General features: G+C 44.2%; 4 protein-coding genes across 5 annotated transcripts; 3 read left to right on the plus strand and 1 right to left on the minus strand.

Moving 5' to 3' along the window:
* The first annotated feature begins 41,248 nt into the window (after positions 1 to 41,248).
* On the plus strand, positions 41,249 to 100,570 carry LOC142775253 (cytoskeleton-associated protein 5-like). Its single transcript, XM_075876600.1, has 23 exons — positions 41,249 to 41,305; positions 42,364 to 43,779; positions 46,297 to 46,593; positions 48,244 to 48,471; positions 48,915 to 49,100; positions 50,143 to 50,234; positions 50,809 to 50,866; positions 51,290 to 51,415; positions 56,434 to 56,579; positions 58,152 to 58,326; positions 60,583 to 60,696; positions 61,034 to 61,162; positions 62,603 to 62,845; positions 69,551 to 69,763; positions 72,436 to 72,558; positions 73,322 to 73,474; positions 74,459 to 74,668; positions 75,591 to 75,726; positions 76,357 to 76,550; positions 77,477 to 77,667; positions 92,623 to 92,721; positions 100,288 to 100,467; positions 100,537 to 100,570. The coding sequence occupies exons 1-23, from the start codon at positions 41,249 to 41,251 to the stop codon at positions 100,568 to 100,570; spliced, it is 4,800 nt and encodes a 1,599-aa protein (XP_075732715.1).
* On the plus strand, positions 78,461 to 81,850 carry LOC142776985 (uncharacterized). The gene is made up of 6 exons (XM_075881291.1): positions 78,461 to 78,825; positions 78,887 to 79,003; positions 79,826 to 79,894; positions 80,038 to 80,118; positions 80,273 to 80,467; positions 80,574 to 81,850. The coding sequence occupies exons 1-6, from the start codon at positions 78,624 to 78,626 to the stop codon at positions 81,650 to 81,652; spliced, it is 1,743 nt and encodes a 580-aa protein (XP_075737406.1). The 5' UTR covers positions 78,461 to 78,623; the 3' UTR covers positions 81,653 to 81,850.
* On the minus strand, positions 82,122 to 85,264 carry LOC142776111 (uncharacterized). The gene is made up of 3 exons (XM_075879091.1): positions 84,758 to 85,264; positions 84,155 to 84,267; positions 82,122 to 83,396 (listed from the first exon to the last, which is right to left on the minus strand). Exons 1-3 carry the CDS (start codon positions 85,081 to 85,083, stop codon positions 82,267 to 82,269), a joined length of 1,569 nt encoding a protein of 522 aa, XP_075735206.1. The 5' UTR covers positions 85,084 to 85,264; the 3' UTR covers positions 82,122 to 82,266.
* Positions 100,571 to 101,268: 698 nt separating the features above from the next.
* LOC142777165 (uncharacterized) lies at positions 101,269 to 106,128 on the plus strand. Of its 2 annotated transcripts, none has more exons than XR_012887955.1 (3): positions 101,269 to 101,660; positions 102,796 to 102,922; positions 103,650 to 106,128. XR_012887955.1 is itself a non-coding variant. In XM_075881486.1 (3 exons), exons 1-3 carry the CDS (start codon positions 101,435 to 101,437, stop codon positions 103,788 to 103,790), a joined length of 357 nt encoding a protein of 118 aa, XP_075737601.1. In that variant the 5' UTR covers positions 101,269 to 101,434; the 3' UTR covers positions 103,791 to 106,128. The 2 variants fall into 2 exon arrangements, 1 of the variants encoding a protein (XP_075737601.1); XM_075881486.1 differs by having other exon boundaries at positions 101,269 to 101,523.
* Positions 106,129 to 144,179: the final 38,051 nt, after the last annotated feature.

The following is a 144,179-nucleotide window of genomic DNA, read 5'->3' on the forward strand; positions in this document are numbered from 1 at the left end:
AAGGTATGCTATATGCACCACAGTGTGTGCACACTGATAGAATCTGAGCTTATGTTTTTATGCTGCATTCCTTATGTACGCTGGTCACTTTGTCACATTTCTGGTTGACCAACGCGCACACTCACATATAATAAAAAAGGTGGCTAGAAAGTATGAGGTAAAGGTGGTGTTTTCGGCCACAAACAAAATAGGAGGAGAGTGCGTGTTATAATAATAATAATAATAATAATAATAATAATAATAATATCATCGACGGCTTTAATTCTCATAGCCATGATACCGTTATGAGAGAAGTCGCAGTGAAGAACTCTGGAAACGTAAGACTTCCTTGTGTTGTGTAACGTGCACTGGCATCGAACAGTGCACGGACCTCTAACATTTCGCCTTAAGGGGAGATGCTACTCGAAGACACTTTCTTTTTAAATATTCACCCCAGGGTAATGAAACTTGAGCTGTTTATGGACCTTTTTATGCTGGTTTCAAATATATAATTACTTTTCTTGAAAGTTGCACACTTTTAGCTCCGCAACATGACAAAGTGAAAACCTTAACCCTTTTGCCCCCCCCCCCCTTCTTTCATTCATACCTTTTGTAAACTTTTACTATTCGTAGTTCATTATGTTTCAAATAAAGTGTAGAATGCAAATAACTAATTAGGAAGCAGATAAGAAACGTGTAATACGCGTGAAAATATTAGACGTAAAAAGTCCTCATTTCGCCTACCCTAGTAAAGGTTTACATGCAATTTTTTCTTATACAATAAAATATTGAAATTTAAACTTGATACTTGCATTTGCAGTACTTTGGAAAAAATGTGAGCAAAATTTCATGCAGATCCGAGCACTATAAGTACCCGAAAAAGGAGGGGCACATTAGAAAAAAATGGCAAAATTTGCGTTTTGAAAAAAAAAAACGAGTTTTAAAGTTGAAATTGACGTTTTATTTTTGAATGATATCATTAAATCTGATGAAATATGCACACCAAAAAGAACAATCCTTCTTGTAGTGGCCACTGTGACTAAAATACACCAGCACCGAGAGTTTGTCCTTCTCGTCTTCTTTGAGCTGACTTCGTACAGACATTTCGCTCACAGACAGGGCCATGAAACGCTTCCCAAACATCCGCTCCATCTGGCAGAGCCTTGTGCCAACTGCAAGCTAGGAAAATATTCGATAGGACTGCGAAATCCAAACTAAGTCTAGTGTCATGCCATTTTGCGGCCATGTTTGTGCCACATACCGTCGTACATAATGGCAATGTCGTCCCTGCTAACTTCTTTCATTGCGAGCTCTTTCGACCTCGCAAGATTGGCGCTGATGTCATCCATTTCCACATCACGAACTTTCCGGCTGACGGGTGTGAATAACTTTTGACGCATTGCCTTTTGCAAGCGAACAAATTCACTGCCGCAAATCAAACCAGCTGCTCGTAGCCTATTCCTACAGAGCACGCCGCACAACGGCTTTCACTTGCGAGCAATTTCTTTTTTCATTCATAACAGAGATATTTACACGAGAAAAGCATTGTTCAGCTGCGCTGCTCGACAAGATATGGACCCCGCAAAAAGGTTTCACAGCACATAGAGGCGCCCTGCGGCCAATGACGGTCCCCTATCCATACCACATGATAAGCCAGTCGCGGTGCTCGAAAAACGCGCAGAAGCGTGCTTCTTTTTATTATTTCTTGCGCTGCATCAGCGAGAAAAACTGTTGTTTGAAGAGTGAGGCTCGACTCTTCGGCTCATGCGATCAACAATGGCGAGCGGCGGCGCATTATCGGCGACAAGGTGCTCGAAGACTGCACACTTTGGACCTTCAACTTTGGCACCGTGTGCTCTTTAGATGTAATTTTAAGGCATTTGCAGTTAAGTCTCCATCTGTTTTTTTATAACAGTAGAGGTACTAATAATATCAAAACAGCCGAAAACTAAAAATTGGTAATTTTGAAAAAAAACTTGTTTTTCGACCCGCATCTCTCCTTAATATATACGCGAACGCCACGGCCTGGATCAAACCCACGACCTCCAGGACAACAACCGAGAACCATACCTAGAGATGCAACGAACCTGAAGCCACAATATCGCGGTGACGGTAACCATAAGTTCACTATCGCAATTGCATGACAGTTCACAAAAACCTGAGTACCAATTTAGAACCTCGCCTGCAGTAAGTTAGTAAAACAGACAAACTGTCAAAAATTTCTAAGTTAACAGAAGCACAAACTTTTCCATTAGGCTGAATTGAAAATTTTGACTCTCTAAACGAAAAAAGCTGTGATTTTGACGACGCTTGCGTGACTTATTTCGTGCTTCCGACGTCATTCATGGGTGGAAACAAGTGAGCCAGATGATTGCTGCAGTGGCTTGTTTTTTTTTCTATTTAAACACAACTTGTGGTAATGTGAACTAAATGCTCTCAATTCAGGGCGTTGACATGATGTAAAGCAGCGCCAAAATTAGGACATTTCTGTTTCACTTCGCGTTCCTTTTTTATTTGCGTTACTTGTGATTGTGTCACAGTGAACAGAGTTGAAACACCTATAACACCTTTATTGTTTTCAGTTTTGTCCCAACGTGCACCCATGTTCGTCTTAGGACACCTGGCGAAGGGAATATGATGGTCGCGCACATCTTCAACGCCGGTCCCAGTTTCAGGTTCATCGTCGTCATGACGTGGTGCTCCTTGATGAGGAACAACGCGCCGCCATCAACCTCATGGTGGCGGAACTTCTCAGCAATACGCTCGCAGCCGGCGATTCCAGATATGTACACTGCCACCTCATCCACCGTCCACTTTTCCGGCGAGTTATCCCTATTCTGCATTGGATACATAGATTCTTGCTAATGCTGCCGGGGAGTGGTTAGCAGTGGAGGCGACGCCTGCGAAGCCACGGAGCTTCAGGGAGACGTCTACGAGACTTCTCGTTGCGTGCCGTTGACGACCTTATACTTGGAAGTGGCAGCGGCACCTGGGGCAAAGTAGACAGTCTTTCTCGGAGTCGTCTGGAGTCCTTTTTTGGTCTTTCTAGCAGGCCAGCGACGGAGTCTTCCATTTGGGCATCAATATCATGGTAGACGACGCAGCACCCAGAAATGACTGAGTCATGGCAGGCATCTCGACGATTGCCGGATGCACGGACATCAGAGGTTCGCGCTTAGCGGTCGCTGCCTGCCTGACAGCTCCAGACGTACCCGGGTTCATCTCCGGACCTTGACTTTAGCGCATACACTCTGCTGACACCATAGTAACGCTGCACCTCTACGACTTAGTCGTCGTTGGTGCGGTCCTACTTGAGAAAGTTGCAAGGGCCCCTGGATGCCGTGTGTCGTCACGCCGAGCTTGGACACCATCTGGGTGGCCGAGTGGCGAAGGAGTTCCAATAAGCCCTTGCCGGCTTCAGGAAACGGCAATGTCAGGTCGGGTCGCTGTTGACGCTGCGCGTAGTACGGTGGTGTGCCTCTTGGAGTAGTGCAGAAGCCCGTGAAAGCAGCTCATATGCGCGTTTCCTGGCCCCCCATGTGTTCTTTTTGCAGAAGATTCAGTACAGACATCAGCGTTCAAGGTGGAGCTATTTCGATGTCGGTCACTTATAGTGATTCGCGTCGTCCGCCTATATACAGTCATCTCTGTTGGCATCTCGACACTTCCCCATCCACAGTGACCGTGTTGTAGTTGGTGATGCTCAGAGCCGGTGTTGGAGAACGTTTGTTCGAACGAGTGAAACCGAGTGCGTCGTGCGTGGATAGTGCATGGTAACTTCGCCATCGTAGCACAATTTTCGAAACCGGCACGCTCAATCTGAAAGAAAGTAATGGTTACGAGTGTGCATCGCTTTTTTAAACCTCACCATTTTTATGAGACACTTGTTAACAAAAATTGTGGCAGGAGTGTCAGTGGCACCGACATTGCGCCTTTGAAAGATCACGTGCAAACCAGGCGTAGAATCAAAAAAGAAGAATGCTTTCTCTCCGAGAGTTAGTGCCATCCTCCGTAGTGGGTCAAGAAACAAGCACTCAAGCTAATTCACAAGCTATTTTAATCATAAATTCAGTCTGTACAATCCACTCGTCGTTTGGCCGATCCCTCGAAATGGGTACAAGTGCCAAAATTTCAAGGCGCATCATCAACACAATGAGTTGAGGAATAGACGACAACGGCTTCGTACACCAGAGCAAAAAACCAACAAGGTTGCTGATGCATTGAATAGAATCGATCATGACTCCGAAATTCCTGCTTTCCAAATTGCTTTATCTTTTTCTTCAAATTATCCGCTTCATTTACTATATCTTAAGTGTATATATATATATATATATATATATATATATATATATATATATATATATATATATATATATATATATATATATATATATATTCTGCTCACGGCTGGTTATTTTTTCATCCACTTTTCTTTCTTCTTACTTACATTCCATTGGTTCTAATAACTTCCCCTGTACATTCCTTGGCCATATTCAAGTCCGGCGATATTCAAGAAAACTCGGCTGGACGAGGCTAGCTGTTGCATCTTGGATGACATAATCACACCCTGGAGATCTGCGCTGGCGATGACATGGGTTGAGTTCTTGTGGGGAATGGGCAAGGTTGGGAGTCCCTGTGGCATTTTAAGTTCGTATGTCAAAGGCGTCGAATTGTGTGTCGTGGTGGGAACAGACAGTGTGCTTTCAGTTTGCGTGTGCGATGGTCGCGGCTGATGCAATTGTATCTTGGTCTCTGCGTTGTACAGATGGTGCCTTCTCGTCTCTTTCGTCATTTTTTGTGGTTTCGGAGCTGTAATCGTAGGCGCAGTCTTGATTTCTTGTGCTAAATGCGTTTGTGGCGCCGATACTTTATGCATACATGCCTCACGTATTCAGTTTGCTTTAAGAGGCTTGTCTTGCGACGACGTCCTTGTTGGTGTATCGGCTGGAGTGTCTAGAACCCTTGGACTCGATTTTGCTGGCGTTCCTGCTGTTGCATTATAACGTGCTGAGGTGGGAGCGCTTCTTGAACATCATGTCCGTTTTCTTGACCACTTGATGTGTCCAGTCAGCAGCTGTTGCAACGCTTTTAAGGCAGCGAAGTTGCTAGGACAGATTTGACTGAAGGAACATCAGAGGCGCTTTTGACAGCATTGATTACGTAGGCTTCTGGCAACTGGCAACCTATCCAAGTCGCTTCCGAGCCTCCTGTGTTTGGGCTTTCAGATGGCTGCGCTCTCAAAGGCGACACCGCAACAGGCGTGGTTCGGTCAAATTCCAGTTGGGAATGGCTGCCTTTCTGTGCAACGAATGATGCGAGTTCTTCTGGTGCATGAAACTGAACTGTAGGTCCCGGGATTAACTGAGTACGCTACGAGCTGCTCTGCTCTATTCCGACCATAGTGAACGTATGAAACGTGAGGTGGGCGTTGTGAGCGACCGAAGATCCAAGCGATGGAAAAGCAGGAGGTGGGTTCATGCGTGAAGACTGCTTTTGACTGTGACGACTGAGCGTGGTTGTCTGTGGATAGTGGGTTATAAGCGAATCTTCGTCCTAGTCGCCATTGTATTCTTTAAACCAAACGATCATTTCTTTTTTGATCTTTTCCCATGACTCGTCGTTTCAAAATATGTGGGTGAGGTAGAATTTGAAAGCTTCACCGGAGGTGTAGTCGGTAAAGTTTATAATCATCTCCCGATCAGACCATGATGCAGCGGTAGCGTGGACCTCGAACAGGTCGAACCAGTCCTGTACAGGTCCATCGTCCACTGCGCTGATGTACTTGGTGATGGGAAGGTCAGTCAATGGTTCTGACATGCTGCTGGTCGATGCGTAATGCTAGGCGCTTGTACGGTAGTCCACGTACGCTCAGGGTGTCATGCGGAGAACTGCGTAGATGATGAGCGACTGATGAAGGGGCAGGCAGGGCTCCCGTTCCGCATAGCGTCACATATATATATATCGTGGGCATTCATCTCGTGCTTCTTCTCAGATATGCATTATCACATTCCTCATCATCCGTCTGGGTCTCTGTCCTTATCTTAACTGGGTATCACGACAATCATCATCGGGTGTGCGCGCGCTCTGTCTGAGACTGCCCGTTCACCGCTGAGCCCTTGGGATGAATAAACGCTGTCTCAACCCAGAGGTCATACGTGGTGGAGGTGCTGGGTGGAGGTGCTGGGTACTAAAGACGGAATTCAACCGGATCCGGACAAAATCGCTGCGGTGCTTCGCTTTCCGCGCTATGAAAGGCCGAAGGAGTTTGCGGGAAGTTTTCTTAGCCTGGCCTCCTATTTTCGCTGTTTTATACACAACCTCGCATCAATAGCGGCTCCGCTACACCAGCTTCTTGCTTCCGACGTGCCCTTTCTGTGGTCGGAAGAATGTTAGGTGGCATTCGAACTGCTAGAGTGTGCCCTCACGTCCGATCTTGTACTTCGCCCCTTTGATGAAGCCGCACCGACCATTCTGCATACAGACGCTAGCGGCCGCGGTATAGGCACTGTTCTGCTCTAACGTGACACCTCTTTACGAGAGAGAGTAGTTGCGTATGCCAGTATAGTACTAACTGCCACCGAGAAGAAGTATACCATAAGTGAGCAAGAGTGCTTGGCTGTGGTTTGGTCAGTCCAAAAGTTCCGACCCCATCTCCATGGCCGTCATTTCACGATCGTTACGGACCACCATGCCCTATGCTAGCTTTCCACGCTGACGAACGAACTTCTCTCGACGCTAGGGTCGGTGGCTTCTACGTTTACAGGAGTGTGACTTTGATATTCATAAGTCTGGTAGAAAACAAGACGCCGACGCCCTTTTGCGCTACCCGCTACCAAATACTCAGCTCAGCATCGTTCAATGTTCGGCCGTCACTTCTACTGCAGCGTCCACGCTCGCCTCAGTAGACCAGCTATTCTCGGATGACAAGCACACATTTCACTCCTACCAGTTGCCTGATCCGTTCTGTAGGCGTAATATGGACCAGCTCTCAGGAGCTTCCCATCAACCTAACGCGCGGCATCATCGTCAACTCTTGCGATTTAAGCTGGAGAATGGCGTTCTGTACCATCATATCTTCCACCAGATGGTCAACGCTGGGTTCTCGTGCTACCACACTCTCTTCGACTTGACGTGCTTAAAGCCTTCCACGGCGACTTGACTGCCGGACATCTTGGCATTCAAAATACTCACGACCACATTCGCAGTCACTTCTACTGGGCTCGTAGCATTGAGCGCTACGTCGGTTCCTGTGTCCCGTGCCAACATCGTAAAATCCAGACAACTGCACCAGCCGGGCCTCTGCAGCCGATTACGCGCCACACAACGCCATTTGAGGTTGTAGGTATTTACCTTTACGGCCCTCTTTCCGCCACATCTACTGGTAAAGGATAGATAGTGACTACTGTAGACCACTTGACACGCTACGCGGAGACAACGTCTGTATCAACTGCCTCTGTTTCGGAAGTTGCTGACTTCGTTCTGCACACCATCATTCTGCGCCATGGCACCCTCGTATACTCCTCAGTGACTGTGGAAGGGTGTTCCTGTCAGAAGCGTTAAATGAAGTATTGCGCGCCTCTGGAATAACACACAAGACAGCTTCAAGCTACCAACCTCCGACGAACGGTCTCAACGAAAGGTTTCACCGTGCTCTTGCTGATATGATGGCTGTCTACATCAGTCCAGACCACAAATACTGGGATACTCTTCCACCATTCATCACCTTTGCCTACAACACGGCCGTTCAGTGCACCACCGAATATTCGCCGTTTTACCTCGTTTATGCATGTTCCCCTACTTTCTTCCACGACGTTTCCTTTTTACACAGTGACGTCAACTCGTCTCCGTCTTCCAGCGAGGAATATAATTCAAGACTAGCCCAGTGTCGCGATCATGCTTGCATCAACACAGAAGCGCGACAGCAAGAACGAAAAGTCATTTATGACGCATCCCATGGCCTTGTTTTTTTTCGATCTGGTGACGATGTGCTCCTGTTGACACCTATTCGTACAGCTGGTCTGTGTGACAAGTTTCAGCCACGCATGATTGGGCCTGACATTATTATCGAGCAGAGTTTGCCCGTTAACTATCGTGTGACCCCACTTGTTGTCCCAACAGACCGCCGTCACTGCACCACAGAGATTGTGCACGTGAATCACATGAAGCCTTTCAGGCGACGTTCTCTGTAACACTGACTTGCTACGGTCAGGTTGGCCGCTTCCATGAAGAGGGAATGAGTGTGGGCTTTCGTTAAGTGCTCGTTCCCATGTATGCATTATTTTAATCACCATCACGATCCATATGGGTCTCTGTACTCGTCTTCACTGGGTGTCACCACAAGCACCATCGGGTATGTGCGCACTCTGACTTAGAGTGCCCGTTCGCTGCTGAGCCCTTGGGCTGAATTAAGGCTGTCTCAACCCAGACGTCATATATATATAACAAAATTAAAGTATATCTTCAGCTACAAGGTTCATGGCCACTCCCCCAGAGTGGACGTGTGCCACGTATACAAGACACTGCTCTACAGTGACACGTCATTCTCAGTACAAGACACTTGTCAAGTTATAAAGCGTCTTTTAAATTGCAGGCCATTTTAATTAGTGTAGATCACAGGTTTCTTGCAGTAAGTATTACCTGGTGTTCCACAGAAGGAGTGGACTGGCGCGTTGCAGCCTCATTAGTTTATGTAAACAGCGAGGACACATTTTGTGCTCCTGAGCAAAGGGAGGTTTATTGCATACTGTTAACAGCAGTTCAGGTGAGTACAACTGCACCAGGTAACGAAATGCTATAGTGTACCGTACAAACAAGAGAGCGTTGGTGCAATATATTAGAGATCGCGGATCACCCAGGGAAACAATGAGCAAAAAGAACACAAAAACGACCCTTACCTCACACAAAATATAACATTATTTGTGAAGAAGGCACAATGCACTGAACATATTGCAACAATCCACTCACAACACGCCTTAGGCTGGCTCTAATAATCCTGAACTCTGTTTTTTTTTTCATAATTGCCAGTTCCTGATGCTGTTTTCTACCCGTCGTGTGCCGATCAGCCTCCGCTTGTTTAAGTGGCCTTCTTAAAAATGCATTGTGAGAGAGAGAACAAGTTTTTTTCACCGGTTCAATCTAACGTGATTGAAACAAATTGCTCACAAATTTTTACTGCTTTTCAGACGGTAGAGCTCAGACAGTAGAGCACTCGCTTAGCATGCGAGAGGTACTGGGATCGACACCCAGCACCTCCAGTTCCGTATATTCCCTCAAACTTTGTCTTTCCATTATTGTGTTCTTCTCATAAAAGTGGTCAAATATGGAAAAACTGGTGTGCATCAAAACTGTTTATACCAAATATTCTATATTGACCAGCCCAACAAGCAAAAACAAAGAAAAATATTGAAGCAAGGTTGAAAATGAATGAAAATATAATTTTTGGATGGTGTAAACACAGACGGCAGTGATATTTACGCCAGACATTGAATTCACACTTAATTCAGATTCACCATTCGTAAGTATGCTTCCATGGAACTGCTGAATGGCAGACAGCAGAGAAACATAGTAAGATCCGTCATGCAAGCGTCCGTGAGTGTATAGCTCAAGATGATTGAGCACTCGCTTGGCATGCGACACTCACTGAGATTGACGCTCAATGCCATGTTTTCTTTTTCCGTATATTCAGTGTTATTTGTAATCCATTTATAAAGAGAGATGACAACAATCAATTTAGTGACAATATAAAACGTGTCATTCGATAAAGTAAATATTTGGCAAATAACTAATGAAGATATTGACTGAAAAATTGAATAGGTCGACTTGACTTTCCAATGCCACTCAATAGTCGAACTCTAACATTCTGCGTACAAGCAGTCACAATGTTTCGGGGTTATTATTAAACATGATTTTGATCGAATGAACATGTTTATGAGTTACAAGCTACTTTTGTAAGTGGACATGCCGTTGTGAAGTGTATAACATGTGCATATGAGCAAATTTAAATAAGGTTCTTTTTTTCCACCAAGCAGGCTGCTTGCGTCTGCAGTAATCCCGCTTGTTTAGAAACGTAAAAGTTATTCGCTGTTCGGCTCACTATTGGAATGAGAACCTTTCTGTGTCCGCTACATATCGGGTATATATCGCTTTCGAACACTCTCATATTTGCAGGTGTTAACCGATTAACTTGACCCGCTATATTCTTTAAAATGATAATGACACAATCCTGTCACGCACCTCAGAAAATTGCGTGGTTTTCAGGTATGTGCCACACGTGCCCGTGTGGCACATACCTGAATACCACGCAATTATACCTGCCCAGGAATAGTGCGAAAGACGTGGATAGTTTTAGTACATGAGCTTTAAATAAACCTGACAATGGCAGCACTGACCCCACCGATGCAAAAAAAAAAAATAGATGTCAGGGTACCAGTAGGACTCCAATTCAAGCATTATGCATGGTCGTCGAAGATTTCACCACAGAGCTACGCCAGGTCTTCCAAAGACTTTTCAAATAGACACTAATGTTCATGAAATATCTACTTTAGTTGCAATGATGTTTATATAATATTAAAACGTTAAATATATGCTCTTTTGGTACAGCCATCACATCAGGTAACGTCATTTTATGTTAGGCGTCTTCTACTAAAGTTCATTTATGTAGGAGCAACTTAAATATAGTTGCAACTTAAACTAAATATAGCTAAACTTAAATATATAGCAACTTAAATATATAGCAACTTAAATATAGCAACTTAAATATATAGCAACTTAAATATAGCTAAAAAAAGAAAATGAAATTAGATAGAAACAATATTAATGTTCCCTTAAAAACGTGAAAGAGTGCAGAAGAATGCGATAAACTAGAATATATAAAACAAATTAACAAGAATGAGGAAGGGGGACAAAGAATTGGATATATATGGCAGTACCACTAGCAGCGTATCCTTCCGATTGCTTGAATGAATTTACGCAGCGCTGACAGAATAGCACTGCGGCCCACACCCAACTGACTGGCTCCAAACGATAACGGCGTCGGAGCAGCAAGCACAAGCACAGGTTTTCGTCTGCTTCATCCTTTTGCGCAACAATTCGCAATGATGAGTCGAAGCCTTACTGTCTAGTCAGCCGTAGAGAAACGCCGAATTAGCTCAGCCAAAGTAAGTAAAACATTATTGGGGGTGTCTTGACAAAAAAGAAAGAATAAATACAATATACAGCATAAACCCTCTATCGATGTTCACCACTTTAAAAAACAAAATGCTAGGACTTCTTGTTATTATAGAATTTCATCTGTCGTAAATAATGCCAGAGATTGGTACAAAAGCAAAAAAGACGAAGACAAGCTCCTGAGGGCAACTGATTATCTTCATGCGTGGGTACGCGCCACATAATCAAGGAAATTGACTTAATTTGATTTGACCTGAAGGCAGGACCTCAGGCATAAATATCTATATGCAGCGTAGGCATCACTATTTAAGGAATAATTACCAGTGAAAACAAAACCTAAGCAGTTGCTTTGGTACCTTATCATTGGTATGCTCCATCGAAGCTAATAACGTTGTGCCTACGCCCCATTGACTGCATCTACGTACCTCAAGGAGTGTGTAAAGTAAGGGCCTTTTTTTTGTTAGACACAAAGTTTTCAAATGTTCAAACTACAAAAGAGTTCACACAGGCTTCGGGTGTCGCACAGTACTTGCGGTGCTTGCCTGCTGACCCGAAAGACGCGGGTTTGATACCGGCCGGGACAGTCGCATTTCAATGGAGCTGAAATGTAGGAGGACCGTTTACACAGCTTTAGGTTATATAAATAAACTCCAAGGCACCGAAATTGCGGAGCTCTCCACAAGGGCGTGTCCTATAATCATAATGTGCTTTTGGCACATAAACTATCAAAACTTATTAGCAAGTGTTCAAGCAGCATAAATATTGTCGTATAGTTCACTCCCAATATATTATCAACTTTAGAAAACAAGGACCTAATTTGTCAAAAAATACAAAAAATGTACGCCCTCATCATAGGACTTCCCGCACTCAGAGGAAGAATTAAACCCCTTACCAACGAGCCTGATAGGTGTGACGATAACACCATGATGACATCTTTTACGAAGTTATCGATTGTAGAAAGAAAGAAGCATAAATAGAAAGATCAATAAGCTATGCGCTAGACATTTCAAAATCTCCAGTTGGAAAGCTGGATAACACTTCAGAAATTATGGCTATAAATAGAATTAAGCAGATTGAAAAAATGAGAAGACCCACATTAATACCTGCGCCAATTTCCAACTAAGTTCATTGGATTGATCGGTGCATTGGTGATGTATTTATACAATTGCATGTAACTGTTACGAAACAGAAGTTTTCAGATATGATTCACCAAAACAATAGAAAAGTACATTACTGATAGCCTCCCATGTCGAGAAGACACGCACCTATCACACATCCCTACCATACGAAAAATGCGACGGGAACAAATTTTTGCACCACCTACTACAGATACAAGTTTGGGAATTACCTCACTCGTTCTCTTGTTATTGAATCAACCACCGTACAAATTGGCACGCCTGGTCTGAGGGCGAAATAGAAGAGGAAAAGAGTGAAAAAGAAGAAGATGATAAACAGGTCACATCCCGATCACAATTACGACAGTTTTCTCTTGACTATGTATGCACTAATGGTCTGCGTAACAGATTTGCTGTTGAAAATAAAGCTGGAATTTAAGAAGAAAAAAAATTGATGGCCACGTTGAAGCTAACTACTTAAGGAAGAAAGAAAACTAAAGACGTTGCGTTCGTCCAGGACTTGAACCTGGAACCTCTGACACCCAAAACGAGAATGGACCCCTAGACCAACGAGCCGCTTTTTTAATAGTATTTATTAAAATATTTGCGTAATAAAGACAAAATTAAGCAAACAAAAGTACAACAAATGGCGTCAATAAGCACTCAAGCGTTACTCATAAACACTCAATGTCTAACACAGCGGGAGTTCTTCACACCGAGAGTTCTTCACATCGTGTTTTCGAACAAGAAAAGGGTGAGGTCAAACAGCTTTCTAAGATCGAGTACTAGTCTGGTCTAAAGTCCAGCTCGTCGTAATTGTTTTTGAGGTGGATAGCCATTTGAATGAAGTGTGTGCTTGAAGAGGTGGTGGGCACTGCATTGCGATCTAGCATTCGTGCCTTCAACAAGTTTTACATACCAATCAGAAAAAAAAACATATCATATGGCACTTCGTCAAGTGCTGCTGGTAGAAGAAAGCATATTGTTTCAGAATTAATGACGAAACATTTTTATTGATCGCTGAAGGACATCCCAAAACAGTATGGCATCTTTGCAGCTAACAAAGCAATGTTTAATAGTTTCTGGCACATCACATAGACGGCAGTTAACAGGTGGAATAAAGATACCCTTTCTTTTTAATCATGTGTTTACCGCCAATGTTTCAAACTGGAATTTATATACCAACGTTTTTGAATTCTTTGTAATGTATATTTTGTGCCTTCACTTCTACACATCGTGGCCTAGAAGATTGGAGTACAGTGAGCGGTACAACGGAAGTGGGAAAAGCGTACTCAGTAGATCCTCATACAGCCCCTTGCGAGTTACTGTGTACAGGTATTCAACAGAAAAATGAACTTTAATAAACTAAACGCGCGGTAAACTTCCTGCATGAATCTCCACAAGCATGTGTGTTCGGAGAAGTTTGATGAAACAATCGAATCTGGTAAGCAATCAACAAGTGCAACCTGCAAGGAGGAACGTATTACAAAAGGAGCATTGTCTCGAAAAAAGGATAATCGTAACACTATTTGCCTTAGATACAGGTGTTTTAATCCTAACCCACCCTCACTAACTGGCTTGAATATATTATCGCGATGTATGGGCTCAAAAGTCAAAGACAATTTAAAAGTAGCAAAAATCTGATGAAAGCGTTGTATATAAAATCTTGCGCAATCAATAAGTTGCAATACATAGTAAAGCTTTGCTTCTAAAAAAGTATTGCATGCTTCAGCTCTCCCAAAAATTGAAAGTCTGTAGGAAAGAAATGTCTGGGCTGGTCGTTGAAGCTTAGGGACACATTCCTTCCAGTAATGTGCACTGAATCTGTATGCATGCAGTGGTACCCCGAGGTATGTTGGAGGAGGTCTTGTTCAATTAATCCCTGCGAAGTGGTTTGGTGTGCTACCCCACAAGCCACACCACAGTCCTAAACTCTTAGAGGCATTTAAACGAGCTCTTGATACTACGCCAAACTTTTCCATCGTAGATACCACATTTTCTACACTTGGCTTATTTGTGCCCAAAGAATGCCACATCGTTTGCCTAAGCTAATACTTTAACTTCCCAATACTGAACTGCCCAATATACTGAAACCACGAATGCGACTCGACTGTATTATGCTTAAGCGCAGTGGTTCTAGATAAATTGCAAATAGTACAGGTGACGTCGGGCTTCCCTGTTTTACAGAAGAGCAAATAGAAACAGGCTTCGGGAGTTGACCATTAACTATCAGACGAGTTGAGCATTCATTATAGCATAGTTTAACGTCTTTAAGAACAACTTAGCCAACAATAGAATGTTCGAGAAGAGAGAAAAAAAAGGAAGGAATGACAAACAGCTTCAAAAGCTTTTGCAAGGTCTACCTGTAGCATTGCAAGATGCTTTTGAAAACCATGACAGTATTGAAGCACTGTTCGAGCGACATGAATATTGGTTTGCATGGATCGACCTCTGATCCCACATGTCTGATTAGACCCAATGAGGATCGACATAGCAAATTGCAACCTATTTGCTAATACTTTTGCGAAAATTTTGTAGTTCACGTTTGACAACAATATTGGTCTGTAGCCTTCGACAAAGCGAAGTTTTTCCTTGTCAGTTGTTTCCGGTATTAACACCGTCTGAGTTTTGCAAAAAGATTGTGGGAGTTTATCCATGTCATAACTTATTTGAAGAATATTCAGCAATATAGGAGCAAGCATTTTCTTCAAAGCTTCGTAAAATTCGCCTGAGATACCATCAGGGCCGGATGTTTTCAATAAAGGCAAGTTGTCGATTGCTTGCTCGATTTCCTGTATAGTAATGGGCCCATTAATGGCTGCCCAATCATTGTCCTTCAAGGGGTTCTCAAGAAAAACAAAACTAGCCTTGAGATAAACGTCAGGATTCTCAGAGGGAGAGCTAACGAAACTGTTATAGTACTTTTCGAACGCCAAAGTAATGTCTATAGCATCCTTTATGAGCACATCGTTAGAGTACACGTCTGGAATAACTTTAGAAATCGCATGGCGTTGGTCATCAAGTAAAGGTTGGCACGTCGGTTGCTCAGAATTTAAAGTGTGCTGGTTCCGAGATCTAACACGTGCCCCTTGGTAGCGAACAGCATCATATCTTTGTAGCTGGCACTTAATACTATCAATGTTTTTTTTTATATTCCCGGTATTTTGAATTCCATCTCACAAAGATTGTAAAGAATTTAAAAAAGTATCTTTTCGTCATTATTTCTACAGAAAGACTTAACAGCCCCAATTTCGAAAGCTATAGCACGAACTTCTTGTTTTAAAAGCTCCCAATCAGCGAAGATATGCAAACCAATCGAGAAGGATTGCCTCAATACCATCTGGACACGATTCAAGAATTCCAGATCACAGAGGAGCTTCGCATTCATTTTCGAAAGGGCTCAATGGGGACGGAATTGTTTCGGACAATTTTAACAAATTTGCGCAATAATCAAATAATGGTGTGAGAATGAGACAAGTTCAGTGCTGCAGGACATTTTATGAGAGCGGAGTGATGAGGACACGTAAATCCGGTCAAGGCGAGCATGAGAACTGCCCCGTACTCTTGTATATGCCGTTGCCCGATTCGAGACCCCGATGTCAATTAGTCCTGCGCGTTATGTACAATACTGAATAAAAGCTCGCCATTCCTGTCTCCTTTTCCAGAAAAATTATTTCGATCAATAGAATCACATACGCAGTTGAAAGCTCCCATACATACCATGAATCTGTCGACGTCAATCAAACTACGCACTTTTTGAAATAATTCAAGTCGTTTCGCAAGCTCATTAAACGCATATAGATTGGTAATTCGCCCCGGCACCCCTTGCAACAAATATCACAGCATATATACCAGCCCTCTTCATCAACACTAGTGTAGAATGTTGAACAGGGTAGGCTCTTTCTCAGAAACAACCAACAGCCCACAGATAAAGATTTTGAATGTGAGACATACACATTATACTGATACAGAAAAAGCCGCAGGGCCTTCTCGGTCTCTTCCTTGCTCGCTATCTTTGTTTTTTGAATGGCGAAAAAGTCGAGACACTGCCGATTGAGAAGTCTACGGAGCTGTGCCTCTTTCTGTGAAGACCTAAGGCCACGTACGTTCAAGGTAGCAAAGATAAGTAGTGCAGACTGCGCCATGGTGACTACCTTCTAATGCGCTCATCGTCCCACCTAATCAGTTGCAAGAGTTGGTGGTGACGCTTCCCGTGAACCGCCACTAGGCCTCCTAGATCGAGATCGCCGACACTTCCCTTTGGGCATGGACTGTCGGCGACGGCGTGATTTTCTATTCACTGACGCTGGCGTGGTTGCTTGGGAGAGTTGGTACGACATGATTCACATAAAAAAACAGCGCCCAGAACGAGGGACAAGAAAAGAAGGAGAAAGACAGCGACAGTGCCGCTGGCTGTCTCTTCCTTTTTTGTCCGTCGTTATTGGCGCTGTTTTTTATGTGAACTGACGCTGCGTGACTCCTTTTGCTTGAATCCGAGCTCTACGACAGGCGACGCTTCGGTATTGCTAATTCTATAGAGATCTGCATACCATCTTTTCACACCGCACTATGATGAAAAAGCTGCTGCGAAAGCGCAACGCAAGCAGGTGAAGAACCTTCTGCGGGATCCAGTCCGGAGTCTCTGTGTTGTACCGGCAGCTGTTCGGCATCTTTATGGGTCAGGGAAACAGCACTCTTCATAGGACCTTCTGCTTGTGCTAGGGGTTGTGCGGAGCCATTTCGGGTATGCTCCTTGCATGATTCACTTGGCTCTTTGCACGCAGAAGTTTCAATTGTGTCAACAGCGAGTGACTTTCTTTCCTCTTCGGGGTTCGTTGTGGTAGAGCCCGAAGCATCTGAAATTAACGAAGTGTCTGTTGTTGCGCACAGAACCTCGGTGGAATCCATATTGTGCTTTTGTAGGCTATCATCTGGCTGTTGTGTGTGCTATTACAGCTTGTTGGCGTATGTTATAACACCATTTTCGGCCGAATGACCGAAGCGTCGACAGTTGTCACCGCAAGAGGTACTGCAGTTTAGACGGCTGTGCCCAACCTTACTCCACGGAAGGCAAAGAAGTGGGTGACCACTTATGAGAAAAGGCTTTGCACTCCACAAACAATAATATGAGGATATTCAGCAACGTAAACTCTATCAGCAAGGGACAAAACAACATCCCTCTTTAGCGTCCGCATTTGCTCCATGTCCGCTACTTTCCAGATTTCTTGAGATATTGACCTTCACAAAAGCTTGCAATGCCTCGTAAGTATTCGCGTCCTTAAAGTGCTCAGGAAGCCACATAAGCTTCACTTCCATGGGTCAATAACGAGGCATCAACGACTTTTGAGAAAAATTTGCCTCTTGTGACCAACTTTCTGAACTGCATGTGACCATCCAAACATGAGACATTTGAAATTATTCTATGAAGTGTATTTCCTTCAAGCCAATGATGTCCCGAAGAGCATCTCTGAAGTCTTGAACCCGGTAAGGGTGACCACCGCACATAAAAAAACAGAGTCCACAACAAGCTGACAACGTGAAGAACAAGTTAAAAGACTGATTTCATCAACGGTTTTTTTTCACAGTACGATCATTTTTCTTTCTCGCTTGCTTGAACCTTTCTTTTGTGGCTCTAAGCCACTAAAGGGGATTGGCCGAGAAGCCGGTGGTTAATGCAGTCAACACCTTTAGGTTTTTCAGGCTAGGGGAATAGGATTACTTTGTTTTGACTGTGAAATTAATTTGGCACAATGTAAACAAGGGGTAATAAAGAGAAATAATAATATTTGTAGAATTTCTCAGGTGTAATCGTTATATGAAATTCTTCTGAAGGTTAAATAATTACACTGTAATAGCTAAATTATAAAGTTTAGATTGGCTAATGAAACTCAAGAGCTGGTCAATGGCTCAGCAAGGTAATCCTCTTGTGTTACATGGGAATTCGCAGGGAGCCCCGCAGACGTTCCTGTCCCTGTGTCCTAATGAAGCGGCCCCAAAAGACAAAATATTAGGAGTAGTAAGTGATATTCCTAGTTTTTTGAATAAAATGTCGAAGCAATATTATCTTTGATTCTTGAAATGGTCACATGTGAGAAGAAAGTGGTCGATATGTTCAGGTTCACTACAGCTTGAACACAGAGGGAATGGCACCAGACGAGACCTGTTTAGGTAGCATTTAAAAGGTGGTACACGGCAACGTAATTTTTGTTATAGAGACTTCCAATTTACGCGTGAGACACCATTTATTATTTCATGCAAAGTGCAGGTGCGATAAATCAGGATCCTGTATCATACTTTTTGATGAGTCTTCAAGAAGGGAAAGTTTTTGCTCCTCGATGCTGTTACATAAGATGTAAGAGGCATGATTTGAACAATCGGAAGATCAAGGGATGTTCGCGCGAGTGTGTCAGCCATCTCATTTATAAATATACTACGATTGATTGATTGATATGTGGGGTTTAACGTCCGAAAACCACCATCTGATTATGAGAGACGCCATAGTGGAGGACTCCAGAAATTTCGACCATCTGAAGTTCTTTAACGTGCACCAAAATTTGAGCACACGGGCCTACAATATTTCCGCCTTCATCGGAAATGCAGCCGCCGCAGCAGGGATTTGAACCCGCGACCTGCGGGTCAGCAGCCGATTACCTTAGCCACTAGACTGATATATGTGGAGTTTAGGCTTAAAAACACCAAGCAAAACAAATAAAAGTAAGTATCACACGTCTGGGACTAACGCAGTACTGTTTTTATCTCTACGTGGCGTGTTAGAACATTTTTTTTCTGATTCGCCAAGCAGGGTAGATCACAAAAATTTCTTAATAAAATTTTGAAACACTTACTACAGACAAAAAATTACAGAAAAATGGTAGTCATTATCCAGAAATAACTTCAATTTCAAGTTATGGTAACAAAATGAAGCTTTTTAATTTCTTTTCGAGCTGTTGTTTAAAGTGCGTGATAATAAAAAAAAATACCACGTGAGTGCGGCCTGACGCGCGGAGCTTTTATTGCCCTCACATGTAAGTTGAACTGATCAAAAACTGCTTTTCGTGCCCGAAGGTCATGAGAACAGGCTATCGGGACCACAATGAACGTCAAGCGATAGTTGGACGATTCTGCTTGAAAAGCAAGAAAGAAAATAAAGAAAGAAAAATATAAAAAATTTAATGATAAAACTGCCGCCACGGGCAATGCAATAGGAGACCGGAGGCAGCCACAGAGAAACCTGATGGTGGGAGAGAGTGTGACATTGTGATAAAAAACGATACTCTAGAAGTTCTTTTTTCATATTTCTATCAATTACATGCGATTCCTCTATACAAGGTATTTGCAAGCAACACGGCTTTACCAGCTGTTAGTTGAAAAGTGTATTGCTTCTACTTCATCTCTACATTTAGAAATTTTTGTTTAGAACCCATCTGTCAAAGCGCGGTGAATGTAAATAAGCAGAAAGAACGAAAAAGCGTTCTCTGCTTAAATAATTGGAAAGCTAGGTGTTGAAAAGAGATCAGTGAAATTGCAGATTTCAAAATGATTTATTTGAGACGTTATGGGTGGTTACATCGCGTGCTCAAACAGCCCTCTATCGGCCCTATACAAAACCTACATCAAGTCAGCACACTTTCTTTTGATTTCCGCGACATTTCTTTAGAAATACAGTGGCATACATCTCCTACTTTAGAATTCAGTCTTGCGGGCATTGTCCTCACTTCGATGTAGACGTGGTTTTTATTGTATTCCTATAGAACTAAATCCAGCTGAGTCAAATATAAGGATCTTGCACGCCACTCTAAATGTCCAAGATGGTCGATTTATTTCTCAGGAAATTCTCCATCAAGCTATGTTTGAGTGCACCCACAGCTGTTCGGAGGGCCTTCTTGCTTGGACCAGATATTCCGAAGCTGTGCCTGGGGAAGAAATGGTCAGGGCAAGTCACTCAGTGGTCATTTAGTATTTCAATAACGTAGAGTTCTGCGGTTAGTGTTCCGTCGAAAAAGACTTAGGCAATAATTATGCCATCATAAACGCCACATGAAACACTGAAATACCACTGCCCGATGAACGAGAGAGGCAGAGGGCAAAGCCTGTTCACAAGTAGTTGCCCCTGCATATTGGTTTTCCACTAGGCCATGACTAGGTCGTAGACTCACAGGGCAAGGGCGGTGGTGCCGGTGCCACCTCGTGCGAGGAGACTGCCTGTGGTGCCAAGTATCTTACAGTTGCTTTTCCGTAGATCGTTCACAGCCAGTTGCCAGCTGAGCCGGTGGTCTATGGTAACTGATAAGAAGTGCACTTTCACACTCCACTGGACGGGGAGGCACCTGAGCGAGAGCCAAGGCATGGAGTAGTGCGTCGAGGCTCATGGGTGCACGAGCAGGGCTTCCGTCTTGGAGGCGACGAGTGCTATTCCAGTCCCGCTAAGCAATGCACCCACAGCATCGATGTTCATCTGCAGGGACTCGAGAAGGACGGACAGTGACCAGCTGCAGGTAAACCGCGCAATATCAACAGCGTAAATCGCCGCACGCACATGACACGCCGTGTCGCACAGGATGCAGCTGGGCTGCTTGAAAAGAGCCACTTTGAACAGGAAATGGTGCTCAGTGGGGGTGGACACCACTGACTAGGCAGCCACAGCTGATTATGGAGCCAACACGAGCGTGAAAAGTGTGGTCTCCCATAAGCTCGCGAGGTATACAAACGTCTACCCGCACACACCGATGCCACGAATTGGGTCAAGAATCGGTGCGTAGGGCAGACAGCACAACGCACTTCTGACATCGAGAAGCACGAGGATGTCCTAATCCCCGTGCGACTCTCATTCCTCGAGGGGGGCGATCACGTCAGCCACCCGGTAAGTGGCCGTGCCTTGTGCAAAAAGTGCTCTGTTCAGGAAGGAATGCGTCTGTTGTTGTGGCAATCCACCTAAAGTGTTGCGGTGTCATGGCTTTCATGGTCTTCCCTGCGGCCAAGGTGAGTGATACTTGCTGATAAGACGAGAGCTCCATGTCCGGTTTGTGTGGCTTCAGGATGGAAACCACAAGCGCCCAACCCGGCAGGCGGCTGACCCATGCGCCCCTCTTCTTTGTAGGCTTCCATCCTTCGGGAGCGCATGAACGGGTGAAGTCGCGCAGAACCTGATAGGTGAGGCAAACCACATAAGAGGCAGACCGCTTCGTGCGGCTGTTGAGCACTACAGCCAGTTCGCTGAGCGTAAACTACTCCGTGCAAAGCGCGGATTTCTTGCCGATAATCCTCAGTGGTAAGGGGCTACGTGGAAGCGAACCGCTCAGGCTTATTGAGTGAGGAGTGACAGACCGTGCAGTGGCTATAACTAGCTCGGCCAACTCCTGCGCAGTGATCCTCATCGCGACATCAACACAAACAACCAGGGATCGAGGCTCTCTGGTTCCAAGGAGGGGGGGGGGGGCGAAGATGCACCAGACGTGAACATGGTTGCGAAGGTAGTCCAGTGACGAGCAGAAGCTACCCCAGCTCTAATCGCGATGGCGCTTGGCGCGCCTGCTCTACACCGTGTCAATACAGTTTGAGACTCGCCAATCTTCCGAATTTCGAAAGTGTACCGCAACGATTTGCGCCCTGCGTCGTACTGCCAAGTGGTTCAGGAAGCAAACATCTAATGGAGGGTTGCCAGCTGGTGTGGTGCATTGACTGGCTCCTGCATTGTCGCACTCTGCCAGTGCGGTGAAGACCTCTTTAGAGCCTGAAACTAAAGCACACAGTTATCGGAAGCGCGCCCTCAACACCGCTCTGTAGTTCCGAGTGTACATGGTGGCTGAGTGGGGCTGATCGCGATAGGCTAAAGGTAGAAGCCCTGAGAGGTCGGTGTACGATATTATTCATAAAGATATGCACCACCCTCCAGTCTCAAGCGGATGACACTGTCGGACACACCTCGATGCGCCACACTGCAACTTCCCGAGTTAAAAGATCACATGGGCGGCTCTGTGTGCTGCAGCGAGAAGCTCACCCGCGTAAGTCAGTCGAAACACAGTGCCACGAAGTGTGGTGTTAGTTAAGGTCACCGCCGATGATTGCGTCGCCGTTGAAGTGGCTGGCGAGGCGGGCTATAAAGGCACTGTCCCTATGAGCTGAGAAATTTGCCATGCGCTCGTAAACACTCATGACACTTGTATAATCGTGGTTTTAGAAGCTTGTATCTTAAAGAAAGCCTCAACTTGTAATAATTTTTACTTCATTGCGTCACCGATATGATGCAGCACGCCAAAAATGGCTCCAGGTTTCTTCTAAGTCCCAAATAATGCACCAATAGGCGAACGAAACTGTTGAAAATGTGCTGGATTGGAGCTTCGAGGAGCGTGCGCGACGGATGGAGATGACGAAGAGGTGGAAATAGGGACGCGCTAGTCATGGACAGCTTGAGCTTCAAGACAAATAAACGGGTCATCTCCGCCTAACGTCTGCGGACCGGTTATTTGTTACATTTGGTGCACAAAAAGCGGGATGCACCCCTTCGGAGACCTCCCTGAATGTCACAACCATGGCAAATTCTCACCATTTTCTGAAGAAGCGCAGCTGTATCAGAGCTGTTGTCACCGGAGCCCTAGCAATGTTATTGGACCTGCTGCAGAAACTGGATCCTGACGCCTCAACGATTGCCGGCCACATGGATTTCCTGAAAGATAAAGAAGCAGCACTTCGAGGCTCGATGAGGTCTTTCTGGCGGCAACGGATGAGGTAAACCTGGATCGTAAAGTGGAAACTACAGACGAGTACAAGGCAAAGATTATCTACGCCGTGTCACGAGCTAAGTTCTGGGTACAGGAACGTGAGAAGGCAGCCACTACGCAGTCACGGGCCACTGGACCCGGGCCAAGCAACCTAGAACTTCCGAGCTCCGGCGAAGCAGCAGGGCATGACAGAGCACACCATCCGCTTGCAGTTCAACTGCCTAAGCTCCAGATTCCAACGTTTGATGGTAGTCTTTGTGGATGGCGGTTCTTTGGGACCATTTCGACGCTACCATCCACGAAAATACCGAGCTACCGCGCATAAAAAAATTCAAGTACCTCGTCACTTACTTAACTGGGAGCACGAAGCGAGCTGTTGAAAGCATCCGTTTAGCAGAGCAAAAAAAAAAAACCTTGCAATCAAGGCCCTCACAGATCGCTTTGACGCCAAGATCTCTTTGTGAACGATCATGTTGATTATCTACTTGCGACATCGTCCTGCGATATCTGCAGGACGATGTCGCTATTATGTACAGACATAAATCCAAAGAATTGAACTGCGCCTCCAGCATCGCTGAAGCGCCTGAAGACCAGACGTGGCTCGTCAAGGATTTACTAACGTTTGTCCGCATTTAAGTGGAAATCCAGGAGGAGGGCCAGTTACAGTTTCGTCTTTTGTCACAAGATGAAGCCACAACTCACATATCCAAAGAAACGTGTTGCATAGAAATCATATGGTCAGAGTCCAACCTAGCGGGGTCTACCTTGCCTGTTAGACTGGCGTGGAAAAGATCACATGAGGGCTGCTTGCAATGCCAACCTATCGGCTGAAAAGAAGCGGGCACGGCTACAGAACACCAATTGTTGCTTCCGCTGTGGAACACGAAACCACATCGCTAGAATGTGCAGAAAGTCATTCAATCTTACGTGTGGTCCTTACAAGTGGCGGCCTCTGACTATTCTCTGTAAGTTATCACGCCCAACCGAAGATACACACCCCAACACAGGATTATCAGCCTTCTCTCAATGACCCCAAATAACCACGCCAATGGTCATACCGCCCAGAGTCACGTTGACTCCTCTCGCGTATTGTTTCAGACAGGTCAAATTTGGGCAGAGTTTGAAGACCACTGACTTTTGGTGCGGGTAGTGCTGGACAGCGGCAGTCAACGCAAATACATTTCTGCAGACCTGCCAAGGACGCTTCAGTGCTTTGTTGTAGGAAAAGAAGAGCTCTCCCTTGTCACTTTGGGAGGATACAAGTGACGAAGGCGACATTGCAACGAGCGTGTCATTGTGCGGTTTTAAAACTAGTTCAACGATTCAGCGATTACCTTGGAAGCGTTAACGATTCCTGAAATTTGCTCTGCCACAAGCTCACCATTTGGCTCCAACATTTCGCACAAACATCTTGAACGGGAGTACAACGTAGCTGACCACTTTCAACAAAGTACGCGGCAACAAAACAATATCAATGTCTTCAAAGGATCGAACGCCTTTTGGCAAGTCACAAGTGGCAAAATTGATCGCATCAGTGCAAGTATAACCTCGATAGAGACCACCTTCGGATGGATGGTGCGTGGTCCTATGAAGTCCGACAGCCAATTCTCAACAATTGCATTGTTCGTTACGACTGACAATTATGACGTGTTGTCAATATGGCGTCTCGACGCAATCGGGATCGACGCCACCTGTTTCCGCACCATTGTAAGTGACCCCACCCCCCAATGTCTGCATTTATGCAGAGCATCTCCAAGCAAGATGGTCGTTTGCAAGTGCCTCTGATGGTCTAACCACGCGGGTTACCATCTAGAAGCAACAATTGCTGACTGGCCGACCGTCGACTGCGAATTAAAATAATCGTTTCCGAGAGCAGCCATCGCTGCTGGAAAAATACGACAAAGCCAATTCAGCTTATTTAAACGATGGTCATGCCGAAAGGGTACAGGACGAGCAGCTACTCAAGGCCAACATGCTATATGCCCCATCACACCGTAATTCACGGTTAGGCTGTAACAACGAAGCTTCACGTGGTATTTGACACATCATCGCTTCAAGCTAATCATCTTTGCCTTAACGATTTACTCTCTAAAGGCGTAATACTTGGGGCAGACATCATCAAACTCCAATTAAACTTTCTACCATCCTGTGGCTCTCGCTGCTGATATAAAGAAAACATATCTGCAGCATCTCATTAAGCCTGAAGACCGAGACCTGTTACGCTTCATCTGGCTGGAAAGATTACCGACTAAGCAAGAGACCACGCCACCCATAACAATGTGGAGAATAACGAGGGTTCCGTTCGGAGCCGCATGCAGCCCATTCCTTTTGGCCGCTACACTTCAACACCACTTATCGTCTTTTAAGCAGAATTAACCAGTACAGTAGCCCTCTTAGAACAGGCCTTCTTTGTAGACGACCTTCTAGTAGGACTACCAAGCACGCAGGAGGCAATGAAGTTGTATGAAGAAACAAAGAAAATATCCAGGGAGGCCAGCATGGAGCTCAGAAAATGGCCTTTAAATTGTGACAGCTTGAAGGAGCGAATCCTCCGCGATAATTGCGTTATTGAAGATGAAGCAGGCGACATTCACAAGATACAGATTCTTGGAGTTTCTTGGGAACGTTCTGGTGAAAGCTTCCTCCTCACAACTGAACGAGCTGCTATTTTCGCATCTCGGAAGCCTGCGACCAAACGCGTGGCACTGCAAACGACGGCGTAACTTTATGACCCCTTCGGATAACGCAACCCATTTATCCTAAAGGCCAAGATTGTATTCCAAGATCTTTGGAAGAACATTGCATGGTACGCGATCTCGCCAGATGAAGAGCAAGTCAAGTGGAACAGCTGGTGCTCAGAGCTGAATGGCAACGTGTGTCCGCATCCCATGATACGTGTTCCTGATAGATGACGTCAAGCCATTCACAGTCGAGCTACATACTTTCGCTCATGTCAGTCCAAGAGCGCATGGCACGTGCATCTACGCCCGTGTAAGATCGGAATCTGGTATCAGCTTCACACGCCTGTTAATCAGCAAAGGTTGATGATGATGATATGTGGGGTTTAACGTCCCAAAACCAGTATATGATTATGAGAGACGCTGTAGTGGAGGGCTCCGGAAATTTAGACCACCTGGGGTTCTTTAACGTGCACCCAAATCTGAGCACACGGGCCTACAACATTTCCGCCTCCATCGGAAATGCAGCCGCCGCAGCCGGGATTTGAACCCGCGCCCTGCGGGTCAGCAGCCGAGTACCTTAGCCACTAGACCACCGCGGCGGGGCAATCAGCAAAGGTAGACTTGCTCCGATCAAGATTGTGTCACTTGCGCGCCTGGAGCTCCTCTAGTGCGTTATCGCAACGCGGCTAAGCTGCTACGTAAAAAAAAGTGTGGTTTCTTCAACGTGCTCCAGGGTTCTTCTGAACAGATTCGCTGGTGGCACTCCACTCGATAAGGAGTTAATTTACCAAACTAGTCCCCTTTGTAGTACACCGAGTTTCTGATATACAACAATTACTCAATCTATCACAATGGTTTCATTGTAGCAGCAAGGACAATCCCGCTGACTTTATTACTTGTGGAGAATCACATACGTGTTTCATGGAATCTAATATGTGGTGGCAGGGCCCAGCTTAGCTCTCTGACCAGAAAAAAACAATTTGATGGTGCAAGCAACTCCAAGAATAGCACCACTACGACAGACATTTTATTGGTGGAATCAAGCGATTTTCAAGGCACATCTATGCGAAGTACGTCCGTTTGTCCATCGGGTGTTTTCGTCCGACAATGGATCTTGCACGCAGAAGACTACAGCTCTATTACGAGGCTGCTACAATTCACTACATGGATCAAGCGCTTCGTCCATAATGCTTCGCGACACCCCCCTTCATTATCTGGACCTATCATGGCGGAAGAGGTATTACAGGCTGAACATTTTTGGCTACAGACCATTCAAGAACAATTCTTTCCCAACAAATTTCTTGCCCTGTGCAAGGGTCACCCGTTACCCACAACATCTTGTGTTCTTCGCTTTTGTCTGTTTACCGCTGCAACAACTTTGCGCTATTCACGACATACGCCGTCCCATTCTCGTGGCAGATAATAAGCTCACCAGCCTTATCGTATCAGCGGCACACGTGTGCACTATCCACGCAGGTGTTGAAGCAACATTAACGCAGCTTCAAGAGCGCTTTTGGCTGCTTAAGGAAAGCCACAGTAAAAAAAACAGTTTCAAAATGCAGGATTTTTAATGATGGAAGGCAGCAGCAGTATCTGCACCAATGGGCCCTCTACCACGCGAGAGAATTAGTGAAGCAAGCCCATTCACCATTGTCGGACTCGATTACTGTGGGCCCTTATACGTTAAACTAGCAAGTGATTCAGCAAAGTCCCACGACCTTCTTTTCTCATATGCAGTAACCGGATGGTACATCTAGAACCAACCTCAGACACGACTGCCCCAGCAACATTGCTCGCCTTCCACCGTTTCATCGCCCGGTGCGGAGTTCCTTCGACGGTAAACTCCGACAACGCTCAAACCTTCCGCAGCTGCGCAAAAACACTTGCATCTATACTACGAGCACTTCGGGAGTACGCGGCTAAGCTACGGATACAGTGGAAGTTCATCGTAGAAAGAGCTTCATGGTTAGGCAGATGGTGGGAGCGTCTCATTCGCTCAACAAAAAACTTCTTGAAACGCTCGTTGGTACGCAGCAGCCTCGGCGTGGAAGGCCTCACAACCGTGCTGTGCGAGATTGAAGCAGTAATCAATAGCATGCCACTGACCTATCTCAAGAGCGAACCCGATGAGCTCCAGCCATTAATTCCATCGCATTTCTTGTTAGGGAAGCGCATTTCCCTGCCACAACAAATGGACTTCTCGGATTTTCCGACTACAGTTGACTTGAACCGCAAGGCTCTTTATCACCAACGTATCACAGATGAGCTTTGGAAAAGATGAAAACGAGCCTACCTGCTAATACTGCGTTCAGCTCATAACAGGCCAAGTCGTTCATCAACCAAACTACAGATTGGTGATATAGTGATTGTGTTAGTGGACAATACACCCGCAACGTGCTGGGAGCTAGGCCGAGTGAACGTCTTATTGCCAGGAATAGTCAGCATGGTGCGCGCGTGCTCAGTGCGTCTAGCCAATGGTTCAGTAGTGAATCTCTCGGTGCAAAAACTCTGCGCCCTCGAAGCATCAGACTTATCTTAGCCCGCACTGGAGAATGTTGCAAAACGCACCGGAACGGAGTATCGAGGAGCGTGCACGATGGATGGAGAAGACGACGAGCTGGAAATAGGGACGCGCGAGGCATGGAAAGCTTAGGCTCCATGACGAATAAACGGGTCGTCTCCGTCTAACGTCTGCGGCCCAGTTATTTGTTACACCCACAGCAACTACGCAGTTGGTCGCATGATGGAAAAAAGACAACGCGACAGATGGGCTCAGAGAGTTCGCTGTAAGCTACAAGCCCTGGCGCTTAATTTTAGAGATGTTTCCGATTACTTATTCCTCATCATCTAAAAACCTGCGTTTCATTTGGGTGCTCTAACACAAAGGAATTTTACTGAATGAAGTTGCGCACTTAATGGCAAAAGCTTCTCTGGCAGACACAGTTCTGTCTATTCTTCTAGTTGCGGCATTCAACTCTGAGGGAAGTTTCAGAAAGTGTGCATTATCTGTGCTTACCTCAAGTCTCGATTAATTGCCGGACTTTCTGCACCTACAGTTCTCTTGGAGAGGAAAATGGTGTGTAGCAAGACGGGCTAAATTCGTAATGACCTGAATGCGTTGTAGAATTCCAAATTTTATTTTTTACTTGCACAAAGCGGGTTTGCGATCTCCTATTTTTGCTCCTATCGAACACTTTCTCCTATCGAACGCATCTTGTTGAGCGTCCGACGTGTATCCTTACACAGAAAACAAAGTATCAGAATTATATAGCGGCAGTGTGGTCTACACTTTACGTCGGCTGTTCTGTTATCTTTCGGGGCTTCTGCTCGGGGACACTCGGACAGTAATAATTCAAAAGCTGTTGAAAACCTATATGCGACTCGAATAGATTTGGTAGTTGTATTGACGGCCAGTGATTCTTGATTATGTCTCAGTAGGCAAAAAGTCTTCGGTCACTGAAAAGTTACACAAAACAGTGCAATCTAAATGTGCAATTATTCATTATTATAGTTACAACAAACGTTCAACGCTAACCCATTTTAGGTCTTAAAAATATTAATCATATATCGAGTATGTTTGGTCCGCCCGACTCTTCGCCAATTCCCCTGAGTGGGCAGCTGCCAATATTCTAGAGAGCATCACGATCATTATCATCATTCATTAAACAGACCGCCCTCCTTGCAGCGCTGCCGAAGTTTTTTTTGTTGTATCTATGTTTTTTTTTTCGTTCCAAAGAGGGCTGCGTATAAACAAAAAGTACCCTGACGGCCGTTTTTAACGGGCTCAATCTGTGTTCACGTCTTAGTCAGGCATATTGGCATGTGAAACGCTCGTTATGTGGCACTTTGAGCTGAAATGAAAACGTGATGCTTATGTCCACCTATATACTGGATATTACGCGGTACTTGATTAACAGTGCAGAGTTTTCTTCATCAAATCAAGCTTCAACTCTATGAAGTTTCTAATATCGCTAAGGAACATTTTCTTTGAATATGTACCTGTTATTTTCCTGATTGTTGTAGTGTTCCACGTTTATTTTTTGTGTGTGTGTGTTATTGAATGTTTCTTTGTACTGTTTTGTTATGTCTGTGTTATTGGTACTGTTTTGGTGTACATCTGTTATTTCGCGCCCTTCGTGGGCATTTTGTCAGAATGCCTAAATTATTTAAATATGTGAAATTCATTGCAATATACTAATAAAAATAAGCTGTGGCAATATTTTTTCGAAAGTGGCAAAATTAATACTGTGCCGCTTTTTTTTAACGCTAGGTATAGCGATTGCTTGGTACATATGCCAATAAGGACAGTTAAGTAAATTTTGCTTCACAGTGAGGAAAAAAATCTCGAACTAGCATTTTTTTCTACTTTGTACATTACTAGACGACAATTAGCCAGATTATCAAACATTGTTTCTGAAAACTACCCTGGTAATGACGAATCACCCAGCGCCGGTGTGTGCCACTGTCTTGTTCTCTCCTGCTCTACTCTATTCGTCCTCCTTCCAGATTTTTTGTCTATTTTTGCGGCAAAATCTTCAGCGATCATTCAAACTCTCCAAAAGTCCCGCACTTCATTTGCCGGATTCTCTATCGTTACCATCCTGCGTCGCTTTCAAAACATTACTTCTGGAGCATAAAGGTATGAAGTTGATTTGCAATTAAAAGGAATATCATTGCAATAAATGTCTGATGCACATGCAAAGGCAACATTTCATGGCCTGGTTATTATTGTATTTCCCACATTCATATTCATTAAAAGTGCTAAATTTATGTCAAATGAGTTTTCTGCGCCGTCAATAACAACCGAATTAGAATTTCAGCACTTTGATAGTAAAATGTGTCCTACACGAGCAATTGAAGTAGCGATCACTCAAATACACGTCGTCAGACATCATATCTAAATTTTATTCACCCTACAGATAGTCTCAAAGCATCCCCTGAAATTTAATTTTTAGCAGTACAGGACAGAGTAAAGCAATATTGAATTTTTGTTAATGAATATGTTAACTTGTGCAAAATTAGCTTGGAGCAGTAATCTCAGTTTCATGTCAGCTGATTCTATCACTGCCTGAACTTGCTTTTTACTGCTCGTCCAGCCACATATGTCCGCTGACAACGCTCTGTACGTCTCCTCTCAACTGAGTCAGTCGTCCATGCTGTTGTGTCCCGCCCATGCCGCAGTCAACATCCCAAAAACAGCATGGTCAGCGTCTCCTCTAGTTTGGTACAGTCTCTGTTCAAGGTGAACTTTCAATGTCTCGCGCATACGCATCGAAATACGCACGTACGTTGCTTGGAATTTCCAACCTGCAAGCTTTTACAGTCGACGGCAGGAGTTCTCCGCAAGCAAAACATTCTTTCTTGTGATATTTGAAATCAGTAACGAACATCTGTTTAACGACATGCTCGCACGTACTGCTGAGGAAATCGGTGCTCGAAATGTGATAAAATAGAACAAAAACACGAACGCTGACGAGCAAACGAAAGTTCATTTCGAATTGTGTCGCTACTTCATTGGGACGCAGAGAACACCACATTTTAGACAAACGAACAAAACACAGACAGCAAAAGTGAAGCTTTAATGTGTCATGGCCAGTCGGCCCCGTGATCACAACAATGAGAAAGTTGACGTCTTTACTAGCGGATGGTCAACTAATAACTGGAGAGGCACTTGTGAAATCTCCAGAGACGTCATAATCTTCTTGTTATCGCAAGATGCTAGGACCCCGTTAGCTTGCGCGAGCTGTTCGCCCTCGAAGTAAAATAACTTTACGGACACATTTCATACTGCTCTTAAAAAAAATTTGCATATCAAGCTATCAAGTGAGGATCACAACTCTTACTTGAAATTTTACGCCCCACAACATTCAAGCAGTGCCTTATTCATCTCAGGATTTTTCGAATGTCTTTCATGTATAGCTTGCCTTATGCAGCAGAGACTAACTAGATTAATTTATAGTTTTCGCCAAACTTTGGCGTCCTGGCCAAGCTTCCACCAGCGAAGCCGCAGGTGGGGGCTAGCCGAGCCACGCGCCAAGATGTCGACCAACAATGACCGCATGCCTGCGCGTGCTGGCTACGCGTGTAAACGGTGCAAGACGAAGAAGCGAGCTCGCTCTCGCATGCAGCTCGCGCCATTCAACCGACCGACAGGCCGCCTGCTTGGACGCTTGTCCGAGGCTTGACGTCGCTGCGGCTCAGCGCCAGTCCTCTGCGTAACCACCTTTGGCCAACGTAACCAGAGGTAAGCGTCGTCCTCTTATAGGGTAGGCGGAGTATTTGACTGCCGTCATTGTCAGGAGTCAGCCTTTCTTTCGTCCCGCATGCTGCCGAACGCAATAGCCGTCAATATTGAGGCCTTTTGAAGCACTGGACGTATGCCAAATGCTGACATGGTGGCTTACGAGCAATCTTGGGTGGATAGATCGACACTCGCCGATAAAATATGAAGGCTCTTTTGTACGGCTGGGACAATTTTTTTATCAAAAATTGTGGTACTGCATGAGCGCGCGTTCGTGGCATTCTCGAGCCACCTTTTTCTTCCTGCACGTGTCACGATGTACGCGCTCGCAATCGGAACTCCAGCTCGAACTATCTCCTTTTAAATATACTGCCCAAGTTTTTCTTTATTTCGTCTGACGTACATCAGTGGGTGCTCTAAATGTGTTGTTAAAGAAGCACGCTTCGCCACAACATTCACGTAAGGGCTGTAGATGTTTGCCGCTGTCTTATCGTTCGCACGCCTTTTTCTCCGTTTGGCCATTGCTCGGGCACCACACGCCACGTTTTCCTGGAATATGCATTCCGACGGTTATTCGAATTTTAATCACTTCCGTGCCCTTGATAGTTATGGACTTAGGTCAATCCTGCGCGCTTTATCTATATCAACATAAAAATACGAGCCCCCACTCTTTGTTAATAATAAAAAAATGTTTTACAATCGGTGGTGATAACCAACGTTTTTTTTCTGTATAAACTGACCACTGAACAGGCGCCTGACTGTCACATAGTATACTTACATTAGGAAATCTAAATTGTGCGGAACGTATGTCACGTATCCATTTCGATTACCATTGCGGGCGATCATCTCGTATCTCAATATCACGAGATGCCATAGTTTCAGCATTGCGAAACTATAGTGGGCCTTGACCAGTCCGAGTTGTCTTCCTCCTGCCAAGAACACAGCTTATGGACTGCAATTCCACAGCTTCTTTTTCTTATCTATATTATTTCAAAGAACTGCAGAGTATTCTGCGAGGATTCCATCACTCCGATCATTTTTTTCTAAAGTCGCTGCAGTGCAATCAAGCCGCCATTTTGTTTGTCTTTTTCACTTACTGATTCTAGATGGAAATTTTATATTAGAATGGTGGGCCTGTGAGTTTCTAACCCTGCGCCACTTCAATCTGAACCAAGATCTTCATATAAAAATTACAGTTCTTTGTTTTGCTGTAATATGGGCTCGAGTCTACTTACGGGTGCTTCTCGGGGACCGTAAATCACTAGGATCAAGGCAGGTGCTGAACGTCTCCTAACTTCTTGTGCTCTTCACTGCCGTTGGTATGTTTTTTTTCGCAATCCTAAATTGTGAGTTTTTTTTTCACTATTGAGGTCAGCATGTACAGGGAGTTTCACCAATTGTGCGAGACGTGAAATAAATTTGACATTCACCTTTGTATATAGGTTTGCTTTAGCGGCAGCACATTTAGATTAGTGAAAATCTCGAATGAAACATTAGGTAAAAAACCACTGTCTCAAGTCGCGCATGTAAGTGGTAGGCTCAATAGAGAGAATCGTAGCCATTTCTTCGAAGAACTGCCTTGATCACGTTCAGATTTGGCCTCAGAAAATTTTAGCAATATGGCCAATATCACTGTCAAAACATAAAACAAAGAGCGCAGCCGCGAAAGGTCACCACCTTCCTCGCCATCCAAATAGCCATAAATACTCTATTCCTGCAACGGTCAAGGGATTGAAGCACGAAAGTGACACCTTATGCTGCTACATCGAGGAACGTACAAAGCACCACCTCAACTTCTCATACGCCAAGTTAGGCGTTTGGCGGTGCACACGAAATTAATTGATGGCGGCGAGCCTTGAAGCTTTGGTGCAATGCACAGGATGAGTTAAGAGTACTGTTGAAGTAAAGTGCCCATCAACACTGGTCACTCAAGGGCTTCAGGTAGTATACACTGAAGCGTACTTTCGCCTTCAATATGCCAATGAGAATCTGCAGTTAAAACAGACTCACAGCTATTGTTACCAAATCAAAACGCAAATATCTGTAATTGGAGCTGAATACTGCAATTTTGTTGTTTGGTCACCTACATTTTCGCACATTGAAAGAATACCTCGAGACGTCGGCCTTTTTGAAGGAGTGCGGCCACATGCTAAGACGTTTTTTAGCCATGTGATCTTTCCGGAGCTTTTCGTAGAGCGTTTTTTCAAGAAAGGAAACTGTGGACACTACAAACAGAACTGATGCAGAAGCCTTCTGCTGCTGTGGAGGCCTGAAGCATGCAAAATGCTAGGATGTGATGGGGGCAAACACAGATATAAAAGGTTTCACTACAGCTCCCTAGGAATCAAGCGTGCTTCAAAGCTGAACACCTGGTGGTGTTCTGATTGTGCTGCTCAGAAGAGTCGCAGAGAATGTTTCCAGCAGATGTCCAAAACACCAGTTGTTTGAAAGAAATAACTTTATGCCATTTCGCTTAACAAATAAAACAAATAACCTTTGAGAAGCCTACCAACATATTGATGGTGACTTGCACCCACAGATGTCTTCCTCTTTATTTATGCATCAGTATAGCATGAGGCAGAGTCTTCCTGCGTATCGCTCAGATATGGTCATTGTAATAAACTCCGCAACATTTCAGTGCGAAAAAATACGAAATAATTAGTCGCACAGGAAGCAAAATACATAGCCTGAACAACATGCAATGTATCTGCCATAGCTTCCTGCTGAAAAGCAGTCACTTACGTTTACTTTACAGGCTTACATTTACTTGGCACCAACAAAAACATAATATAATAGAATGTCTAACTAAAACTTTTGCATGCAGCAAGTATTTTTAAAAGAATAATGGGGTGAGTTAGTGATTGCATTTTCAGCTACTAAAGATCATCGCTTTGGTTGATTGGCACTACAGATAGGCAGAAATTTGCAAGTGCGCTGCACATATGAAAAATCTTGTCCAATGCAGTATATTTGTCACCTGAATTGCTTGTGACAAAATCTACTGGCTGAACAGCTTTCATGATAATGAACTTGTTTCGAACTACACCGAAGACTTTATCCACGTGTATACGCACGGTGACAAGCTTGCGGGTGCTGGCAAATTCAAGTGCCGAGAGTTCACTTTTGCCTTTTGTGAAAGCCGGGATGCGAGAGTGGAACCGTACAGGCCCACAGTGTCTGTGATCTCAAAGCCCCTGTCTAGAAGCACGACGTCCCCATGTGCAAGTTTTCAAGTAGGCCACATTGCTGCGGGATGTTTTTGTCACTCGATTTTCCACCCACCCCTCTGAAAGGAATGTTAGTGCGTTTTGGGCACTACTACCAATTCAAAATTTATTAACTTTACTCGCTTCTTATTGGGACGATGTCTCGCTCCTTGTCAGCAAAGATGATGGCTGTTCAGTCGTAATATCAAAACAGTCTATCACGACAGCCAGCTCAGTTCCAAAAGAGTCTGCAAATGCCTGTGGCAATGTCCTCTGAAGTTTGCTTCTCTCTGGCCATACTATTAAAAACCTAAGTCTCGAAACTTCCCCATGCAGCAATCTTTCCAGGATTCTGCTTGCTGTGGAGTGTGAGATCCCAAACAACAATGTCAGACAAAACTTGTTGCTGCCTTAGGGAAGCCAAAAAACTACAGGCCTGCGCGGAAGGCACAGCGCAGTTACAGCAAAAGGTAGAAGAGCGGTCTTTCAGGGCCTTTTCAAAACACTCACTGGGTAACTGTTCCAAGAATGCACACTTGCTGCGTACCAACTACGGCATTAATGATAATTTCGGGGTAGTAGGCCGGTATTCGCTATGATATTTTTCGTCATTCTTCTGAAAATTGTGGTATCCGCTAAACATTTGCAAGGAATTTTGTGCCAATTCTTCATGCAGTGGCTGACGACGAGGAATAATGGCTGTAGTGGATATGTGCCACAGTTAATAAGGGAACGAAAACAAGCTTTTGTAATGGGTTGGAGCATTGAACGACCCACTCTTTCAATATTGGAATTGTGTGACAAGTGGTTGTTCTTTTGCTCTTCTAAAACACTTTATTACTCATATCGACGCGGTTCTTTTCCTGACATCAAAGCTGCCTAAGGCAAGTTTGCGAACAAGTCCAAAGCACTGGCATGGCTCAGTGGCAGAATACTGGGCTGGCGCGCAGTGGACCAAGGTTCGAGCCCTACTGTGTCCTTGAAACCAGGTTTTTTTTACTTCATGCTATAGTGGCTACGGACACAGGCGGCGGCAGTAGTGGACAACTATACGGCACCGCACGTGACCCGAGTTGTGATCTTATGAAAACAGCTTTCGTTTTAAAATGCAAGGCAGCAACTATTAGCTTCCTTATGGAAGGCAATGCTACTAGTTGAAACCATGGCTCCAACAACATTCGCTCCCTGTTCAAGGATTGTACATTTCCCTGTGCTCAGATTTGGGTGCTTGTTAAGAACCCCAGGTGGTCGAAATTTTCGGAGTTCTCCACTACGATGTCTCTCATAATCATAAGGTGGTTTTGGGACGTTAAACGCCACGTATCAATCAGGCGAGGATTGTACATCTCTTCAAGCCTCCATTTTCCACTGAACTTGTGCGTTTTCAAGGGGGGTTAGCAAATATAGTAACATTCATTCAAGCATTCCAAGGGCTGGAATATTTGTAGGGCCTAATTTTCACCAGTCTCACATGGACTATGGAGTGTAAAATGACGCGCATGCAATGGCACAGCAAGAAATATTTATTTTTTTTTTTTTGCAAGGGAAACCACTTGACTCCTATGGTAACGACGTGGGGCAAGTGAGTGCATTCACCCATCGCATTGCATCAAGCATCCCTGTTATAGACAAATTCCATAACTAATCTCAACACTGATCCCAGGTTCAAATGCGTGGTCGCACTCCACTGGCACTCAGTCAGCCTCACTGGTAGCCCGAAATGGTTTCAACTAGACCTTGTTGGTGAATCATCTGATGGGTTGTGATGCGCACAAAAGATGGGACACAGAAGAAACACAGGTAGACAGACAAAGCGCCACTAACAACAGTTTATTGGTGAGAAATGTGACCTTATTTATAGCAACCGCTAACACTCATTGCACAATAAGAAGCCAATCAAACATGAAACTAACCTATATGTGTCTTACTAGTGAGATATGCAATTTATTGGGCTGATAAAGAGACGGATGGCACAATGAGGCATTTATGTTTGAGAGATGAGATATTGTGAGCTTCAATAATTAGGCGTCTCATTTCACTTTTGTTCTTTGCAATTACAGTAAAAAGTCTGGTTGCAAACTTGAATTTCAACGTTCTACTGTATGTTACGGATCCCCGCCCGCTCTTAGCGCCGCCGTGAGTACGGATTCGTAACTTGTTACTTCGCTCAGAGGGGAGCAAGCTATCGACATGCTTCGAGCAGTCTTGTCTATAATACATGCATCAGTGGCGGGTCTACATGACATTTCGATAAAAGCGATAATTCAAATAAAGCGACTTCGTTGTAACGAGAACTTACTGTGTCATACAACTCACACGGTACTCCTAAACATTAAAAACAACAGACACGAACAACAACACGAGCTTCAATGCAATCTCATGCATTAACTATCCAAGCACACTTATGCACTAGAATGTTCGTCAAACGAATTCAGTCCAGAATTCTTGGAACAAAGCTTGAATGCTTCTCTTCCAGGAAACACTTGCTCAAAGTCGAGCACCAGTAGTCCTCCTGCTGTGTCCAAGGTATCTCTTCCTGAAAACTCTCGCGTCGTCAACTGACCGCACTTCAATAACAAAACTTGCTCACCGGCATCCCATCGACCACCTACGCGTTGCCACTGCAGGACACGCCTTCGCCCACTCGCGGAATCACACACTTCATCTCCTGTTGCAACTCCCTCCGCTGCTTGCTTATATTCACGAGCCGTTGGGTTCCTGAAACTTCTAGGCACACCGCACAGCCAAGGCTGTGGAAAGAGTGTGACCTTACTCGTAATTTCCCTGTCCCGTGACGCAACTTGAGAGTGACTGACTCACTCTTTCCTTCTCGATATTTGAGTTTGCTCGGCATTCCATCCGTGACTAGGTCGGCGTGGCAGCGGCTCTTTCAAGGAAGAGAGGGAGGCGCTCGCAAGGTGTCTTTTGACGCTTCTTTGTTCATTGCGCCGGCTTCTGTCGTGTCTGACTAGCGCCTCTTTTTCCCGTAGGTGATGAAAATCAGAGGCGGGGCCTTTCTTGAACACTCATTTGGGGCAATCACATGATTAATATACTAAATCATTTGATAGCGATGGTTCGACCTAAGCTAAAATTATCTGCAGCCACCAGTCTAAGCAAACCACAAATAAAAATATTCGATATGTGGGTTTAACGTCCCAAAACTAATTGTGAGAGACGCCGTAGTGGGGGGCTCCCAAGATTTCGACCACCTGGGGTTGTTCAACGTGCACCCAAATCTGAGCACACGGGCCTACAGCATTTTCACCTCCATCGAAAATGCAGCCGCCGCAGCCGGGATTCGATCTCGCGACCTGCAGGTCAGCACCATAGCCACTAGACCACCGTGGCGAGGTACAAATGAGAAAAAAATAGGTGCCCTAAATGTGTTCAAGAGCCCCTTAACTTTTTTCACGAAAAGCGACCCCCCCCCCCCCCCCCCCAGGATCGTTTTTTTTTGTGTGTGTGTGCTAATTTAAATTTTTCAGGCAAATATACTGCAGAAAAAAACTGTGTAACTTTTTGGGGGGTGACCACAAAGAGACAAAAAATTATTTCTGTTGTTATATACTCAGTGGCCCAGCCACTTTGTCATGTGGAGCAAACTTTGGAACAGGAAAAAGTGCTTTGCAGCGGACTCAGATTGAAGCATGAGGAGCTGTTTTTCGGAGCATACTTGGAGCAGACAACACAATCATTTGGAGCAGAATATGTCTAAATTTCAGGTTAACATCCTTCAAGCACATGCTGGAAATGTCTGCAATGTAAACAAGGAGACAAAGCCGACGTCCAGGTCTTAATCAAGGTCTTAAGAAAAAAGAGTTTCACACTCTGGCTCCACTGCCCTGCACAAGATGTGAATTGAAGTGAAGCATTCGTAACAAAGCCAACATGCACAAATGGTTGCTGTGAATGACAGGTGTCATAATGTCATTCTAAAAAAAGACCTAAAAGAAAAACAAGCTGTCAGCAACTAAAGAAGACGAAGAAAACTCGTTGCAACTGAAAATTCACTGTCTAAAGTTACCTGCAAACATAGTGCATCAATAATCGTCACAACTCACTCTGAATGATGTTCAATCATGCTAAATAATTTTTTGAGGCATCAGCACCAAGCAACATGTTCCTTCAACTTTTATGGAATTTGAATGGAGCACTTACTATTCATGGTTTTCCGAATAATTAGCAATAGTCCTAAATAAATAAGACTGGTACAAAGTAAACCACTATGAAAAAGATGGGGTCAGTGGTCAATCAAAGAATGAAAATGAGATAGCCCTTTTTCAAGGCAGCCTTGAAGAAGATAAGTCTGCTGGTCTAAACGTTGGTTTCTGCGGTGACACCCCACTTTCATGAATTTTCCCCCCCAATATGCCATCGAGGTGCATGCGAGTTCCCATGCTACTCGCGCGGTTAGGAAATAACCATGGCTTCGCACGAACAGGCCAGAATACGGAGGACAACCGACTGGTTTGGTGGAGGAACCGGGTGTTTTTTGGGGGGGGGGGGAGGGGGAGTGAGAGTTTTTCTTTCATTTCTTTTCGCTTACTCGGTAATTAATCTGCCTGACCGCGCTCTTTCTGGGCCCAAAGGACGACAACGAAATAAATTATTTAAAAATCACTAGCGCAGACAAGACACTCATTCTTTTAGCATTCGTCTTGAGCGTTTAATTACGCAGTCACGAGTGAACGAAACCACGGCATTGTTTCAGAACCTTATTATATGATTCGACTGGTTTGGCCAGTGAGCGACTCTTCCGACAATCTCGCCGCGCGTATGTTGACCTTGATGACCGCCGCAACAGCGCGCCCATTTGTTCTGTTAATTGTCATCTGCTCTCGTTTCGTCCGAGGCATCACCTGTTTTATCCGCTGCCATGCGGAGAAGGGATCCCTTCCGCCGCTCTTCCTGAACGACGGTTTGAAAGTAAACAAGTCGCTTTGTGACATTTGAACGGAACGTAACGATTCTGTTCCCCACCATTTTACCGTAATATATTCTAGGGACTTTTAGTGCTGGGTACGGATTCTCTTGGGGCGTTGCGGGCTTGGGAGCACGCGGCGTTGCGTGCCAGTGTGTGCATTCATATTTAGATGTATTTCTATATATTGCTTATTGCGACATTGCTGGTACATGCCACAAAACTTGTGATGCCTTAAGTAGTGTATTTGGTTATACACTTGCAAAAACTTGTCTACCTCTTGTGGTAACCTGCAAGGAAATGCTATGCTATGCATGTTCTTAAGCCAGAGAGAATGCTTTAGGAATATTCTTATACTGCTTGAACCTAATCTTGAGACAAACGTATGTTATTCTCGGCTAGTAGATTGTTTAGGAAACTGTCCTGTTTTCTTTTGACTTAATAGGAATTGGATGTTCTTTCAAGCATTGCGTACATTAAAAATTGAAGTAATTTGTGATCTTGCTTGAAACCGATGATTTTTAATGACATTGTATTTAGTGGGAATGTTCGTGGCTGCACCAGCTTTTACTGAGAAATTCTTATGGGAATAGCCACATCTTTACACGTAGTGGTTATGCAAAAGCCGATTTTTTTATCGGAACTGGCCTTCAGAATTATTAAACAAGCTTTGAAAAAATCTTATGTGTTAGTGAATCTACCATAAATATGGTGTTTCCAATTGTGATGCAGTGATGCACAGCTTTCTGGTAATATCTGCATGCATAAAATAAATATATTGTGCAATGTACTGATTTATGCAAATGTACTTTACAACTTGCTCTCTTGTAGGAGTGGTCAAGGGTGCCTAGTAAACAAAGACATTTAGCCTATAATGCTTTCAATGAAGAATACTCTTTATAGTACAGTGCATTTTCATGCGACTTTATTCGCGTTTATTGGAATGGGTTGCGAATATGCATGCAGTCAAGCAAGTTCACGCCAATTTGTATCAAAGGGATGAATTATTTTCATATTCCTGAGACTTTCAGCCTGAAATGTTTTTGTACCCTACTACTGGTGGTGCCAATTTCAGGCAGTTTTCATAGAAAACAAAACTCTTTATTTTTTAGCCTTATGTTCCATCGCTGTCTGTGCTTTTGTACAATCACAGTTGTTGGTAATATTTACTTTCATGGGCTTTGCTGCTTTTATTTCAGACAGTTCTAAATTGAAAACATGGCTGATGACACTGAGTATTTGAAGCTGTCTGTGGAGGACCGTTGCCAACATAAGGTATTACTACTGTTCACATTATTCACTACTCTTGGCTGACTAAACAAGACTCTACAAATAAGAAAGATAGAAAGACAGGGCATTGTTCTTTTATACCAATTCTGTTTTGTTTGTATTCCTGGTACTGTGATCAAACTGTGAAAACTGTTTTCTGTGATGACATCGATCTCAGAATTGATAACTGTATTGCTAGTTTATAACATAGGCATACATAGTACTTCTAATAACTTGGGCATTGCACCGAAATAGCAATGTGTGAACAAAGCTTTTTTGAATTCAATGTCAAATCAAGCGTTAGTTGCATATTGACAGCTTTTTTTTTTCAAGTTGCATTGCTGAATGCATTGCACAAGACTGGAACACTGTACATTAACTACTGCCCACCAGTGGCATAGTATTCAACGTGATGTCACTACCTCCAAGTAAATTCGGCAGTAAAATTTTAGATGCTTAGAAATCACCAATGTCTATCAGATTGTTGGCTCCTTATCATGAGACATCCTCGTAATACATCCACAGGGTTATAAAAGCTTTACCTGTGGGTTATAGTTTGATAGAAAAAGGATGTAAATTGAAAAAAAATGAATATTGCTTCACATGAAATAGACATACGATTTTGTATTTGAAATTTTCTGACATTTATACACTTGTACAACACATCCTTGATATAAGTAGTAAGTACAGCTGGTCTTTTACATATTTATAGAGAATATGAAGCCTAACTTCTTTGAGCAAAGTAACATACTCACTAATAACGTGTTTGCTTGCTTCTTCCTGTGTTTGTTTTTAAATGTGGTGGCACTTTTCACTATCAGTGTCTGTGATTGCCGAAAATGTGCAATTCTGTATCTGCCACTTGCATTGTTGGGTTTCTTTTTGCTTGATTTGAAGTCACTGTTCAAAAAGCCTGTTCTTAACACTGAAGTGTATAGTCTGCCAAGCTATCGCTAAAACAAAGATTTCACATATTGTACAACCCCCAATAATTCAAAAATATTTCCTTACATGTATTGCTGTTTAGTTCACTTACTACAATTTTTCTTTGTCCTTTCTTTCAGCTGTGGAAAGCTCGTCTTAGTGGGTATGAAGAGGCCACCAAGCTTTTTGGTTCTGTCACAGACCCCAAGGGTCCAGAGTTTCAGAAGTTTCTGCCTCTCATCAAGAACTTCGTCACAGATAGCAATGCTGTGTCTCAGGAAAAGGGACTCGCAGCTGTCCTGTCGTTTGTTGAAAATGCCCACCTGGCCAATCGCATATGCGGCGACGTCCTCACCGGGCTCGTCACCAAGTGCATCGCCGCTCCGAAGCAGAAGACACGGGAACTGGCGCAGGAGATCATCTACATGTACATCGAAATTGAGAATCAAGAAGTGGTTTTGGAAGAACTTGTCAAGGCACTGAATAACAAGAACCCTAAAATAGTGGCGGCATGCGTGGAAACACTGCGAGAGTGCTTGCGTCTGTACGGTGCCCGCGTTGTAGTCGTAAAGCCTCTCTTCAAAGCACTTCCGAAACTCCTCGAGGACAGGGACAAGACAGTGCGTGAAAAAAGCAAGCTGCTGACTGTCGAGCTCTATCGATGGATTGGAGATGCCCTGAAGCCGATGCTGCAATCTCTGAAGCCCATTCAGGTGTCCGAGCTTGAAGCAGAGTTTGCCAAGGTGGAGAAAGGCACTGCTACTGCTGAGCGTTACATCCGTTCGGAGCAGGCACGAAAAGCACAGGCAGCTGAGGCTGGCACCGATGGCGTGGATGGTGTCGAAGAGGGTGAGGAGTGCGGTAGTGATGGGGGTGCCACTGTTGACGCGTACGACCTGCTAGAAGCTGTCGACATCCTCTCCAAGCTGCCCAAGGACTTCTACGAGCAGTGCGAGGCGAAGAAGTGGCAAGAGCGAAAAGAGGCGCTAGAGAAGCTCCTTGAGCTCGCGAGCAATCCTAAGCTCAAACCTGGTGACTATGACGATCTCGTCAAGGCACTGAAGAGGATTGTGGCCAAAGACAGTAACGTAAATGTAGTGGCGCTCGCAGCCAAATGCTTGGCAGGGCTGGCAGCCGGTCTGAGGCAGAAGTTTCACCCATATGCGAATTCGTGCATTTTGACGTACTTAGAAAAGTTCAAGGAGAAGAAGCAGAACGTAGTGACTGCTCTGAGGGAGGCTCTGGACAATGCATTCCAGGCCACAAACTTGGAAGCAATCCTGGAGGATGTGACGGGGGCCCTGAACAACAAGAATCCACAGATAAAGGCGGAGACTACCCTGTTCTTAGCACGTGTCTTCTCCAAATCTACGCCGGCCTTGTTGAACAAGAAGCTGCTGAAAGCATTAGTGACGTCGTTGCTCAAGACTCTGAATGACTCTGACCCAGCTGTGAGAGAAGGTGCAAGCATGGCCTTGGGGACAGCGATGAAAGTGGTCGGCGAAAGGGTGATAGCACCTTTTCTTGGTGACCTGGACAATCTCAAGATGGAAAAGGTAAGCATAATATATTCAATAACTTTATGTTCATTTCACAGGCACAAGGGGGGCATCCAACTGTACATACGAGGCCTGCTTTGTGCACGGCTGATGCAGGGTAGGGTTGTGTAGCTGAAGTTAGGGACGGATGCAGCCACTCGCTCTAGGGGAAGGGTGCCTGAAGTAACATTAAAAAGGGAGAGGGGGGCGTGGTCATGAGTTTGTTAGCAGAAAAACTATTTCAGCAGAAAAACCATTTCATAGCTTAAATACTGTTTATGTGTGCTCACAGTGGCTTCATTCATTTCTCCTAATTGCTGATAGGAGGTGGAGTACAAGCACTGAAGTGGGGGGGGGGGCTGACACAAGCTTTGGGGGGAATCACCCCTACTGCCCCCACCCACTTTGGATCCGCCACTGGCTGAAGGGCTACAGTTGTTTCAGACTAGCCAGGCTTGCTCACTCTCTCCATTCGTATTGTTTTCTGATAACAAATATTTTTCATGCCATGAGAACAAATCAGTGTTAACAAACATAACCTGGATGACAAGGAACTTTATTACTTGGGAGGTATCGTCTGTACTTGAAGTCTGGATTGGTGTGGTAGAAGGCTTTTAAGGGCTTATTGCTTTATTAGATGTCGCCTAACTAAACTGATAGTGACATCATGGGAGCCATAGAGAAAATTATTCATATAGTTTTTTAGCAGTCGTGTGGTCAATTATAGAAAAGGAAGTGAAGTGGAAGAAAAAACACCTCACTGCTGGTTAACCTAGGCTTTAATTAGCAAAGCACACTTTTCCACCCTTTGTTTTTAATGCATGTTTGCTATGTTTACCTCATTTCGTTCTTAGTTTTATTTGTTTCCTATTTATAAGCGGCGGTCAGCATAAGTTGGGTTAATTCAAAAACTTCGGGTGCAGTGTGCCAATTCTTTCTGATCCTGATTCCAGCGCAAGTCCGTAGAAACGACAGCCCTTAAGAGCCACTAGGCAATCTAGTTTAGCAATGCTAATGAGTGACAGCTGAAGCACCCCAGCCTTGTTCTGAGTCAGATATAAGATTCAGATATACGTCGGCTCTCATCGGGTGTGCTCAATGTTTCTTTTACTTAATCTCCGCTATCTTGTATCGTTTTTTTTTCTTAATGCATAATCCATCCTGCTTTCCACGGTATCGGTTAAGGAACAACATGGATACCTCGGTAAGCCATCGGAAGATTTTCATGTGAAGCGATTTGCTTGGGAGTTGGCTAAGAAATTTGTCATATAGCAAACCATACATGCAGTTCCTGGTCTCTTTATTTACAACTATATGTGTAGGCCCCACCACAGTACAGCAAAACTGTAAACGGGTGTTAAGCATAAGTACAGTAAAACTTCCATAATTCAAACTCGGTTATTTTAATGTCGTGCCTAATTTGAAGTATTTCCGCGCGCCCGTATTTTACAGTGGAAGGTTAAGCAGATAATTTGAAGCGGCGGTCAGCATAAGTTGGGTTAATTCAAAAACTTCGGGTGCAGTGTGCCAATTCTTTCTGATCCTGATTCCAGCGCTAGTCCGTAGAAACGACAGCCCTTAAGAGCCACTAGGCAATCTAGTTTAGCAATGCTAATGAGTGACAGCTGAAGCACCCCAGCCTTGCTACTTCCAGCACGAAAAATAAGATTAAAAATAAAATACGGTCTTGTAATCGGCTTAAATGTGTGCCTACGGATAAACAAGGTGGACTTCACTGCAATACAGTAAAGATGCGTGGGCAGCATGTTTTATGCTTTTTGCAACGTCGGGACGTCATGATTTACCTATTCTTTCTGGGAATAAAGAAATTAATAAAGGTCAGTTTGGTGGAATTCGCGATATATGCGACTCTCCGATTGGTGGTTGCTGGAGCGATTTGTGCACTTGACCTGCTAGCGGCGTTCTCGCCTACAATGCCTACTTTGATAACTCTGTTTGCAAGCTTCAAAGATGACGTTTCTTAGCTAAAACACTTGGCGAAGTTTGTCACTGTCTATTATTAACTTCTTTAGTTTACGTGCTAACGCAGGGAGGAGCAGGCGACATGCTGTCCACATGTCACTGTTCTGTTGTAGTGAAGAAGTCTTCTTTTTCAATTGATCACCCCTTTTTATTATTATTTTTTCTGATGGCAACAGCGAGGCCTCAAATTGCCCTTTGTTTTCGGCAATATTGTGGCCAGGTATTGCTGGAAAACATAACCCTTGAAACCGCAAACTTGCCGACACAGCAAACGACCAGCCCTGATTACTTTGAATAATTTCAAGTCCCATTCATCGCACTTTTTGTATGTTCCGTTAATTCAAAAATGGGCTTAATTCAAAAAATTCTCACAGTCCCAGTGACTTTGAATGAACGAGGTTTTACACATGTAGAAGCGAGTAACTGTGATTATCAAAATTGTTGTGCTAGCTCTTTTTCATGTCCTTGGTCGCGTGCCTTAACTCGGCATATCGGCAGCCTGCGAGGTTTGATGTTGAGATCTGTAACTGGAACATTTCTCTGTCAAAACAGGTAAAAGAGTGCTGTGAGAAAGCAGAAGTGGTTGCTGCACCACCTCAAAAGGCCCGTCGCAAGCCTGCTGCTGCTGCATCCTCGGGCACGAGTAGCACAGAGTCAAAGCCGGAAGCACAAGTCGCCCCAGAGAGGAAGGCTGCAACTGCAGTGCCCAAGCCTCGTGGTGGTGCCCGGGTCGTGAGACCAGGGGCTGCTTCTTCTGCTGCGCCATCGTCTGCCCCTGCAAGAGCCACGCAAAAGGCTAAAGCACCTGCACCTGCGAAAGCACAGTCGGGCAGCAGTGCTTCTTCCAAGGTTTGTGCCACCCCGGCCTCGGTTATCACCTGGAATTGCAGCTTTGAAATTGAGCTGCAGGTTGCATGTGCGGCACCAATCGCAACAACCACATCTTCAATGCATTGTGATGCAAGACGACTTGTGTTTATAAACGTTAAAGATCTTGGGCGAGGAAAAAATTATTTCAGAGGTCCCGATTCATGCCTTGTAATAAAGTCTTTGTAATTGCCACATAAAAAAAAACCTCGATTAGTTGTGGTTTCCAGGTATGTTTTCTTCTCTGCTTTTCCTGTGATGGGGGCTCAGTAGCTACACCATTCCTACTGCTTAGCACAAGAATGCTTTTTATTTATGCCTGTTCTAAAACATTACTGCTATGGGCACATTGGCCCCCCGCCGCGGTGGTATAGTGGCTAAGGTACTCGGTTGCTGACCCGCAGGTCGCGGGTTCGAATCCCGGCTGTGGCGGCTGCATTTCCGAGGGAGGCGGAAATGTTGTAGGCCCGTGTGCTCTGATTTGGGTGCACGTTAAAGAACCCCAGGCGGTCGATATTTCCGGAGCCCTCCACTACGACGTCTCTCATAGTCATATAGTGGTTTTGGGACATTAAACCCCACATATCAATCAATACGGGTACATTGGCATCCCATCATGTGCTGAGTTTATTTTATTTTTCTAAAAGTGTTGCGTTAAGGTGCTCATTATGCAGAAATATCAGTGTCTGCATCTTTGGTATTGAGCAAATAATCAGTATTGTCTTTTGAGAAAACTCGAGATAAATGTAAACAAGTATAATAAAACTGTTTTGTCCAGGTGTGAATCAACTCCAGGTTTTCTGTGTGGCTAGAAGGTGTTTTACCATGAACGAAAAAATTAAAAAAAAATGTCGTGTAGTGGTAGAAAAAATGTCGTAATTTACTGTACCTAGTGTACCTTTAGTCTGTCCTCGATTGTGACTGCATTTTCTCCCTTCTTTATTGCATATTTTGTAACGCAACCACCCTGTAACGGCCTTTGGCCAACCGTATTGATAAATAAATAAATAGAAATTTCGCATGGCAGTATCGTACTTGAATCAAACCAGGTGTCAAAAAAAAGAGAATTGTAGAACGAGTTGGTGGTTCAAAGCAGCCAACCCCTTACAAAGTGAGCACGGCACCTTTCGGGCGATTAGCCGATTTCGCCTAGTTGTAAAAAGAAGAATTGTGGCCTAATGGACACTTGGCAACTGTTCATTCATCAAACATTCTAGAATGGTTTGAAACAGCCAGTGTTACTGTTGAAGATGAAGCTCAGGCGTCCTCCCAGATTTTTTTTTCTTTTTCTTTTTTAAGGCAGGGAGGGGTTCGCCTCGTTAATGGTGGTGTGATAGTGATGATGATTGAATCGATACTTAGATTAACAGGCCAGTTCGCATCCCCTGTTGGCATTCTAAGAACACAGTATTAACTGGGAAGGCCTTCACAAGTTTTTCATGTGCTGAACACCCCATCTGTGCACAAAGTGAGGGTAAATTTTGTATGCACACGCACACACACACGCACCCTATATCTGCACATCCATCTATTTCAGTGGTGTTGCACTCCTTGACTACTTTTGTTTCGTACCCCTTTTATTCTTACGAAGGTCTCCTTGTTTCACATTCTCTGCTGTTTTTGTCTTTGCAGCCTGTGTTCTCCGAAATGGCTCTGGCAGACGAAGAGGTTCAAGGCCGAGCAGCAGCCTTGTTTCCAGAGGAAACGCTTGCGGCTTTGGGGAGCGCAAACTGGAAGGATCGTTTGTCTGCCATTGAGAAGATGAAGGAAGTTGTCGAGGCTATGGATGGAAGCCTGCCTGTTCAAGTCATTGTGAAGACACTGTGCCGTAAACCTGGACTTCGAGACACAAACTTCCAGGTTTTCCATTTTCTTTAATATTCGTATGAAAGCTTTCTCTTTTATATACACACGAAGCGCATTCTAACGAAATTGCATCTTGCACGAATGTTCGTAATGTTTAAAAATTGGTATAAAGGTTTATTACCAACACTATATATATTGCAAGGCAATATTCATTTATTTTGTTGTAACGGGTATTTATTTTTATCTGTGTTCATTATATTTTAGTTTTGAGTGTGTATAAAGCATCAGTTATATTACCAGGTGTGTGTATGTTTGTGCAGATGTACAACCGTGTGCATTTTTAAGCTTGAGAATTTTAAGACTAGACCTGTATAACTTCTTGCAATGATACTGTCACTTCGATTTCCAGATTTTCAGACTCTCGGTATGGAGTCTAGGGATGCGTTGCTGTTTCTGCTTCGATCTCTCTGCATGCCAAGCGATGCATGTCTGTGCAGGTGCTGAAGCTGAAGCTGGAAACCCTATTGGTGGTACTGGGTGGTGGGCCTGTGTCCCTGTGCGTGGCCGATTGCATGTTGGCAGACTTGGTGGACAAGGTCGGGGACATCAAGAATGGCCAGGGTGCCGCATCTGCCCTGACGGCCCTGACTGAGGCCACCTCCCTAGACCATGTTGGCCAGGAGGTACTGGAGCATGTCTCCTACTCGCATTCATTTGATTATTGCGCTTTCAAAATTTACAATTCATGTGGACGTCGTAGTTTACATCCGTTCGTGGCATTTCGCACCTTCTGGGCCAAATTGCTATTCAACAAAATTGCTATTCACCGAATTCACCTTTAGTCAAAAATTTATGCACAAGCCTACTTTATTCACTAAATAAGGTTCTTCGACTTTTCTTTTTTTCTAGCATTAACTTTCTCGGTCAGTGTGTGCAGTTCAAACTTGGCAATGTGATGTTCACATTTTCCACATTTTAAAATTTAAAGAAAAGATTGTGAACTTCACTGGCTCTTCACTGGTTCTTAGTGCAACAGGTTGCGCATTCTGGTATTCATCGCCGCATGCTCAAAGCAAGCATTTCAATGCACTTGTCAAATTCATCTACATATGCTCAATGTAATGAAACCTCTAAGCTATGCAATGTACCTTGGTGTAATATTTATATTGATTTCATTTAGTTTTTACCTTTCATGAAAGCCGTGATTGCCAACAGTCTTTTTTTAAGAGTAAAATGCCACAAAAGTATTCAAATAATAGGGCAGTATGAAGAGATATGATGTCGGTCATGAAAAAAAAAAGCTCTGTAGTGTTTAACGTGAGAGCCCCTGAGAAAAGTTTACTCCTTCATGCTGCCCCCACAAAGTCTTCCTTACAGCTGGCCTATACCTTGTGAAAAGCCGAAACTGGGTCAACGTACACAGCTATACGCAGCTTAAGCCCATGAGTTTTCAGGTGCTATTACTTGTAGTTTGCTTTACTGTCATGACAAGGAAAGTCTCTTGTGCATTTGCTAAGCATAGTAACTGTGTTAACACAGGAAGTAGATTACAAACTCTGCTTTGCTGCAGCATCTTAGACAAACTGGGTTTTAGCTTAAAGCACTTTTAGAGCATGTGTTTATTTTAAACTTTTAGTTAAAATATGCTAGATACCGAAGCTTTCAGGTTGCTTTGTGAGTTTCTCTTGTATATTAGTACCACTTTATTTTTTCTCCCTTCTCTAGGTTCTCCAGCTTTGTTTCGCCCAGAATAATCCAAAAAACCAAAGTGAGAGCCTGATGTGGCTGGCCAATGCTATCAAAGAGTTTGGACTCAAGTAAGTTTTTTTTCAAAAACTGGGCAACTACATTTCAGACACACCAGGTTTTAAGTGCGGAGCACTTTAGATGCTCGAGCTGTCGTATACTGCCACTGCATTGTGTAACGCAGGCGAAACCACGTATAGCATAGCCATCTGTAACACCAAGAAGTCTTCCTCTTCTTGTTCTTTGGGTGCCGCGATGATGATATTAGGTGTGGAGGAAATTAGGAACTCGGGACGTCGTATGCTGTCACAAGCTGTCACTGATTAGCACAATGCACGCAAACCCGCATTTAAAAATAAAAGAAAAACGGAAAAAGCAAGAGATACATAGAGAAAAAGGGGGAGGGGAATAGGAAAAAAAAACAAAAAGTAAATGCAGAAAAACTTCAAAGAAGACTGGAAAAAAAGAGGAAATAAAACCGAAGAAAAGCAAGAAATCCCGCCCAGCTCTGCAAATCCTTCGGGTTTTGCACAACTAGTGTGAAATCGTGTTAATTTTTTGCCAGAGCAGTCAACGATCTAGTGTTGTTTGAAGCATTGCAATGTGCTTCACTTGTCTGATGTTCACATACTTGTTCTTTTGCAGGGTTCCAGTGAAACCAGTAATAGAAAGCATAAAAAAGGGTCTGGCTGCTTCGAAACCTGTGAGTATGAGCCAGAGCTTTTTTTTTTTTTTTGTGCTGTACAGTGCGACTGTTCACCACTGTTGTTGCGTAAATGTTGCATTTTGTGTGTGAGGACTTGTCTGAGGAAAGTGCAAAGAGGGTGCAAATGACGGATGGTGAGACAGCAAAGCCAGGTGTTTCCGCAGTGCAGGGCTTGCGATTACCACCATGGCTGTGGAAGCTTCCTATCGTTTTGTGTGAAGGTTTCTCTGCGCAGTCGCTAGCGACTGTTGGGTATTGTGAACACAAGTGGCTCCATCCTTGTAAACTATTTGTTAATGGAGACCGTTTAATTTTACATTTTCTTCTCAGTGTTGATGCAGACGTCCTAGCTGCATTTTGCGTTGTCAGACGATCACTTCAGTAATATCGAATGAGCGAATTTGACTCTTGTATGAACAGGCAGTGAGAACAGCGTCCATCACTCTGGCTGGTGTTTTGTACCTCTACATGGGCAAGACGCTGAGGACCTTGTTTGAAGGGGAGAAGGCCGTCCTTGTGCAGCAGCTTGATGCGGAACTTGCAAAGGTTGGTGGCGTCATTACACACCTCATGCATGTTGATGGCGTTTAGACAGTATTGTTTTAAGCTCTTATGAAAAGAAAGCACTATTGCGGAAATTCACCGATTACCTTTCAAGTATGGATGTGCGAATATTTGAAAGTTTTGAATATTCATCAAATATTGCATTTGTGATGTTAGTATTCAATTCGATAACTGCATATTCGATAATTTTTACAATATTGAACTAATTAGAATATTCTTCAAATATTCTATCTTCACGAATATTCTGTCACATATTTCGCTGTGAAGAACTTCAGATTTGGCACATTTCCAATAACAGCACTAACAGTAGTTCATGCAGTGATTACAAAGACTACAGCACGAGTACTATATCGCCTGCACAGCAATTCATGGAACCTTGGTGATGGTTATCGATGAATGCGGTGACAGGTCATCGTGACAAACCTACCAATGATAAATATCTTAATTTAAATCGTGTACTGCTTGCTCGGCAGTATGTGTGGCTTGGTTGTTTAGCGCTGTTACTGTTCGCGTAAGCGTACCAACCACTCCATCTGTTGCTGCATTGCTGATTGATTGATATGTGGGGTTTAACGTCCCAAAACCACTATATGATTATGAGAGACGCCACTGCATTGCTCATCGAAACAAAAGCAACTCGTCAATGCTGCATTGGGTCGACAAAATAGCTGTTGTAACATATTTCGGTTCCGTGGTGAGCGAGTACGAAGAAAAAACGTCTTTGCACAAGGGCAAGTGCACGCGTATATTACAGAGAGCGGCACGGACTAATTGAGCTTGGTAGGCGACGCACTGCACGCAAGTATAGCACTCGGCTTGACGTGATGATAACGCGTTTCATGTGTAGCTGCGCCAATTTTCACTAATGAATGGCCTTGCAAACATGCGCAACAAAGCCTTACAAGTCGTCAATCGGCTGTGCCGCTACTTCAGCTTGTATTCTCTTCATAGTTACCAAATTATTTCACGGTCGCACATATGGTCATGTGAATAAGTTGGTGTTTCTCCGTGCAATGGCAAACAAAAGGCCACGCACTTTTTTGTGCAGCAGCTTACAATGGCGTCATAACATATAGTTCTGTAATGTAAAGCGGCAGACGGAAATTTGAGGCACTTAATTCGTAGTTTCACTGTGTTCCCGACAGCATCCTCGGGAATGCGTCGTATACACATCGCACTCGCATGGCAGCGTCTCCTGCAATCGTTCCTCTATAACTTCGTTTGTGTGATCTCGCTCTTTTGCCAATGTCAGTTAACTGCCATTAGCAGCCAGTGCGCCGAAATGGGTCATGATGCAGCGTAATAGTGCCCTCGTCGCTGGGAGTTGTGGCTCCGTTAAGAAATAAGTGTAATTGGGGTGTCTTTCTACCGCCCATCAATAATCGCCTATCTCACACGTGCGTCTTGCGCTATCACAGCGCCTAGTACACCTTGGCAACGATCGTGTAGCTATCAGCGTGACAGAGTACTCTTGATCGGAAAATGGGGAGTGTGCAGTCCTCGAGAAAGGGAACAGAAAGAAGTCAAATAAAGAGTATTGCTGTGTAATTGAAAGACTCCCCAAGTTCTCCTATTTGCCTTAGTGGCTTGACCGGAGAGACCAGGGGCAAAAATTAAAAAGAAAATGATAAAATCTGGAGTTTTACGAGTCAAAACTGATAGTGTGAGAATCTGGCTGAATCGTGACAACCTAGGCTGCTTTAAAAATCGCTTAGACTTAGGTACGCGTGTGAACTGTTACATTTCACCTAATCAGGATACGGTTGCCATGGAGGAATTAAACCAGGGGCCTCATGCTCACTACCAGTAGTCATCATGGCAGGTAGAAAAGCTTTCTTTTTTTTTGTATGAGCAACAACAAAAAAATATTTAAAAAGCAGTACAAAAATTTTGTTCAACATGAGAGTTGAACACAAAACATCAGAGTCGCAAGCTCAACTATTAGTCATATGCTTCCTGGCAACTACTGGTGGTGGACAGTTTCGCTTTTTGTGCAATAACAGACTACCGTATTTACTCGCGTAATGATCGCATCTCTAAATTTTGTCGTCTAAATTCGACTTTTTTTTCCCCCGCCTAATTATTGCACCCTGAACTTGCCGTATCGACATGTCATGTGCCAAGTCTGGCTGAACAGGCCTATCATTGTTTCTGTGATCTGAAAGTGGGCATCACTATGCTAATGTCGTAAATTTACTGATTTAAATGAAAGCATTCCTTATTTAGATGGAAGAAGCTGTTTTGATGCACGTGACGCACTCAAAACCTCCATAACTGACGCAAAGAAGAAAAAGAATGGGTGGCTTCGCTCCACGGAGTGCTTCGCTCCGTCAGCCATGTTTGTTTTGACATCACGCATTGTTACAGCGGCGGCCACCTGTTGGTCGACCTGTGTTCATTCCGCAGCAATGTTTTTTTTTTCCTGAGACCACATTTTTTTTGTGTGTGCCTTGTGATCGTCTGTTGAAGCACCAGTTCACCATGGGGCGGTATGCGAGCTTTACTGCCGCGTTCAAGCGGAAGGCACTTGACTACCCGCTAGAGCACGGCAACCGCGCTGCCGGCAGACATTTCGGCGTCGACGAAATCTGGATCCGATATTGGAAAAAACAGCGTGACATGCTCGTGGCTACTAACAGCACGCGATGGGCTCACCATGGACCCCCAAATCTGGCTAATTCCCTGACATTGAAAAGGGAGTCCTCGGATACGTGAAGGACATGAGCAAGGACGGTTATGCAGTGTCATTAGACATGATACGGACGCAGGCGTGCACAGTTTCCTGGAGGCTGGGAATAGCCACAAAGGACTTCCGCGCCAGTTCAGGCTGGACGACACGCTTCATGCGGTGGAATGGACTATCGCTGGCATTTCCAACGCGCTCGACGGAACGGAAGATGACCATCTGTGGGACAGTGAAGACACTGCCGGTTCCAACAGGGAGTCGTGTGGCGACGGCACTGACGCCAGTGATGCTTTGGAGTCTGAATGTACGTTAGGGGGTCAGAGAGGTAAAAAAATAAAAGGGTAGTGTGCCATGCATGTAGCTCCTGCATAATGTGTGCATTTTTTACAAAGTTAAGCTTTAATTTACTTTTATTTTAATTATGTTCATGATAGCTAACGTAAGAATTCTGATTAGCGACTTTTTTTGCGTTTCCTGTGCTCAGAATATTTTTTTTCACGAAAAATTTACCCCGCGTAATGATCGCATCCCGAAGTTAGAGTCAATTTTTTAGAAAAAAAAAAGTGCGATCATTATATGAGTATATACGGTAGAGTAGCTACCAATGGTACTGTTTCCAATAGAAATATATGATTGAATAAAAGAATACTGGTGAAAAAAATTGCATCTTTTTATTATTCTATTCTTATTTGGAGCTATGTATTCATATTCAAAAATTTTGATATTCGCGCACTTCTAGTTTCAAACCACCACTGAAATTTTGTGCGCTGAATGGTACTGGCAGTTTGATTTCACTAGCTTTCACCGCATATCTAAAGACATTGCAATCGCATCGTGAACCACCATTCGAGTGCTAGAAGTACCACTCACACCCCATTTTCTTCAAGTAAAGCCACCATAAGCAATTGCGTTGATTTCGTACGAAACCGCAACTTTGATTGCTCGCGGCCACCTACGGTTCAGCATGTTGCGGGAACTTTGTACAAGACATTAAGATTGGGCGCCGAAAAGATCGTACTCGAGCATGAATTCAGGAGTAGCTCGCTTGATACAATGTTTACGTTTGCGGCCTGTTTATGGCGACAAAAGTCCACAGAGATAGTGCAAGTCTGCGTACTGATAGCGAAGGCTAAAACTCGCGTCCGAAAGCCGAAAAGTTTCTAAATTTGTGAAGGAGGTAGCAAACACGATAACGACCACACTTTTCCTAACAGGAAACTGAAAACGCACTTGGTGGGGACGCAATCGCATGATCCATGAGGAGCGCGCACAGCCGAACCCACGCCAGCTCTAAGGTTACCCCGATATCCAGGCAACCGCCCTTCATCCTCGCTTCGCGAGCCCGGCAGCTCTGCCGTGGTTTTTCTTCTTTTATTTTTCCTCGCTCCAGTTAACATAATAGGGCATCGAATTGCAACCGTGCAAGTGCGATACCAAGCTACTGATTACGTCCAACTATTATGGGGTGCACCTATTATGTGCGGGAGTAAAAAAAAAAAATCTTATTTCTCATGACCAAACTGGGTGTGCGTCTATTATGTGAGTAAATACGATACTCCAAAAGCGGCCCTGCCCTGCTTCACCCTTTCCTTCGCTACACTTCGTTTATAGGCTCGTCTATCCTCCTCATTATGCGAGGGCAAGAGGGAGGGGTGCACGTACCTGCAAGCAGACAAATTTTTGTGTGTGTGGGGGGGGGGGGGGGTACTTAAGTGGCGAATGTGTTCAGTGCTGAGGATAATTAGTTCGGGAGGGGGGGGGGGGGGAATTGTTTCTTCAAATAATTGGTGCGCCCACGGCTCGGGGCACTGCCAGATTTGGCACTGTTGATCTTAATGGCATTCTGAACTTAATGCGTGAATTTACTTTAAATCTTGAAAAAAAAAAATGATTGGAGATGTTTTAAAGGCCCTTTAAGTAGTGCATTTTGGATATGAATGCTCTTTTGGACCTGCCAGGTTAACCCAATCTTTTCGTGAATTATAAATTCGCCTTTCAAGAAGGTCCTGCTCTTCACTGTTTCACTGTACCTTAGGGAGTTCTCGGCTTGTGAAAAAACACTTGGTGCCTCTGTGGAGTCATCGTAGTTTTACGGCGTTTGAGTAAAGAAAACTGCAATGGATTACTGTGCGTTAAAGGAGATTGAAAGCAGTTCAGGGTTTGCCTTTTATGTGTAACAATTCAAAAATATTTTTCAAAAAAAAGGAAAAAGCTCAAAACAGCTGTTCTGGTGCAAGATGCATTGTTTCGTCCAAGTTGTCTTAGCTTTGCACTTTCTATCCTCCAATTGCAATGTTATCTTTCACTCGTTCAGCTGGAAGGTCAAAAACCTCCCGCACCCATTCGAGGTGTGCCAACTTCCTCGGTCAACGAAGGTGGAGGCGATGCCGCAGAGGGTGCACAGGAGGCCAAGGAGGCTGCCCTCGGTATGGAGGACTTGGTTCCTCGAACTGACATCAGGCAAGTTTTTAGAAGGCATGCTGGACTGATGCTTTGCTGCTGTTTACCTTGGGAACATTGTGAGCAATTAAAGTATTTGGAAACGTTCAATTTTTTAAAAATTTGCATTTATTGAAGTGAAGAACCGGTAAACAGAGAGAAAGCACACCTTAAGTTGTTCAATTGAAAACAGAAGTTAACTTTAAATTTGTAGACAAGACAGCTCTGCAAGTGGAAGCCAAACCCACATCTGCTGCATTTTACTAGCAGCGTCTTTTCCATTCAGCTACTCTCATTTAGCATTTTCATGGGTGTTGGTGTACAATATGGAAGTGCCTTGCCAGGGCTGTTCATGGCTATGAGGGCAGATATAGTGCTTTCTCCACGCATCAAGTCAATGTTTGTTAAAATGGAAAGGCTGGTATGTATAGTATGATTTGAACGGCAGCATGCATTCATTCGAAAACTGGCCGCATGGACTGCTGCCACATGTGTGTACGTGTGCATGTGTGAGAGAAAGTGCATACTCGCTCTCTTACACGTACATTATAAACCCGTGTCTAATGAGAAGCCCAAATTGCGAGATTCATTTCGGCTAGTGTGCTGCTGCTGTAGCAAAGTTTTTAAAAAAAGGTGGTACGGTTTAAAAACAAACTAAATAAAGCTATTAGTTACAGTGAGGAACAGTATTCGTTGCTTGGCAGCCCAAGATGCATGTCGAAAGGTTTGCAGTGCGGAGATAATCGCACTTGGTCTGAACGCTCGGTAAACTGGTTGCCTCTGTCATTGGAGGTTCTCCATTCATGCCAAAATACCCACGTTCTATTTCATTATCCCAGCTTGTACGCACCTTAAAGGGACTCTAAAGAGAAACAATGACGTGATTGAAAAACTCCACTACGAGTACTTGAACTGGTATAGCGCATTATGGGGAAGAAGAAACGGCCAAGCAGACCGACACAAGAGGACAGAGCGCACCAACTCGCCCAATCTTCAACACTCGTGCACTACGAGAACTTCAATGCCATACATTTCACTATCATAAGTTCATTATTAGCAGAGAAAATTGAGGTTGGAGGTTAGTTTTTAAACTTCGGAAACCTTGACGCGGGACGTCGAAAACTTCAAAGTGTAAGTGTCGTGTTTTTACAACATTGGCTCAGTGAAATTTTTTGAAGCTTTGTATGCTAGTTCTGTGGCACCCACAGATGACTATGTACTTCATTTTTATCGATTGGAAGCTATGTAGGACCCAGTAGACGCATTCAAAATCTATGCTGTCGTGGTGTTTGATGTGGGGAATTCGAGGTGGCGTCTCCACCTGCGTTTTCTTTTTGCACGTTTTTAAATTTGCCAGGCATCGTGTCGCGGCGAAAGTGGTGTTTTCGGGACTGGGAAATTGTGCTTTACTAATATGCCAAAAATCCTTTTGCTTTTGAGTGCTGCTTTAGTGGGCTTGTCCCACTATATCTGTACTAAGGTATTCAGGTATAATGACAGTATATCAAAAGTTCAGCCAATATTGCATAGGAATTGTTCTTACTGATGCCATGGACTCACTTTCTCTCCTTGCATTTGTCTCCACGCAAACAGTGGCCAGCTGACGGAGTCCCTGCTGTTGGAGCTGTCCGAAAAGAATTGGAAAGTTCGCCAGGAGGCCCTCCAGAAGCTGGCAGCCATCGTGGATGAGGCCAAATTTATTTGTCCCGAGCTCGGCGACCTGCCGGGCGCGCTGCGAACGCGGTTGCTCGACTCAAACAAAAACTTGGTGTGTCCCGAAGACTGGTATATCGCATGTTTGTGTCTGTACCCAAGTGCACTGAGGTTCTCGCTTGATCTCCACAGATGCCAGTTGTTTGTTTAACCCTTTGCCTTGTCTTGCGAAGCTCGGAACATTCATGCATTACCCACGCCCAGTAGCATGAACCATGTAAAGTCCAAGGCAAAATTTCGCAGTTTTTGTTGTCAATCAAAGATTATTTCAGCCAAAAAACGCTGGATGAATCTGTTTTATTTTTGTTTTCATGTTCTTAACGCACAGAAGGTGATAACATGCCATAGAAATTTTCATATTTGCATTTAAAACTGACTGCTAAATGCACATTGTAGCTAAACTGTTATGAGCGCCTTTTTCTCACCTTGTTAATTGCACTTATAGTTTAAAAAACGGCTGACAACAAAGTCGGCAGTTTCAATATATTTTTTGAAAAATGATTTGGAGTGTTACAGTTCTAAAACATGGTCTTGGCATATTTGCACACCTTTCAAGTCTCCCGGATTGTCCGGGAGACTCCCAGATTTTAAGTTTCTTCTGTTTGTACGGTTGTCATGAAAATCTCCCGAAAATTGATCTGGCCACAATTACAAAAATGCAGGTCAATCCGCTCCAGGTTTCTCGCAAACCCACCACATTTTTTCATCGAAGAGTTGGGAGGCGTTCATTTAAACGTACAGTAGAATCTCTGTGATGCGAAACCGTGGAAGAAAAGAATTCGGGAATTTCCCATTGTTATACGGCTGTGTCCATAATTGGGCCAAAATTCTACTTTTATGAACACTTTCCCTAATCGCGGCGTGTGATATGAACTTTAGTACCGAAACCGCCGAACGATGGCCGAGAGCCGCATGCTCCGAGCTTCGGAAATGTGCGTGCAATCAGTGCTTGCACTGTCTTCTACAGTGCGCGTGGCTGTCGTTGCCACAGCCGCTGTGATCGAAACTGTGGTCGTTCTTGGCGCTCTCATGTGTGATGACAGCAACGTAACTGACAAAACTCCAAAAGTGTGCAAGCGTCCAACGCTCTTCAGTCATGGAAGCGCTGCTTTCCGCAAACTCTGTCAACAAAACCGCGGGAGATGCGATCATGGATAGCATAAAACGACTTAGTTTTAAAGGCTCGCGCGCCTCCAGCACACGTGGATTACAAAGGGAACTAGTACTATTCGCCACAATCTCCGCACACAAAACCGCGGCCACACGATAGCAATCTACTAGCTCTGTGGGAATGTGCTGCCTTTACTCTACCGCTGTGATAGCCAAAGACTTGTAAAAAGCCTAGAAGCGTTCTGGCATTCCTGTCCAAAGAATCGCCTAGCAAGCCAAACATGGACCCGTGTTTTCGCAGCAGCCAGCTGCGCCATCCCGTTTGTTCACATGTGTCCCAGGAAAACATACGAGAGTTGTTTTGACGGAAACGGATTTTGCTAGTTGTTTTTATAATGCGATGTTTTGAGAGTATTTGACCTCCCCCTTTGAGAATCTTGCCTTAGTGGGGAAATCCTGCCCTTGTGTTTGGCCACACCATGACATAAGACAGACACACTCATGTTTGCGCTTGCGAGTTGTTCCCCCCCCCTCCCGTTTTGCTTTTTGCTGTCTTTTTTTTTGGGGGGGGGGGCAATAGTTTAGCGTAACCCTTCCCCCACCCCTTGTTGCAGAAATCTCCCGGATTCAAAATCTTTGAACTTGGCAGGTATGTATTTGTATACGAGTGTAAGGTGGGCATGAAAACTGTGAAATTTTTCTGTCCAAAAAAGCCTGAATGCTTGAAAGAAAAAAAGTTGTTTTCTGTGTTATTGATTGCCTGTGCTGGTGTATAGCAGCCATCTTGGAGGATTTTTCAACTATTGCCAATTAGTATTTATTGGCAAGGTTGATTGAAATGCTAAATAGAGAGGAATTTTTTTCGTCCTTTTTGTATTTTCACTGTCCTCCACGGGCTTTTAAAGCTTTGGTTCATTACAACAAGTGCTGCTTTCTAGCTTATTGACAGTTATACATGACACTGTTGTTCGAAGTTAAAAAAAGAGTTTGCTTGACTAGCAGGGATATTATTCGTGGAATGCTTCATTTTTGGTAAATTGTTGGGAGTGATGACAAGCCTGATAAGATGAATTTTTGCAACAAAAACGGGCATCGAACTTCGGTATATGAGCGGTCAGCTGTAGGGATGGGTGAATGGTCAACTAGGCTTATTTCAACTCTGGCTGTGGATGTACTTACTATTTTCTACACTGTATTTGAGGCTATCAAAGCTCTGAACATATGCCAGTGCCTGGGTGCCGCCCTAGGTCCCCACTGTGGACCCTATGTTCGTACTCTTGCACCCGGCATGTTTGCTGCCCTGGGTGACAGCAAGGTGGGTGCCCTAAAACTTGCCTATTCTTACTTTCAAATGAGAAATTCTCATTTTGCAATCGCCGACATTTTCGCTAACTATTCACTCTTGTTATTTATCAGCTGCACTCATAAGTATCGACACACTTCAAGTACAACGCATAAGTAGACAAGTAGTAGGCATTACATTGCATGCGCTTATTCATTTGCAAAAACTTTTGCAACTTCATGGCTCAAAACAAGTCAGTCACCAGCATAGCTAAACATTGATTAATTTGAGCTTGGTTAATTTTCTGGCTGAATGTCATTGAGAGATTGCCTTCACCCAATGTGTCAGGGAGTGCTTTGTCTTTTACCAGAACATGGTTCGTGCGGCTGCACTCTCCTGCCTGAACGAGTGGTCTTCCCATGCCAGCCTGGGGAGCTTCTTTGAAAACGAGATGCTCAAAGATGCACTGAAGGCAGAAAACCCCCTGCTTCGATCAGAGGTGAGCCCCTACATTTCATGAATCAATCTAATCTTAAGCAGTTGCCATGGGGGAAAAAAGAACAATGATGTAGAGGCAGAACAGTTTAAACGCATGAGAAGATTCAAAGTTGCATTATATAGAGGGGGGTCCTGCAGATTAAGAACTGTTGACCATTTCACGACTACGAGGTAAGAACGTTGTGCAAAGATTACCAGATAAATTGTTGAAGTCATTGATCAAGCAATGCAATTAGGACGGCAAAGTTGGCCAGTTGGGTTTGGTTTATTGCAGAAAGGAGATCAGCGCAAATACAGAGACAGAAGACTCACTAATGTTCATTTCTTATTCTGTTACTCTGTTTGCACTAGTTTTCTTTCCGGTGAGCAGGGTAATTCAGGAAAAACTTTTTGGCGATAACCAAAAAATTTAAGTGGCGTATGAACGTGCAATCCAGTGACAGTTTCCTTTGAGTAGTAGTCAGCAACCTTAAATGCTATGCTGATGAGTTTGGCAAATTAATTTGCACCTTAAGGCCTTTCTGCCGAGATTTCTTGCTATGTAAAGAACTTCTGGTCTTAGTTTTTAAAATGAAGCATCGGTTCACCATCGTGAAGCTATTCAGCAAAGAAGCAGGTGGCGAGGCAAGTTGCACTGCATGGAAGCTTTTTTTTTCCTTGTCAATTTTCGCAATTACTTTGGAGTCAACATTTTTTTTGTTACTTGGATAGCGTAACAAAGGAAACCTGTCTCTGGTGACATTTTTTCCTTTACTCTTTCGAAACATGTTAACAAATTTACTTTGGCATTGTCCTTTTCTTTTTTTTTTCGACCCAAGGTTCCAATTTGCCTACTCTGCAGGTTTTTTTTTTTTTATTCTTTGGCTGGATGGCTTGTGCCTATACATGCATGAACCTCGCTCGTAAACATTGTTTGCACTTGAAAGGAAAAATGTTGTGTTCAAAAGGATGGAGCTAGAGATGCAGGTTTGTAAAAGTCTCAAGGCTAACTGTTTCTTTCACTGCTTATGTTATAATTCGGAGTTTAGAAAAGCCTTGTTGTGAGAATGTGATAAAATTTGTTTGTTGCTCTTTCACATTGACAAGAGAACCAATGAATTCAAGAAAACGAGCGAAGTTCCCGTTATAAGACAACTGTTTTCGAGCTTCGTGTGCATACAATTATATATGTCTAAAAAATTTCTGTGTGTATGTACACACACATACACAACGCTCACGAGTTCTCTTTACTGTTAATCTAGCTTGAAGCATACCACTTTGGTAGCTTCAGTTAAATTTGTTGATTGTTCGAGTGTCTGTCAAGGTCCTTCATTTTTATTTTATTTTTTGCTCCTCCTCTCTCTTTTTTTCTTTTCACTTGCTTTACAAAACGAAGGGTGGAAGTAGGCTGTCGGGAAGTGCGACACTAAGCCTGTGCTCTTCCTTTTACCCTGTCGCGCAGTTGTTTGGCTGGCTAGCAGAGCGGCTGGGTGCTAGCGACGCCAAGGGAGTGCCCGGTGCAGAGTTGGCGTCGTGCCTGCCCCACCTCTACCAGTGCCTGGAAGACCGCAGCGGGGAGGTCCGCAAGAAGGCTCAGGACTTTCTCCTGCCTTGCATGCTTCATCTTGGCTACGAGTCAATGGCACGGGCCACCTCCCAGCTTAAGGCTTCCTCCAAAACGCTAGTCATGGCGCAGCTCGACAAGGTGATGACTCTTTAGACATCCTCTGTCAGGGTTTCTGAACCACTACCTGCTTTTGAAATATTTCTATATGCAGTTTTTTTGTGTTTTACCAGCACTAAAATGCTAACTTTAGCTTTAGAGTGGATCACCGTCCACATATCTCCCACTTCTCACGCTCGAACACTACTGAGAACAGTACTACCGATTTAATTTTGAACTTGTCTCCAAAAGGCACAGTGATTGCATACTTGGCTTGGCTACAAAACTACTAAGTATACTCGGTTCAAAATCTTTCCTGTAAAATAAGGAAGCATGCTCTTCTTGTTCTGCCAGCACAGTAGCTGACACAAGCGTCCTGGTTTTTGCGTTGAACAGGCGTATGCAAGTGTTAGGTTCTGAACAACTATCGCGCTAAATGAAAGAAACATGTGCAGTAGAAAGCAAATGCTGCTGTGAATAACTCTGCCAAATTCTTTAGCCTATCCCCCCGGCATTAGGGTCAACACTTCAAACTAACTATTGGATATATATATATATATATATATATATATATATATATATATATATATATATATATATATATATATATATATATATATATATATATATATATATATATATATATAGGGATTATAGGAAGTATCACGCAGGCTCTGATAGTATAGAAAAAGGAGTAATTCACACACAACGAACGTTTCAGCACAGTTTAGTCCGACGTTTCGACCGTGGGACCGGCCTTCGTCTGGGAATACAGGGCATAAAAATCGCGCGCTTATATATGTCAATATTCGAGACCCCCCCAAAAAACACACATGCTCTTGTGTAACGAACAAGGCTCATCTGTATCAGCACAAAAACGGTTTTCAGTGATCAAAAATATATATCTATACAGCACTGTGTGATGTCACCATTTGTAAGTCATTGGCAGCTGATACGGCTTTGCGGGATACACGTGTGCATCGCGACATTACGGATGTCAAAGCTCTTTTCTTACAATAATGGTTCGCGTGTAAAATATACGCGTTGCCGATGATAAATAATTCTATTATATATATATAAGAATCGCTGTTTCTGTATACATTATCAGCACAGCGCACTCTCTGATAGAGAAGCAGACTAGCGTACACTTGTTATATTGTTGACCAATAAGCTTACGTGGAAGGAAGACACGTCAATGTGCCTGCATCTTCATTGATACCATCTGCTACAGTATTGAACTTGAATATCAGGTATGATTCCCGGAGTTCGCGATCATGGTTTGAGCGGAAACCAGATTCAAGAATGGTCGCTTTCATTTGATCGAAAGAGTGGCCCGGCATGCGAACGTGTCGTGATAGCGGTAGATGAGGGAATATATTTACATGGGATTTGTGGTTATTAAAGCGTATTCTGAATGGAGTTTCAGTATGACCAATATATTGTTTCAAACAGGCACTACATTCCAACATGTATACGGCATTATAAGTGTCGCAGTCGAAGCTACCACGAATCTTTAATTTAAAGTCCGAAGACGTGCTCGCGGCGTTTTGCGTGGTTTGCATGTGCACACACACTTTGCACCGTGGTTGCACGTGCACTTTTGACTTAACCACGGTGCAAAGTGTGTGTGCACATGCAAACCACGCAAAACGCCGCGAGCACGTCTTCGGACTTTAAATTAAAGATTCGTGGTAGCTTCGACTGCGACACTTATAATGCCGTATACATGTTGGAATGTAGTGCCTGTTTGAAACAATATATTGGTCATACTGAAACTCCATTCAGAATACGCTTTAATAACCACAAATCCCATGTAAATATATTCCCTCATCTACCGCTATCACGACACGTTCGCATGCCGGGCCACTCTTTCGATCAAATGAAAGCGACCATTCTTGAATCTGGTTTCCGCTCAAACCATGATCGCGAACTCCGGGAATCATACCTGATATTCAAGTTCAATACTGTAGCAGATGGTATCAATGAAGATGCAGGCACATTGACGTGTCTTCCTTCCACGTAAGCTTATTGGTCAACAATATAACAAGTGTACGCTAGTCTGCTTCTCTATCAGAGAGTGCGCTGTGCTGATAATGTATACAGAAACAGCGATTCTTATATATATATAATAGAATTATTTATCATCGGCAACGCGTATATTTTACACGCGAACCATTATTGTAAGAAAAGAGCTTTGACATCCGTAATGTCGCGATGCACACGTGTATCCCGCAAAGCCGTATCAGCTGCCAATGACTTACAAATGGTGACATCACACAGTGCTGTATAGATATATATTTTTGATCACTGAAAACCGTTTTTGTGCTGATACAGATGAGCCTTGTTCGTTACACAAGAGCATGTGTGTTTTTTGGGGGGGTCTCGAATATTGACATATATAAGCGCGCGATTTTTATGCCCTGTATTCCCAGACGAAGGCCGGTCCCACGGTCGAAACGTCGGACTAAACTGTGCTGAAACGTTCGTTGTGTGTGAATTACTCCTTTTTCTATATATATATATATATATATATATATATATATATATATATATATATATATATAATTTTTTTTCTGAAGTGAACAGTAAAGCCGCTACAAATCCTGCCAAGAAATCTGACAGTCATCTTGTTTTGTTGTGCGCAGGAGATAGGTGCGTTATGATGCTGGCTCATCTTGTTTTTGTAAACGCAGCCAAAAGATGGATGGTATAAAGTAATGACATTATCATATAATCGAACTCATTTATAACTAACTTGAAAGTGCCGCAATAAGTGGTTCTTACAAAAGTAGTTTGTTGTTTGTGGACTCGCCCTTAAAAACGTGCACTTTTGACTTAACCGTTCTTTTTCTTTTATGTGTATTTTTATTTAAAAGTGCTAACCCCAACTGTCACAAGTTGGGCTTTTTAACCGATGCCTGGTGTCCACTGGAGAAATCAGTCACATTACTAATGAACTCTCGCCGTAATTCTGAAGCACAGTACCGCCACGTGGAACTATTCATTCCTAGCTAGTTGTGTGCACCACGTCGCTTGCTCGACTCTTGCTGTCACATGTTGGGCCGTTCGCAGTGTAATCCGGAGTGAGACAGCTGCACATATTGCGCACTTTAATGTTTTCATTTTCTTGCGCCAAGCTACTCCAAAAACACAAAAATTGTGAAAATGGTGCCGAACTGCTTTAAAACAGCCTGAAAAACAATAATTTTGATGCCAACCTCATAAGTGGGGAAGAAAGGCAGAGTTGTGTACATACATAATTTTCCAAGCTTCGCCAGGTATACAAAAAAAATGAGGTGCACCCAAGCGTGATATTTACTTTGCACCTTTGTGGTGATGAAGTTTCGCATGGTGCTGCTGTAATCTCCTCTGGACTGTTGTAAATATGCGTGACGCAGCAAAAATGTGCTACCATTTATCGAGCGCACTGGTTCTACTAGCTAGGCTGTGTGTTCTGAATCCGCTGTGCGTAGCGCATTCCTTCGGTCACTGCAGTTTTCATGTTGACGCAACTGCATGCAATGCTTCTCCTGGATGCCCTGGCCCGTGGCTTCTCAAACGGGGTTCGTGGCTTCTCAAACTGGGTTTACCTTCATTAGCAGCTACAGTGTATGGCCGATTATAAGTAAACTCCGATTATAAGTCGACCCCCCCCCCCCCCCCCACATCTTGCAACCTCTTTTAGGCAAAAAAAAAAGTCGACTACAAATTCGGGTTCATGCTGCAATCACAGCACACCAGTAAGTCTTTAGGAAAAGGGAGTGATGCAAAGAAACATTTATTTGACCGTGAAACATGGCTTAGCACACCTCGTCGCTTGAGAGAAGGATGCAGCAGTCACGGTCATTGCTATAGTGTGAGCCACTGTTGCTGCTGGCCGTCAGAAGAAGGGGGCTGATGGTTCTGAGATGCCGCACGTGCAAAACCCTGCGCGGACCACTGGCAGTCCATACCGGGCATCGTTAATTGCTCCACTTCACTCGAAGAGCTCTGTGTGAGCTCGTTTAGCAGGATGTACATATCCTTTGCGACAGTGCATGCTTTTGTTTCTATATCATTGTAGCTAACACTCATGCTTTTGCTTCTCTGGTTGTGAACTCAATCTCGAACCACCTCCTCAATGGCAGGATATCATCCAGACTTCGGCGCGTCGCAGCGCACAGGACGATCTTGATTTTTTTGTTTTTCTCCATTCCCTCACACACTTTTCCAACACACCGAACTTCAGCCTTGCTTCAATGTTGCTTTCAGACTCTTGTGTAGAGGATTGCTTGCTGCTTCAAAGCAGCGCTGTGTTGTTGCCGATGCAGCAATGGCATCTTGGCGTAGGTTGAGCAGCTTCACAAATCATGCACACTACTGTTTGCAGGCGAGGCTACATGCAGAAATGGCGAACAGGCATGAGTGCAAAAAGACTCGAAGGCGCTTGTGGACGCATGCGTGGGGTGCATGTGACTGGTCATGTGGTTTAATTCCTCGTAAAGTGTTGCCAGCCCACACAGCTTTTACGTGCGACGCCTAGGGTGCTTCATGGGAAATCTGAATTTTTGAATTGCCTAGTCGGCAAGTGCTGTTACTAAAGCGAGAAACTAAAGCGATCAACTAAAGCAAGAAACTCATGTCATGTCTTTTGGGAAGAATAAACCTCTCGTTTTTTGCGAGTGATGCATGTAGAGTTTTTCGCAACAAACATATTTCGCATTGTTAGCGAGCGAAGGTGAGTGCCGGTGTTGCCGATATCGCCCGACAGACGTGCCGATTTTTCGGTGCTACCATTGAAACCGTGATGCCATCAGTAATGCATCATGAAAAAATACTATATCTCCAACTTGCTGACACCTCCTTCTCTAGCCACCATAGCTATACCATAGTTTCGCGATTGTCTTGGAAGACCGTAAAAATGTCCGGCTCCAGAAGCGGCGTGTGAGCATTGGGAGATGGCAGTTCCTGCAACTCTGTTGCCTTTGCAGCTGATGTTAGTCATGCGTCCAAAAGCAGTGAATAGCATTCAAACCAGTTTGAACAATGTACAGGGCCCCCTCAGAGCTTTATTCATGACTCGTGATGCGCCGGCGATCACGTGGCTCAGTTTTTATAAATGGTCATTTTTCACTGCTCCATTTTATAATCGAAACTCGTAAATGCTTGTGTAGCCCAGAGCCAGGACGTCGCAACGCCTTTAAGAGGCGTTGTGGCGACCTGGCTCTGGGCTACACAAGGTTTTAGGTGTAACTTCTCGTTTTATCGGTGTTTCGATCTGCGGCCGTTCCTCAGTGTGACTGGCATGCCTTCCTTTTTTTTTCTCTTACTCCTTTTCTTTTTTACTTCCCCCTCCTCCTCCTCCGCAAATTCGGCTTCTGCACGTTCAGGGATTTTGCATGACCAAATTGCTTTTCACCTCACGTACCTACCGAAGCGTGTCAGCGTGTTGCTTTTTGACATGGCTTCGCGCCCGCCTCCTTAAGGGAGTTGCACACCCTCTCTCTCCTTAAGGGGAGGCGGCGTCATAGAGCAACGCGATGACGCCGTGCGACGTGTATGTTTGGTCAAGCCTTGCTTGCGCTGCGCGACACGAGCGCTTTTCGAGTGTTGCAGAGCGGCGCGGGCAGATATCGTAGTTCTATCTGTTATCGGGAGTTGTGCGTCAACCGTGATGGCCTTCGGCATTAGAGAAAATAGAACTGGGCAATGTGGGCGGTGTTAATAACTCATGGTTGCGTGCATCGAGAGGCATTATCAGCTATTCGCTTGTAACTTAGTGCCATACGCACGCGCATTTATGGGCGTCCGAAGGGTGGTGCAAAGGCTGGCAGCTGCCCCTTCCTAGAATTTTGTTTAATGCTTTTGTATCCAGTACTAATAAGCTACAGAGCTTAACGCACTATCATCTACTATTGCCGGACATGCCACGGCATTTAAAGAAAGGATGCCAGTGCTGAATGCTTTTCCCTCTCCCCTGCGGACGCATCCCCCTGAAATAAGTTCTGCGGATGCCCTTGCGTGCTTTATGAGATAGCTGGTGCGGTGAAGTTTCTTGTCTCCAGCGCCGCACTCTTGAAAGCGCAGTTTAAGCATATAGAGAAACAGACGTACAAAAAAATCAAGGCAGTAATTTGCTGAATCATGTCGCTACTACATAACTGATTCTTGTGCAATCTCATACTTTTAATTTTCTACGAGTGTGATTTTTGTCTTTTTCAAATGTTTCCAGAGAACCTAGTTTTCAAAACATTTTTTAATAGATATTTTGCATGTTTGTATCAAGGGTTAGATAGATTACGTGTATGTAAATACTATGTAGTGCAGTTCATACCTGGCGAAAATCAATTCTAAAAGCTGTTTTTCTGTTACGTGTATCATAAGCTAAATAAAATATGCACTTGTGCCGCCACGGCTGCTGAAAATTTCTTTTTTCAAGCACCTAGGACGACATATTGAATGCCGGTAACTGCTCAAAAGCAAGGTTAGTCTGCTCCAAGATTGAAATTTTGCTGCTCCAAAAACTGCTCCCACTTCAGTCTCAGCTGTCTCGCCCCTGTGCCTCACCATCGCGCTATGTAATTGCGCAATGTATCTTATAGCTGTATTCAATTATCATATTTGATTGGTTTGCTCTTTGCATGTTTAATGTTGCCGAAATTATTGCATGTATACTTTTCAAGGACAACTTCTAATGCTCCTTTTCTAATGAGCACAGTGTTTAATTGTAGCATCGCTCACTGCAAGTGCCACTCGAAAATCGCGCAGGTTCGCCCTCAGCTTCCGGCCAAAGTTCCACCCAAGGGCAAGGCCACTATTCTCAGGGGTGGGAATGCCCAGGCTGCCACTTCGCCACCCCCAACGGCTGCTCAATCACAGCAGGCAACCCATCGCGTTGAATCTGTCACACCTGAGGAGGAGCAGGGTGCAGTTGGCGGAAGTGCTGGCGGTCGCCTGCTCAAAAGCAGCTCGAGGAGCAAGGTATATGGGATACACCAACTCGATGTCTGAATCAAGTAATATGACGGACCTTTGTGAGTGAAGCCAGTGCACATTTGTTAAGTAGACAAGGGAGCCGCTATAACAACACTGTGGTGGTTGTCTTTGTTCTTGTCTGCATGGGGATTTCGCACTGGCTTTCTGTTGTGGTCTGCAAATGTTGAACCTCAACGAGCCCAACTTTTCAGTATCTTGCAATGGCAGATCAGCGGGCCTGTACCGTACCAAAGGATACAGAATACCGTTCACTTTTCTCTGTACCTTGGTTATTTGCGTTTCTCATGGGGGAACCCCGACATACTCCGAAATGGCCAATGGCCAGCTTTTTAAATAGCCTTCCATGGTGTGCTATAGGTTTGCGGTTTCGTGAAAGACTGCAAAGTGTAGTGAGGTTACTGAAAGGGAGTATGGCCGCACACTCACTCGCAGCACAAAGCTTCAGGAAAAAAATATTCGTGCAGATTTCTCTAAAAGAAAGCTTCCTCACTTGACAATTCTCTTGTAGGACACTTCCCTGTAAGCATGCTGGAACATGGGTGACAGATTGCATTGATTGGTGCATGTGTGCAGTTAGAACAGCATTTTCTTTGAGAAAACCATACTTCGTGTGCTTTTGCTGTGCCCTAAAACGCTGCAGTTATTGGTATTCACTGAGGAAGCCTTGCAGGGCGTTAGATGCATATCATACGAATGGAAATAAACATTGGCACCTTGCTTGTGTAGAAGGGATAGCTCGTTTTTTTTTTTTAGAAAAATGAAGTGATGCAGCATGAATGCGCATAAGATGAATACAAAGAAGAGACTTGGCCCACACAAATGCCCAGCACTGTTAAGTCCCTTCTCTATCTTAGTTTCTTGACCATTCACCCTATATCACGTCGCATGAACAAGCATTCGCTGCTGCCCTAATTAAAAAAAATGAAGTTGCATGTGTGGATTGTTGAGGCTGCTAGAGTCCTGAGGCAGCTAGGACCTGAACGTCATCGGGGGCCACACTATGCGCACATAGTGAAACCATGAACGCACTGTGTCGAAAACGAAGAGCAAACGACACGGATACCACAGAAAACTATTTGGTAAAGTGCCCTTCATATCTAGCGTGACTCCACATGTGACGCTAACTAAAAACGCAGCTCTGCCAATGCAGAAGTAGTTCTCTTTTGTTTGTGGTTTGGAGGGGGGCGGAGCATCCGCGCATGCGCCTGCGGCAGCAAGAACGGCGGAAACGCTGGCTCGTGGGGCGCAGGCCCGCCTGCCCGCTTCGTCGGCAGCAGGGCAGCTGCGGAAGATGCATGCTCATGCCAAAATGACGATATCTGGGGCGAAATTCTGACATTGGTCGTGGCTAAAACTCGTTATATCAAGGCTGTCTCTCGCTGTTACTTAGTTACATACATATGCTTTTATGGAGTAATGGTGGGGAATAAAAAAAATCGTTATTTGTAAGTGCGTTATAAGCAGGTTTAACTGAAGTAGTTTGGCACGGCTGCACAAGATTTCTTCTGGTGAGGCTCATTAGGACGCCGGTTAAAGGTAGGGTGTCTTCCAAGATGAGACTTCCTTAGCTTTAAAGGTATTGTTGTACCAACATGATTGGCAGAATGGGTGTCGCATCTTCTATGCTTTAAACAGCATGTGTCTTAGCAGAACTCTTCCTTCATATCTTGTTGATACAAAGAATAATATTAAAGTGGTTCTGAACCGCAGCTTGTGCTTGGGGAAAAAACGCGTATAGACTTTGCTCTGAACAGCTTGACCAAATCTTGCAGTTGTGCATGTCAAGGAGAGTTCGCATGCGGAGCGTGAAGTTGCCATTTTCTCAAGCGACCCCTCTTCGAACAGAGGCCTATACTCTCGCTCTTGGGAGGGCTGTCGTACAGGAAATTTTTTATTGTACAACGGGTTTCTGCTGTTGGTCGATAGCTGGCATAAACCATGAGCGGCATTTGGATTAGAAGAGCTTCGTACCATGGGGAATCCAGGCAAAACAGTCTATAGTCTGTGAAAATTATGTAGTTACAGCAATAGCACACTATGGAATCTCACCTGGAGAGAGTGATTGTGTTCCATAATGTGCACTCAAGTTCATGAAATTGGTGTGACATAGCTTCTTTTCCCTGTTATTTCCCCCGCACAATGTAGCTTCCAGCATGCTCATCAGGACGAAAAAGAAAAAGTGTTTAAAGTGTGCAACGAATCGTTGCGACTTCGCTTCTTGTGAAAAATTCTTTCTGTGATATATTTGGGTGACAATAAACTTTGACATTAAGGTCAATCGATGATTTCATTGAAAAGTGGTTCGAAATCCTTGTGTTTACCATGAAGTGCATAAGACTTTACTAGGGGGATAGCCCATCTACAAAATACATGTCTGTGTATGCAACTCATTTAGGTCGCGAGATCACTTAGGTAGCAGGTCACGGGATCGAATCTTGGCTGCGGTGGCTGCATTTTTGATGGAGGCGAAAATGCTGTTTGACATGAAGTGCACTGGTATTTTCTGTCATTGTACATAGCAGCACTTGTGTCTTGAACCGGCAGTAAGCAAACTAGAGAACCATTAAAACATCTTCCATTGCATGTACAAGTTTGAATATCAGCTGCACCTGCAACTTTCATGCATCCTCAATTTCGCCCCGATACCCAAAACATAGATGCCCGTGAAGCCTGCAAGCTCTGGCAAGTCTTCTCGGAAGGAGGAGAATGTGGACTTGACTCCTCTTCTGTCCGTCAACGATTTGAAAGAGCAGCGGATAACCTTCGAAAGAGCCCTGAAGGTAAGCACCATCTGTGGTTATGCCGAGTGGTCGTGTCATGATTACTAAAATGGCATTTCTGCCTTGTCATTCTTTTTGTTTGGAGTGGTTGTAAAAAGTCTGAAGCCCAAGAAAGTTCTTGTTAAGTGTCGGGGTGCCACAAATAACTTGCAACGTATAATTCCGATTTGCAAAAACCACTTTGGCTGCAAGTTGAAGAACTTGCAGGAATATGAAGGAAAGAAAGCTTTGTGCTGGTGTATAGTATAGAGGATTTTATGATCTACCAGAAAAATATTTTGTTTGTGAAAGGGGTATCTTGTAAGAGTGCTGTTGCACAGAGAGAAGAGACGGTTTACATCAAAAGTTAATTGACAGTGAAACTAAGCTACAATAGTGTGACCGGGCTGTTTTTTAATCTGCTTTACCTTAAGGTGTTAATATAACCATTCATAAAATTATAATGTGGTTTGTGATAATCGCCTTGCGGCAAATATTGACACGTGCACTTTATTTATCCTTTTCATAGTGACTCCATTTTCATTGACGGGAAACGTTGCACAGGTTTTCACTCAGCACGTAATGCCTTTGCGCATCGGAACCTTCATGAATATTATTGCAGATTCTAATCGGACTGCATGTGTATTACAAATAGTACCGTGAATTATAGAACTTGGAAGTGCACCAGTGACCTAATTGGGAATTTAACGGTTCTTCAAAACATGACGACCGGGGATGTAAATCTCTTGGGGGAGCGCTTTCATAGTAGGGTTTTTCCTCGCAGCTGCTCAAGTGGAACTTCAGCACTCCACGAGAGGAGTTCTACCAGCAGCTGAAGGAGCAGATGGTGGCAGCCAACTGGGCTCCTGCTTTGGTGGCCAATTGTTTCAGTGCCGATTTCAAGATGCACATCAAGGCCATTGCCATGCTCCTCGAGGTCGGTCTTTTTCAAAGCTCGCTTCTCTTGTTCTCAGATGCTGTTGTTCCAGCTGTTTGTTGTGTTATGCTCCTTTGTAAGGACGTGGTGTGGGCGGAGGTTCGCATCTTGGCTGTTTTGTATTCATGGGAAGCGGTGTATAAAAAAATTCTCGCGTCACGAGTTTGGCACAGAGCCAACCATTAAGTGTTCATAATCGATCTAGAACGAACCTGTATAATGTAGCACCTTAGTCAGGGTAAACAACCCACCATGATGGCTTAGCGGCTAATTTATTGTGCTTCTTGGCATGAGAGTGCGGGTACAAATCCTGGTTACAGTGGCCACGTTTCAATGAATGTGAAATTAAAGGGCGCTTGTTAAGTTATCTAGGTACGTGTCAAGAAACCAGACTTCATTACTACGAAGTGCCTCATTATTATGTGGCAATTTTGTTACCCAAGAACCTAGATTTAAATTTTTTAAAGGTAGTTATACTTCATTTGCACTGAATGTTCAACCCATAAGCATACTTGCTTTTTCTTAACGTGTTAAAAAAAATAACAGTGACCATCTCACCAGCCACCATGGTCCAGTGGACGTGCTGCTCAACTGCTTTCCTGAAGGTCGCTAGGTCAAATACTGGCTAGATCAAATACTCATTGAAATGCAGGTGCGTTTCAATGGATACAAAATGCTACAGCCCTGCACTGTAGCACCTCTCGTAATCATATTGTCGTTTTAGGACATAACACCCCGCAGACAAGCATTGTAATTATTGCTGGCAGTGATAAGTGTGTACTAAAAAATCTCTTGCTTTTGGATTGAAGAGATAGTCTGCAACCAGGCCTGTTGTGTGACAGCTGGATGATCCAGTATGTGTTTGCACAGACTCCATGATTCTATATAACAATTTGAAGAGAAAGAATACTGTGGCTTTTTATTTTATTTTTCTAAACAAACCATTGTCTTGTGCGAGCAACTTATGTGGGTACACTTGTGCAGTTTCTGAGCAGTCCCGGTGGTGTGGAGGCCACCAGTGCCAATGTGGACCTGGTACTCAAGTGGCTCACTCTTCGTTTCTTTGACACCAACCCGAGTGTGCTGCTGCGAGCGTTGGAGTACCTGCAGGTGCTGTTTCCGGCGCTGTACGACGCAGGCTACAAGATGCACGACCTTGAGGCATCTTCCTTCCTGCCGTACCTGATCCTCAAGGTACCGTGATTGGCATTTCAGTAGTTGTTAATGCTAACAACCCCAATAACTGCGGCGTGGGTCGTCGGTGGGTCACAGCCTGTGCTCCTCCTATGCGGCCGCGATGTTACGAGCATGAGCCTTCTTGCTGACGCAATAACTTATTACGCATCATCGCAGAGGTATGAGTTTTGTCGCAGGAGGTTGCAGATAATTGGAGGAAACTTTTTTATGGTGTTAGATACTATTTCCCACCGGTGAGGGCACTCTGCACATAAAACGAGACCTCAAACAATGCTTGCCACAGCGAATGTGTTAACTGATCATTTTTTTTGACACAGCCCGCTATTTCTAGCACTGTTCGCACACTGCAATGCCAAGAGCAATGTTGACAATTACTTGAGTACAGTTGTAAAAAAACAGACGAACAAATGTGAAGACAACTCTCTTTTGGTTGTGCAATCATACTCGTGCAATGGATTTCCAACTTGCCTAGAACGCTGCTTTCTATAATCAAATGAAAGCTTGGCAGAGCTTCAAGGCACTGCACGTTGCTGAATGAGACTTTGTAAAACATTGGGTTTATTACCATTGCACATTGTGAAACCTCTGTAAGGTGCCATGTGGTTTGTAAAGTATGTCGTAGTACATTGTATATGCCTTGTCGCATTAATTTCCAAAAACTGTGTTTAGCAGCCAGTATTGGCAAGTCTACCGCTACCAATCACTCAACTTTTTTGTTTCCAGATTGTTTCAGATTTTTCTGTATCCATATTTTCTAAACATGCAATTTTTTGGCAATTAGTCTTTTTTGGTTTCTGCCGAACTTTTTTTAATTTTCAACATCGTCGCCAGTAAATTTCTCATGCTAAAAGACATAGATGTGGATTAAGTCCTTCATTGGCAGCAAGGATTAAGCTTCTGCCATTTTTGACTCCTTCAGGCTGGTGATCCTAAGGACACTGTGCGCAAAGGCGTGCACGATATCTTCCGGCGCATCTACAAAGTCTTCCCAGGTATCAAGGTGTTCAACTACCTCATGCAGGGTTTGTCGTCCAAGAACGCCCGCCAACGGGCAGGTGCGTACTACCACGACTCTCTTCCGTACCTCTGCTGTCCTGGAACTTGTCGCTCTTGGCTTCTCTTGTAGAAGTGTGTGTGTGTGTGCACGTGTGTGTGGGTGTGCATGCGTTTGCATGTGTGTGTGTGCGCGCGCCACGCACTTAAGAGAGGGACAGAGAAGCCCAAGTAAAAAAAAAATGGTTGTCCTTCCGTTTGTGCAGAATGCACTGGCTTAGTCAGAATCTTGTGCCCGTTCTGAAAAACGTTTTTGTTGCAGCCAGGTGGTTGAGGCTCACACTTGCGTCTCCTTTTTATCGTGCCTGTGTGAGCCACAACGATATACTGTTGGCAGAAATATGCTAGCTCATAACAAAAATGTGTGCTTGCTTCATATCTGCCACACCCAGATGTGCATGCGTGGGATTAGGCTGGTAATAAAAAAATGAAAATTGGCAATGCCTGCACATGTTTAACCTTTCTTAGTAATATATTAAGATTTTACTGCCAATTTAGCTGAAGTACAATATTGTTGCATATTGTCCTTTTCTGAGCAAAACCGCAGTGAGGAAATAAAAAAAAGCTTAGTGCTTGTATTCGCAGTTAGACGAGGTTTTTTCAACAGCTGTGCCTCTCTTCTTGTTCTCTAGAGTGCTTGGAAGAACTGGGCTTCCTTTTCGAGGTTCTCGGTCTCCCCATTTCGGAACCCACGCCTCCAATGCTGCTCAAGGAAGTGGCCAGGCACATTTCGGACAGGGACAATGCTGTGAGGAACGCGGCGCTCAATTGCGTTGTGCAGGCCTACTTCCGCGAAGACGAAAGGGTCTTCAAATACATTGGCAAGGTAGGTATATGTCAACGTCCGTTGGAAACGTATCTTGATTTGACAATATCTCATAGGGGGAAAAGAGTCGTGCTGTTTAAATAGCCTTTTTTCTTCGTTCTATTCGTCGCATGTTTCCTGCTTTGAGTCGATTTGCACAGTGTACACATGTATGCTCCTGTTCCTTCACTGATTTGATTGTGCACCATAAAAACCATAAAAAAAGTTCTGGTTATTGTTTTTGAATTCATAGATACTTGTAATTGAGTTATACTAGCGTTTGCAGCTTCACAGTACTACTCAGTCTTTGAAAGTGAACTTGTGTGCTTATCTTGGTTATAAAAGTAGAGAAATTGGATTGTGGTAGTGAACTTATATGCGAGGTTCTCTAGCCCAGAAATGCTGCTTGTTAATGTTTGCCCCATGTGATTTCCTTATAAGATTTCAACATTCTCTAAGATGAGTTTGAGGGGGCACCACCTTATAATTTTTAAAATTAATGATCGATTTTTATAGAACATGCTGAACATGTACCTAGTGCTGTTTTCAAATATGCAATTGAAACACTGCTCGGTCTTTGTGCGACTTTCTTCTATACCTGAGGGTGTTATGAAGTAAGTCAGCATATCTCAATAACTTGGAATGAGAGCTGTATGCAATTAGACAAGATAAGTTGTTCTAACCCATGAAAATGTGTCCTTTGAAGGCATATACCTTTTAGATGCTTACGAGTAAAAATTTTAATGTAGATGCTATGCTGGCTCTATGACTGACAGATCTTGGTTCATTGGGATTGCACTTTCAAAAAATGTACAGTAAAAAACTATGTATTAGGTGACACCTTCTTCTCGCACCGCAGATTTTGGCGAAACTCTCATTTTTTGCTGTGCAGGTGGTATTTAACCGTTCAAACACAATGACGTGTTGTGGTGAAACCACCTGTGCAGCTTTCGGACAAGGACAAGTCTCTGCTGGAAGAACGCATCAAGCGAGCGCCACGCTCACGCCGCTTGACTGTGTTGCCGCCCGAGGAATCCGCACATGTCAAGAACCCAACTCCTCCACGTCCACAGTCGGCTGTGTTTGCATCCGCCACCACAATGGAGCCCGATTCAGAGCTAGACGAAGTTGTGCACAGGTGGGAAGCATTTCATGGAAATTTAAGTTTGTTGCTCTTGTAAAAGGAGCACAGACATCAAATTTCCGCATGTTGGTACTTTCCTTCTATCGGTACTTTTTGACATCCTAGTAAAGATTCACGACTTAAAATGCAATGGAAGGACAAATAACTATCCCTAATATTGATCGATATGACCAGGATCGAGCACAATTCAATACTAGTAGCAGGCCTGCCAATTTCTAGTGCTGGCAGCGCAGCCTTGCGATCAGCTTCATGCTGTGCCCTAGCTGACCAAGTGATGACGGAAAGGAGTGATGTAAGGTGCCGCTGACATTTCGTCTGCGAGGTGCACACGTTCAGTTTTTTTGCTGTCACCAGCATCACCTTCATGACCATCAACAGCATCTGCAATTGATGAAAACAACGTTGAGGAATAGGGAATCTTCGCGAATCAGGTTTGCTTAGATCTTTTGCAAGGCAACGATTCGGAAAGGGGCACCATTCCAAGCAGGTATAAAAAAAGGGCCTAAGAATACATGCTTTGGCCATGCTCACTGGTACATCTCAATTAGCCGTAAGGAAATACGAAAGAATTGGGTATGAGTATGCAGCTGAGCCGCTTATATCGAAGCTAAAGGCTATGCGGAATTAGTTTGTTGTACTGTAGTAAATTAAATTCAGCTTGCCCTCACCCTCTACCGTAATTACTCGCATAATCCTCGCACTTTTTTTGCCAGAAAACTGATGCCAAATTGGGCGGTACACTAACCACTGCGCCACGCCGACAGATAAGTTGGGAGGTGCGAGAATTGACCATTTGCGGAAAAGCTTCTGCGCATGCGCGGTAACGGCGCAGCTGGCGCCCTCTATGGGCGCTTTGGTTTTGGTTGGAAAACACGAGCCGGGCCGGCCATCACTCGTGCATCTCTGTGCCGTCACTGAACTAAGTCGCCTCGCTTAAGCAGCGTACAGAAATGCCAGCGCACTGTGTGGCCTACGGCTGCACGAATTATTTTACTGAGAAAGGAAGCACGCATTTCTACAGGTTCCCGTCCGCGAGGCTACGTGCCGAAAAGAGAGATGCTTGGCTAGCTGCTGTGAGGAGACAGAATGCCGACGGTTCGCCGTGGGCGCCCAACAAACATTCTCGGATCTGCAGCGCGCATTTCATAACAGGTACGGTAACCTTAAGTGCTTATAACTTGGTTTGTGCAATCAGAAATCACGTTTACTGCAGGACGGCCGTCAAAGTTCAAGAACCATCCTGACTTCGTCCCCAGTGTGTTCACCTACATGAAAAGTCGCGGCGATGCTGCTGTGCGTCGCCATAGCCGATGGTGGAAGCGACAGAAAGGTAAGCGCTACAATCTCAGTTTATATTTACTGGGACAAAAACTGCTAATGCAGAATAGAGGAGCAGATGTTCGTGAAGGCAACCACACATCTGTCTGAGCGCGTGAACGGTCAGTTCTGTCGTGCATTTACGAAGGTCGCTCTTGCTTTCCGGACTCACTCCAGCTTTTAAAGATGTACGGTCTAAAGCACAGTCAGTGGAAATGTGAATGTATAATAAATACTTGTTTCGAGCCCGGTACCACTCTAGTGAGCCGTTCGAGCACTCTAGGCTATCGTCTGGACGGCTGTACTGCATCGCTCCCGTCTGGTATTTTGTAACTGCTTTCATCATGGGCGAGGCCAGACGAGAAACCAACCACTTTCGAGGAGATTTGCAGTGGATAGTGTAGTGTGACAGGCAGTGCTTGCGAGGTTTCTCGTGCCTGCGGCACCGTGAGAGCATTTGTATAGATTTATTGCCCACTCGATCATTTTTGCCGCTGCTTCCCGCATTTACAGCGTGTTTTTAGGCTGTGAAGTCGTATTGTGAATGCCGCATGCAATGCCTTTGTCACCAGTAGGGTAGCCAGACATATTTCGGTGGTGGGATTCAACCATACTTTATGCTCGTGTGTGCGTTGGTATGTGTGCGTGTAATATATACACATGCAAAGCTGAAAATTTTCGGGGGTTTGAACCCCTCAAACAACTCTTCCGCTCAGCCATGTCCCTGATTGTCACTATTTCTTAGACACCCAATATGTGGCTGTTATGCACATCTCACCCTAGGTGCTTATTGTCAGCAAATGACCTGTGCATAACCACGATACCATTCTTTCAGGGGAGCTTGATACGACAGCCACTTCTGCTACTCCTAATGACACGCCAGAGTTGCAGGATCCTCCCAATGGTGAGCTTGCTTGCACTTTGCAAACTTAAGTGCTGTTTTGAGTTTCTTCCCGTGGCATCATGTGATTGCTCAGATTTCAGCTGGCTTGATTCTGCAGACACATTCATATAGGGGATAATGGTCAGCTGATGTGTTGCTTTCAGAGAATCTCAACATGGACACTAGTGCTGCACAGGATGGTGTACTAGATGAGAATTCGGTGGACCTGCAACAACTGGAAAATGGTAAGTTTGTGTGCACTTTGCAGAGTTGAATGTTTTTTCAGCATTTCCCCATACCACGATGTGAATCCTGCCGCTGCTTGTTGCATGTGGCCCATTTCTGCAGTAACACACTCACACAAAGCAATTAGATGTCATGCTGTTGCATTGCTTGCAGAGAATCCTGACGAAGGCTTGGATGCTACAAAGGATGATGTACCTGATCAGGACTCGATGGAGCTGCAGCCACCCGAAAATGGTGAGTTTGTATGCACTTTGCAGAGTGCAATGCTCCTTTCGGCTTTTTCCCGTACCATGATGCCAATGCTGCAACTGCTTTTTGCATTTGCAGATAAAAACTCCTCAGCTATAGGCTTATTGTAGAGCTTGTTTCTAGTCCGTATGTCCATATGTGTAACATTGACTTGCAGAGGGCACTCTAAGGTGCTTGACGAGCGCTTTTTCTGTGCCACTTGCAGGTATAAAGGAGCAAATCTGGCCAGATTGCCGCTGTCAAGCCTGTGCTTCTAAGAAGATTGAAGTCCTGGAGCAAGAAATAGGAAATTCGCAGAAGTTTATCCTCCAGTTGCAGAAACAAAATGCAAAGCTAGAGGTGGAGCTAGATGCAGCCATGTCAAGGTGTCTCACCCTGACTACTCTAGCCACTCCAAAGGACTGCATGTACTACACTGGATTGCCGAATGTTGAAGTGTTCAATATTTTGCTTGAATACTTTGCACCACGCGCTAGAGAAATGTTGTACTGGGGCTCAAATAAAAAACGGCATAATGACCCTCGTGGCAACAAAAAAAATGGCAATCTGGCCAAAGAATTTTTCATGGTGTTAGTTCGGCTCAGGACAGGTATGCAAGGGCAAGAACTGGCCAGGAATTTCCTGATGTCAGAAAGTCTAGTTAGCCGCACTTTTTCCACATGGATTAAAATTTTACAACGAGAGCTTCGGCACTTGACACCCTTACCTACTTTAGATGACATAAGATTCCACCTACCGAAGTGCTTCTCTGATTTTCCCGACACCCGTCTTGTTCTCGATGCCACAGAGGTGAGAATACAGAGGCCTTCGTCATTGAGCGCACAGCGCCAAACCTTCTCACCATACAAGCATTACAACACGTACAAGGCGCTTATTGGATGTACACCAGATGGATACATCACTTATGTGTCTCGCCTCTGGGGAGGCTCTAGCTCGGATAAAGCAATCTTGGAAAGTAGTGGTCTTCTTGACAAGCTGGAGCCAGGAGATGCAATAATGGTTGATAAAGGTTTTACATTTCCTTACTTGCCAGCAGGTATAACAGTTTATCGGCCTCCATTCCGAGAGCCTCACCAAAAGCAGATGCCTGCAAATAAAGTTGACGAAACCAGGCGCATCGCTTCTGCAAGGGTGCACGTTGAAAGAGCCATTGCAAGAGCTAAAAGCTTTCATATTTTGGATAGGCCCTTTCCTATCGCCATGATAGACATTGCTGAGCAGGTTTTTGAAGTTTGTTGCCTCTTGAGCAACTACAGGCTGCCTTTGATTCGAGAGGTAGATTAGGATTTGCAAGAGCACGAGCATAGTTTTCAAAAGGAAGCCAAGTTTGAAATTGGCCTGAGCTGGCTAGAGTTAGGAAATGATTTGGTGGCTGCAGCCAAGGCAGTAACAGAAGTCAGCTGTTTTTGGAATGATGTGCCATTTTGAATGTTTTACCAAACTTGCTGTAACCAATAAATGTAACTATGAAACATTTTTCAATCAATCTTGTTATATCACAGTAGCTATATTCACCTTTGTGCTGAATAGACCCACGCTACTGAAGCCCCATATAGTTGAAATTTATCTCGCGCTTTCCACGACAGCTTTCAGAAGCCACGTCAAGCCCCATTTGCCTTACTCTAAGTCACAAATAACGAAACAGGTTGTTTGCCTGTGTTACACTGTCCCATCTTACATAAGTCACAATAAGCCTTTGTTACTTAGTTACTTTCAGACTATAAGAGCCATGCATTGGTTTCACAAGTATAGCTGAACAGTCTACACATGATTATGCCACGATTGCCATGAATTTCACAGAGTTTTGCAGTGCACTCCTTGAGAAGTTAACTGAAAAAAAAAAAAGCATGAGACTGTTTCTCCCCAGAAGAGAGCGATTATAAATAAAGTGAGGCGTCTTACTTCAACTTTTTTATTTTGATGCTTAGGCCATCTAGACGCGTGCAGACATAAAATCCAGCCTTGAATTTTTTGAAAGACACGTATGTTTCAGACGTGTAAAGCCGCCCAAGCCTTTTGACACGCCGTGTCAAGATTTCGGGTACAAGTGCATGCTTAGTGAAGTGCAAGAGTCCTGGCAGTACTTCCTGAGCCCAGAATTTTTCGCAGAACTCTATCCTTTCAACATGGAGATGTGGGGGGTCTCCTGGTGCGTTTCCCTCAGTCCATATGACAAAATCGCACCAGTTATGGCCCGTTACTGCCATCTGGCCTTGCACCTGATAGAAATAGGCGTGGTCCCGCTTCAGCTCCGCACCTTCTTCGGTGAGTCTGCAGCAGAAGTTTCTGTCACTGCAGGCGTCCTCACACGTTATCCCTTTTTTTGAAAAAGGGCATTTCACTTCTAGTAGGCCTTCTTTTCCATCTACAACAACAATTCTGTCTGGTGAAGCAGCTAAGAAGGGGTACTGGCAGTGGACGTGAAGTCCAGTTTCCCGGACTGCCACGCTCGAGTCTCTGGCCTGCAACAGTTTCACATAAGCAGCTACGGCATCTGCTTCGTGCTGTCTGCCATATACGATTGCTTCGGAAGTGGCTCTGTCCCAAGGGTACAGTAATGCCTTTAGCAAACTGTCCGGTTTTGTACACCGGCAGATCCTTTTAAACATCGATGCTGTTAGCCGTCCAACCCGTTCTGCATGCCACTTCTTGTTAGATGCTTGGCCGACTGTTTGGTGGCATATCAGATCCCTCTCTGTCTGGCTTAGTGGCTTCATTGTTTTCATGTACGATTGTACCTCAGTTGCTGCAGCCTCGCTCCAGAGGTCATCGCTGTCCTCTATGGGCTTCTTTATGTTGCATGGTGGCTTTGGCTTGGCTTTATCGTGGCACATGTATCGCAGAGCATGCAGATCGGGACAGGCGGTCGCCAGCTTATCCCTCAGTGACTGAATGGCATGTGGACTAGGAAGTGGGCCATCAGCACAGGGGTCATAATCGCGCTTCCGTTTCCCACGTGTAGGCTTGTTTATGAAATACTTTTGGAATCTGATTTCACCCAGAGGCTTTCTTGCCACTGGTTTCTTTGCTGTAAGTAAACAGAAAATAGGGTACTTCAGTTATGCTGCTAAAGAGAGCACACATGTGAGTGATAAGTACATTTGTGTTGAGAAAGGGAGCATATGCACGTGCACAAGCATGGCTGTTCAACACATGAGGAAGTGTGTTTGTTCGTGTACTGTGCTTTGTGGTGTGTAAATGATGTAACACTGTTTATTAATAAACTGGCATGACTGAGCAAGCAGTCATGAAAATGCAACGCTGCGAGCCTGTTTCTCTATGCATATTTTGTGAATGACACATAATGGTATGTGAACGCAACGTCATGTTCACAATAGCGGTAATTTACTGGTTTGAACATCCACTGCTTACACGAATCCTGGAGTGCAAGTTGCGTCTCCAATCATTTATTATGCTTGGATTCCCGGCTGTTAAAAGGTTTCTGAAAGCGCTCTCCATTGTAGTATGAAATACACGGGACGGGTAGTACCAGGACAAGCGCTGTCCTGCGTTTACACTGCGCTATGTATTCTCTGCAACCATGATTAACTAACATGCTAAAACCTACTACCCTTCGAACTCGTATTTGACCTGCACTGTGTCATGCAATATGCTTTGTGCTCGGCACTGTATGGCTGAGCTGCTTTTGTGCCATTAAAATATATCGCGATCATAATATGCTTGCACAGGGTACTTTGTAGGTATATACTTAGCTGAAACACGAAGTTCTTAGTGGCAAGATGGGCAACACAGGATCGTTAAGGACATGCATTGGTGGAGTAATACCTTCAGCAGGGACTATCCACTTGCAGGGTACGTCCGTGCAGGACGGTGCATGTTCAGCTCTGGCGGCAGCACTAAACAGCAGGCCTGCTACATGTTGGCAGGTTTCACTAAGTCTGAAAGAAAAAAAAAACTGTTGTTCACAAAATCAACGGACAACCTCGAACATGTATTTACAGACGCTAAGCCCGCGTCTTGCAACATCGAGCTTTTTAGGTAGCACCGCAATGAGGTAAAGTACTCGATAGACGTGATCTTGTGAATGCAACAATGTGTACCACGGCAGCACACAGTCTCGCGTATATCCGTACATTGTAACGGTTCGCAAAAAAAGCTGCCATTAGTGCGCGAGGCTGCGCTTCGATGTATAAGCGCAAACCATGATTGATATAGTAGCACGGGTCGTTTATAATCACAAAAGCGGGAGCTGCAGCAGGTATAAGCACTGGGGTAAACTCCTGTCCTATGAAGAGAACGTAATGTTCCGATAAGGGAACTGCATGCTCCCATTACACTCGCAAGCGCATAGGCGCAACATTTGTTTACACACATTTTCGGCAATCGGTGATTTGCACTACAGACGCTAGTAAAATCAAAATATCTCACCCAGCAACACAGTCGCAGTGCGCTCCAACGATGCGACCGGTAGCCACGACGAACCATGCCGTTGTTACATACACGCCGGACTTCATGGACGGTGCGCACGCCGCTCTCACCAGACCTAGTTCGTCATCAGATGTTTGGAGGTTCAACTTCAAGTGTTTGACGTATCCTTCTTCCTTGAAGGACCAGCCGCGATGAGCCTGGCGAACGGTCGAAGTAGCGGAGTGTAGGTACCGCCACACGTCGTTGTTGCTCAGGCTGCAACGCGAAAAATCCTCGCTCCATCCCGTTTCCACAAACGCAAACGGGATGTTTTCTTCTTCTATCATGTTGTTTCCGTAAGCAGCGCACGTTTCCGGCAAAGAAACAACAGTAAATCAATAAAACAAGCGCACGCGAGCCGCCGAACGCTGCCTAGCACATGTTAGTTCACGAATGCCTTTCCAACCAAAAGCGCGAGCGCTGCTTCCCTGTTTAGACGGCAGGTGGCGCTCGCTTTTCCGCAAATGGTCCATTGCGCGAGGAAAACTTTCTACGAAAACGCACAGAGCGAAAAAGAAAACGTAGTGGCCGCAAATCGGAATTCTCACAAAAGCACCTTACAGCAAGCATTAAGAAGTACTAATTAGAACTTGCCTCAACAATAAAAGCAGAGGTTCAACACAAGGCAAGATTTATTTGAGACACAAAAAGTGGAAGCAAATAGTCGAGAATTGGAATACCATACGCGAAGCTTGTGGGCGTTGCGGGCGTAGCGGTAGCGGTCGGCGCTCAACAGGAGCCCTCAAAAAGTAAGCGTTGGATGTCAGTATTGGGCTGATGGCTATTTAACAGAATCATTCGCAGTTCCCTTCTGAAGAAATAAAGTTTACCATCAATCCCAATTTTAGGCACACGGCAGGCACAACGCATCTTGGTGGCTTTCAGCTGCCGTGACCAGTAGCGAACACAAAACTCGTAGGCTCCGAAGGGCATACCGGCAGCCTTGTTGCCGTTGTTTAGCGCATGATCTATAATTTGCAACTTGAAGCAACCGTGTGGCTTCAGTATCGCCCCATAACGTGTCAAGATTACAGACACAACACACAAAACACGCCGCAACGCGCACTGGCCACTTCGGCTTGGCTTGAATTGGATTGGATTTCCGTGCAATAGTACGCTCAATGCTTAAGAGATGGCGCCAGATGGTGCGCGCTATCATCAATGACTGGAACGAGCAGACGACATTATTGCGGCAGTTTTGGGGGGTGCGATAATTACTCGAGAAAAAAATCGTATTATTTCTTGGACGATGTGGGGGGTGCGAGAATTATGCGAGTGCGATGATTACGCGAGTAAATACGGTACTTTATCAAGATGGAGGAGAGGGTATTAAGCACACACATGCCATCATTTGACGTCTCATTGTGATGCCACGATGACATCACAATAACTTTATGGTAACCTGAAAAAAATTTCGGCAATATGTGATGCTACAGGGACATCATAAGGCATCGTCATTTTATTGTGGCGATTTTTTTTTGCAACACTCGCGTTGACGATGACCATCACTTTTCGTTATGATGGGGAACATGAAGCTTTTGTCTTATTAACTTCAACCGACCACCACTGAAAATATCAAAAGCCCCTCCACCCAACGAACAGATAAAAGACCACAGAGGGGGGGGTGAAAATCCCGAGAAAAGAAAACAACAAACCTAGCACAAGAATGTTTGACAAATTATCCTGTCTTTTGTGCTGTTGACGTTAGAAATGAGACAGTTCCAATTAGGATCTCTCCAGGAATGCAACCTTCAAATATGTCGCATGGATCTTCTATGTTTTTCACTGATCAATGACTAGTTAAATGTTGAAACTATGCAACATCACCGCTATACTACCCTACGCTCACCGAAAAATTGCTAAAATACCCTACAAGTAGGGAAATTACCCTATGGTTGGCAACCCTGGTCCACTTGTCGAAACTCATGCTCGAGCTCACAACCCCTGTTTACGGATTTTATCATCGCAAGCCTCCATCATCCCCTTCCTGCCGTCTCTAACTCGTTAAAAAGCTCGTTTCGCAGAAATTATGGCGTCAGCGTGGCCGTCGTTGGTTGAGTGAAAATCAAGTTGCAAGTAAAAAAATGAAAAAAAAAAGAATTCCAGATCTGAGTGATGATTGAACCCAGGTCGTTTGTGTGACAAGCAGCTGTTCGACCACACATCCATGCACCTGCTTGAATATGCAGTGAAAATAACTTCCTCTGCTTGGAAATGCAGTAAAGATTACCTTCATTGTTTACAGACATCCTGTATATTGTAATGTCACCGTAATATTGTGTGTTAGAAGTGTACATTGCCACCGGGTGTCGGAACACGCGATTATCATAACGACTATGTGGTTTAAAGGTGGCACCCCATTTTGAAAGGCACATTGTTGCTATGCATATTTCCTTAACACCACTTAGTGCGTCCACAGCAAGTTAAAAACATTTCACGCGCGTTTGCTCGTGGTTCAAAGCGTGCCACTGATCACACAGAATGTGGCCATATGCGAAAGCTTCACTGGCACAAGCCACTTTCAACTTTATTGATTGCATTATATAATCCACATTTTAAACTTTTCGAGCAAGATCAAACAATAAAGGTAGCATTAGGTTGTTGAAGTACGCACTAGGGATAGGATATCTCTATGCACTCAAACCTTGTTATAACGAAGTTGAAGGGGAGCCACAATTATTTCATTATATCCATTATTGCGTTATATCGATCATAACAGTTTCTGGCAGTGTATGCTCAGATGGGCGCACACCTATAAGCATGCAAAGAAGGAAACCGCCTTGCGGTCTGATTTACCGCAGTGCGACTACGCGTGCCATGGAAAATAAACTTAGTCAAACCTCATTAACTCAAACTTTCGGGTAATTCCAACTCACACTGAGGTCCCGTAAAAGCTATGTGTATTCCCATGGGCGAAAACGCCCTGTAATTCGAACGGGCAAGCCCTTCCAACGGTCAATAGGAACATTCCGCGCGCCGAAAATGCTCTCTGCACCATGTCCAATCCCGCGGCGGCACCTCTCAATGCTGCGCACGAAGAAGGAAAAGAAGAAAAGGAAAGAAAAGACTATGGTGGATTGTTTGCTCTCTCTCAAATGCCGCTCTGCTACACGCCTGTTCCACGCTTCTCCCTTTTTCATTCGCTCGGAGGATTTCAAGCTGGACGGTTGTGCCCTCGCGATCTCCGACTTCAGCGTAGCTCCCGCCGACTGGTTCGCCCTCCGCGGTCTCCTGATGCCGTGCAGCTCTCGCATTGTGGCACCCCGCCCTTGGACTGCTTCGACCGGATCTCCACTTTCCTATCTCCTTCTTTTTTCCTCTCGCTGGCTGGCGGCTTCTTATCCATCTATTTTCCTTCTATTCTTTTTATTCCTTCTCTCTATATCTTTTATTCCCCATATCCCATTCCTCTGCTGACCTGTTGAGGTGTCCTCGTAAGGAGAGACAGTTACGGGTCGGCACCTTTCTTTTCTTTTCTTCTGATATAACCACAATCTCTCTCTCTTTTCAGTCTCTGCATGTAGAGGCCCTTCTCTTCCAAGGCCGGGCAAAAAAAAAAAAAAGAAAGCTGTCACGGAGAGTCAACCTTTCTCAGTGCAGATAAGCAGCCATTGTAGCAGCAGAGACTCAGTCGTTGCCGTTGTGAAAGGAAAATCGCTTTGCACCGTGGCACCGCTTCTCTCTCATGTGGCCCGCTGAGCGCTTCCTCAATCCTCTCCGCTGGCTGTGTGAGGAGGACGGCTCTCTCGGCCACGCGGGGCGTGGCTGTAGGTAGGCGCGGGAGTTTTGACAGAGTCGTGCCGAACGAGCGTCAAACTTCGCAGAAAACGCTATACAGTCGAGCCCACTTAAAACGGCCCCACTTAAAACGAACTTCCGCTTAAAACAAACAATATTCGTGTGACCGTGAAAATGAAACAAAACACACAACGAATGTCTTCGAGCACCGCTGGTCGCTTACAGCGAATGGAGTCAACGGTCTGCTTATTTCCCGGGAAACAAATTTCGACCACAGATCAGGCATCGGCGATGTGCCCATACATTCTTATTGTCAAACGCCGACCCTGCCTCCGTGACCCTCTAGTTGCCGCTCTACCCAACCCATGGAAGAAGTAAAGCTGTTTCCTTCCTCCGTGCCCCGACTGCTTTTATTATGCACCCCTCCGTCTTTTGTCCCCCCGCTACTCTGAGCACCCCGCATCGCTAGACGAGGCCAGAGTGTTTCACACTGCTACCGATCTTTCGAAGACAGGTCGGCCATCTACCCTATTTTTGATCGCTGGTTGGCGTCGCCGGCCTGGAGGGACCAGACCATTTGCCAACATTGTCGGCCACCGACTGTATACGATAGTCTGCGTCTAGTGCACGCGCGTACTCTACCCCACCGACTCTGCGATTTGTTTTGTGTTTAGGACTTGTTCTCGCTCACTTCGCACTCTGCCCAGCATGCCTTCCGGGCGCGTGTGGAAGAGCGAAACTGGTTGTCAATTTGCGTGGAACAAATTGCGAAATATCAAAGTTCGTGAAGCCACGCAAGCCCGCCGGTGCAACAAAACGATTTTTTTACCACGGCCGCGCGTACCGATCTAGGTGGCCATGCTTTGACTTCTGTGCGTGCAGGCACTCTTTCCTCCAAGTTTTTCTACGTGCGATCGAGTTTCGCGGACCTTTCAAGCAAGGTACCCAATCTCCCTCTTTCCTGTGTGTTTCGGTTTTCAAGGTCGCCCCTCCCGCCGCATCCTCCCCTCTTTTTATCGCAACTCTTTGCCCTTCTCTCGCAAGTCTGCTCTTCTTTCATTATCACGACCCCTTCACCCACGGAGGAAGGTTACTCCGTCCCTTCGCCTGTCTCTGCCGCTCCGCGACGCCCGCCACGCTGGCTTGAATTAGTTTCGTTTTCTGGCTGAAAACGGGCCCAGAGCTGTTCCACGCGTTCTGACATGTGTGTCGCGTGTGCACCTCTTGATTTCTCTTGGTGTGCGTATGTAGTCGGGATGGCAGACGGTAAGACTAGCACGCTTTTTCTTGCCGCTCAACAAAACCTCAAGCCAAGTGTGACCGTTTGGCTTGAGCGTAATCCGCGCGTTAGGTGCCGCGTTGCTGAGCGCTTGCTCATAGCTGTTGACCATCTGGCAGCCACTTTGCCGCTTCGGGCGTCCCAGTATTCAGCTGTGGAGATGGTGAACATTTCGTGGGCGGTGGTGACGGCTATTTGCGCGCGAAACCGTTTTCGCGAGGCCGACTTCATCGACGTCGGTGTTACGTCCTAACAGGACCACTGCGGCGGGGGTTTGTGGCAGCGCATCGTCGGCTCCGACCTGGTAGAGCTGGTGGACAATCTGTTGGGATGGTTTAATTACGGCGGATGATGATGCTGAAACTGCGGAACCATGCACTAGTTGGGACATTATGAATGAAGTACATGGCGAGAGCGACGAAACTTTGGAGCCACTGCCTCATGCAGCTTATGCCACGGGCCTCGGCGAACGAGTACTCTGCCGTTTTAAATGAACTCCAGACCACCCTTATCGCTTCTGCTCTTCGAAACAAGTGCATCACGGACTTTTTTTGGGAAAAAAATTTTTTCACTCGCAACTTTTTTCAAGAGATGTGTTTAATTTACTACGAACTTCGGGATACAGCGAACGGATGCCGTGTCACACTCAGGTTTGTTATAAGCGAGCTTGACAGTACCTGACACACTACGGTTGACTTTTTATAGACTATTTGATAGACTAATTTAGTTCGTTATATCTATTTACCAGTCGATTTTAGTTCGTTACAATGAGGTTTAAAATGTATGGTTCTTAATGGAGATTTCAAGAGGAACTTCATTTACTTCGTTATATCCATTATTTCCTTATATTCAGTTACGTTATAACGAGGTTTGAGAGTAGTGCTCAGCTCTTAAAGGCGAAGCTTGGGGTTCCCCCAATTTTTTGTAAAAGCGCTTCAATATTTCCACAGGCAAACCTTCTGCAATGAAATTCATATTGTTTTGTCTTTTTCAAAATTAACTGAACCCTTCAAATTATAAATCAAACCAATTTTCAAGTTAAAAAATGTAGTTACCTCGCTTTTCACAGTAGCAAATGATCACCGCGGGTTCACGTTTAGCGAGCCACAGGGCCGCGACTTCATCACCTACTCGCGTGTAGCGCACCGCTCTGCGCGCGCTCAACTAACAAGGCTTTTAGCGCAGAGCGGCAAAACAGACAGTGTTCGAATAAAAGAAATACACAAACACTTTATTGCCTTTGGCGGCATCCCGAACAGTACAACGTCCGCTCCCGGGATGCGGGGAGTGAAGGCTCGCGCACGTGGACGTTCACAATAAGGGGAAACCGCGAGCATGTCACAGCTGGCAATGGCGAGCTTTGACACGGCGGTCGGGAAAAGGTCCCTTGCGGCTATGCTGCGCACTCTCACGATGGCCACTGGGCCTGGTCGCGAGAGTTCTGGCAAATTTTGTACGCGTAGGCCTATGGCAAGTGCGGCTTGATGTGGTGCGACCACACCAAGCCGCACTTGCCGTAGGCCTACGCGTACTCAGGCTAGCACTCAAATAAAAATGCCTGCCTGGGATGCTAAGGCTCCCCGGGCAGGCTACAGTTCGGCGATTTCCGAAGGAGACGTGGACGGAGGAAACACGTGCTTACCAGGCGCCGACGAACAGAGGAGAGAGACTTTCCGGCGCACACATGACTTGGCCTCGCGGATTGTCGCAGCCCCCGAGAACACGCGCCCATGTGGGGCGCCATCTATCGCCACACGCCGTTACCAGAGCACGGGAAAGGGAAAAGGAGCGGCCGTATGGCGGGATGCCCTCGAAAAAGTCGCGGACGTGCTTCAGATCCCCACACAAGCAATCCCATAAAATCGTCAGACATAAGCCTCTTTCATTAACTTGCATAATGTTCCAAGTTTGAGCATACTTGTGCCTCCAGATTTTGTTAAAACTGACTTTAACGTATTCTTAAGGGCTGTATGATTTTACTGGAGAGTGCAATGCTGCTTAGGAGTGTGGCATCATTATGTCAAATTAATCTCCAGAGATTGCGGCTCTTTGAGCTTGCGGACAGTCGTGCCATCAGGCAACAAACGCGTGTACATTTATTATCCTGCTTTTTCATCGCAACGAGGTTACGAGCCGAAACTTAAACTTCACTAGCGACAAGCATTAATAACCTTACAAAATATGCCAAATAGCACAAGCAACATCATGCTTGCAAAGTAGGCTTGTGCGAATTGTAAATTTTTTGTTCAAAGTGAATACCGATCTGATTAGAATTATCTTCGATTGAATTTCAGTAGTATATAGCGCATATTATGAAGAAAAAGGAGCATATTTGTCATGATCTGACCAACCTGCAATTTTTTAATTGAAACGAAGCATGTCAATGACATTCTTATTGGCTCACTGAGAAGTTGAAGAAACTTTGAATAGCAGCTGGATTTGACCATCGATAGAATGGAAGTGACGTCCAAAATGTGTTATGCTTTAAAATTTACCATACCGAAAGAATATGAGCCATTATAACAAGCTTTTAATCTTCAAAAACGAATGGATGCGAAGTTAATTTATCTACAAGTGGGGCATCGCGGCATTCCAGATTTTTTTTTTCGAAAAGGTGTTTTTGCGTTACAGCGCTTCTTTACTGCAATGGAACCACCTTTACAGGCAGGTTACATTTGGAATATTTTATTCGTTCTTTTCGATCTTCAAAATTTTAAATAAGTGAAATTCGAATTGAAGGGCATCTGAACGTGTTAATAGTCATTTGAATATATGCACAACCCTTATGTACAAAGTACCACGAATGCAGGGTCACCAACGTTCAACTCGTCGGGAGGAGTCCACGGGAAACGAGCTGTGGTACTGTCTCCATGGGCCCACTGCAGGAGACGTCCGTTCCTACCAAACCGTAAAGACTCTTTACTGTTTCCTGTGTGCCAACCTAACCTCTTCCGCCAGGCGGTGCCACGGACACCACTGTGCTAATTCTATCTCGCGCGACCACACAGCCACCTCTCCTTGGCCGCTGTCAAACTTAGCTGCAGCTAATATGCTAGACACGCGTGCGTCATCAGGCGCAAAGACTTTAATATGGGTGATAGCACCTCCACAATATACATGTCCACATGCACTGTTTTATTCCTAGAAAGGCAATTTTCACGAAAAGGAATATCGAGGGACAGCTACAGTGTCCATATAAAGATAAATCCCAGCTTTTGAATATTATCATGCATTTTTTTACAAAAAAAAGTTACCTAGAGCTGTCTTTCAGATTTAGCTGGATACTGTCGCCACTATTTTTTTGGCAGAAGTGACCTGAAAGAGACCGCAAACATTCAAATCCTAGATAATGAACCAGGAAAGTGGTCTTCATATTTTAACCTTGTGCCTTCGAAATTATACACTTTTTAAATAGGGAAGCAATTCTGAATGACTTTTTTTATTTTCCTCTGTAAAACTGCATTAAGCAAAGTAGATGCATTAAAAAGTATTTTGCATTGCAGAACACGCAGACGAAAGTTGACTATAAGAGAGAGTTGGCTTTTCTGCCAACTGGACAGGGTTGCACTTTTTCTTGAAGTATTTTGTGGAAAATAATAAAATGGTAATGTAATCTGTGCATAAAGACGATAACTAAAATGCACTGACCTGATCAGTCTTTGGTAAGGGACGACCTCTGCTAGCTCGTGCTAATCGGTATGTGAAATGTTTGGTTCAGCCAAGCTAGTCTAGGGAGGGTGAAAGGTTAATGAAAGTGAACACATGCATTCATGTTGTAAATTGCGGCAAACATTCGAGAGGTTCAGTATCTTGTGACACACTGCTACGTGCCAAAATATAGCGGAACTAGACTCCTTTCGTAGTGAGCTTAGTGGCTTTTCGCTTGAAAGATAGGGACAAAGCCTTAAGGAGGTTGCTGCAATTGAATTGGAGAATCCGGTCAAAATTATCGATTTATGGATATTTTTTGTGATCGTAATAAAGTATTATAATGAACTATGCTGTAGTAATCAAGGAAAAATCACTTATTCAGTGTGTTATCGTCGAAAACCAGAAAAAATGTCTTCAGGAAGTGTAATAAAATGTAAGTGAAGTAAATCCTGAAGTATAGAGAGGTCATCTGCAAGGTGTTCTGGTCCTCAGTGTTAGGTTATCGTGTTTGTGTATAGGGGGGGGGGAGGGGGGCTGACGCAGACGCGCTTTGCTATCAGCGGTGACCCGGACTCGGACTGTTCGGCTTCGTGATGCCAATGCTCGGTGTGATAGTGGCTCGATCATGTATATAAGCAACCGCCTCTTTTCCTTCCGGGTGGTAAAACAGTTGGTTGTGTGACCGAATAAACATGTGTTGCACTTAGCCACCGTGTGCTGCCTGCCGGTCTCGCGCCTGTTTAGACGAAGATATAATAGTGGCGACGAGGATGGGATCCGAGTGAATCTGCACTGCCGACAGACGCCAGGCACTTTTGCGAGCGGAAGATTCCAACATGGCAGCGGCTGGCAAGTTCAAACCCTTCCTTGAAGACGGAGACGAGAATTTCGAATCGTACATCGAGCGGTTCGAGCACTTCCTTCGGGCGACCCAGGTGAGCGACGACCTCAAAGTTTCGATGCTGGTTACCGCTATTGGGAAAAAAACCTATCGCACGCTTAATAATCTACTAGCTCCCGCGAAGCCCAAGGAGAAAGAATATGCGCAACTAATTCAAGCCCTCAAGAAGCATTATGCTCCGGAACCCATGGTCATAGCGGAACGTTTCCGATTCAACCGCCAGATTCAGCAGGACACAGAACTGGTGGCGGGCTTTGCGTTGGAATTAGAGTCTGGCTGGCTCCTGCACTTTCGGGGCATTTTTGAATGAATCTTTGCGGAACCGTTTCGTTGCCGGGCTGAAAGACGAGACAACGCATGCAGAGCTTCTGAAGAGGGCCACACTGACGTTTGCAGAGGCGTGCAAACTAGCCCGAAGTATTGAACTAGCCCGTTCCGAGGCGAAAAAATTCCAGCCGGAGGGGCAAGAACTGGGTGTCCACGCCGTACAACGACAAGCTCTGAGTTCAAGGTCGGGACAGCCGCGTGGAGATTACATGGAAACGAGAGCAACGAAAGAAACCACCGGTTGGGCTTGCTATGACTGCAGAGCCACCTTCAACACCGACGAAAGGTGCCCGTTCAGGAAATACCACTGCCACACCTGCAAACGAGTGGGCCACTTGGCGAGAGCGTACCGATCGTCCGCCAGCACAGCGCACTATGCGGAGGACAGTAGTGGTGAGGACAATACTTTGCTACAGAATATGTTTTCGTATGACGAGAGTGTCCGAAACTATACTGTAAACGTACGGGTCGGGGGTCGTAATGTGCCGATGCTGATAGATACAGACGCGTCTGCTTCTATAGTCCCCGAGACTCTCTATCAGCGACACTGGGCCGGGAGAACGTTGTTGCCGTGTAGCATAAAGCTAAAAGCCTATTGGGGAACGCCGTTAGCGGTTCTGGGCAAGCTGATGATGCCGGTAGAGCACAACTACTAGACAGCGACGCTGCCTCTGATCGTGGTCCGTACGTTGCAAAAGAGTGAGACTGCGTTGCTAGGGCGAGACTGGTTGGAATCTCTTAAATTGTATTGGTTGAGTGTGAGTGGGGTCGGGATCGATCGAGTAGCTAGCTTGCTTGAAAGGCTCTCGGAAGTGATTGAACCAGAGCTCGGACAGATAATGAATTGTCAAGTAAGCTTGTTGCTCAAGGATGGCACAACACTGGTCTTTTGTAAACCTCGACCGGTGCCCTTCGCACTCCGAGATCCCGTTTCCCAACAATTGAGGGCCTGGCAGAACGCAGGGGTGATTGTTCCCGTCCTAAAAAGCGACTGGGCCACGCCACTAGTGGTGGTTCCAAAAGGAGACAAAACGGTCAGGATTTGCGGAGACTACAGAATGACGGTGAATCCCTGCTTGCGCACCGATCAATATCCGCTGCCAGTCATGGAAGATTTGTTTGTAGCCTTGCATGGGTGCAAATATTTCACTGTGCTTGACCTTTCAACCGCGTATCAGCAGCTGCAGTTGCACCCTGACTCGCAGTCTTTGCTCACGATAAATACGCACATGGGGCTGTTAAAGTTTACGCGCCTACCGTATGGGATAACCAGTGTACCCTCGATATTCCAGGCAGTCATGGACGATTTTCTAGGAGGCCTAGATAAAGTCGCCTGCTACCTGGGTGATGTGTTGATTGCCGGGGAAAGTTTTGAGGAATGTTGGAAAAAGGTGGAAAGCGTGCTGACAAGGTTCAAGAAACGAGGCGTTAAATTGTGCAAAGAAAAGTGCAAGTTTTTCTAAACATCGGTGGCGTATTTGGGTCACGTGCTGGACGAAAATGGCATTCGACTATCCGAGGATAAGGTGCGCACTATCAAAGACGCGCCGACACCCAAGAACAAACAGGAGCTTCGAGCATATTTGGGCGTGCTCAATTTTTATGCCAAATTCGTTCTAAACATGTCAGCAGAGCTGAAACCATTGTACGAGTTGTTGGGCGAAAATGTTAAGTGGCAATGGACGGACAGGGTGGCAGATACTTTTAAGAGATCTAAGGATTGGCTTATGCATCCCAGAGTACTAACATACTACAATCTGGATCAGGAACTGGGTATGGTATGCGACGCCTCGGCGTATGGACTAGGGGCGATTTTATTCCATAAAATCGCGGGGGTTGAAAGACCGATAGCGTTCGCATCGAGGACACTAAGTCAGGCAGAGCAGGGCTACGCCCACCTGAAGAAAGAGGCTCTTGCAGTTATTTTCGGTCTAAAGAAGTTCCACAAATTTTTGTTTGGTCGAAAACTTTCCGTTTATTCAGATCACCGACCCCTGGTTGCAATTTTCGGGCATGGCAAGCCAATCTCTACAATGGCAGCAGCATGGATACAGCGGTGGGCCCTTCATCCTTGCAGCGTATGACTACCGATGGGTCTACCGAAAGGCCAGCGAAATCCAAAATGCCGATGCCTTTTCACGGCTACCGCTCCGAGAGAAAGCAGAGAAGTCGGAGGGCGTTTATTTCATTTCGGTGCTAGACGAGGCTCCATTGTTGGCAAAGGAAACGCGTAAAGATCGATTGCTGTCCAAAGTGTTGTTTTTTACGCAGAACGGGTGGCCTGCGCATGAGTCGGACGACGATCTTTCACCATACTTCGTTCGCCGTAACAAACTGTCGGTAGACCAAGAGTGCGTAACCTGGGGCAATCGCGTGGTTATACCAGCTTCGTTGCGACAGAAATTTCTATAAATGCTGCACAAAGAAACCCAGGGATGACTCGAATGAAAATGCTGTTAAGGAGTCATGTCTGGTGGCCTCGCTTAACGCTAGAGATATAGCAAGCGGTGAAAGAGTGCATCACTTGTCAGTTGTGACAGAATGCGGCAGCTAGAGTGCCACTAATGTCATGGGGCTGGCCAATGCGTAGATGGCAGCGAGTTCATCTGGATTTTGCGCAGAGGGACCAGCATTACTTTTTGGTTCTAATGGACGCTCATTCGAAGTGGGTTGAGGTGTTTGTCATGACAACAACAACAAGTGAAAAGACGGTAGAGAAATCGCGAGGTGTTTTTGGGCCTACGGACTACCAGAGGAGATCGTGACCGACAACGGGCCCCAATTCACATCGCAGCACTTCAGAACATTTCTGAGCAGGAATGGAATTCGTCATTCTGAATCTCCTCCCTATCACCCAGCTTCGAATGGTAGCGCCGAACGGTGCGTTCAGACCGTCAAGAAGGACTTGTTTAAACAGATACTAGACGAAGAAAGAAAAGGAGACAAGAAGTCCATACAACATCGCATAGACCGATTTCTCTTCAGTTATCGCAACACCCCACCCAGCACAACTGGTGAGACCCCGGCCCAGATGCTCTTGTCGTGGCAGCCAAGAACCAGGCTGAGTCTGCTGCACCCTGAAATGGAACAACGCATGCGCGAAAGGGAAAGCAGGCGAAGCTTCACGCAGACCAGAAACGAGGGCCATGGAGAGACTTTAGGGAAGGCGACCAGGTTTTGGTAAAAGGGCTCCACCCGGACGACGACAAATAGTTGTTGGGTACAATTGCTCAGCGGTGCAGCGCCTGACGCAACTTTTGCAACACTCGCTGCAGCCACAGATTCGCGAGCAGCTCGACGAAAGGACGTCTGCTAGAGAAAATGAGGACACAAAAAAAGAAATGGAGGCCGTCACATCATCATCATAACGTCATGATAAAGTGAGGGAAGAAGAGAGAGTTGCCATGGGGTCACTTTTGAAGGTGTCAATAGCGCGTCCACGCAAATTTTACAATTTGTGTAAAATACCTTTCAAGGTGTTCTCGCTGCATGATATGCACATGTTCGTGGGAATGGATCCCACAGGCTATCTCGGCTGCTAAATTTTGTGTCTGTACCCTTTAACTTCTTTCCCGACCATTGACGAGTGTAGTCGAGATTTTCTAACAGTGACCGATGACCACTATAGTCATCGGTCATTTAATTTGTTTGAAAATTTCATGACTACACCCAAGAATTAGGCATGACCGAAATAATACTCACTATACTTGCCACATTTTTGTTTGTTGACGCTAGATGGCCGCACATCTAAGACATTTGTGTCCCAGCTTTAATTTATTGCTTTTTTTTCATTCTATTTTCTCTCAGTGAAGCCACCTTTCATTTATCATTTTTCACACGATTAGTGAATCAATGCTATTGAATTGAAAGACTGGTACCTTCATTTACAAATAAGAAATCTTTACAAATTGAGCAAAATTTTTTTTTAATGATCCTTGCAAGTTTGTTTTTTCTGTCGTGAAAGGGTTAAATTGACGGCCGTCCACTTAGTAATTACCGCCTTACCCTACTTCTTTGTACCACTTGCTCAAACAGTGAATGTCGGTACTGCTTCATGTCTTGATAATAGGCTACAAACGACAACGCAGCCTTGTTATCAAGGGGGATAAGGGTCTTAAAAAGTTTATTTGTTCTATTGTCAAGAAAATTGCCATGCATGTGTATCGCTGAACGGAGATTTAAAATGTGGAAGCAGATTTCAAATATCTCATTTAGAAAAGAAGTAATGACAAATTTTCACAATATAATTTGGTAATTTCTTATGGGTGATTATGGTAACTTGCAATAAAAAAGTTAGTTTTCAAAACTTCATAGTTCCTCTACAAGGTTCATCCCACAAACTAAAGCGAACTAGACGTTGAAACGGCTATTCAGAAATCGGGAATTCAGGATCAGGAATAATATTTAAACATGGAAGTTAAAAATGAGCTTCCAGTAATCGGCTGGTATTTATCATATGGTTACATTTCTATCAAGGTTGAGAGAGAAAGAAAAGCTTTCACTTGCAGTTCAAGTGCTGTGGAATAGAGTGGAGCCAATTTTGTTTAAATATCTTCATAGAAAATTTCTCAAAATTTTCGTAAGGCAGGTCCACTCCAAATAACAATGCCAAAAAAGTTAGGTTTCAAGTTTTAAAAACATTTTTAATTTCGTCTATCGAGCTTTTACCAAAAAGAAATGGTTTTCTGCCATAATAAAAGATTTTGCCAAAACATAATTTGGACTATAATTACCACAAATCGCAATTTCCGAAAGTCCAAATTTGTCATGGCCCTGCAACACTTTTTGAGCATGATCGGGAAACGCTGCTGATCGGTGGTAGAGACTCCCGAGAATACTCAAGCATAATATTATAGCGCAGCACGGCACCTGGAATTCACATAAATTCTCAGTCAGCTAAAGATCACTTTCTTCTCTCTAGAGTTGACAAAAGAAGGTAAAAATCACTTGTCAAACCTGTTCTACATCATTGGCTTAATTGAACCAGGCATGTTTTGTCGTTGCAGAGATCATTGTCGGAGGCCAAAACTTGTCCACGCGTGCGCATGCGATTGCACTGAAAAAGCTGCGTATTCGGGGGAGAAAAAAGTGCTCTAGGTCAGGAGGCTTGTGTGACTTGGGTATTTTCTCTACTCGTGTCATGTCTCCCTGCTTAGCTTCCAGCGCTTTTATCGGGAGGAGAGAAGAGAGCATGCAATTGCAACGTGCATCAAATCTTTGCAACTCCGCTCGTACTGGACAGATTGATTCTAAAAATCTTTGCGGTGATGTTTTTGTGAGACAATAAGCTTTTTTAATGAACTCCTTAGATGGCTACTTGAAAAGTGTTGTAGGGCCCCTTTAATAATCAATTCTCTGTTTAGCACGCTTCTGTTCTTTCAAAATTTTACACTTCATTGGTCACACCTATGCTTGTTTCCACTATTCTACATTTTTTTCACACAGGATTTTGCGAAGACTTGACGTACAGAACGCGGAAATGCAAATATTTTACTTTACTCTTTAGAGGTTGCATTGTAACAGTGGTGCGTGCTGTGGACACTTGCGACTGCTAACTACTGCAGTGGTGTCTTGTCCACGTTTACGTTGGCGCAGGTGTCCCATGAGTGGCACTCCTTCTGGAGCACCTCCGCGGTCACAGGGCGTCACTCTGAGCTCCGACTTGGAACGCATGCTGGAGGAAGCAGCGGTGGTGCCGTCCAAAGCTTCAGGCATTCAAGAGGTGGATGTTGACTCCATTCTGGCGGAACCGTCCGTTCAGCTGCCTCACCGCAGGCAAGCCCACTTATCGAACCACTTGCATCTTTTGTCGTTGCATCTTGGATCTTTCGCATTTGTAACCAGGCTGGCATTGCCACCTTGTTCTCTGTTACTGTAAAAGCTCAATATTTCGGGTTTCATGGAACTGGAATAAACTTTCCAAGTACATCATCGGTGAATTGTCTACGCGATAAGGAAGCAAAAAAAGCATACTAAATCAATACACTTTCATTTTCTTGAGGATTATCTTCTACTCTTAAAGTTCATAATAACAAAGTTACATGTTTCACGAAAATAAATTTGTTATATCTGGAAATTCGTTCCTAAAAGTATATTCCTACTGCTATATCTATTTTAATACTGTTCTTCATTTACTTCGTTATAGTAACATTTACTTTGTTTTAATGACCGATATTTCATTATGTTCTGGCTTGTTACCGAGGTTTGAGTGTATATCTAGCACCTATTTTGAAATTTAGTTATGTAGGCTGTAATTTTCTTCATTTGCAACATCACAATGATACCTCACTCTTGAGCCGAAACGTGCTCTGAATTCATGCCTTATTACGTATCAGTAATGGGATCATAGGCTCCTTTCAGAAAGCCTGCAGCTGTTTCAGTTGTCTGGAATGCTGTTTTTGTTCCTTTGCGTCTCACAATAGCAGTGCTTCGCAGGTGGAAAATGCACGTCGACGCGTGTTTATGTGACGCATGTTTATCTCTGCTCTAGCTCGGCTGCGGTTTTTATCAGGACAGGCGTGAGTGGGGACCACGGTGTTAAAGCCAGGCGATGGATGCGTGCCTCGCAGCGTTACTTTTAGTATGGATGAATCCTACAAGTGTGGCTGAGGCTTGGGTTAAGGTGCCAACATCTAGGCGTGTTGGAGCGTTGACAAAATTGCACTTGCATCAGAAATGCGGCCGAATGGGATAGGTGCGCAGCAATGGTGCATTGCAAGAGTTAATGACATAGGCCACGGTCATGATGCATTGCTTCACTTTGCCACTCCCAGAGGCCACGACACCCCGTCGAAAAAGAGTGCTGTCGGAGAAAAGTGGTGTATATAAAAGGTGCGATTATAAAGCCTCGGCAGTGTGTGACCATGGCACCGTGGATAGCTTGCCTGGAATATGTTGTGACTGAAGGAGAGATTGTGGGTAGGACTCCTGCTGATAGAACTTTTTTTTCCATCATTTCCGGGACAGAAGTAAGTCACTGCAGCCTTAGAGGCATAAAAAACTTTCGTGTTAAAAAATATATCTGCAAAACTTCTTCACCTTTTCATAAATGCCTCCCTGGGCGCCGCCATAGTCCTCCTTGGGCTGTGCGAATTGGCGCGTCCCCTCGAAAATGCACTGACAACGCTGCACCCTTAGCCTTTGTACTCCCGCGCACAGCTCATCATTACAGTGGGACAGTCTTTTTCACTGCTTATTCGAGATGGCTTTCTGGTTGTCGCAAGAATGTTTCACATTGTTTCTTTTTTGGAGAAATCCCTCAGGCTCCTGAAGTTTAGTCGAGAGTTGTGGAGATTTTAGTTCCATTTGGTCATAATTCTTTTTATTGACAATGTACCAAACCAACCAATTAAGAACTTTCAGTTCAATTTGTAAATTTTTAAGTTGGGGAGATTTCACTGTACAACGTTCTACTAAAAGATTTAAACACTGACCTATTTACACAGCAGGCTCAGTAGCTCATTAGCGCAGACTGTGCTGACAAGTTTTTCGTATTGTGTACTAGTATGAAAGAGTGGCCTGTAATATTAATGCAATATGTCCAATCTTCACTGCGAGCTGATTCTTGTAGCTTTAGATATCTAAGACCACTCGCTCATTCAGTTACCCTGCTCTTTATTGATATGTAGATGTGCATTATAAAGTTCAGCAAAAAGATTGTTTGATATAGTAAATGCACCTTGCTCTGAGCAGTAGCCTAATAGTGTTTCTTAATCTGATATGAAATATGGGTGCACTGTACAGTGTGTAGCTTGCTTGGTGGCTGTGTGGGGACCGGAAAGAATGCGTGGACGACACGAGTGCAATATTCCCGATACTACAGGAACCCACACAAAGGGGGAGAGAATGCATGACAGCATGAAGAATTGTGCCTCTGTTCGACAGGATAAAGTGGGACCGGATGAGTGTGTTTTGGGCTTTGTGCTTTCTCCTGAAGTTTTCTGTTCTTGCTAAATAAATTCTAATTGAAATTATTCATTTATTATGTTCGTGCTAGTATATATTCACTTTGCTCTTCTCAGCCTCCGCAGATGTTGCATTGCTGTGGTTGTTTCACTTCACAAGTGCCCTCAACTCTTCCTCAATTCGCTCGTTCTTTTACAGATGTCTCAAGAAAAGTGCCAGCCCCCCCAGCCATGCCCGCAGGCTGCCCCTCGACACTGATTCCCTGGGCCTCATATCGCGGTTTTCGTCGCAGGAGATTCCCGTTGTGCTCGTGGGATTGGAAGAGGTACGCTGCATGTAACATTGCTCATCAAAGTGCTTTGTTTCCGCTATTGATAGTGTGTCTACAACAGTATGTTATCAGATTAAAAAAACTACTCTGCCTGAAATAATCCTGCCAACAGTTCCCCAGCTAACATTGACTGCCTTTCGATTAAGTGACCTCTACTGTACAGAGGGCATACATGTATCAAGTCTGAATGCATTGCACAAAGGTGAAATGCTCAATTCTCATCACGTGCAACATTATGGCTGGTAGTGCATCAAATCTTAATCTTTCAGCCTGGGCTTGTAAAAAGGGTCCTGTAATACATTTTCACCATGATCAGAAAACACTAGTCGACACCAATGAAAACACAATAGCCAAACATTGCATTATAGCACACCAAGCAGCATTTCGCAATTCATTTTTAGTCAACTATAAATTGTTCTCTCTCCTTTCTGCAAACAATGCCATATGACTGCGCAGTGTCCCCAACTGCACGACCAGCAGCCGATTTGAGCAGCGTGAACTTCATAGTCACTAAAGCGGCCACATGCCTGCCCGTGCAATTCCACTGCAAGAATGCTGTGCATTCAGATCATGACAGCCATGCAACATCATTTTGTTTTTTTTTCATACTATTCCTCCCATTTAGCAACAGGTAGTTGTCTTGAAAATGTGTCATTATTTCAATAACAGCTCACACTTTCCCTTTGCCATTGTAACTTACAAGGTAATTTTTTTGTTGCAGATATTGAGTGAACCCCTGCATGTTGCTGAGGCGAGGTATCAGCAGATGATACAGCGATCAGAAGAAATGAGAAAAACAGCATTGCAGATAATCGCCGACTTTTGGAATCGTGATAAAAGTCAGGAGGACTCGGAATGCTGAGCAGCAGCGCAGTCGAGTTCTTATTTAGCAGACAGCGGACAGTTTCTTCTGCAGCACGCATTTTTTTATTTATTTATTTATTTTACCCTCAGGATACACAGTACATTTCAGAGGGAAAGGGCATGCACAACAATAAAACACAAGGAATACAAAGCAAATGGCGTAAAAATGTTGTCACTTATTGGGGTACAAAGATTATTACTCCTAACAACTCACATCATAATAAAGTAAATGATAACACTAATTTTATTTTTATTACATGGTGAAGGCACAAAGCAATACAAATAAACTGTTCAACAAACATACAGGGAATAATTAGGTAATCATTGTTTTAAGGACATTCTTGAATTGAATGGGTTCATTGATGCTTGTTATTGATGCAGGCAGGGAATTTCATTCATTACAAGTTCTTGGGAGATGTGATTGGGCATATGTTACTGCGTTGCAATGGGGGACTGTGACTTTTTGTTGGTGATTACGGCGACGAGAAATGAAGGGAGCAGCTTGGATTAAATGGGAACGGAGTTTCGGATTATGATAGAATATTTTATGAAACAGGCAAATGCGAGTGCGCTTTCGGCGGGTAACTAGTGGGATGAGGTTTAGAGATGTCTTCATTTGAGTGACACTAGCTGAACGATGGTAGTTAGCCAAAATGAAACGAGCTGCACGATTTTGAACGAATTACAACATATGTAATAATGTTACCTGACCGGAGTCTCAAACAGATGAAGCGTATTCCATTTGAGGACGGACGTATGTGGTATATAGTAATAACTTTAGTGACGATGGAGCAAGAAAGAAGTTTCTTCGAAGGTAACCCAGGGTTTTATTAGCTTTGGACGCTATATGTTCTTTATGTTTTTCCAGGACAAAGTGTTAGTTATGTGAACGCCGAGGTACCGGTAAGTTGTGACTGTGAAGAAAGTAAGTTGGACAAGTTGTACTCGACCGAGAAATCCTCATAGACTTGCATTTTTGAATATTTAGTTCCATTTTCCAAATATGACACCAATGAAGTATGTTATTGAGATCAGCCTGCAGAGAATGAATATCATTGTCATTAGATATTTTACGGTAAATCACACAGTCGTCAGAGAACAAACAAATTTTGGTAGTAATAGTAGAAGGTGAGTCATTTATATAGATTAGGAATAGCAGGGGGCCAAGTACTGATCCTTGAGGAACACCAGAATCAACTGGTGCAGTGGAAGAATTAACATTGTTAGTGCTGACAAAGTGAACATGAGAAGAAAGAAATGCATGAATCCAGTTTAAAACTGCAGGGTCAACTTTTAGAACACTTAGTTTACATAAGAGCAGGGAATGGTTAACTTTATCAAACGCTTTAGCAAACTCAAGAAATATACAGTCAGTTAAAGAAGCAGAGTTCAAAGATAAATACAAATCGTTAGTAAAAGAAATTAGTTGAGTATCACAAGAAAAAATCTTTCGAAAGCCATGCTGAGTTGAAGAGAAGAAGCTATTATCCTTTAGAAAATTAACAAGATGAGAAAATATTATGTTTCATTATTTTGCATGGTACACATGTGAGAGATATAGGACGATAGTTAGATGGACTATGTTTATCACCGCCTTTATGTCCTGGAATAATCGCAGCAGTTCTCCAGTCTTCAGGTAGTACACCATCTTGATACGATTGTGAAAATATGCATTTAAGGATGATGGAACTGTATTTTTGGTATTCTTCAAAAATGTACTATTAATTCCATCAATACCGTGAGAAGACGTTAGTTTCAGGTTGTCGATAATCGTGACGATGCCATGCTAGTCAAACGTGATGTGATCCATCGCAAAATGATTGTACGACTGAAGCTCAGGACGTTGGGTATAATTAGATGAAGAAAACGACTTAATGAATGTATCATGTAGCACAGTAGAACAAAGATGGTCGGGAACAGGATCGCCGGTGGGTGTAACCGATAATAATTTACTGGTGCTAAGTGGTTTCATTATACTCTAAAAGCGTTTAGGGTTAGTCTTCAGGATATTCGGCAGGGTTACATTGAAGAACGAGGATTTACGAATAAACGAATAAACTACGCATTATGTGTAAATACGTGTTGTACCGAATACGTTAGTTTTTGTGAACGTGCTTTTAGTTTATCTGCTTTTAAATGTGCTTTTGATCGCGTGAATAAACTATTCCACCGATGGAGTGTCGGTGTTTATTTTCTGCTTTGAAGGCTTTAGGCATGGAAAGAATGTATTGGTGCTGAAAACTGTTTATATAAAATATTTAAATTATTTCAGAGGGTTTGAGAGTTATTTTTTTCGAAAATGTGAAAACAAGGACTGTGTTGTTTTGAAAATCTTTCCTGTTGTGGTAGTTTTTTGTGCACTTTGAACTCTTGCCCTCTGTATTCTCAAGTCCCTTGGATTTAGCATTAACAGGTCAATTGACTCGAAGGTCATGCGATTGAATCCCGGATGCTGTTTCTTAATTAGATGTGAAAATACTTGTGGCCGATGTACTTGGATTTAGATGCATGTTGGAGAACTCCAGGTGGTGGAAATTTCCAGAGCCATCCTCTACGGCATCCCTCATTATCATGTTGTGGTTTTGAGATGTCACCTTCAAGAGTTATTACTAATAAAGTAATTTTACTGCAAACACGAGGCCACCAATGCTATGCTTGCCTCTAGTAAAGCTTGAAGAATTTTTCGAATGGTAGTATATGACACGACCAGGTGTGTGTTTACAGGTGTTATGAGCAAAAATGTTTTGCCTAAACTTCTGCCCACCACTGGTCTCATCCAAAACTTCATTCTAACATGTCGCGCGAAAGTGCAATGGCATATCTGAGCAGACTGCAAGATATTAACTGCGGAGCATTTCTTAAGCCTGTTTCACATGCGAGCGAACGAGCGGCGGCGGTCGCAGCGATGAGCGGCGGGAGGACGCGCGGACGCACGTTCGTTTCACATGCACCGCTGCTGTTGCGCGACGCCCGCCGCTTTAGCGGGCAGTGTTGTCGGCGAAAGGCGCCGATCAACTGCTGTTTTCAGTGGTATCTGAAAGCCGTGCTCTCCTCCAAGTCTCCTTCATTTGGCGCCTCTGTGCTACGAGGTTCATCATCAATAGGCGCTCGACTTTTACGCGTCTGTACACTGATTGAACTAGTTTTAACATGTATCTTACAACAAATGAGCAACCTTTGCAGTTACTTTTTGTTTTGTCCTAGCTTTTTCACGTATGATTCTTGTTGCGCGCTCATATAACTGATATAACTGACCATGGAGAAGCAAAAAAAAAAAGAGTTTGCTTGTATGGTTTTATTATACTGCTGTTCCAGCTAGGTGAATGCTTAAGAACTGCGAGCGCGTTTTGCGCAGCACTTCCCATGTTTCTCCAAGTCATTGCTTTTGCTTTCAGCGATTTAACGTTGGGACACTGAATGAGGTTTCTGTCAGCCCAGTATACACAACTCGCAAAATTTATACCTAAATTTTTGTACCTGTTCACTCGAGTCAAAATAAGAGTTTTTATAAAAACTCTAAGTAGTAAGCTTCGGCAGTGTTTGTGGTCACCCTTTGGCTCATGCGAACACATCCTTCATTGGGGTTTTCTGAATGGTCTACATATGTTCTGGCGCTCGAATTTGTATGCTTCCACCCTAGAGAGTAAGCCTCTTAGATTTTTCAATAATTCAGTAAAGCACTCCAGAATGAAGAGTTTCATCAACGGCAGGTAGCATAATATACGTGATACGCTCATTGTCCCGGTTCTTTGACTGCTGTATATACACTTGTGCGCGGCGCAGGTAAGGGACTACGCAGCAATCCTTGCTTTAGCTTGCATTTGCGTCCATAAATACTGCGGTGGTGAGCAGGAAAGCCGAAGTATCACATCATTTTACACAACACACCTTTGCCGTCAAGACATAGTGACATTCAATTGGTAGCATTCGACCGTGTAATTTAGATGCATGTTTCTAGGCATGTGTTGCTGCCCTGGTGCCTGAAATCAACAGCTGTTCCTCGTTATCTACGCAGTCTGTGTTGTGCTCGCGACCGAACATCTATTTTCGCCTAGCCAGCTGCCCATTCCTGCACTGAATGTCACGGAGAGCAGCTGGCCAGTGTGGCAGGACCTGTCGACAGCCTGCAAACTTGAGTGCTCTGCGGTGCATTGCTCAGCCAGGGTTTTAGTGAGAATTCAAGGTGTTGTTGAAGGGGAGAACAAAAATAAAGGTCCCTGATGAGTGCCTTATTTTCCCGAACCATGACAGGAAGCTTCGCGCCCCTTTTTTGTTGAGTCACATCACGAAATTCCTTTTCAGTGAGCTGTGTGGAATTCCACTTCTCAAGTCCACTACCGTAGAAGCCATCCTTGCTCTCTCGTTCGTGTGAAGCCTTTCATCTCTGCACCGCGACACCAAATGTCATCATTTGTTAAACCAGCAACAATTGCTACGACATAATAACGTTATTGAAATAAAAATACTATTATAATAATCTTATTGAAATTAAAGAAGGCACCGCACGCGATTGTCACTACGGCGAAAGCATCGTCGAGAGACGAAAGGAAAACAGCTGCACTTCGACTTCACCAGTGAACATGGCCAGTTCAAGCCGCGACGTTTACTTTATGGAACTATGCAAGTTCGGCAATTTCTTCCCAAAGAATGCCCTTCTTATGGTTCTTGCGGAAATCCTTCATCTTGACGTCCCAAAGAAGAGATCGTTTCAACACTTCTATCAGCAACTTGTTGAAAGCAGTGCGAAACATTTGTGAGCCGGGGAGAGGACGGATGTCGTCTGCTACTCAGTCGGAGCGAGTTGTTCTGTGGAACCAGTTCCTCGCAGCGCGCGCGTCAACTTCTCGACTCCACCCCCGTCATCACGTGTCAAACGACGCCACTGGTCGCTCTGCCGCTTGTGCCGCTAACGAATTTTTCGAACTCGGGCGAATTTCACTAGGCCGTCCAGTCGCCGCGGTAAAAACCTGTTTTAGCCTTGCGCGGCAGCTGCCGCTCCACTCTTGGAGCAAAATCGCTCGCATGTGAAACAGGCTTTAAGCCTGTTTCAGGCACCATCTCAGGCACCATGACATCATCTTTATTGATATGTGGGGTTTAACGTCCCAAAACCACCATATGATTATGAGAGACGCCGTAGTGGAGGACTCTGAAAATTTCGACCACCTGGGGTTCTTTGACATTCACCCAAATCTGAGCACACGAGCCTACATCATTTTTGCCTGCATCAGAAATGCAGCCGCCGCAGCCGGGATTCGATCCCGCGACCTGTGGGTCGCAGCCGTACCTTAGCCACTAGACCACCATGGTGGGGCACGACATCATCTTCAAAAAAAAAGCATGCCAGAAATTTTTTTCCTAAATATGCTATAGTAGAGTCAAAGTTAAACGGTAATGACAATGGAGCTGATGCCAGCCTCAATTTTGAGTCGTGTGGCAGCACCACCTGGGAGCATTGCTCGATGAACCCGTTGGCACGCTGTCGAAGCTTTTGTTGAAAACATTTCAACGCAATCTTACACCAGAGTTAACATCAAGTTTCAAAGCAGCAAATGTCACTTGGTCGTGATTCAAGATGGCACAATGCCTGTGCTGCAACAGCTAAACGTTGCAGCCAACAAAACTTTTAAAAGTAACCTTCGAAAGAAGTACATACAGTCGGTGCACATCCTCAACCAGAAGATGATGCCGATGCGCAAGCTGCAGAAAGCGTGCATGTCAACCATCGCGGGATGGATTTCAGATGCATGAAAGCAGGTCAAAGGCGATGATGTGGCCAAGTAATTTAAAATGAATGTAATTACAAAAGGTTTTGACAGAATGGAAGGCAACCTACTATGGCTTAGCGAGATTGTTGCCTCAAGCGGTGCATCAGACTAGAGTCAGTGAGTGACGGAGTGCCAGACACAAGCAGTCGGCTCACTGTCTGCACCAATTTTTTTCTTTTTATCATAAGCCAAATAAAATGCTTTATGTTTTATCTTGTTCCCACCGTAATGTTGCTGTCGTGAAAGTAAAAAAATTGCCCGCAGCTTCCCTCGGGGGAACACTGAGGAGGATGCGGAGCATATAATTGGTTAACGGGGTGTTAAAGTGCGACTTACTTGGGTCGATGGCTAAATTGGTTAACGTGGTTGTGAAATGGGGTGTTAAATTGCGACTTACTTGGGTCGATGGCTAAATTGGTTAACGTGGTTGTAGGAGGGGGTGTTAAATGAGTGAACACGTACACACGTATGCGAAAGGGCGGCGCTGGTCGAAGGGACGTCGATCATTGTGTTTGTGGATTCGTTGGAATTCATTTCACCGTGACCTTGGACGTCAACGCGCCGTACAAACCAACCGACGAGCGGCAACTCAGCGAGCGAGCGCCGACCTTGAGTATATATACAGCGCGACGGCGCATGCACTGTCAGCTGTCGAATGTTCGAGAAGGGGGAGAAGCGCAACGGCGCATGCGCGCGCGTCAGCTGCCGATGTTCTCGAAGCGTGACGGCGCATGCGCGCTACATTATACAGCTAGCGCATGTTCGTGAAGAGGAGAAGCGCACGCGGTGTGTAGAGGAGGAAGGGTGCACAGATGGTGGAGGAGTGAAGCGTGCGCGGTGTGTAGAGGAGGAAGGGATGCACAGATGGTGGAAGAAGGAGGAGGAAGCTTGCGGACGGCGCCGCACTACAAGCCTCGAGTATTAGATGCTCCGCATCTAAAAGGGGTGAAGTCAATTTACACTTTTTAAATCTAAGAGTCAACCCCCTCCATTCGGGCATCACAATCATAAAAAAGTGTGATTTAAATAACATAAATATGGTATGTGCCCAGTGAAACAAACCGCATGAAATGCAAGCCTAAATAGTACATAACTTATGTTAGCACATGCAATGAGCAGATTGATGAATTTGGTCTACACCAAACTGACGTTTGCTTGGCAGCTGCAGGAATCATAACATAAATTACTCTTATTTTAACCAAGTGGTTGAAAATAAGTAAAATTACACCGATGTAAGAGTCAGTGTTAAGGTTACGAAATATCTTGCATTGCAGTGTTACATTCAAAGCAGGATCACATACTCAACAAGCATATGTAAGTATCATCTGCCGAACAGACACAAGTGCACAGAAGAGCTAGTTTGAAACATGTACCAAAATGTTTGAAACTAGCAGAAATACAAAAATAGGCATTCTAAAATTGACAGACTTCAGGTAAAGATGAAATCTTGAAGTGAAAAGAAATTGTTGAACTGGAAACGTTGCAGCACTTAAACATGGCTTTTCCAACAAAATCACAATCAAGACAGCCCAGCCTAAAAACAAAAAAAACTGAAGACAACTTTGTGTTTGTTAAATTAACAATTGCTGAGATTGCACATGCCAAAGCCATGATGTGACTATGTGGCACGTTGTAGTGGGGGGCCCCGGATAGTGTCTGCCACCTGTTTATTTTTCAACAAGCATTGATATCACACGGTGCCTCTGGCATCTAAGTGATTGTGAAACTCAAGTGTCACACATACAAATGACTCATTAAGCCACTCCTTGCAGCTGCTGCATAATGACATACAGCACACTCTCAATGACAATGTCAACCCATTCACTGGGTTCATGGCAGGAAAAAGGCTTCCCTCTTGACGATTTCCAGTCGGCCCGGACTGCCTCCATGATCGACTCACTCCACCTGCTGATCTCGCCATTTGATATTCGGTCACACTAGGCTGCACTTTCCTTCCCATGGTGTCCATATGATGGTGTTCACAATAAAAACAGTTCATCGATCATGGTAATCCTTCCGCACGTTGTTAGGCTCCTTCGGATTCCACAGTCCCTGATAAGAGAGTTGGCGTGAACCCCGGTGACCGGCGAATGAAATGTCCTGCAAGAACAGAAAGAAAAGGCCAATTGGACTTTCCTTTAGTCTACCACTTCCCAAGGCAGCTGCAACGCCAGCCTCTGCTACAGGTTACGTGCAGCCATTGCTGCACACCAGGGCACTCAACTAGACATGCACACAAACACCGCGAAAAATGAAGACCTGTTTGGTACAAGCGGTGACCCGAGTGATCTTACATGGCAGCACCCAGCTGTTCATCTGCAAGCATTCGCAAATAGAGGACATGCTTTCACAGTGTACGGGCACCAAGCGGCACGAAATGCATGAGCGAAATTGAGTGACATGTTGAATTCTTGGACCAGATTCTAAACGGTGTAACTATCCTATCTGGAGTGCAGCCAGTTGTGGAATAAATATTGTCTTCAATAGTATAGCAGAATAGGAAAGGGTTTTCTTAAATCGCAGACACCAACCCGTCTGTGACCCACTTGTCTTACAAGCTGCACACTTGCGTCTCGTGCCAACAGTTGTTTCTTCCGCTTTTCTTTCAACAACATATTTTCCATACAAACATCCTTCATGCAGCAAGAAAGCCACAACTGCATCAAATTTGGAAAATTCATACAAAAAATGTGAAAAAAGGAATAATGAGCACAAACATGCCACTTTTTTTTTCTCACTGCTAGCAGATTGCAATGAGCCAACCCAAATTCATTGTGGCACATTGCCAGCATACAATAACAAGCAGATGTACTGAATGCGATTCCCGCTGAAGGCTTTATAGAAATGCCTCAACAAATAGCGCTATCCTTAAAAATTGACATATGTTCCCCAAAGCAAGTAGAACACTCGGCTGCATGCCAGAATTTCATCTACTGCGTGATTGGTCTGCATGATTGGTGAACAAGCATTGTGCTTAAATGAGCCAATTTTTAACACGCTGCTTAGATGTTTTGTAATTTTCCTGACCGTGCACTCACTCAGTGCAACTCATTACGGTTCAGTCAGTTCAGTTTTCTTTCCAAACATCTTCCTGCATTCTTTCTATGAACATTTGCAGATTCCTATTTGGCAGAAACCAATCACGTTTCACAGAGTCTGCAAGTAATCAAGCTCAGCTTTGCGAGAGCATAGCAGAGCGGCTTTTGAAGTGACGAACCTTTCAGTCGAGTTGGACACCCACCAAGCCGCACCGATCACATTGCCTGGTGAATGCGCTCACTGGCACTCATGCCCCCGTCACCAACCAGTGGCTGGAAGGCCCAGAAGGAAGACGGCCGGCCATTGACATCACGGTGGCGCTTAACAAAGGCCTTGAACAATGACACACAGTTGCCCACAAAGTGGTTGGCCAGACCTAGAACGTCCAGGTCCCCATGTGGCTCACTGGGCTCACGCTGCACAGCTACTGCCTGCACACATCTATTAATCCTACAAGCCAAAAAAGAGAGTTTTTTGCATGCCACCCTTGCCCTACCGAGGTTTTTGGCCAAACATGATGCAAAAGCACATTTTCTTTTGTTTTCCCGTTTTGTTCTTCATCTCTTAAAACTTTGATTGATTGATTGATTGATTGATTGATTGATTGATTGATTGATTGATATGTGGGGTTTAACGTCCCAAAACCACCATATGATAATGAGAGACGCCGTAGTAAAGGGCTCCGGAAATTTCGACCACCTGGGGTTTTTTAACGTACACCTAAATCTGAGCCCACGGGCCTACAACATTTCCGCCTCCATCGGAAATGCAGCCGCCGCTGCCGGGATTTGAACCCACGACCTGCGGGTCAGCAGCCGAGTACCTTAGCCACTAGACCACCACGGCGGGGCTTCATCTCTTGAAACAACTAAAAACTTTTGAAAGCCACTTTATTCACAAACTCTAATAACTAAAAGAGTGCTGGGCACTCTCTTTGGGAAAGTACTCTCTTGTCCCATATTTCACTGTCTTTTCCAAAATAAATCGCCTCTTTGTAAGTCAGAGTAGAGTGACTCCCCCAGAATGGGCCAAAGCACCCCCCCCCCCTCAATAGAGTAATGTAACGCTGCCCAATGCAGAGTAGCATAACCCCACCGAAGAGAGTAGCAGTCGACCTCACAGAAAAAAAAGCAGAAGTTGGGCCATTTTATTGTTTTTGATGAATTTCATAGCACGCACAATGCCATCATCATCATCATCATCATTATCAGCCTGACTACGTCCACTGCAGGACAAGGCCTCTCCCATGTTTTGGCAGTCAACTTGGTCCTGTGCTTGCTGCTGCCATTTTACACCCGCAAACTTCCTAATCTCATATGCCCACCTAACCTTCTGTCTCCCCCTAACCTGCTTGCTTCCTCTGGGAATCCAGTTAGTTACCCTAATGACCAGCAGTTATCCTGTCTACGCACTACATGCCTGGCCCATGTCCATTTCCTCTTCTTGATTTCAATTATGATATCATTGACCCCGGTTTGTCCCCTGATCCACTCTGCTCTCTTCTTGTTTCTTAAGGTTACGCATATCATTTTTCTTTTTATTGCTCGCTGCGTCATGCTCAACTTGAGCTGAACCCTCTTTGTAAGTCTCCAGGTTTCTGCTCCGTAGCTAAGTACCGGCAAGATGCAGCTGTTATATACCTTTCTCTTAAAGAATAGTGGCAATCTATCTGTCATGATTTGAGAGTACTTGCCAAATGTGCTCCATCCCATTCTTATTCTTCTAGTTACTTCAATTTCGTGGTTTGGCTCCACGGTTATTACCTATCCTAAGTAGACATAGTCTTTTAGAACTTGAAGTGCACTATTACGTATCTCGAAGCGCTGCTTTTTTCCGAGGTTGTAAATTACTTTCGTTTTCTGCTGATAAATTTTAAAACCTACCTTTCTGCTCTCCTTGTCTAACTTCGTAATCATTATTTGCAATTCGTCCCCTGAGTTACTCAGCAGTGGATTGTCATCCACAAAGCACCCATTATAAGGTACTCTTCATCAACTCTTAACCCTAACTCTTCCCATTCTAGGCCTCGGAAAACCTCCTGTAAGCATGTGGTAAATAGCATTGGGGAGATGCTACCCCCCTGCCTTACACTCTTCTTGATTGGTATCCTATTGCTTTTTTTATAAAGCCCAAAGGTAGCAGTTGATCCTCTGCCGATTTTTTTCGAGATGTTTATATATATATGCTTCTTCCACGCCCTGATTCTGGAGTGTGTGCATGACTTCTGATAATTCTACTGAAGCAAATGCCTTCTCGTAATCTATGAAGGCTATGTACAGTGGCTGGCTATATTCTGAGCTCTTCTCTATTACCTGATTGAGTAGCCTGTTCAAAATCCTGCTTGTTCCTTTGGTTGGTTGTATTCTAATGTTGTCTTAATTCTATTAGCAAATACCTTTATAAATAGCTTGTGTATGACAAAGAGCGAGCTGATCAGCCTTTAACTCTTCAAGTCCTTGTCATCTCTTTTCTTATGTATTAAGATGGTGTTAGCATTCTTCCAAGATTCTGGTACTGTTCCTGTGAGGAGACACCTCGTAAACAGGGTGGCTTGTTTTTCCAACACAATCTGTCCTCCATCTTCAGATCTGATGTTACCTGATCCTAACCAGAAGCTTTGCCTTTTTGCATTCCCTCCAAGGCTTTTCTGACTTTTTCTATCATTACTGGTGGGATGCCATCTGGGGTACTGCTAGTTCTTACAATAAGGCCATGGTTGGGCCGGCTACTGTACAGATTTCTGTAAAACTCCTCCACTGTTTGAACTATCCTATGCATATTGGTAGTTATTTTGCCTTCCTTGTCTATTAGTGCATACATTCCATTTTTGCCTATCCCAAGTTTCCTCTTTACTGCTCCGATGCTTCCTCCCTTTTTTAGAGCGTGTTCACTTCTCTCCATGTTATACTGTCTTACATCGGATACCTCACGCTTATTAATCAACTTCGAAAGCTCTACCAACTCTATTTTGTCTGTTGTAGTTGAGGCTTGCATGCTTTGACGTTTCTAGATGAACTTGTTCATCTACTGGAACAGCTTGGCAGTGTCCAGTCTAACTACTGTACCTAACGTAGATACCTACGTTACCCCTACCGCTTACCATATGCACGGTATTTCTTAGATTTAAGGTTACCGTAGTAGCGTAAGGGTACGTAGTGTACGTAAACATGGTGGCGCTCTCGGACGCCTGCTTCGAAGTGATTTTGGCGTAGTTGTTGAAAGATTCATCTTTTCGCAGCAAATGACTGTTTAAAGTGGCTTCGTTTGCCTTCAGTTAGCTTTGATGACCGAGTATAACAGCTAATATGGCGTAATTTTTTAGATAGCTTCCCTTTTCGAACTGATCTAGGTCTAACTACAAGATCGATGTAAACAAATCAGCAACACAATTTTTTTCGCGTTTTGTGCATGGTTCATGTTTATGTGCTTTTATTAGAAAAATAAACTTGTAACAATGCTTCACGCGGTGGCATAGGCAAACATTCTCGTTTTCTTTTCCTTTTCACTGTCTTTACCTTTTTAACCATCTGATAGGTGGCGCCGCCGTCCCAGCTGGGGCACGTTAACGCTATCCCGCTAAACTATAAGCCGCTGTCCGTAACTAACGTTTGCTGCACGGTAACGTCGTTCCCTTAACCTCCGCTATCACGCTAACAGTAGACTATAACTGTCTAATATTCGTTAAATTATCATTCATTGCGACAGCGCTAAGGCTGGTTTCCTCAATAAGAGCCGAGTACCTGTTCTGAAGCGAGACTCTGAATTCCTGTATTTTCCCTCTCAGTACTAGCTCATTAATTAGCTTCTTGCATATCAGTTTCTGTCGTTCCTTCTTCATGTCTAGGTGAATTCGAGACCGTACCATTCTATGGTCACTGCATGATACCTTGTCAAGCACTTACATTGATGATTGATTGATTTGTTGAGTTTAACGCGCCAAAACCACTAGATGATTATGAAAGACGCCGCAGTGAAGGGCTCCGAAAATTTCGACCATCTGGGGTTCTTTAACGTGCACCCAAATCTGAGCACATGGGCCTATGACATTTTTGCCTCCATCGGAAATGCAACCGCCGCAGCCGGGATTTCATCCCACGACCAGCGGGTCAGCAGCCGTGTACCTATAGCCACTAGACCACCACGGCAGGGCGCCAAGCACTTCCACATCCTGCATAATGCCTGGGTGTGCACTCAGTGTAAAGTATATTTCGTTCTTATCTTCGCCCTTGAAGCTCCTCCATCTCCACTTGTGGTTCCCTTGTTTTCAGTAGAAGATATTCAAAATCTGCAAATTGTCGCGTTTTGCGAATTCTACTAGTAGATCCCCTGTGGAATTTCTAGTACCGATGCGATAATCTTCTACTACCTGGTCTCCAGCCTGCTTCTTCCCTACCTTTGCATTGAAGTCTCCCATCAGTATAGTATACTGTGTTTTTTTACCTTACTCATTGCCAATTCACATTTTCATAAAAGCTTTCAACTGACGCGTCATCATGGCTGGATGTAGGCACGTAAGCCTGTACCACCTTATATCTTGCATCTCTAATTGAGTTTAATTATAGTAACTACCACGCTTTCAATAATGCCATTGTATTCCTTTGTGTTGCCAGCTATATTTCTGTGGATAAGGAACCCCACACTAAGTTCTTTTCTGCCAGCCAAACCCAGATAGCAAAGGACGTGCCCATTATGTAGCACCGTATAGGCCTCATCTGTCCTCCTAACCTCACTGAGCCCTATTACATCCCATTTAACACCCTCTAGCTCTTCGAATAGTACAGCTAGACTTGCCTCACTAGATAAAGTTCTTGCGTTAAACGTTGCCAAGTTCAGGTTCCAATGGCGGCCTGTCTGGACCCAGAGATTCTTAGCACCCTCTGCTGCATTGCAGATCTGACTGCCGCGGTGCTCGGTTGCTTCGTAGTTGCTGGGGACTGAGGGCTGTGAGTTAATTGACGTATGCATATAGGAGGTAGTAGCCATGTAATGCACCAGGGTGGCCAATCCTTCTCTGTTGAGGGAATGCGTTACCGGCAGTGGTCACCGGTGTGGTCGCAGCCCAGGCCTCTTAATGCAGTTCCATCACCACGCAGAATTTTTTTTAATCTGGTTGGGAACTACGCGGCACCAAATTCGAGCCATGGATCTCTTGCATGAGAGGCTGATGTGCTAACCACTACGCCATCACTACACTGTAAAGATGGCTAAATACGAGCACTGAGACAAAAAGAAAAAGAAGTAAAAAGTTTTTAAAAGTGTGCGAGAGAGACTTGGGCCTGCGACTTCTAGACGCATTGTACATGACAAGCCCGACACGGTAACTACTGCACCACACTGAAAGACGGTATGTCAATGTATAAATCTTCATGTCATAAGCAATATTTGTCTACATTTTCTTACAGATTATGTGCAGATTTAAATGCCTCCGTGCTTTACAAAAGCAGCCAGACTGTAGCTAACGTGTTTATTATGTTTGTTTTGTGCTTCGTAAAATCAGACTGTCTATTCGAAACGTTTTTTACCGTAGAAACAACAGGATTAGTACTACCAATTATATTAACGGCATTTGCACTAATACGTACAAAATATCGCGCTTCTGAAGAGTACTCTAAACAATTTAGTTGCTTTTTGTTCACCCCTTTGGACATGGTTTCAGTTTTTCTTGTTCGCGTTCTTCTTCACATTCTATGACTAGCCGTACTATACGTTAGGCTTACAACAGCATAACCCATGTGCAATGGTCGTAGCGAAAACCACGAATATTAATATAATTAGAACGTCACAGTCGTTTGCGTTGAGTTTCGATCGTGACCGATCGAATAAAGTAGTATTCACTTATTTCACTTTACACGTCCGAAACTAAAAACGCGGATATTAAGAGTTCCAAGTGCCCTCCAGTGCACTGGTATTCACTGGCGCGGGCTGGAAAGGCTGTTCTTATTGTTCATTGACTCTAACGTCTCAAAAACAAATGGAGTACATTTTACTGCAGATATGTGTGGTTACTGGGTAGTGCTAATCACTCGCATTGTGCCAGCGCATCTAAATATAATCAAGACCAGGAGTATAACCGCGTTTTACGCTCTCAAAGCGAGGTAGAGTATAAAGCTGTTTCACTGACTCATCTCATATAGAGTGAAAATGTATTTCACTCTATCTGATGTTTTGCAAGAGTAGAAGAACACTCTGAAGAGTAACTTGGCATGTCTACTCTTGCGATACCCTCCGCAGTTTTTAGAGTGTATGATACAAGCAATACATTATTGTCAAAATATGCAAAGGATTTCCGTTACTTCACTGCAACATGAAAAATGCCTTAATGTCTGCAGTCTTCAGTGTAGTAACTATGTCTATGAATTTTAAAAATAAAGTGCAAAGACCAGGAAGTCCGTAAAAAAGACACCTTGGATGTGTTGCTGTGTGGTTTTGTCTACATCTATAAGATTCTACCGTCCATGCGTCAGGAGGTAAAGAATTCATAGATTGGGTGTGAGCTGGGCTTCGGCCTTGTGCTGCGGTCTAACCAGAACAACTGTACTAATGTTTTTTTGAACAGCTTGTAAATGACACATTTACAGAGGGGCAGAAAAAATCAGCAAAACAGAAAAACACTGCTGAGCAGCAATCCATGCCTACTGAGCTGATTACATGCAGACATAAGTATAGGTTGCCAAACACCAGAACCTCTCATGTTGCTTGTGTTTCGACAGTAAGAGAAAAATTACGACATTATCAACAAAAGACAGCTAGAACAACGTCACAACTTTTTTTCAGTGAGCACCAGAGTGAATAAAAATATTCAGTATCATAAATGTGGGAGCCCCTGCAATGACACTGTGGTAAATGTACTCTGCTTACCAATACCTTGCCTAGGCATTCCTTATGTTCATTCACAAAATGGCGACTGAAAGATCTGTTTCGAAGCACACTGCATTACATTTAAAGCTAGAACAGAGATCTCTGTTTAATAACATTATGTAACTACGTTTTTGGCTGACAGGTGAAATTATATGTAAACGGTGAATTTTATATTCAAAGCAAACAGTGATTTTGGTAGAATAATTTCGAATAGATTTGAATAGTGTATATATATCACATATTATAAAGAAAAATGGGCATATTTGTCAGGTCGAGAAAAGCTTCATTGTCGAGAAAAGCAGAATTGTCAGCATAGTCGAGAAAATGTCAGCATTGTCAGCATTGTCGATAAAAGCTTCAACAAAACGGGGCATTCAAACACGCTCGCCAAAACATCTGGACGACGCGCATTGGGAGGGCGCTGACAGTGGCCAAGACCATGATCCCCAATCAGGCCTCTCGACCAGTGATTTCGACCTCACCGCGCATGACCGGATCTGGCTGGTTAAAGCACGTGCTGATTCTGTTAAACAAACAAGTGAGCTTTGTTTGTGCTCCATTTTTTTCATGCATAATCGGTCCCGTTAGGACCATATATTATTACAGATTAGGGAGTTTTCAAATAGCATACCTGAAGCTTTGCCTTAGTGTTTGTTGCCACTGTGCATGCGCCCTATGCTATCCTCTTGCGGGCTCCCGTTAAGTGACGAAAATAGTGGGCGACCACGACAAACGCAAGCTTAGTGTACAATAATATAAAACTGCCTATTATTTCAGATGAGTTGGCAAAATCTCCATGTAATTTGCGCATGGCTTTGTGAAGCCCCAAAACTGATAAAAAAAGTGCGCAAGTTATGCGAGCAAATAAAGTACGTTATACCTGTCGGCAACCTCCTCTTAACTTCATACTAACTGACAACTGGCAATTTTCATCTCAAAAAATGCCATCAATACCAACAAAGCACAGAATTATGGCCATGGTACGGAACAAAAAGGCTTATAATGACTTGTCCAGCTTGCCTGAGTGCGTGTGCATACATATTAAAGATGAAATATTGCGCAAAATCTGTGCCACTTCTTTGAAACGCAGCCTTTCCTGCCATATATAGCCAATCATTTCTAGTGTACAGCACATAGCTTTAAGCTCATGTCATCACTGCTAGGGCGCTTGCTTCATTATACAGTCGATTACTGATAATTCAAAGTCACTTAATTGCAATTTCCAGTTAATTAGAAGTCAACAAGTGGTCTCATCAATTTTGCATACACACCTATAAAAATGCGCAGTAATTCGATGTTCAAAGTCTGTAACTTTGGTTGATTAAAAGTTAATTTTCAGTTGAGAGCCTCTAGGCGACCATAATATTTCAATAAAATGAAACATTTTTCACTGCAAAGACAGCTGTCAGACCGGCTGTTGTCGCCATCGCCACTGCCCACAGCACCATGGTTCATGAAGGGGTCACCTTGTTTAGTCAATACAGGGGCATCCCATTGATCACATCGGCTAACTATGTCTTTTATTGTGACGTGTCGAGTGCTTCATCCGCACGCTGGGTTGATGTCTGGTTGAATTTGGTTGAAGTCTGGGTGATGTCTAGTTGAACAGCGAGACTAGATGCTGGCGGAAAAGAACGCCTAAACACACACACGGGGCTGTGTGTGTGTTTATGTGTTCTGCTCCATCCGCGTCCCGTTGAGCTGTTCTAATATAACGTGATAAACCAACTAGCCGAACGCTTGACCTGGCAACACAAGTCAAAAAATCTTGAAAGTACTTGACCAGGAAGGCACCCCCCATAAAAGAAATCGCACGAAAGTATGGTATTACGCCTATCAAGTGCAAACAGGACAACTCCACGATGATAGTTTTGGGGCCCTTCTTAGTGACGTCCATTTAGAAAAGTTCGTTGCCGTGGACAGTAACATCGATACATGCAGTCCGCTAATGAACTGAAAAATTGTGCAATTGGTCCGGCTAGTGAACAACGACATAAAAACGAATGGCCACCGAGGACTCTACCGATGTTGCTGCCGGTCTTGCACAATGGTTTTCGAGTTTTGTTGAAGAAGACAATGTTGAAAAAGCCCACTAGCAGGTGTAGTACATGAGAGTATTTACATGAGCGAAGTAATGTCGAGGGGCGGGATTAATGAGAAACGCTTTTATAAGACGGCTTGTCTTCCTTTCGAAATTACGAGCACCTTTAATAGCTTTCATGTAACTTAGCGGTGCCTTTAAAAAGGCGGTAGTGAGCCGACAGACTGTAGTTGTTCATAAAACGTGTGCTTATAAACTATGTGTTGCCCCACCGCGGTGGTCTAGTGGCTAAGGTACTCGGCTGCTGACCCGCAGGGCGCGGGTTCAAATCCCGGCTGCGGCGGCTGCATTTCCGATGGAGACGGAAATGTTGTAGGCCCGTGTGCTCAGATTTGGGTGCACGTTAAAGAACCACAGGTAGTCTAAATTTCCAGAGCCCTCCACTACGGCGTCTCTCATAATCATATAGTGGTTTTGGGACGTTAAACCCCACATGTCAATCAATCAAAGCACACTAGCAGGTGTAGTGCTTAGAAAACTTGCTAGCAGCAGCCACGTTTGACAAGAGAAGATGACAGACATTTTTCATAAAGAACTGTCAGGTTTGAAGCAATAAAAGTGCAGAATTCTGTGCATTTTGCCTAATTGGAAGCTAGTTTAATTTGATAATTCTTGCGGTTTTTGTGAACCTCCTATTACCGGAAGTCGACTGTACACCCAAGTTTGCCATGGTAGTATTCGTCGTGCCCACTCCATTACCAAACGCACATTGACACAGGGATGGTGAGTAGCTTTAATTCCAGAAAAAACAAATCTGTGGGGCACACGTAGCAGTTTCATACAAAGAGGTAACAGTGAACGGCGGTGCAGTGAGTTTGGGCTTTTGCCTATTCAAAGCGAAACGTACGCTTACAACCACACAAGGCCGCAAGTACTACCAAGCAGTTAGCTCAACACGCCTATCGTTAGAGGGTTGTTGGTGCTAAAATCATGCTAACCCATTGCCACCAGCCACCATTCCAGTGCTTATCTAAAAGCATCACAACACTCGCACTGTGAAAATAGCCCTTTAAAATTCTCAATAGCTTTATCGCATGAAACTTTGGCATTACGGCAACGTGACTTTTGAGTCTGCTACACCCGTTAACGGATTCACTCACAAAAGCATTGCTTCAGGCATGCGAGAGTGACACGCAACAGTGATGGCTTCAATTATTACTGTTTTGGAACTGAAACAAGATTATTATGTTAAAAAAATTGAACCCCAGACAATTTCAGCACCAAAAATATCAGGCTATAATAAGAATAATTGTTGGGTTTTACTTTCCAAAAGCCAAGATATGATTATGTGACATACAGTACTGGAGGGCTCTGAAAGTTTCGACCAGCAGGAGTTGTTTAACGTGTACCTAAATCAAAGCACACGGGCCTTAGAATTTTCAGCTCCATCACAAATGGGGCCACCGCTACCAAGATTTGATTCAGCGATGTGCGGGTCAACATAAACACTAGACTACCCATGACGGACCCATAATATCAGATATTCTTATGCACAGATGCTATAGGGCTCGTGCCGTGCTGTGAAAGGGTCTGAATTTTCAAGCACGCATGAAAAATTGGCTGTTCACTGCATAACTAAATTTCATTAGGCATGAGTGTACAGTGCAAACTTAGCAATAATTAATTCAAGAATAAACAAGACAAAAAAATTTCCTGACATGAGAGCCTTGCTGTCCAAAGAGATAGTACAGACAGGTAGTATGCTGCAAAATGAACTTTACTCTTGAAATTCTTCGAGCCTGCATAGACAAGCATTGCTCAAAGCTATCCAGAGCGGCATTGCTGACGACAGCACAAAGTGTGCCATTCTGAATCCATTCTGAATCACACTCGTGAGCCTTGCCTCTGTAAGCCCCATCATAGGATTTTTGACTAACTCACCTGCGGAAGCTCAAGAGCCCGGTTTCTCCGGTCAAGCATAGCGTCACTGTCTGTGGCCACGAAAACGGAGCGTGCTCACAGGGCTCGGACAACACGCACCACCTGTCACAAGATAAACGAGTGTTTTGTCCAGCGAGTGACACTGCGCTCATTCCAAACACGGCATCTAAAATCATGCGGACACATGTTTATGCATCAAGCCCTCTTCCGACCCATTTCCTAACCCTTGGTATCCATTTTACTGCTCTAATTTATCAGCAAGATGCCCCCCTCACCTAAATTAGTCTATAGTGACCACATGCCTGCTGAAACAAATAAATCTAGTTATAAGCTCAAGGGATCACGTGCGTTACATAAACAGAAATACTCCTCCTTTTTCAATTTACTTTACATAAAGTGCTTTATTGTTTAAGTTAGGATGAAGAATGATGATTAAGTACTATCATGTTTTTATATCACCTCTGAGCTCAATTTTTTTAGACATCATACCATCAATTTTTTAATTATTTTCCACAAGTGCTTCGTTAAATCACAGTCAAAATAAATGAAATGTCACTGGATTATACATATTTCACAGATGTCAAAGAGTGCAACAAGAATAAGTTTATTTATTAATATCTGGGGCTTTACATCTCAAAGTCGAGAGATGATTATGAGAGACGCCGTAGTCGAGGGCTCCGGAAACCTCAACCATCTTGTGTTCTTTAACCTGCACTGACATCGCATAGTATACACGAGCCTCTACCAATTCGCCTCCATTGAAATGTCACCGCCACGGCCGGCATCGAACCCGCCACCTTCAGCTCAGCAGCTGAGCAACGTAGTTATTTCAATAATACTCGTTGTTGGGCTAGTTGGTGCATTGCTTCAGATGAAAAACTTCCGGCCAATAAAATAACGCACACAGGAAACGAAGAAGGAGACAGGAAAGAGGCCAGACTACCAACTGTTTGACAGTTGGTAGTCTGGCCTCTTTCCTGTCTCCTTCTTCGTTTCCTGTGTGCGTTATTTTATTGGCCGGAAGTTTTTCATCTGGAGCAACGTAGCTAATCTTCACAGTAAAACTTTTTGCACCCAGAAGGGTGTAAATGAGCTTGTCCCATGGACGGCACCTTAAGGGTGTTAATTCAGCTCCTTCCAAAAAGGGTGCTGTTCCACGCACCCTTGAAATAAGGTGTACATGTAAAAACTGTAGGATGTTACAAAAACACCCTTAAAGAAGGGTGCCTTCAACGTCCATCACTTTTTTAACACCCATTGAGGGGGGTGCGAGAAGGGTGCACAAGGGTGTTGAGTGCCCATGGCAGGAGTGCCAGTATTCTTTTAGACTGCACTAATAGATATCAGCATGCACTGATTACAAACTACTTGAAGAAAGTGGTCCTGATTATCAATGGTGCACCACCTGTCGAGCTCCATCCATTGCGTGTGGGCAAAAATATAAACACGTACAATCGTGTATGAACTTCTGCCGGATCTATATATACTTCACAGTATATGCATAATGCGCGTTACAGAAAAATAAGCCTTGCTGCCCTTGCATATTGCATTTATTTAATAGGCAAATAAAACTTATAATCTTTTCTTCTGCCACACAACTTTGTCACCAGATGTGTAACGTGTTCACGTATACGTACACTACAGACGCAACACCTCAAATGTTTATTATATTTTTTCAGTTTCACTTTATTGACAATTCTTTGAAACATACAATTACACTGGTTTCAGTTTAGTATACTGCTTCAAGTACATAGAGACTACAAATGAAATACACGCTAGTATATCCCTATAATTCTTGCAAATGTCCACAATCCCAGTGGTTTCCAGTTTAATACTCCTTCATGTACACAATCGGTTAATAGGAATGAAATACAGGCAAATATATACTTATAATTCTTTCAAATATATACAATCACCATGATTTCACTATATACGCCTCCATGTACGAAATCGTTCCCAAGAAGTGATGCACGTAAAAATATATGCCGATAGTGTTTTCAATTGTATACAATCACAGTGGTTTAAGCTTAGTATTCCTGGATGTATAACAATTGATTATGAGAAATTATGTACATGCAAACATATATAGGTTTTCGCACATATAACTTTAGCGAATACTTAAAAACTAATACAATGATCAGAAACAGAATAAGTTAAAAACGAACACAAAACTGAGTCAGGACACACAGAAAACAAAAGAGGTAATGCATAATTATGGCTAATGACACAGCTAGGTCATTTTATGCCAAATTTTCCAGCCATTTTGGCGACCATCTCAAATGTATTCGAAAAACTCGTGCTGCATTGAAAATAGTGAACTTCTGGAATATTTAGGAGAGGAAAAATATTTGGTCACGTGGCTGCCTTCTGAACTTCCTGGAATGCCGTCTAGGTGTTGTATGGAGAAATTTTTATTTTAAAAGCACCGCTCTTTCTTTCTATACGAAACTCGGTCTACGTGTTAAGTACCAGGAGTTTAATTTGGGCGAGTTGGTTCATCGTGGTTGTGTTCTAGTCACAGAGCGACAACTTCAGGAAGAGACAAAAAGGACAGGAAAGAACACCGACTGTCAACTGAATTTAATGAATGTGCTACGAGCGCTTTTAAACGGAGTACAAGAACATTGCTGATGCGTGACGACACGTGTGACCACTACAAAATAATCTTAATTGAGAAAAAATACTCCCTCTCGGAAAGGATAAGTGAACTTGTAGTGATGCACTGATCATTGGTCTTCCTGATAAAAAATACTTCTACAAACTTCAAATTGGCATTAGGTAAACCTATTCTCATGACGAATGGTGCAAGATTGACTATTCCTGTTGCTGTTTAGTACACACACTTTTAAAAGCTTGCAAGGGGTGGAAAACAACGCGCTAATATCATATCTGCTGGCTATTTTTTTAATTGTGAGACACGTGATGTGGTATAACATGCAAAGGTTTCGGTCATTGTTTTTTGTTGGTCCTGTCTTCTTTACCTTTATTTACTTTTTGCAGGAGGGTTTTGCAAACGGGTGTGATGATTCTGTTGGGATACTCAGCATCTTTTAGTCTTTTAATCTGGCTTTTAAGCCTGACCTCACCCTTGTGCTAACATGACTTCTGAAGGGTGGCCTGAATACATGTGGTATCAATTCTTCTTTCTACTAATTTTGAATGCCCACTATCAAAAGGCAGAACATTCTTAGCACTCCTGGGCTGATAGCACCAACCAATACCCCAACAGCATCATCACACTTGTTTGCGAAACCCTCCTGCAGAAAGTAAAGTTAAAGGAAGCAGGACCAAAAGAAAAAAAGAATGACTAATCACCTTTGCATGTCACACGGTACTACGTACATAAGGTGTCTCACAATTTTAGGAAAAGAGCCAGCAGATATGACATTGTTGTTTTCCACCCCTTGCAAGCTTTCAAAAGTGCATGTACTTACAGCAACAGGAATAGTCAATCTTGCACCATTCGTCACTATAGAATAGGTTTACTGAATGCCAATTCAATGTGTATGATATACCGCTAACATGTGGAAAAGAAAACATAGCACAAACTGGGCAATGTTTCAATCATCGAGCAAGACAGCATGCTTTAAATGTTAATAAGGGCTATAGTAGTCTCATAGAAAGACACTGTAAAGAATGTAAGTGCAGTCCTAGGTTTCATAAAACATGGTTTTTGAAAAAAAGCAAGCAGAAAAAATAAGAAATCTTATACCTTTTTATCAAGAAGGCCAAGGATCAATGCATCAGTGCACCTTCACTTATCTTTTCCGAAAGAGAGTATTCTTTTCTCGGTTAAGATTATTTTGTCATGGTCCCAGATGTGTTGTTGCAGATGAGCCCTGTTCTTGTGCTCAGTATAAAAACGCTCGATGCACCTTCAGTAAAATTCAGTTGACAGCGCTATTTCCTGTCATTTTTGTGATAAGATTTTAACAGAACTGAATTTTAACTGAACCGTCTTTGTAAGTCTCCAGGTTTCTACTCCGTAGCTAAGTAGCGGCAAGATACAGCTGTTATATACTTTCGCCTTGAGGAATAGTGGCAATATACCTGTCAAAACTTGAGAGTGCTTGCAAATATACTCAACCCTATTCTTATTCTTCTAGTTACTTCAATCTCGTGGTTCTGCTCCGCGGTTATTACCTGCCTTAAGTAGACAAAGTCTTTTACAACTTGAAGTGCACTATTACCTATCTCGAAGTGCTGCTCTCTTTCGAGGTGGTTGTACATTCATTTCGTTTCCTGCAGATCAATTTTAAGACCCACCTTTCTGCTCTTCTTGTTTAACTACATAATCATGAGTTGCTATTCGTCCCCTGAGTTACTCAGCAATGCAATGTCATCGGTGAAGCGCAGGTTACTAAGGTACTCTCCATTAACTCTTATCCCTTTTTGTTCTCAATCCGGGCTTCTTAAAACTTCCTGTAAGCACGCGGTAAATAGAATTGGGGAGAATTTTCCCCCTGCCTCACACCCTTCTTGATTCGTATTCTGTTGCTTACTTTATGAAGCACTATGGTAGCAGTTGATCCTCTGTAGATTTCTTCCAGGATGTTTATATTGAAAGGCAACGTTTTGGCTGCAAGACACTTCTTTTACTTGCCGAGCCTCTGACCCACAACACAAGTCAGATTGATGATGATGAGTATGTACATATGATAAGATGACGCGCATGAATAATGCTCACACTTATCCCCCTCCCCCCAAGCGTGAGCAGCCAGCCTGGACGCGTCTTAGATGGAAACGGAACGTCGAATGAATGGCTTCAGACGCGATACGTGGACAATCTCCGAACCACGACAGCGACGATCCGAAGAAAGGTCGCTGGGAGTGACACGGTAGTTCACTAGTAACGTTTGTTTATTGATTGTATAGGGTCCAATGAAGCGTGACTGAAATCGATCGCACAATCCTGGAGTGCGAATGGGCGTCCGAAGAATACTTCATCGACGCCCTGATTACGCAGTGTCTGCATCACGGCTGATATTTCTACTGAATCAAACGCCTTCTCGTAATCTACGAAGGCTATGTATAGTGGTTGGTTATATTCTGAGCATTTTGTTATTACCTGATTGATAGTATGAATGTGGTCGATTGTTGAGTAGCCCGTTCAAAATCCTGCTTGTTCCATCGGTTGATTGAATTCTAATGTTTTCTTTATTCTGTTAGCAATTACCTTTGTAAATAGCTTGTATAATTCTGAGAGCAAGCTGATCGACCTGTAATTCTTCAAGTCTTTGTCATCTCCTTTCTTATGTATTAAGATGATGTTAGCATTCTTCCAAGACTCTGGTACTCTTTCTGTTAGGAGACACCTCGTAAACTCGTAAACAAGGTGGCTAGTATTCTAGCACAATCAGTCCTCCATCTTTCAGCAGATCTGATGTTACCTGATCCCCACCAGCAGCTTTGCCTCTTTGCATGCTCTCCAAGAATTTTCTGACTTCTTCTATCAGTACTGGTGGGGTGTCATCTGGGTTACGGCTCGTTCTTATAGTATTAAGGTCGTGGTTGTCCCGGCGACTGTACAGATCTCTGTTAACTCATCCGCTATTTTAACTATCCTATCCGTATTGGTAGTTATTTTGCCTTCTTTGTCCCTTATTGTATACATCCGGTTTTTGCCTATCCGAAGTTTCCTCTTCACTGCTTTGACGCTTCCTCTGTTTTTCAGAGCGTGTTCGATTCTCTCTAGGTTATACCTTCTCACATCGCATACTTTACGCCGAATAATGAACTTCTAAATCCCTGCCAGTTCTATTTCTTCTGTTGTACTTGAGCCTTTCGTGATTTGACGCGTCTTAATAATATTCTTCATTTCTTGGGAAAGCTTGCCAAAGTCCTGTCTAACTACCCTGCCTCCAACTTCCACTGCACACTCCGTAATGATACTCGTCAGATTATCATTTATTGTATCTACGCTAAGATTGGTTTCCTCACTAAGGCCACGTTCACACTGAGCATTCCGGCCACCGAAAGTGCTCCAAATCTGGTTCGGCGGCGCCGAGATCCGCCGAAAGAGTCCTCTCCGCGCCGATCGCTCTCGAACCGATTTTTGTGGCGTCTTCCGCCATATTGGCCACCGCGGACCAATAGTAGCGCTAGTCAAGGAATTTTGAAAAATGGCGGCCAAGCCCTACTCACTTGTTATGCCGCAGTGCACGTAACTGAATGTTGAAACCAACGGGAGTTTAACCTACTCTGTGCCTACTTCGCCTCCGTATTTCGTGAAAGAGGTGACCGAGCTTGCTGTTGGCGTGACCGAGCTTGTTGCGGTTTTGCAGAGCAAAACGAACCCACCAACGCCGCTGGCGTCGGTGGTTTTTCTACTCTTCGTGCATTACAAGACAGCCACTTTCCAGCAAAGTAAGCAGTACTGTCTTTTCTGGCTTCTTGCGTACGAGAATCGTCGAAGTATACACCACCGGATATCATTGTAGCGTTTGCGAGCCGCGACAACAACCTGGTGACAGCGCATCCATCCCGCGTTCGCCCCGTAGTAGATGGCATATTCGGCGGCGCGGGGCGCGTCCAGTGCGAACGACGCTGCGTTTCGGTGGCAGGGGAATTTCGGTCGCAGTAGAATGCGGGTGTTTCAGTGTGAACTAGGCATAAGAGCCAAGTACCTGTTCTGAAGCGAGACTCTGAATCCCTGTACTTTCCCTCTCAGTGCTAGCTCATTGATTGGCCTCTTGCTTATCAGTTTCTGTAGTTCCTTCTTCAAGTCTAGGCGAATTAGAGACCGTACCATTCTATGATCACTGCATCGTACCTTGCCAACCACTTCCGCATTCTGCACGATGCCTGGGTGTGCACTCATTATAAAGTCTATTTAATTCCTATTTTCTCCATTAGGGCTCCTCCTTGTCCACTTGCAGTTTCCTCATTTTCGGTAGAAGGTATTCCAAATCCGTATATTATAACGTTCTGCGAATTCTACTAGCAGCTCTCCTCTCGGCGTTTCTAGTACCGATGCCATAATCTTCTGCTCCCTGGTCTCCATCTTGCTTCTTCCCTACTTTTGCATTAAAGTCTCCCATCAGTATAGTATACTGTGTTTTTACCTTACTCATTGCCAATTGCACGTCTTCGTAGAAGCTTTCAACTGAAGCGTCATCATGGCTTGATGTAGGCGCGTAAGCCTGTACCACCTTCATCTTGTATCGTTTATTCAGTTTAATTACGATACCTACCACCCTTTCATTAATGCTATGGTATTCCTCTATGTTGCCAGCTGTGTTTCTGTGAATTAGGAACCCCACTCCCAGTTTTCCTCTGTTAGCCAAGCCCTGATAGCAAAGGACGTGCCCATTCTGTAGCACCGTATAGGCCTCATCTGTCCTCCTAACTTCATCGAGCCCTATTATATCCCATTTAACACCCTGTAGCTCCTCGAATAGTACATCTAGACTTCTCTCACTAGATAAGGTTCTAGCGTTAAACGTTGCCAAGTTCAGGTTCCAATGGTGGCCTGTCCGGATCCAGAGATTCTTGGCGTCCTCCGCTGCGTTGCATATCTGACCACCGCCGTTGTCAGTTGCTTCGCAGCTGCTGGGGACTGAGAGCCGTGAGTTAATTGACGTATGCATGTGGGAGGTAGTGGCCAGATACTGCACCAGGGTGGCCAATCCTTCTCTGGTGAGGGAGTGCGTTACGGGTGGTGGTTATCGGTGAGGCTGCACCCCAGGCCTTTTAATGCAGTTCCATCACCACGGAGATTTTTTTTATCCGGTTGGGAACTGCGTGGCACCGGTATTTGAACCACGGACCTTTTGCATGCGAGGCGGATGCTCTAACTACTACGCCATCGCCGAACATAAATAAAAAAAAACTGATTTTATTCGACACAAAATGGTAAACAGTACTCTAACTTTAAACTTGACTAAAAAAAGAAGCATGCGCACAATAAGCTGCTATACAAGAAACCCGGAACTGATGTCAATCCAAATCAAGTTCGATCCTTAACCCTAATCTGTCTTTAGCCAAGATGGCATTACAGTGTACTAGAGGAGAGCAGTGGATTTACTCCACCGTTCCTCTGACGTCATTGGCATTGCATAGAATTGGTGGTGCCACAGGAAACTTGTATAGAAGCTTCACTTGCAGGAGCTGCTCGCCGCTTGCCGCTTTGAATTGCGACGCGCATTTCATTGATATTTAAACTAATATTGCTTGTAATAACCACCATCTGACAATAGTGAGAGTTTATGTTGCCCTCGGTTTCTCTTTTTTTCATTTTCTTTTACGACAAAATTTGCTGAAAGTCAGCCCAATGGAGGCCAATGCAACCTATGCCTTTCTTTCTTTTTTTTAATTTCATGCAGTTATATTATCTTTTACTTTAGTGCACTTTAGTTCATTGCGTATTCAATATATATATATATATATATATATATATATATATATATCTTTTTAGATCACATCGCATTTGCCCTTACATATGGTACCACGTGGAAAATGACGATTTATTCCCATGACGTCCAAGATCACGAGCATGTGCCGTGCTTCTCTCCTACCGTCCCAATCACTGGGCTCGCCAGCGCAAAACAAACGAGTATCGCTCGCGCACTCGGCTACTTTGAGAGGGCACAGGTTCCGGTGGTGGCACAGGGCAGAGTGCACGAAATTCCGGACTGCATGTAATTTTTCTTCTTTTCGCGTACAAACAAGAGTCACTGCCAGAATGATCTGGCTGCACTGAAGGCAAGTATTTTTCTTTTGTTACTGCCTCTATTTTGGTCTATTTTACGAAGAAAAGCGTGACAACTGCAGAGTTTTCCTGATATGTATCATTGGAAGGAGCTATGAATTAGTATTTGTGGCAGTATTGCGTGGAAAGCCATCTAAGCATCCACCTCTAGGCCCTAAGCTCATGATGCCACTGAGCACCACCTGCTTAACGGTATGCATCTTACGTGAGCTGCCCGGGCTGACATGGCTCAGGTTTACGCTGTCCCATGCAGGCTGTCCCCCCAAGAAGCTGAAAGTAGCACAACAGGAGTTCGACCACATGCTCGAGCTCTGCATAATCCACCCATTCGCTAGCCCTTGGGCATCCCCACTACTTATGGTGCCGAAATCTCCACGAGGTGACTGGTGGCTCTCCGGCAATTATTGAGCCCTCAAATGAGCAACCATGCCCAACCGTTATCTAGTACCACATGTTCACAATGGCATGGCCAACCTGCATGGTGGGACATTTTTCTCCAATATCGACTTTCTATGTACCTACCGTCAAACCCCAGGGCCCCAGAAGACATCCCGAAGACAGGGATAACACCATTCAGCCTGTTTAAGTTCGTCCGCATGTTGTTCAGCTTCTGAAACTTGAGACAGACATTTCAGTGCTTAATTACAGCGTTTCACATGGCCTTAACTTCTGTAGAGCATGTCTCGACGATCTACTCATTGCAAGCAGCTTACCAGATAAGCATGAAGTGCATCTGCGATATGAGGTTTCAGATCGCAGATGCTCCAGGCAGAGCATGCAATATAGGTGAACACGGACAAGTCTGAATTTGGGGTGCATAAGCTGATGTTTCTTGGCCAGGTCACCCCAAATGGACCATATGCGAAATTGCTTTGTGCTCTGGAACACTGTGCATTTTGACCACGCCGTCATTTTAATGTGGGCGACCGGGCGACGGCAACGCGTTCGCTAGTACGGCCGTACGACTCCTGAACACTTGCTTCACTGCGCTAAGCTACTGCGATGGCCACAGCAAGACATTTACGAGTGCCCGAACATGTGATGTGGACAAACTGTTTAGGCATCTTGCCACATCTGGCCACTTGTATGTCATTGCATCTTTCGGAAAGCGGTGGAAGGATACCTACAAGATATATGCAAACAAACATTCAGTGCGACGTCATGAGCTAGATTTCTCTTAGCTGTTTAAACGATTGTTGTTTACGAACACAGGCACTATCACAAATTCATCTCACAGGGAATAGAGGTCGCACTTATATGTGCATTGCAGGACTAATGATGCACTTGTAATGTGACCCTCCCCCTCAGTTTTTTTCTGTGCACACTCCCGTTTTCTAGCAGTCTTTCCTAGATATGGCCCTTCACAGCAAGCCTTAAGAGACATTAGTCACTTGTGGACACTCAGGAGAATTGAAATAAGTTATTTTTTATATCTAAGTAGCTTCAAAGGTTTCTAGGAGCGGCGACTGTAAGGCAGCCAAAATGCTGAATCCCATACAACTAAGTTATGGCTGTCTCCACAGCTGTATGTTTTAATAATGCAACATCAAACATTTTTCAAGGGAGGTGATTTGCAACACAAAAAAAACAGCTACAACGCAACTGAGCCAAACAGACTAAAATGCGAAGAATGAATCACGTCTTACGAATAAATAGGACTGCCGCACTCTGAACTCATGCAGAACGTCATTCAGTCAAGCCCTGGTGATACTCATGGTGCCAGTTTTCGAAACCTATGGCAGTGCGCCCCGCTATCTTTTCGATTTTATTTCGTTGGTAAAGGAAAATTAGCGAGAGAGGCCTCAATGGAAAAGTTTCGTCCGCGCACGTTGGGGGAATTGAAGTTAAGTGCCTTAGCAGATACTTTTCTGTTCCAAAGTAGCATTGTCCTTATCTTCCGAATGACTGTTTTATTGCTGCGCGGTGACCGTACTTGCAGACACAACGGAGCTTGAATGCGGACAAGCAACCGAGCTGCCTTTCTAGGATGCGTGTATGGCATGTTACTCGGAGTAGCGGAAGCTCTGCACGTCTCTGTGCGCAATCACCTTCGAAAATAACATTTCTACGTCGTCTATCTACATGGTGTAATGTAGTCACAAAAAAGCCCGTCCTAACAGTTCGGTTCTGTCACACTAGTTACCCCACCAGCAGTGGCGGATTCTCTATTCGACCGCAGGGAATCACCGGGGCTCTTCGATTTATCATCTCAGACTCACCGTGGATAGTCCGCGGGTAGTCCGAGGCTTCCCCGAAGTCATAAAAAAATTTGAATGCCGCACAGCTTCTCAGCGAGTTTGAGACGGTAAATCGAAGAGCACTACTGTTGTGTAGAGGCCCGACGTAGTGAAAACACCTAGCCGCAAAGCTGACAAACCTATAAAAACACGGCCTGTCCGCGTAACACAGAAAAATGGTTAGCCCTGCATTGCTCTCGTGCAGCCCACGCACCGCGGAGATACATGCACCCAAGGCTGTGCCCATAAAGCTTGTACTCGCCATACCCTGTTTTGCGTTTAAATGAGTGCTGCAAAATCGTAATTCATGCCACATACCTTGCTCCCATCGCTGTCTGTGACTCCGCGCTGCTTTCACAGCGGCACGCAGCAGTGTACTATAGCATTTCGCCATCAAAAAAAAAAAAATCTGACTGCGACAGTCGAAGCGTTGAAACACGTACGTTCGCATGTGGGTCGCCCGCGCGTAGTGGTCAAGCCTCGCCAACATAAAAATGGCGGATATGGTACCTGCTCCGTTCACTAGGTGGCACTGTTAACTTCGCATATTGCCTGTTGCAGAAACTAGTTCTCATACAGACAGGTTAAAGCAGTCAAGCAGTTCTCAAGACCCAACACTAATGTCAGCTTCATGAATTCTTTGACTGATACACTGGGTGATTTTCGAGATTTTAAAGTAATTTGTAGTGCAGAGAGAGAGAGAGGAATTTTTGCTGAATTTGAGAATTTATTGTGAATGGCAGGCCCCGTGCGGCCCTATAACATTTTGCACGGATGTTCACAGGAGCCTCGACTATGGATCATCAGTGTTTTCTGACAATACTCAAAAAGTGTTGCAGGGTTCCTTTAAGAAAAAGAAAAGTCCTTTGACTATTTTTGTTTAATAATTCTGGCTTGCCACTCATATGACTCCTTTTAAAGAGGCACATCAACTCTCCTCAGGGGTCAATATAATCTCTTGTGAGAGTTATGTAAGTCTTAAAACAGTTATAACACGTACTTCTCTAAATATACTTGACTGCGTGGCAATACAGTACTATAGGCAAAAGGAGTCGCCCATAGTTTTTTTTTTCTTTGAGCTTTCTCACTCGCCAGACCACATTCCGTTCCCCACCGCGGTGTTCTACTGGTTATGTCACTCGACTGCTAACCTGAACGTTGCGGGATCGAATCCCGGCGGTGGCCGCTTCATTTACGAGGGAGGCGAACATGTTTGAGGCCTGGGCACTTATATTTAAAGGCACGCTAAAGAAACCCCTCTAAATTTCCGGAGCCTTCCACTACGTCATCTCTCATATTCAAATCGGGATTTGAAGACGCGAATCATCTGATATTACTAATGTAGAAGGGATTGCGGTTCAATCTTGTCCAATTACCATGAAAGAACAATTCTTGGAAACTGTTCGTTTTGTTGAAAAGTTCCTGGTTTACCTTTTTACTAAACAAAATAAATAAAACAAAAATAAATGAAAATTGGCAGATACCACGTGGAGTGGGAATAGACGATATGTTAACCGTGACTGAAGAAGGTGTAAATGTCACTTTAAAATCAGCACAATGTTACGAGGGGGACAATTATCATGTTTGAGTGAAGGCGAAAATACTGTAGGCCCGTGTGCTCCGACTATGGGCCACGTTAAAAAATCCCATGTTGTGTAAATTTCCGGAGTGTTCCACTACGGTGTCTCTCACAATCATAAGGTGGATGTGGTATTTTTGGTATTTTAGGGACGTTAAAGCTAACAGATCAATCAATTATCATGTTTGGACTTGTCGTTTAACTTCGTCGTCTACTCACGTCCCGTGATACCAAATTTTGTGTATGTGGAGCTGGCGAAATGGCCGCTAGCATTCTATGAGAGTAGATGTACTCATGTTTTGCATGACACGCATATCATAAATATCATGTTTGGAAATGCCATTTATTTCGTCGTCTACCCACGTCACGAGTTTATCCTTAAGAGAGTTAGAACGTGTACTTTTCTAAATAGACTCATACGCGTGGCAAGGCACTACTATACGCGAAAGGAGTCGCCCATAGTTTTTTTTTTTCTTGAGTGTAGTGTACAATGTCTCCAATATGCTGCTCAGTGTCGCAGGGAATGGACGATTCAAGAGGAAACCGAAAAGACAAAACCATGAACGATTCTGTTCTGCAATATCAATCAGGGTAATTTACGGGCTATTGTAAATTCTGTGGTGATAAAATGGAAGCGTATGAGATATAAAAACTATTTCGATGTACTTATGTTTGTTCTCTTGACACGCACATATAATCCAAGTATTTTTGCAGGCTCCTAATGATGCTAACTATACAGTGAATTTGTGCAAACCGTCGACATCAAAAATGTCTTTAGGCTCAGAGAAATTTCGGACAGCGCAAAAGCCAATTGCCGTGGCCACATTTCCGGCTTTTTTGATTGATTGATTGATTTGTGGGATTTAACGTAACAAAACCACCATATGATTATGAGAGACGCCGTAGTGCAGAGCTCCGGAAATTTCGACCACCTGGGGTTCTTTAACGTGCACCCAAATCTGAGCACACGGGCCTACAACATTTCCGCCTCTATTTCGGCTTTCTTCAGCGAAATCTTTCCGGGTTTCACTATAAAAATTAGGAGTCGTTTTTTTTTAATGCAAAGCACTGCTTGGCCAACTTCCGCAACCTTGAGCGTATCTAACTATCTACCTATCTATCTATCTATCTATCTATCTATCTATCTATCTATCTATCTATCTATCTATCTATCTATCTATCTATCTATCTATGTAGCCGCCGACGACTTTTAGCTCTCCTGGCCATTTGGATATGGGTATCAATACCAAACTTAGTATGACATACATGACTGTATGACGAACATAACTGGATAGTCATAGCAATAAAATCATATGTAGGTCATAAATGTCATGATTAACATATTATTGTATTGCTGGTCTTGCGGTGGTTTCATTTATATGATATGTTGCAAAACTGGTATGGTATGATATGGCTGCATGGCGAACACAAGCGACAGACCCTAACATCAAAATCATGACATGCGTGTCGTGTACCAACTTGACTACAGGCCATACTCATGATGTGCTGGCGGCCGTTTCGCTATCTTTGCATATACCATATTTGGTATTATGGGACGCGAATGAATGACGAATGTGTGTGACTGGTGCAAACATGATAGTCATGAGATGCCTGTCAAGTAAAAACATGACTACATGCCATGCTCATGATGCGCTCGCGGCTGTTTCGCTAGCTTCTCATCAACACAATTCATTATTACGAGACGTGAATGGGTGACGAAGGTATGTGACTGGTGTAAACACGATAATCATGAGATGCATGTCTTATAAAACCCCGACTACATGCTACGCTCATGATGCGCTCGCAGCCGTTTCGCTAGCTTCACATGTAGCAAATTCGGTATTATCGTCACGCGAACAGACGACATAGGTAAATGATACGTCCGATCATGATTATGACATGCGTGTCATGTAGCAACATGAATACGTCCCACACTCATGATGCGCTCGCGGCCATTTCGCGACCTTCACATATGCCAAAGTTTGGTATTACGTAACGTGAATGGATAACGAAGGTATGTGACTGGTGCAAACATGATAATCATAAGATGCGTGTCATGTAAGGACATTAATATACGCCACACTCAAGGCGCTAATTCACTTCGACGTAAGCTGCCGCGCGTGCGCGCCGGCGTTCGTTTTAGCACGTCAATATCTCCCTAGTAGAGATCAGAGGATCTGCCCACTGACTTTCATTGTCGATCTGCATGCCATATGCTCTTAGGCGCACTTCGTGCTGCGTTGCTTTGACGCATGCGCGTTTGAGCGCATACGGCACCCCTCCGTCACGAAGAGCGGCCGATGCGGTGCTAAGTAGCGTCGTCGGCGCGAATTGCAGGCTGTCGCATTTCGCGCCGGTTGTGATCTGGCCGCGCAGACGGACGCTGGTTGCGCCTGGCGTCACTCTATAAAATTCTCGCGTTTTGCTAACGTGGCGTCGCTGCGCCCAGACTGCGCGTGCGTCAACGTAGCTTCGGAGTATGTTGGCCCATCATGACGCGCTTGCCGCCGTTGCGCTAACTCCACATGTAGCAAATTGGGTATCATGGGAAGTGAATAGACGACGAAGGTAAATGACACGTCCAAATCTGATAATCATAATACGCGTTTAATGTAAAACATGACTACAAGGTACGCTCAGAGCATTCTCGCGGCCTTTTCACTAGTTGAACATATACCGAATTTGGTATTACGTGACGTGAATGGACGAGGTATGTAAATGGCACGTCCAAGCATGATAATCATGATATGGATTTCATGTAAAACACGACTACACGCTAAGCTCATATCACGCTCGTGGCCGTTTCGCTAGCTCCGTATATAACAAAGTTAAAATGAGGTGACGTTAATAGATGACGAATGTAAATGAGACGTCCAAACATAATAGTCATGACATAGAAGTCATGTATGGCATAATTTAACTCCGCCTCTTAACGTTGTGCGGAATTCAAAGTGACATTTCACTCTTCCTCATTCGTGCTTCGCATATAATCGATTCGCACTGTACGTGGCATCTCCCACTTTTTTCTTGCTGGCGCTCTCGCTCGTCAGACCACATTACGTTCCCCACCGCGGTTGTCTAGTGGTTATGGGGCTCGACTACTAACCCGAAGTTTGTGGGATCGAATCCCGGCGGTGGCGGCTGCATTTAAGATGGAGGCGATCATGTTTGGTGCCCATGTGCTTAGACGTAGGGGCACGTTCAAAAACCCCATCTAAATTTGCAGAGCCCTACACTACGGCGTCCTTCATTTTCAAATCGTCGTTTAAAGATGTGAAACCTCTTATAATATAATTGTAGAACCCATTGCGATTCAATCTTTCGAGATTACATTGAAAAAAATATTATCGGAGACTGTCCGTTTTTTTTTTTGCAAACGTCTTGGTTTATCTTTTTACCAAACAACAAATCTCTTTCTGTCACGAAAGAAAACTATCAACACGCGCAGTACGCCACCAACACAAAACATAGAAAGTAGCGTGCATGTCAATACGAATGCGTTGAAGGTGCGATGCAAAACATTTTTAGAAAGAAAGCACTTTCTATGAAGTTTCAATCAATTTTGCACAAAATAAAATAAAAGCCTTCTGTGGGACAAGAAGCGAAAACGTCGTAGACCATTTCACATGCTAGAGAAATGAAAACAAAACGAAATTTTGAAACCAAACACGCGTCGTAGTTCCGTCGCTTTAAGGGCTGTTGGATATAACTCTCGAAAGCTGCACAGACATTAAGTGCCTGTTCGGTTTCCTCACAGAACAACTTTCTGTGGGGGAACAACTCTATGTTGCAGTTCTGCTAGCGGGATGGCTCAGTGCTCTCCCATAGTTGAGTACGAAGTATTACAAATTGTTGAAAAAATTTTCTAAACACACCAAACATAACATATGTCAAAAGAAAAATCAGCTTAGAGATGGGCAAAACGACTCCATTCATGATTGGCTTGGCACGGCTCAGCTACCCCCGTGGTCCCCTCGCCTCGTTTAATGTCGGCAGATGTCGAGGCCCAAACCTGTCCGTTACCAGCCAGATCGGGCCGGGTAAAGTAGTTTTCACAGGTTCCATGCTCATGGGTTCTATGCAGTTCCATGCTTGGGGCTACATAGAGAAACCTACTTACATGAAGAGCGGACGCTCCCGTAGGGCCATGTGGCCGAGCTACTGCGCTGCTTTCAGCACTACGAGTGGCTGGTCAGACCCTATTGTGTTCAGCATAAATAAAATAACAAACCTTTTTCTTCCCGATCCAGGAATAGGAACCCGTACCCTTACGCTCCAAAAGCGAGGACTTTACTACTATGCTACACAACCATGCTTCTGCACAGGGACTGCACGTGCCGTACATATAAATCACATGTCTGTGTACTCTGTGCAAAAAAATGCAGAAATAGAACACTTTCTAACAGGGTGGAAAGGTGGGCTTCTTGGTAATTCATAATTCATACCACGCGTGAAATTTCTGCAAAGGAATAAGGATCAATGTTTCAGCCATCCCTCATTTACACTACTCGACTGTTAATTTCACTTTAAAGATAATTTTTAGACAAGTGCTTTGAATGAACGCCAGCACACTTCTCACGCTATCGTCTTATTCTTGTTGACATGCGCACGCTTGTGTACTTATATGTCCTTCTACGTGAGAATAAATCAGTTCTTTATGAGCGCTCGTGCTGTGTGCCTCCTCTTTACTTCGTGTGTGTGTGTGTTCCTCCCGCGCTCCCAGTTCGCCAAACAACACTTTCTAGTCAAATTTTACTGATATTTGTGGTAAAGCTTCAAATGTCTTCAGCGCGACTCAATGTAGAGGAAATATGAAAAATCGCACAAATCAATAAAATTTCTCTTTTAAAAGTTTGATGCCAAACTTGTGATTCAATTGTTTTAAGGAATCGGCTATTACACGCCTTGGAAAAGGAGTACACGCAAGCATGGGTACGCCATCAAGTGGTTTCTCAAACCATTTCTTGCCCCGCCACGAATAGGCTTGAGTAGCTTCTCTTTATATAGTATAATTCTTTATAGGGGCTAGGCCCAGTACTGAGGTGCGACTCGCACCTTGCTGAGTTCTTGAGATCGTTCTAGAACAGTTGTGTTACGGCGGGACTGGACAGGCGCGCCGTGGTTGCGGATACCTATTGTATGTTCCACGTCCTGTAGGTTCCACGTGAAAAGATACCCCCTGTAGGTATACCTCCTGTATGTTCCACGTAACTAAAAAGAGTGCCTCTTTTATGAGCAAGCTATTTGGGAAAGCTTTATCAGAGACAAGTACTGAACTTTTTTTTTCTAGTATATGGGGCTGCCTGATTGACTAAGTGCTTATATAGTTATTCTCAATATACTTCTCTTCATTGCTTGCATTTGCTACTATTTTAAATCAGGAATGCAATTTTGTAATCGCAGTGATAAATGTAACCATAAACACATATAACAAATATATGCCTATTACTAATCATCGGAAGAGGGATCACATAGCTCGGAGGCAGGGCAATGTTGTTAAAAGTTCCCAAAGTTAACAAGACGAAAGGTCTGAGTGTATAGTGTCGGGAAGAATCGCTATTTAGACACGTTCTTTTTCCGTGGCTTTGTCATGGCTCTCAGTGGGCATGTGACGTGATTTCGACATGCGCAGTCCACATTGTTAACGTCTGAGCTCTCGTCGTGTCCCTGTGTATGATGCGAGAGCTACATGATATTTTCTCAGCAGCGTAGCATTGGCCCATTGGGCAAAGAATGGGGTCTAAGTATCGTTGCTTGACGACATATTTGACTTGAAAAAACACAGTTACGAATTCCCTACCGGGTGATGTCCCCTAACCAAAACTTGCAAAAAGGAAGCACTGCAGGTAGCATCGGACTGAGCAGAACTTTGCTATGGAGAGCTGCGCTGTCTACACTCTAAATATTTCGCTCTTGAGGAGAGAAAAAATTGAAGTCCTTTTCTTTGGTTTCGTTGTGTATTACACTGCACTAAACTTTCTTTACTACGATTCTTACAGGCTCTTCGACATTTATGTATTCAATAAGCATGTCTGAAATGTGAGCGCTAAGTGGTTACCCTATCAGGATTTCGAACTATCACCTACACTCTTCCCATTCTCACTTGCGCAATCGAAAACTGACAAAATGCACCGAAATCACAAATTAATCGCGCATGATAATCCTGCGAGAAGCGAGGACGAACTAGAATGGCTGGTGGCGAATGCATAAAAAAGCATGGTAGAATAGAATTTACAACTGATATTTCTCCTATATCGACGTTCTATAGTATGTGCCCTAATCATGTAACGTGAATCGCTGTTCTGGCGTCACGAAGGACACCAAAAGAACGACTATAAGAGAGAATACCACACTCTACTGTGTCATATCCGACGCGCTCTTACGGCCAGTGTATAGACAAGGCACGCCAACACGGAAACAAGAGAGCAGTCGAGACACCGTGAATTCCGCTGTCAGAAAACCTAAAGCTTCAGAAAATAAGGAGACGTGATGTATTTTATGCCCCGATTTCCCGCTCAGGCAAAAGTGGACAACGGGCGGTGCACCGCAGATTATTGTGCGGCGGAAGCAGCAGCGTGGTTTCTCTCGGAACTTCAGTGGTGGCGCGAACGCCGGGAGCAAACACTAGTGGTGCCGCCGGCACACAGCTCTGATAGATAGATAGATAGATAGATAGATAGATAGATAGATAGATAGATAGATAGATAGATAGATAGATAGATAGATAGATAGATAGATAGATAGATAGATAGATAGATAGATAGATAGATAGATAGATAGATAGATAGATAGATAGATAGATAGATAGATAGATAGATAGATAGATAGATAGATAGATAGATAGATAGATAGATAGATAGATAGATAGATAGATAGATAGATAGATAGATAGATAGATAGATAGATAGATAGATAGATAGATAGATAGATAGATAGATAGATAGATAGATAGTCTGCGTACCAAGTCGCAGCCTGCGCAGCAGCCAATCGGAAGGGTAGCTGTACAGTGCACTCTAAAATATCCTAACTCAACTGCAGTTTGTATGTATTTCTATGAGACAGCGCCGTCTATTATACTGTTCTGAAAATACTGCCTCATTTTTCTTCCCGTCTCTTCTTCTCTCGGTTGCGCGTGACGCATGGTAAGCTTAGACTAAAAGGAGCGTTGCCCCTTAAATGTGCTTCATATTTGAACCCGCACCGCGCTGTAATGACCGAGCGGGAGCTATCAGCTCGCACGCTCAAAAACTCGGCCATAACAACAGTCCGGCGCGCGGCTATAAGCAAGGTGTTATAAGGACACTGTTTCCAAGACGCGAGTCGAAGACGCGACAGTGTTGTAAACACTTGTATTTTTGAACGTATTTTTTGCCACGCAGCAATGTGATTGCGGGCTCAAATCAAAGCTTATATTAGTCATCGTACTACTCATATCCGAGAAATTCGCAGGCTTCCGTCTAGTTTTTTCAGATTGACTTTTTTTGTCCCAAAAAATAAGGTTCAATTTTGGTACCTTCCATAGGGTTTCATTGTATAAACAGAATTGGAAGCCCCGATGTTTTTTTTTTTATTTACGCTTCTACGATTTTTTTTTTCGGAAAGTGACCTCATCCCATTGAAAACATGAAAGTTGGCAGCCGTATAGCTGCGTGGAGCGCTGATCAGTCAGTGTCCCAGAAAGCTGGATATGCGTAGTGGAGTGAAAGCAGGGGCAAGTGTTTCATGCTTTGGGAAAGTCTTACAAGCCTTCGCAGGGAAGTAATAAATCATAAATATAAACAATCATCTAATGGCTTCTGTCGGCTGGCTGTCGTCACAGAGGATGAATACATCAAGAGACGAATCAGTTTGTTTTGCCATGTCCAATGATTGTCGCGGGACTCAATGTAGTCCATATGCTAACACCGAGTTTCTGTGCCGTGCCCTTTCGCAGACGCCGCCCGGCGGGCAGTGGTACGTACAGGTGCTGTACTCAGTTGTGCCCCATGGAAGAGGTGGACATCGTCACTGCCGAGTGGTGACGAGGGTTTCTACGAGAAACTGTGACCGACATGCACTTCTACCGCATGCATAAGCCACAAGTCGCATTGGGCCGGTGGCGCCTTTACAGGTACAGCGATAGCAGCAGGGAGCTCAGTGCTATTGCTGCTGCTCTTTTCCGTCTGGGCCACATACCGTTACCGCCAAGCCATCGTTGCATTAACTGCAGCCACA

Source organism: Rhipicephalus microplus, chromosome X, assembly GCF_043290135.1.
Source record: "Rhipicephalus microplus isolate Deutch F79 chromosome X, USDA_Rmic, whole genome shotgun sequence".
NCBI lineage: Eukaryota > Metazoa > Arthropoda > Arachnida > Ixodida > Ixodidae > Rhipicephalus > Rhipicephalus microplus.

Coding starts and splice junctions, on each gene's coding strand:
- LOC142775253 (XM_075876600.1), top strand. CDS start 41,249: ATGGCTGATGACACTGAGTATTTGAAGCTGTCTGTGGAGGACCGTTGC. Junction 72,559..73,321: donor CCTTCGAAAGAGCCCTGAAG/GTAAGCACCATC, acceptor TTTTCCTCGCAG/CTGCTCAAGTGGAACTTCAG. Junction 100,468..100,536: donor GTTCAGCTGCCTCACCGCAG/GCAAGCCCACTT, acceptor ATTTGTAACCAG/GCTGGCATTGCCACCTTGTT.
- LOC142776985 (XM_075881291.1), top strand. CDS start 78,624: ATGCCAGCGCACTGTGTGGCCTACGGCTGCACGAATTATTTTACTGAG. Junction 78,826..78,886: donor CAGCGCGCATTTCATAACAG/GTACGGTAACCT, acceptor CGTTTACTGCAG/GACGGCCGTCAAAGTTCAAG. Junction 80,119..80,272: donor CCTGCAACAACTGGAAAATG/GTAAGTTTGTGT, acceptor CATTGCTTGCAG/AGAATCCTGACGAAGGCTTG.
- LOC142776111 (XM_075879091.1), bottom strand. CDS start 85,083: ATGATAGAAGAAGAAAACATCCCGTTTGCGTTTGTGGAAACGGGATGG. Junction 84,268..84,757: donor CACTGCGACTGTGTTGCTGG/GTGAGATATTTT, acceptor TTTTTCTTTCAG/ACTTAGTGAAACCTGCCAAC. Junction 83,397..84,154: donor GTGGATAGTCCCTGCTGAAG/GTATTACTCCAC, acceptor GTTTACTTACAG/CAAAGAAACCAGTGGCAAGA.
- LOC142777165 (XM_075881486.1), top strand. CDS start 101,435: ATGATGCATTGCTTCACTTTGCCACTCCCAGAGGCCACGACACCCCGT. Junction 101,524..102,795: donor AAAAGTGGTGTATATAAAAG/GTGCGATTATAA, acceptor GTTCTTTTACAG/ATGTCTCAAGAAAAGTGCCA. Junction 102,923..103,649: donor TGCTCGTGGGATTGGAAGAG/GTACGCTGCATG, acceptor TTTTTGTTGCAG/ATATTGAGTGAACCCCTGCA.